General features: G+C 44.7%; 3 protein-coding genes across 5 annotated transcripts; all 3 read right to left on the bottom strand.

The window, feature by feature from the left end:
* Nucleotides 1-35,735: 35,735 nt before the first annotated feature.
* On the bottom strand, nt 35,736-40,761 carry DMRT2 (doublesex and mab-3 related transcription factor 2). Of its 2 annotated transcripts, none has more exons than XM_048931136.1 (3): nt 40,072-40,761; nt 39,879-39,981; nt 35,736-38,415 (listed from the first exon to the last, which is right to left on the bottom strand). In XM_048931136.1, the coding sequence occupies exons 1-3, from the start codon at nt 40,741-40,743 to the stop codon at nt 37,391-37,393; spliced, it is 1,800 nt and encodes a 599-aa protein (XP_048787093.1). In that variant the 5' UTR covers nt 40,744-40,761; the 3' UTR covers nt 35,736-37,390. The 2 variants fall into 2 exon arrangements, with proteins under 2 accessions (XP_048787093.1, XP_048787094.1); XM_048931137.1 differs by lacking the exon at nt 40,072-40,761 and adding an exon at nt 39,036-39,117 and having other exon boundaries at nt 39,879-40,034.
* A 23,547-nt stretch (nt 40,762-64,308) lies between these two features.
* On the bottom strand, nt 64,309-71,927 carry DMRT3 (doublesex and mab-3 related transcription factor 3). Its single transcript, XM_048931251.1, has 2 exons — nt 71,489-71,927; nt 64,309-65,940 (listed from the first exon to the last, which is right to left on the bottom strand). Exons 1-2 carry the CDS (start codon nt 71,925-71,927, stop codon nt 64,976-64,978), a joined length of 1,404 nt encoding a protein of 467 aa, XP_048787208.1. The 3' UTR covers nt 64,309-64,975.
* A 4,363-nt stretch (nt 71,928-76,290) lies between these two features.
* Nucleotides 76,291-130,452, bottom strand: DMRT1 (doublesex and mab-3 related transcription factor 1). Of its 2 annotated transcripts, none has more exons than XM_048931457.1 (5): nt 130,087-130,452; nt 128,073-128,259; nt 109,863-110,146; nt 100,003-100,165; nt 76,291-76,517 (listed from the first exon to the last, which is right to left on the bottom strand). In XM_048931457.1, exons 1-5 carry the CDS (start codon nt 130,351-130,353, stop codon nt 76,381-76,383), a joined length of 1,038 nt encoding a protein of 345 aa, XP_048787414.1. In that variant the 5' UTR covers nt 130,354-130,452; the 3' UTR covers nt 76,291-76,380. The 2 variants fall into 2 exon arrangements, with proteins under 2 accessions (XP_048787414.1, XP_048787413.1); XM_048931456.1 differs by having other exon boundaries at nt 76,291-76,498.
* Nucleotides 130,453-144,179: the final 13,727 nt, after the last annotated feature.

Here is a 144,179-nt window from a genome sequence, read left to right as displayed (position 1 = left end):
AAGTATAGCAGAGAATGAAATAAATTAACTCACAAATAAATAAATAGCTGGAGAAGCGAGAGCAGAGGGAAATACAACTGAAAAATTTTGCATTGTTACTGACCATAAGAAACATAATCAAATTTAAATCAGTTTAAAAGACCATGGGTATTTGAAGTCAATTTTACTGTCACAAATTAACATGGCAAAAGCCTATTAGGACAGCTTCCTGGAAGAGGAATGAGAAAATAGCACATGTAGCAGCACAAAAACTTTGTTCAGAGGAAGAGCGTAAGGAAAGAAAACGGAGTATGCAGAAGAAAGAATAAAGGCTGAATGTTGCATTTCCTTGGCTTTTTATCTTCACTTTTTATACATGGCAGAAAATGGAGAATGTTGTTACCACTGAAGGCAAAAAATCTCAAGAGATTCCTCCAGGTAATTACTGGAACAGTTGCACCAATTGCTTGTACTGAGGTTAAAGTTAAATAAAATTCTAACTTTAAAATCATATGAGAAAATATGCTTGGGTAAAACAGAGGCCTCCAAGCTAGCCAGTGAGTCAAATGATTAAGGTTCTGCTTGGAACAGCTCATAAAGCAATCTCGAGTTTGGGCTTGACAAACTTCCTTTCTCACCTGTGGTTTTTGTTAGCTTCCTTTTACCCTTCCAAGAACAAATCCGACTTTCTGAAGCTCCACTGCTTGTCAGCGTTAAGTGAAATGAAAAGCTTCTGTTAACCAGTTTGAGATGTTTGACTCTGATGAAATAGTTTTGATTAGAGAATGTTTTATGTTACGTTCCAAAGTTTATTTTTCCTTTTAAAGGTAATATGAGACCATAGGTTAGATTTAAAGTTTTCTTAGGTAGTTTGTCCAGAGGCAATAGATATTTTGGAAAAAGAAAAGCTGTCTGTCTTCACTTGCATTATGCTTGCTGTTTGTCTTCATCAGTATATGAAATGCATTTTCTCACTTGTTTCCAATACTATCAGCAGTCAAGACTTGCCACTGACCCCTTTAAGACAAGTGCATGCTCTTAAAGCAAGCTATGCAATTTCCTATGAAGCAACTGAGCTGAACTACTTTCTGGTTACATGTTGAGGGGATTTATAACACCCCAAAGGCAGCAAATATACATGTTCATAAGCCTGACATGGAAATGGAGAAACCAGGTATGAAAAGACTGCAATGAGAGCTGCACCCATCCCAAGCAATATCATTCTGATTCAACCTTCAGCATGAAATGGGTGATTGATGAAACAGACTGAAGACAGAACTAGAAGTCTATACATGAAATGTTTAAAGCTATACCATAGCTGTTTTGGGGAGTGTACCCTTAAAGAAGGACTACGGAGAATAAGCATTACTGCAAAATTATGTTGATCAGGCAGATCAAGAGATTGGACATAACTGCAGACAAACAAGTTGAGATAAAAATTTCAATACCAAGTTCCCAAGAATCATGGCACATGAGTGTTTCCATTACACAGAGGGCACCAAGCCCTCAGAAACAACACTTATGGGAAGTTGGAAAATGCGTAGCTTAAGACAAGTGCATTCCCTGGGCATGTATGCAGTGGGGAAACAAGAATGTTAGTTTTTGAACACTGACAACCAAGACTGAAAATGCATGAGTCAATTCCAATGAGAAAAGGTATCCATAAAACTAGAAAAGTGTCACTATATGTCCCTTGAGAAGGGTCAGCTTGGCCTTCAGTATCTTCTGTCCCATGGACAAGGAATTGAATGGAGTCTGGGAGTTGTAGAGGTATCAAAGCTAATGCCTCCTTTTCTTCTCCTAGCTAAATATTCTCCACTAAGATATTTGACGGCACTGATGGAGGTACTACTTCCACAAACTGTGCTATGAATTTTCTGTTCTGCACCCAATCAAGAAGCAACAGTGCTGCTCATCTGACCTCAGAGCTAGGTGGGAATCTCAACATTTAGATGACTTTTGGATGGCAGTTTACTATCAAAAATTCTTGGGTGCCTCTTTAGTCCCAGACAGGAACATCACAAGCTGCAGTGACTGCTCCACACCTGTATCAAGCCAACCTGGCTAGGTTCAATTTCCAGATCAGCAGCATGGCACGTGGACAGTTGGTGCAAAATATCCCAGTGCAAGGCATTGATGTACTTCTTTTGTGCATAGTTGCCTTCTTTCTGTACTAAGTACCAGAGCCACCAGAAGCACTGGGAAATATTCATTTTCTGCAAAAATATGAGTAAAGTCATTTCCCATAAAACTTTTCACTGAGAGCACAGGATACCACCAGCTTGTCACCTGTAATGTAGGGAGGCTTGGTAATGCAACCCTTCAAAGCTCTGCATTCAGAGAGTCCTGGAAGGTGCAGAAGAACTGGTACCTCTGTATTTCAACACTACTTGTCTCTACATCTGTTTTAAAAGAAAGTGACTGATAATGGATCACCAGTGTGCATTTCATCTCTGTGCATGCATACTTCTGTAATTTACAAACATGCTAAATCAGATTAGATTTCTTAATTAAGCATTCCAGGAATTGATGGGGGAAAAAAAAGAAATGACATCAGTGAATATTTCCACAGCTACTAAATAAATAAACGTATCAAAATTTAGAAAATAAAAATCTAATCACAAGAAGAGTCCAGGGCTTTTTATGTCAACAGCCAAGGTCTTGTATGCCCCCAAGAATGATTGAATGATGCCTGAAATTCCTGAGGAAGATACTGTCATTTAGAGTTCATGCAGTATTTCTTTCCTGGTCTAAAGTCTCCCTGCCCTGTCTCCACCACCTGATCCTGCTGCCATATGTGTACTCATTCGAACGAGCCCAAGTGTTCCTTAGTAACTACTGGTTTTTCTTTGCAATTTACATGTGGATTCTGCCAGCGCATGATATCTTTGTGCAACACACTGAGAGGAAGAAGAGACATCAGATAGAAGATTAGCAACTGAGTAGCATGCACCTCCCTTCACTGAACTTGGTAGAAGACCTGGAGAGATGACCTCACCCAGAAGCTCATACCCTTCTCTGGGAAGGAAGAAGCATGTGATGGTTGCACACCCTCGTCCTGTCACAGCCACTGAAAGGCTACGTGCTTATGTTTCTCAGTGCACTTTGCCACAGTACCTGAAGATTTGAGTCTGGAGAGAGACATCGTATTAAACAATAGGGAGAGAAAATAAATTCTGAATAGTTTGTGGTTACAGTTTTTATCTGGAGGGTTTTATTCTTGCTGGAATTCCACATAAGGAAGGATATAGGTCCAGTGCAGAAACACAGAATAATTTAGGTTGCAGAGCATCAGTGGGTGTTTGAGGTTCAATATCCTACTCAGAGGCTCAGAGCAGTTTTGAAGTGAAATCATATTGCTCAGCTTTGCCTAACTGAATTTTGTGTATCACCAGTGACAGAAATTTCATCAACACTCTGTAGACTAGAAGAGCCTAATCCTTCTGTATAAAAGACAAAGATAAAATTGCATACTGCTCCATAGCTAGGTGTTGCTTGTACATGGCTGCAAAGAAACAATTATTGGGTCATACCAGTTTTGCACTTACTTTTCATACATACCCCCCCTCTGAGGTAGTCTTTATTACTCCTTTTTGACAGTCTTAAGACCCAGTGGTCTCATACTATTTCTCAACAAATGATTGGTCCAAAGTAAGTGTGTCTTATTTTACCTTCTCCTTTTTTGCCCAGCTCAGCTCATTTGTCTTTTTTTTTCTTTTTCTCCAATTATTTTTGTTCAGATTTACTTGCACTACAGACTTCACAGCACTCTCACTCATTTCACAGAATCATAGAATCATTTGAGTTGCAAAGGTCACTTAGTCCAAATCCCCTGCAACAAACAAGAATAAATAACTGCTAGGTTAAGTTGCTCAGAGCCCAAACCAGCTTGGCCTTGACTTTCCACTTTCATGATTGGTATACTATCATCTTAGAACAGTCAAAAACACACCATGGCCATATGGCAGCACTGGCCCAATTTGTTCAGGGAGGTGAATCAAAAATGCCAGCTTCATAGATTCATTGCATTTAAATCCCAGAGCATTTTGCATGCTTTTTCTGATGCTTACTAGCAAGTAAGTCTCTGATCTGAATGCTGAAGACAACATTTTTCTTTAATAAGCAATTATTTGTGACTTCTGGTGATGACCAGCAGCCCTGGACAATACAGTCTTCTGCTCTTCCTGAGAGCATTTACATGTTGATTGATGGTGCCATCCTGGAAATGTGCTGGCTCTGGGCTGTGAAGCAGAGGTTGCACGTAATCTGATGAGGTCTGCTGGCTACGCTAGTGATCAGGAAGAATTTTTTATAAAAATAACATTTGTGTACTGTAAACTGAGGATGCAAACAAGAACACAAGTTCAGCTTCAAACACACTTCCTGATGTGTTATCTTATATTAAATACCAGAGAAGTACTGGAAACACCCAAGCAATTAAGTTTGTGTTTCCATAAACTACACGGGCACAGTATGAAGGATTGTGACAAGGGTTGAGAGAATAATTTGAGGTGAAACCCAAACCCACTGAAACCAGTTATGTTCAATTTATTCAGTTCACCACGTGTGTCCTGGTTCAAGGTTTTGTTGTAGAAATGTTGTGAGAGCACAGACCGCCCAACACCCCCTGCTCTGTATTCATGCACAGCAGTGCCTGCCAAGGCAGAGACCAATGAAGTGGGGCAGGATCTCATCTCTGGACCCCCTCCAGCACCTCCTCGTGCTGCTGACAACATGAAGGGTCACAGATGTGCCACTTCCAATTTGGCTGGGGTTGGAAGGGAGCAGCACTGCAGTCCTGCATCAGCACCAGAGCTGTCTCAGGTGGAGAAGGAACAAGGCTCCAACTAGATGACTTTTTTCTATTTGAAAAATGAAAGCAAAAGTAAAAAAATGACTATGTCTGTATGGTGCGGTGTTGGCAGGGTGCTGAAGAAAAGATATTCAGAAGCAGAGGGGAGAGACAGTGAGAATAAATGGTGTTCTCAGAAGGATACTGAGATAGAGGTGGGTGAAAAGAGGAAGAAGGAACAAAACAACAACAACAACAACAAACGGTTAACAGAAAGAGTAAAAAGCTAAGGAATTACTGAAAAAATTAAGCCTTGCACAGACTACGATATTGGCAAAGCTGATGTGGTAAAGGCCTCAGCAGAGATGCAGTGTGCACAAGCAAGAGGAGAAGGAATTGGAAAAGAGGTACTGGGACACTTCCCTTCCACATTTCCTCTTCCCTTCCTCCCACCGACGTAAAGAAACACAAATATATCTCAAATATGCAGGCAGCTCTAATTCTCAACTCCTCTTTCTCCATAACAAGTCCCATCACAGAATCATCTGTTCACATTTCAGCAGTTCTCAGGACAGCATACAAATACCAGAGCTCCAGAGTGCTGCCTCCTCTTTTGGTTTGTTTTACCTACCAGCGAGTATGACCCATCAGCCTCCTACAGAGCTCCCATGCACTTTTGTACCAACACAACACTCTGCAAGGGTTAAGCCAGAAGCCTCAGAATGCCAAGGCATCTTCCCAGTCACTTACAGGTCTAAAGCCTAAGTCCGCATGCAGGTAAGATACGCTGCACTAAAGAGCAATTAAAGGGTTATTTTTAACAGTGAGCAAGTAACCTTAGGGCTATGAAGCCAGACATGTCACCTTTGACATCTTAGAAGTCACAGATACTACTAAAACCAATACATTTGCCAAGTACACCTAATGAGCCCCTATAGTAGCTTATTTCTTGACAACACCCTAACAAAATTTGGGCACCAAAGGTCTGAAGTCACTCTCCAGAGCTAGTGAGTGTATCTGCATACTTCTGCAGCATCTTTGCTTCCCCTACAGTGAACTCTGGCATGTTCCTGCTTTCCTTTTCTCCTCTCATCTCTTCCACATTTGTGGATTTCCTTTTAGCTGTACCTGTCTTTAAGCTCTTTTCTACATGTTTGTTCTCTGCTTTTTCCTTGTTATGTTTTGTTTCGTTCTCCCTAGGTTCCATGCAATCACATTTCTCTTATTTATTTATCATTATATGCCATTGAGTGACATCTCTAATCCCACACTCATTCCTCTGTTCAGGACTTCAAGCACCACAGGGGTGAGGCACTTTACAAATCCCACTACTGTTATTTACAGGATCTTTGCTGTTCTAAATACTGCACTAAAAAGGTACTCAGTGGGCCGTGATTTTATTCCAACACTTCTTTATTAACTATAGCTGTGAATCAGTCAAAAGTGTTAAAAATGCAATGCAGCTAAGTTTATTAACAAGGGAAAAAAATTGACAGTGGTTATAACTTGAGATTTGAGTGAACTAACTGGCAAAACATTCTGATTTATTTTGCACAGTGAGAATATGATCACTACGTATTTACAGCCATGACTGAGGTACATTCTGTAAAGTGCTACTGAAACCTATTTCCTTCATTTCCTTGACAGCAAACGGAAGCAATGAAGGCCTTAAATCACAGAAAATATTTGTAATATGAAAGATAAATGGAGGTCACATTCATCTACTGCAGCATGCGTAGTGGCCAATATTTTACAAGGTTCAGACAGAGTTTATGGGAAATGATCTCAAAGGTACTTCTCCTGTCCCAAAGGTACTTCTCCTGGGCTGTGCCTTCTAGGCCCTACAAGGGTTTCCTCACAAGGGTGACACTGTCATATTACACTTCTGACATGGATTACTTCTGGAAGGAATATACAAGGCCAGGTTGCTGAATGATTTTCCTACAGCAAGTCACAACACTGTTTTTTTTATCACTGGAGCGTAAGTCCTTGTGCACTGAGTCCTACATGTTTAGAGAAACAAGCCATGAAAGGAAAGCCAACTTACTAGCTGCATGTGAGTTGTCACTCAAATAAAATGGAAGATATACTACTTTTGTTACTTTCCTTTCTACACTCCATAAACACTCTAGCAAAAAAGGTTCTGGAACATCACTTTGGAAACAGACAGTGTTAGATGGATGTCTGAAAGAACCGTTAGGCAGCAAATCTGAACTCTTCATCTGGTCCAGCCTCACTGGACCAAGTCAGCCCTCACCCAGCCAGAAGAACAAAACACACGCATCGTTATCCATATCCACCTCTGCCCAGGCTGTCAATAGCAATGCAAAGCACTTGCTTCCAAAACTGAATGGCAAGAACAGTGATGTGATACTTGCTTCCTCCACAGACTGTAATTTAAAAATCAGCAGCCTACAACAAATTAAGAGAGATTTCAAAACAAAAGCATACATTTCTTGGAACAGATACTATAGAAATTTCATTTTGGGAAAAACATAGGAGGTTTTAACTTGAATTAGTCCCACCATTGGGCATCCACAATAGTGACTGTTATCCCTATCTTATTTTTGGCTGAAAAAGCTGAGTTTCTTGTTTATATATATGTCTTCTATTACGTAAAGCCAGCATAAGATCCCTGTGATACACCTGTGTACTTAATATGCCAAAGGAAATGTAGGACAAGCTCAGAAAGACACCATAAGTCAAAAAAAAAAAAAAAAAAGAGAGAGAAAAAAAACTCTCTTGATATTTTCTGAAACTTGAAACAGATGGACAAATGGCAACAACTTTCCTGGAAAGATTGTCTGGTTGAATACATCCTCTGCTCACTGGTTCTGCATGAATGTCCACCGAAATGTCCCAGGTGCCCCTCTGGACTAAGGAGCACAATCTCTGGGGTGACTGCTCCAGATCAAGAGCACAACCTGAAGGTTTGCCCAGAATAGCCAAACAGAGCTTTTATGAGTTTGTCTTGGCTGCAGCTGAAACCCAATCTGCAGAAAAAAGCTTAGGTTTTACTTTTCACTTAAGAAGGGCCCTCAGGTATTTTAATACATTTTGGCATATATTTTTACTTGCTGTTGTTTATAATAATCCTTTGGAAGCTTGAAAGTGAAATATGTTTGATATCTGATATATTTTTTTCTTTTATTACTGACAAATACTGATTTATTATGGTAGATCTGTACAGAGGACAGCTGTTCAGAAAACTGTATTTTTTCCCATAAACATATATATATATATATACAAATTACTTCTTTTTAAATTATTTTTTCACATTCTTCAAACAGACACTTGCCTACATACCAAAATTCAGAAAAAAATGGGTTTTTTTGGAGAAAGATGTTTACTTTTTCTTAGCTAACAAATATTTTGAAGAAGATTTCAGCTTCGTTGGAGAGACATTTTCCCTGAGAAATATTTCAACAAAATTTTTCAGTGTCATCCTTATAAATACTACTTATCTGTACTCTATTCCTTTCACCTACTTTCAGATGAAATTAAAATACACAATGGATTTTGTATTTATGTGCAAATAAATATAAACTGCAGTCTTAGTCAGGCAAAAGTTCCTTAAAAAAAATTTAGCCACTCTAATTATCCTGTCATGGAATCCCAAAAGGTAGGTGAAGATACTGATTTAGCTTAAGTAACAAGGTGAGTTCCCTTGTAATTCAACCAAAAAGAAGAAGGGGGGGGGGAAAAAAAGGAGGAAAAATTACCTCTTAATATGTCTTCATTGTTTCAACATGATAGATTTCACATGGCAAGTCCTGTCACACTTCCAAAGGTTCCTCTGAGCAACTGATGCATGAACACAGTAAACAAATCAAGATATACACCACACTACAGCTTTCTGGTTTCTTGGCTCACATATTTCTCAAAGCTGTGGAAAAGTATACGAAAAATGTTGATTTCTTCTTAAAAACAAAATTATTTCCATGGAGTTATTGATTTATTCTTTTCAAGTAAAACTGGGAGTGGAATTATGCTGAATTGAGATTTTGGTACTGTTTGCTTGGAGGAGCAGAGGTGCAATTGGTCATAATTACCCTTAGACACGACTCACTGTGTTTTCTCGCTCAAGAATGTAAATCAATTACTGCAGAGCAAGTCCAAACCAATACTCTAATACTCTTAATGTTAGTTACAATATCAGTTTTTTGTAGATGAAACAATACAGCATTTCTATCATAACAAAAAAAAAAAGGTCATAAAAGAGTTTTCAAAACCAAAACATAATAATCCTTTCTCCAACAAAGGACTTGCAGTGTGTCTTACTTCAATCATTCTGAAGTGCTGTCATCTGTACACTTCACTTAAACCCAATCACAAGACTCTAGAACATGCAATGCTTTCAAAGTAATAAACAAAAAGAAAAACTTTTCATAACGTTAATGTTCTGGAGGGCAAGTGACATTATTTAAATTTTATCATCCAATAATATTTATCCTGGAAAATAAGGATCTCACTTTTCTGCTGGTCAAGCTTCAAAGGGGAAAAGCACAGGTAGCAAGATAAGTTTTTCCAAGTGGCAAAGCTGGGACTTGCAAGAGTTGTGACAAGTTCAAGGAGTTCCATGCTTCTTCTTAGTATTTTCATTTGACTGAAACCCAAAAAATCAGGAAGAATTTCAGACACAAGGTGGCTGGAGGAGCCAATAATTAGATGCTCATTTTACTCTCCAGGATCATACCGGCATTCAGTAGTCTAAGAAACAAGGAGCTGAAAGATTGGCTGTGAGCTGCTTTTGCAAACATTGCCTTCCCTTGAACCACAGAGGGTGCCAGGCGGGCACTCCCAAGGCTCTGACACTTAGAAGTTGAGTGATCCAAAACATACAACTGACATAAGTGCTTCTGCACATTGAAAACTCAGTTTCGGCAAATATTGACATATACGGTTTTCTCCACACATACACAGGTGCCAGTAAAATCTGATGAGCAGGATACCCCTGGGAAAGAAAAATTCACACAGAAAGAAGCAAGTTTGGTGTGGCTAAAGCCAAGTAATTTAGCAGCTGAGTACATCATTTTATAAGGGATTTTTCACAGTGTTTGCCCAGCAAATAAGTGAAGCAATGTGTACCACTTTACAATATCTGTCATCAGCTTACCTAGTCCATACATGTAATACATGATCACACCTGCCCATCTTAAAACTCATGTCAGTAATTAAAGCTTAAGACTCTAATTGTGTATCCCCAAATTGGAAAATGAAGAAATCAGAACTGAAAGCATCCGCTTCCTGGCGTGGATTGCTGTACTGCTACATGAGGTCAAAGGAATGAAGGACTTCAGGAGGATGCTGCCTGCAGAGAAATGTCAGATCACAAGAAAGAAACAATTAAAGTTTAGATGATGTCAAATTAGATTGCAGCTGGGGCAAACTAAGAACATGCCCATACACACTGCAACATCTCAGCTGATGGGTAGGAACATTTTGAACTTTTACTTGGGTCATATCCTGCTATAATTGTTCACAAGTAAAACACCAAAACTGAAATATGGACCTAGTGGATAAAAGAGGAGCACTTAATGGCTTGGCTGCCTGGATAACTAAGAACTGCTAATAGTAGCTGAGGAGCAGTTTCAAAGTTCTGTTTTTGATGGGAGATAGAATGAGATAAATTGTTGTCTCTTTACATGAGTGAAGGAGATTTATGCAAGCAAGAAATGTGGGCCTTTAAGAGGGACACTCTAGAAAGTATCTTATTATGAACGTCAGGGAAGTTTTTCCCCAGGCTATGCAATACTGTGTTATATACCGAATAGCAAACTAAAGGAGTGCAAAACACATGCCATCAGCTAGAGCCGACATGACTCTCTCTCATGTGCCTAAGTGGATAAATAAAGAGACAGTCATCAACCAGTTGATTCGACAGGGACATAAACACGTGTTTCTGCCATATGGAGTAAGCCTGCTCTTTTCTTGTTTACATTTGTATTTCAAATTATCTGAAATCTCTCTCTTACCCTTACCCCTCATTCCCTGTTCTCCCATCAGCAGCATTCTTTTCTGTTTGGTTTCAGGAAACCAAACACCAGTGCTAATGATGCAAACTCATTCAGTGACAAGGTTATGCTTCAGTGCAATCTAGGGGGAAAAATATAATAAGATAAGGTGACTGACTTTTTATGAAATCATGTCCAGAGCCAAGATCTAGAAATCTCTTTCAATTGAATGACTTAATCCATTGCCAGAAGGGAACTCTTTGTCACTACGAACATCTTTTCTTCCTTGGAGACTATAAGTAATACATGGCTGATTAATCTGAATGTGATTTCTGTAAGATAAATGTTAAATATTAATACTGAATTATAAAATATCAAATATCATATTTCTTTTCAGGTTCTTTATAGGGAAAGATATTTCGTGAAGGTATGACTTCGTGCCTTTATTATATCACTACTCTAAAAGTTAAGCTATTCCAGAATGAAATAATCCAATGTTTCAGAGAAAAACTAAAATAGAGTTGTACAGTCTTCTCTCTGCATTGTCTCACCTCAGTTTATTGAGATTCCCTGTGGAACTAACTCTTTCTTTCTCATCCAAATCAAAGAGTTTCCTTTTGAGTTATTTTCATTTTGAAGCCCAAGAAATACACTTCTTCATTGCCACTAAAACCTACAGGTATTGGAAAAGATTCAGTGGACTGCAGATCATTCATGAGTTTTCTGTCACAGCATCAAAGTCAGAGAAATGCATTTGATAATGCTATTTCCTGTCCTCTGCTGTTCCTACTTAATGTCTGGACATCAAAAAGCCTGGAACAATTCAAATATTTAAACAGTAATAACAGAAACAGTTACACAACTTATTAGTTTAGAAAGAAATACAGCACACAAGTATCACTTTTAGTGTATCAGTTCCATCTCTCTTCCTTAAACACACCTACTCTTCACATCCTGATTGCATACTAGGGAACTGTCTCCCACATTGAGTACCTCACCCATTCTTTTCACACCTCCAGGGTGCGTGAAGGTTGTAGGCTGAAGGTTCCACTCTTGCCAAAGTGAAAGGAGCACAGCAGAGATGAGTCAGAGCTCTACAAAGGCAAGTTTGGTCAGGCCCTCCTTTTTGTGAGAAATTGGGGTTTGGGGCACAATAAAATAGAATCTACGTGAAAATTGAAAGAAATCCAGTTAATTTTAAGGGAATGAAGAAACCAGAAATGAAGAAAATTAACATTTCTTTGAAGAGATATCTTAGTGGTTATTGAAAATGTCCTTCATTATTATACGTATGTACTGTTCAGTCCTGATACGTAGCCATGAAAATACCATTGCAGGCCCCATGAAGTTGCTGGCAAGTCTCTCTTTCAGGACCATAACCTCTGTTGAAGGATGAGGTTTGAATTTCACCTGTATACTCTGTGTTGGTTTTTGATCTACTTCCAGTGATGTTATACAGAAGCACTTGGAGGATGAAGGCCAACCCAGGAAAGCCGTTCTTTCCTTCAATGTACCATTTACCTCTCCTTTCCTGTCAGGAAACCAGTTATAGAAAGTGGATCTCCTGACTGCTGCTAGAGGTTGCCCAGTTTCTATTCCAATTTTGAGGATGAATGCATGACCAGGAGTGTGCCTGGCAGGGCTTGTCCCCAAACCTGGATGTGGGAGACCACAGCTCCTGCTGTCTGAGCCACACAGCTCCTCAGGCTCCCCTGCTTTACCTCTTCTTTGCTTCATCTTCCTTCCTCACAGATATTCATAGTTTTCCTACACTCTTGCAGCTCACCTCAGCCTTCCCTTCCTATTCGTTTTCCCATGAGTCATCACTCTGAACAGAGCACCAAGCCCAACAAATAGAGAAGGCCAGAGACTACCAAGCCCACTGACCACAGCCTCTGGCATCAGGCCTTCTCCTGCAGCATACCACCTCATGTGTCTGTGGGCAGATGTTCGGGGCACCAGCCCTCTGCTAGAAGGCTGTCATCCCTACATAGCTGAGACAAAGCTTGGCAAAAGCTTCAGGAAGATGTATTGGTGGAGCTCAATATTCTAGTGAGTCCTAAAAATTTTAGTACAGTGTTATCCAGGCTCTCCCTGCTTTGCTGTGGAATGTTGTAACTTCTCTCACAAGTATGCTTTCTTTGAGATCAGGTACAAGTCACAGCTCTAGGTGTTCTAAATTTTTATGAGAGTTTCAGGGTATAAATATTGGCATGCATAAAAACTTCACAGAGAATCACAGAATGGCTGAGGTTGGCAGAGAGAGATTTCTGGGTCCATCTACTCCAACCCCTATTCAAGCAGAGACAACCAGAGCAGGGTGCTCAGGACCATATTCTGGTGGCTTCTGAGGGTTTCCAATGAGGAGCCTTTACAAAATTCAGTCAATGTCTTTCCTTCTCATCAGCAACATGGACATATACTTTTTTTCTTTTTTTTTTTTTTTTTTTTAACCAAGTTTTAAAATAAAAGGACAAACAATGCAATTCTGGTGAGAACAGCCTGCAGCACAGCTTACATACTCAACCATCTCAACACCAATGTTTCATCATAAGAGCCATCTTGAATATATCCCATAGCTCCATGTTTCCTATAATGATGTTGATTAGAGGTGGTGTTAAAAAAGTCTGTATATTACCATAGCTTTTGGTGTTAAACATTCATTAAATAGTCTATAATTTTGTATTAACACTGCTTATTGAAAATGTGTTCTATCTGAAGTGTTTCTTGGGTCCAAGTCTGAACTAGGTTTAAATTAGTACTGCTTACTGGAACAAAATCCAGCACTATACCACTCTGAAATTGTGCAGTGTTAGCCCAAACTGGGCAAGAGTAAAAGGAGGATAGCAAAAAAAAATAAAGCTGTCTTTGCCAGACCTGGAACTTCATTACTTCTGTACTTCATCATGTACATTCTGTACTTCCATTATGGACAGAGTGAGTTGTTTAAAGTTTGACCTAAATTAACCACCAGCCTGCTTTTGTGCAGCATGCACAGAGGTCACATTATCTCCTACCCTCAAAACAAGCTTTTCGTCTCCTTTGAAATGAGTAATGAAAAACTTCACAAGTCAAGGCTCCATCTGAATTATCACTACGCTTTTAGGTCCACTGTTTGGCCGCTCCTAGCTGAAAAAGATTTTAGCTGGGTGGTCACTTTGCTGATTGCTAATGTAAATGGCACTCACTGTATAACAGGAGAAGCTGGGAAGGAAAGCTCAAGAATGGCTACTGAAGACCTGCTACCTGTAAGACCTTTGCCACAGCTTTGTGTGCTTTTGCCACTGTGCTGAACACTCATTCAAATGCAGTCAAGTATACCCATTTCTTTTTGAACGTTCAGTATGTTTGTATATCACAAAAGTGAACTTGCATTCACTCAGCCAAAAAAGAAAAAAAGAAAAAAGGGAATAGAGTTTGCTTGAATAAACATGTTTAACATGCCATGGCATCAGCCTCTTGCTGCCAGGAGAGAAGAATTGAAATGATACATTTTTCATCCCACACTAATCCTCTACTGTAATGAATGGCCTGTTAAATACCCTCCAATGCTGACACACCAGGAACACCAAGGTTGTTCAGGTTGCTGTTGCAACAGTGAACACTGCTAAATTCAACACATAGTGATTTCTTAGCATGGCTGCAAAGAGCTATGTGCCAGCTGATTAACCTCTGGCTGCATGTCTGGTATGTCCTAAATCACAGCTGTGGCTTTTCAGGGGCAGGGTCTCAATGGCCTTGTGAGGTCCTTTCAGTCTGCAGCTGTGATGCCTGCATGTTATTGCTTGCTCCATTTTATTGTCATATGATTTATTTTAACACCTGAAATCATATTGTTATCTCTGCTCTCTCTTCTCTTCTTCTCCGTACCTTTTACTTCCAAATGATTGCGCACACCACTTCCTGCTTTTTTTCAGGTGTATTACCAGTAAGAAAGCAAGAACTTTTGTCCCTCTTGTCCACCTAACCAGAATTCATTTTCCTCTTAAATACCAGCCATTTCACAGTTACACTTGTGTTTTCATTTGTCTAATTGACTTCCCTGAGCTATATCCAAGCTCAGTACCTAGAAACATCTTAAACCAGAAGCAAGAATACCTGTTGTTGGGTTATTAAAGCCACTGAACTGTACCAAGTTCATTACCCAGCTACAAGACCAGCCATTTAAGAGTGAGAAACAACCATTCTGAAGTTTGGCAAATGCTCAGGCAGGATTCCCTAGATGCAGTTCAGCTCAAACATGTGTTTTCACTGGACTGTCAAAGCTGGGGTTAGCTGCTTTTGAGAATGTTTTCCAAGCTGGCTGTAGACACTGTGATTTTTACTTCTCTTTGCTTTGTTTTCAGTAAACAATGGTAGCAGAAATTGTAGTACAGACTATTCCAGCGGGAACTCATTACCCCTGATAATAGATGAGCAAAAGTGACACACACAAATTGTTTTCTGTGATTACATTGTTGAGGAAAGTTCATATTGTCTACAGTCAAAACAAATCCTGATAACGCACTGACTTCATCTCAAGATTGTTCATAGCATGGAAATTTACTTAATAGCTTCTCCTGAGTAGATGTATTACAAATTCTTTTTTTTCCTCTTTCTTCCTTTCTACTGTTGTAAAGTAAATAAAGGGTTCAGATATCCTTTTTATTTTGCTTTCATTACTCACCATTGTTGACAGTCATATAATATTTTCCCGTGTGTTTTCAGTACATACTCTTCTCTAACTGTAAGACCATGAATGAACCAAAAGCCTGCTTAGTGATGATTTTAGCTGACTTGCTTCATGAAAGCTAGTACCAGTGTTGTACCTCAACACTGTACACCTTCATAGTGAAGGAAAAGGAGAAAGTTAACTCCTGTCTTTGGTCTGTCCCAGCCAAATGTAAAAGTCTTTGTATGCCTGCTTCTTTCCCAGGAACTCAGTGAAAACCTTGAATCAGTTCTCTTGGAGAGCAGCAGGTAAAATGCCCCTTCAGTGAGTTTGACACCAGCACAGGTCACAGGGCTCTCGGTGCAGGGAGCCAGATTTCTGAGGACGCACTTGGAGAATTCTGTATGTAGCTTCCATTGACAGCTACTGCTGCAACACTGATTAAGGACAAATTTCAGTTTAGTTCCTCTTCACACATCAGAACATTTTGCACTAAATATGGCTAATCCTGATGTGCTTTTTTCTGAAAAAGCTAGTAGAAGGTAACAGACCAATTTTTCTTCCTTACAGACACGGAACAGACTTCTCCCTTCAAACTCCCAAGGTAAATTAACACAGAAAGTTACTTAATAAAAGCTAGAAAAATAAGTTCTGTGTCCAAAGGGTATTTTGTATTATTTCATTTACAAATGCCTTTCTTACATTTAAGAACAAACAATTTCAAAACACTTTTCAGGGAAGTCTTAGCAGTGAGACACCTACCTTTAAAAAAACTGCATTTTAAGCAAAAGTCACAGCATCTAGAAGCCAAAAGTGAAAAAAAAAAAGAAGAAAAAAAAAAGTATCATAACTCCAGGTGATGGATTAACATATTCCAATGTGGACTTAAATTGTCATGCCATGCCAATGTGCTGTCAGTCATGAAAGATTAGTCTGGCATTGTAAAGATTTTCATCCCACAAAAGTACCAAGAATTTAAAAGTATGCTGTCTAGTTTTATATCAACACAATGTACACTTATATAAAGTAAATACGAAGGAAATTGTATAAGAGGTATAATTATTGACATACGGGTTTAGATACAACAAAGAGAGCCTTTTAAAATGTCAATGCATTCAGATAAGAAAACGTATCTTTTATCACTTTAGTAGAAAGGGGCAGTCCTCAAAGTATAGTTTCCAAGAAAAATAGACATTAACTCACAGGGAAGAGAAATTTCACCTTTTCACCAGCTTAATCCACACATGTTTTAGAGATACTTGATACTTTTATTTATGTGTTTCATATCCTATTCCCTTACAAACTTTTTGTTAGCTTAAGTAGCAGGGCCTATAAAGGTAGCAGAATTGGCACAGTAAGGGCCCTGACACTGAGCAGCCTGAGCCCATGGCTCCTCTCAGAGGATGGGGCAGTAAACACCATCCCATGAGAAGGCACCCCACAGACACATTTTTATGCTGGGCACAAGGAATGGCCAGAAATTGGGTCATTCTAGTAGGAAGGTAAGCTCTTCTATTGCCTTTCTCAAGCAAAAACACCTCAGCATCCCAAATCTGCAGGATGCTCCCTGCACAGCTGGTGAAAAGGCTAAAGGTGGATGTTTGCAGCTTTTTTTTTTTAGTTTGAGCTCAGATTGGTACAGAAATTGAATTGCAAATGTGGTGGAGAGGGGCACAAATTCTAATTGCTGTTGTTCCACACTCCCACCTTGAGAGGAGTATGATAATATATGGCCAGCCATGTGAGAATTGCTTTTTCCTAGCCATAGCCTGTCTGAGAGCCAGGAAAACCTCAGTCCTAAGCCAGGACCCTGAGACTGATCGCTATTGTGGCTTTGGCCAGCTCACTCAGGCTTCCTTGCTCAACAGGTTTATTTCAGCTGGAGAACACAAAGATGAGCAGAACTCGTGGAGTATATTCAGCCCATGGCAGGGCAGCACGCTGTACTGCAACTCATTTCTGAGGTGGAGCAGGGGCCCCTTTCCTGGACAGGAACAGAAAGCTGCAAGATCCACTACTGAGTTATCAAGTGCCTCTCTCCAGATCCCATCTGTTTTTGGGCATGTCTTAGCTCAGCCTAGATTAGATGCACACATGGCATCTATCAGTGTGCCATTGGAGGCCCAATCCATGAAAAAAGCCCATGTTTTATCTCTGAGAAGTTCCTCCTGTATGAAACAGGGAGTATCAGCCCTAGGACTCCCTAGTAGAGGCAACATTCACTACACACCAGAGTGTGTTGAAGAGTGATGAACAACTAGAATGATGAACAGCTAGATCATTCACATGAGTAAAAAGCTAGCAATCATGACTCCAGAAAGGTCCCAGAATTTAAATCCCCACAGTCAGAAACAAATTTCACTTTCAAACCATTTCTCTTCAGCCAAAGTTTTGTTTGCCTGCCCCCCTCAGGGAAGCCCTAAATTGAGGTGGCACTGATTGTAGCCCTTCCCGTGTCCACCTCCGGCCTTGGAGCACTTTCACTGAGCACAGTTCAGCTTTTCATGCAACTTGTTTCAACTGCTGCTCCTTCTGGGATACAGCAGTAGTGTCTCTTCCACTGTTTTCCCTGCCCATACCAGGCCTTACTGACTGGGAAACTCGAGGTGTCTGTAACTTCCCTTCCCGTCTCTCTCCATCCACGTTGCTATTCTTTCTCTTTGGAGAGAGATCCCCCAAAACTCAGTACCTACCAGTCCAACTCTCATAGTATTTGCAGGGGATGCAGCCCCTCCATGTCTGAGTCCCTAATTTTAATTCCTCCAGAATGCTCCCATAACATACCAGTTGTTCAGACTATCACATAAGCAGCAGCCTTAGAGGGGAGAGCAAGGTTTGCAAAGGGAGAAAAAGTGAGCTAAGCTCTCAGCATCCCCAAGTGATTCTTCCAGACAAGGGTAGATGTACAGCAGCTGTAGCCACTGTGGGAAGGTCTAAAGAGCCACCCTGAGCTGCATTCAGGTTGTGATTGCCATTTCTGACCTTTTAGTCTTATACTTGCCTTTTGCAGGCATGGGATTCAATTCACTGAACTTTAAAAAGTGTGTATTTTAAATAGTTCACCCCTGAAAATGTACTTGCTCTCACACTTTCACAAGTCTTTTGCAAAGCTGCCAACAGTCTTCACACCCTTTGCATAGCCCACCTGTGTAAACACTAGGAACATTTCTCTTTGTGAAGCACAGGTAGGGTCTTGTGCCTTGATAATGTGACAGAGACTTTCTTTGCAATACCAGATGTGGTAGTGATCTGCTCTATCCAAGTAGATCAGCAGTTATTGTGCATTTGACTGTAATTTTTAATATTCTCTTCTAAATAACAATCTTTTTTTTTTTTCCCAAATATTCAAAGGAATATGGCTGGCATTTTCCATGAAGTATTTTTAAAGCATCTTTAAAAGGTTTGTGAATGAGTGACACTGCAGGAGACAGCTGATGTGCAACAAACACAGTACCCCCTCTCATTTGCCTTTATCTGTGCTTCTTACCTGCATCAAATACTTTGATGCAAATGTTCCTACTAACTTCAAGGTGTCTAAGCATATGAAAATGTGTCCAACTTGGATTAGAATTGGTGAATACATTCTTCCTATTTTTCTTTCTCAGTTCAGTGGGAGGATGACCATTAATGTGATGGAAATGAACTGACAGCAAGAAGCTTACCATGGAAGAGGTTTTACAGACATGATCTGGAAGGTGGGATGAGGAAGATCCAAGTACAAGGTCAAAACTATTGCTTCCAAAACAGGCTCACTAGCAAGTATGATGAACATGGGATTTGCAAGTCTGATGTGCTGCAAACAGAGTATGTTTCTTACAGAAACTTACACTATAGACATAGCAAAAACCCTTAGACTGCCTCGGAAGGGAAGAAGGAGATAACAAATAAGCTATTTTGATGCTGCACTGAAGCAGAAGTACTTTCCATCTGGACCTGACAAAGAATTGATAAGGAGAACTCATTGTGCTTTCACCTTGGACTTGATTCCAATCTCAGGGAAGTTCCATTTTCTGCAATGAAACGTCTTGAATCACACCACAGCCTGTGAGGAAGAGCTGTCTGGATGTCCTGCAAGTTTGGTTTAAGCCTTTCTTAATCAAAGAAAGCACACTGTGCACCAGCTGCCATGTTTTAACAACTGCAGATCAGAATGTTACTTTGCCCACATCACATCTCAGAACAATGAACATAAACAGAGATTTTTGGAACATCACACTCACTTCTGTCCATTTGCCCTCAGATCAAGGAGAGGAAAATGCAATACAGACTGTGCTTCAGTCAGTTCCTGCCTTTATACTGAGACCTTTCTACAGAGAAAAGCATGTTCCACCGAGAGGAAGAGACAATCTCAGACAGATCTGAAGAGATCTGAAGACAGTCACACATGAGAACAATTCTACACTGTGACACAAGTGTATTGCATCCAAAAGTACAGAGCAATACAGGGCATGATCTGCTTTGTGAGTGGGAAAAGTCTCAGATATACCCATTCTTGCTTCTTCCTCAGGCACATGGAGGGCCTGAAGTCTTTCCCTGTTGGAGAGGTTGCAGGGCCATTTGCCTGCATGTTATTTCTTTCACATTAAAATGTTTTGTACTGTACAGAAGAGGCTATAAACATCCATGGAAATGGCAGTTAGCAGCAATGACTGGTAGCAAAGAAGGTGAAACAAGGTTTAATGAGGTTATTTAAAACTCTCTAGGCATTTTCAGTATGACTCACACATATCCAGAGGAAAAGATATCCTGGGTTTCGATTCAGCACAGTTACTCCTTTGATGAATGGCCAACAAAGGTTCTAACTGGCATCTCTGGAGGTCCCAGTATGATTTCAATGAAGCCAAGAAAGGTAAGACTTGATTCAATAGTTGTAGAGTTAAAGAAGAAAATTACAGGAATGTTAACAGTTTCAGTTCTTTGGAAATAAATATCTTTCATAAAATTTTAATTAAATTATGGTATATTTATTGTATTTAGCAAAAGGATTTCTTACTTCCTCCTCATTTAAACCCACCTTAGATGTTTACTAGTTCTTTCTAAAGCTCTCCAGGGGATAGTGCAGATCCAAGGGCACCAGCAAGGCAAACAGCAGTGTGTGATTAGTGCTGAGGTTCTAACTGCAGACTCCCCCCTCAGCCAGCAAACCCCGTAGGTTTCAAGTGACAGCATTTCAATTTCAGCCTTTCATGAAATGAAGATTGCATTTGCCCAGGTACAGAAAGCATGTTGTTGTATGACATCTCTAATTTTCTCCTCATTTTCCCCACCCATAGTCAGTGTTAATTTCAGAATCCAAACAACCAAATAAAACCACCTTCCACACCTGCTCCCAGAGGAGGAAATTGTATTTGCCTGTTATAAAACAATCAAGATTATTTATATAAATGAAATTGCCATACCTAGCATAAATGGCCAGTCAATCTAGTTTAATGACCTTTATTTACCATTAGTCTTAACTACACTGTGTATTTTTTAAATAAAACAAGTCTTGATTTACAGACATGAGTGCATGAAACCAGCAGAGGCAGGTAGGTGAAGAGGAGTGTCCTTTTATACTGTAATTAAGGCATTGACTTAGCTCTGCTGCATGCCATCCTGAGGCACATCGCTGGCTAGAGGTCTTCACCTATGGAGGTGAACTCAAGCTGTTCCTGCATATTTCTGCAAGACATGCATTACAGCATGGAGAGATACAGCTGTCTGCTGACACTGTAGCTGTTCTTCAGTGTTTTTGTCCTTCCTCCATTAGTCCATGTGTTGTACATGTCAACATCATCATGTTTGTCGTGCTAAAGTGTTTCCTCCTCTCAGTTAAATGAAGTTATTTAACTACATCTCTCTACAATCTAGTTAGTGCTCCACAAACCAGGTGAGAGTAGGATCTGGAAGTACAAAGCACATCTCTCCAGCCTCACAGCCCTCAAATACACGGCAACAAAGATGCGTTTCAGTCTTCCCTGTTCTCGAGGCCTCCTCGCACCACAGGCATACGCTCACCCATATACAAGATGCAGAAAAAGAGGAACGAATCTTTGAAATCTCCCACTCCCGGGGCTGCAAGCTCCTGTCAAAATCACAGGCGTCATCTAGCGGGCGCTGGAAGCAAGCAGCGAGCAGCAGCGTGCTGCTGGCGCTCGGCGGGGCTGGGCGGGAGGCGTGCAGTGCCGGCAGCGCCCGCAGCAGCTCCACGCTTCGGACTGGAACGACGGGAAGCAGGAGGATGAGAAGGCAGCCTGACCCCGTGTTTGCCGTGAGACCGAGAACGCTTCAGGCTGTAAATAAACAAATAAGCATTTCATGTCTTTGAGAAGCAAAAACACGCAGGCTTGAAAGGCAAGTTGTAAACCTTTTTTCTGTTTCACCACGTGGAGTAAAGAACTAAAGAATGCTATTAGTTCATCAGTAACTACCCTTCAAACACATGTCCCCTGCTGCCTAGACGAGAGCAGCTCAAGCACTGTGGCAGCATTATTCAAATTACTGCTTGTATGATAGTAGCATAAGAATATTTTAAGGCCTCATCAAAGATCACTGTAAGATTCATATTGCTGTGCCTTCAGTACTCATTTGTCAGCAGGGAGAAGCAGTTTGTTTACTCACACATTTGAGCTTTATTAAAGCAGCAAGGCTGATCATGGTATTAATTACCATGAGAATACACCACTAACAGAACGGGGCTGTGGGCTGAAAGCTGGCTTTAAGCATATAGTAAGTGTGCCCTGTGTAAAATGTGAGTTTGAAGGAGCCACCAGGTATGTTTACTATGTTGACACAGACCAGTCCCTCCAGACCATGACTTGCTGGTACAGAACAGCACCCAGAAATACTTAAGAACAAAGTCACTCAGTAGGTAGGAAGTTACAGAACAAACGTAGGGCTAGCACTGCCAGCTTGCAAGTCACGCCTTCCCAAGCCTTGATGACCACATGTCCATTCACATGCAAACACTCCATTTACAAAGGACAAGTTATCTGTGATACACAAGAAGCTCACTCAAACCTGGCATGAAAAGTAAGATGCTGCTGTAATGAACACAAGTTCCATAGCCTCAGTTATAAAAAACATGCATTATTAAACTCAAATCACAGCAATACTACCTCAAATCACAGCATGAAGGAAGAAACAGAGGAATAACTTCTGCTGTAGCACAAAAACCTAGCACAGAATCACAGAATCATAAAATGGCCAGAGTTGGAAGGGACCTCAAGGATCATGGATCTCCAACCCCCCTGCCTCATGCAGGGCCACCAACCTCCCCATTTAATACTAGACCAGGCTGCCCAGGGCTCCATCCAGTCTGGCCTTGAACACCTCCAGGGACAGGGCATCCACAACCTCTCTGGGCAGCCTGTTCCAGCACCTCACCACTCTCATAGTAAAGAACTTTCCCCTTGACATCCAACCTAAATCTTCCCTCCCTCAACTTACAACCATTTCTCCTTGTCCTGCTGTTATCTACCCTTTCAAAAAGTTGACTCCCCTTCTGTTCATAGGCTCCCTTTAGGTACTGAAAGGCTGCAATGAGGTCACCCCACAGCCTTCTTTTTTCCAGGCTGAATAAGCCTAGCTCCCTCAGCCTGTCTTTGTAGGGGAGGTGCTCCAGTCCCCTGATCATCTTTGTGGCTCTCTTCTGGACCCTCTCCAAAAGCTGTCTTTCTTGTACTGGGGGCTCCAGACCTGGACACAGTACTCAAGATTGGGTCTCAGAAGAGCAGAGGGGGATAATCACCTCCCTGTCCCTGCTGGTCACCCCTTTTTTGATGGAACCCAGGATACCATTTGCTTTCCGAGCTGCAAGAGCACACTGCTGGCTCATGTTAAGCTTTTCATCCATCAGGACCCCAGGTCCTTCTCTGCAGGACTGTTCTCAAGAGACTAGGAGCCCTCATCAAAGATGACTGCAGGATGTCTATGGTGAAAAAGCTCAGTGTGGACAAGAAAAACAGTGTTCAAAGAGAGTCAAAGACAGCTGGGTGAGGGCATGTGCTGGCAATCATAGCAGGAGGCCAACTACTAGCCCAAAGAGTAGACACAGCTCAAGCAAGAGAGGCTGTGAGAAAAGGCAGGGGATGGACTGCACCAGAAATCTCAGTGATGAGGGAATATGTGGTACCTCAGGCACATACTGGCTTGGAACAAGAGCTCAGCAGCAACATACTCCTTTTTGTCACCTGCTGTTATAGCAATTCCTTGTGCGTTTTATGAAACGTTTCATAGCCATGGAGAGGAGACGTGTCAGAATGGTGGTCATGCTCCTTCCTTCTTCCTGCTGATCAGAGGCCAAAGAAAACTTTTGATTCTTTGAGAGAAAATACAGAGCAAACCAAATTTTCCTGAGAGGCCATCCCTACACTTCCAGTCACTGTGGCTGCTTGGCATTCTCCTCTTGGGTGAACCAGCACAGCATTGGCACTATGAGCAGAGGCAAACTAAAAGCCAGACCAACTAAAAGCACCAGTTTGGTGCAAGTGCCTGCAAAACACTGGAAGAATCAAGCACTTGTCAAGGCTGCTGTGATTTATTAGCTGCCAGAGCCATACTCACAAGTGCTAACTGCAAGTTCTAATGACTCTGGATTATTTATCAATCCTATTGCCTATTTTGCTGGTGATCACTCTGGAAGGAGCTACCAAATGATTTGCTTCAGGCAGCATCACCTGAGAAGTTGCAATCCCTAGCAAGAGATCCATGAATGCTTCAGTGACAGGGAGGAGAACAGAAGACTTAGGGGATCTCTAACAGTAAAGACCAAGAAGACATCAAAGAAGAGACCATGAAGGGTTTACATGCAACTTTTCATCTTGGCAGAAATCGGATGGGAGCAGCAGGGATGCTGTCCTTAGCTATGTTATCCCTTTAGCTCAGCTTAACGGCTTACTGCTACACTTCATATCCATTTAAGCTTCCCTTCTTGAGGCTGTCCGGTCGCATGCTGTGGCACCCTTAAGGTACAGTTTGCATATACCACAGGAGACAAGAAACAAGCCCCCAACCTGATACTTGTACAAACAGCCATTAAAGAAAATGAACTTCCTGCCACAGCCACTCCATTTATATCTTTCTATTCTTTTCAAAGAAGGCATTTACTACCATCTTACAGCTGACAGACTCACATGGGGAAGCAGGAGATAAGCCTTTTTTGGTGTGCATTTCCATGTGCTGCTTTCTTAAAACGTACTTTCAAACATGTCAGAGTCACTCCCCCAGGAGAAGTCAGTACCACCTCCCTCCAGCAAATAAAGGCTACCTGTGGGCATAAAAGAGTCACAGCAGTCTTCAGCCTCCTCAACACACTGGTTCTCACCAGGCTTTGAGCAGCAAATCTGTTTGTCTGAATGTAGCCCTGTGATAAAAGCAAGCTTCAATTTTGTCCCTCTCTCTTAAAGTTGCTACTGCAGCTGTATAAAGCAGAGTAAAGAGGAGTTGGCCTTGCTGGACTCTTACCAGACAGTCTAGTGAGATGAAGGAAACATGCTTCAATGGAAAAGAAGGAATAGTAAAGTATATGGCAGAATTAGTTGACTTGTATCCTGACTTAAATGCTTTTTTGGTGCACAAGATTATTTCCCCATGTTCTAAATTGCAATTAAAGCCTGAGGTGCGTGCTTGGGAATAGGCATTGCCTTGAGTTAAGATAAGATGTCTCACAGAATCTAAGCAAACCCTGTATCTGAGGACAAATGACACTGAGGAAGGTAATCAGAGAGGGTAAAGCAGAAAGAAGTAGCTCTGTATGTTTAAAAGTAACCCATGAAACATATTTAGTCATTTCAGATTTAAATTTAGATTTAAGCCTTTTTACATCCTCCCTGTTCTCACACCAACGGTTATGTGGAACAATAATGCTTCTGCTGATATATTCATGTTTGCAAAAAAAGGAAGTCAAACACCACATTCCCAGGTTACCTGTAGAATCAGAACCAAAAGTAAGGGATTATAAAAATAGAAAACCCATAAAAATCATGTCTGTCTCTGAAAATGGTCAGATCAGAATGCATACAGCTCAAATTTGGCTTAGACATGATTTATTTCTGCAAAACTGAAGTATTCGAGGGGGGTTAATGCTATTTCTTTCAGTGAAGAGTTGCCCAACAGGAGAGCAAAATCCACTCACCAACTACTGTGCAGTACATATCTGTTATGGGTACAGACTGGGATGGAAACATGCATGGTGGCAATCTCCTGCATCCTGCCAGAAAGGACACCCTTGCCAACACTGTATAATAACATGCAATGGGTTTGACTTGAAATGCTGTCCTGCTGTCAGCTCCATTACTCCATGTACAAGAGCCAATAGCAGCAGTATTTCTTTGGAATAGGTCTACATTCATGTGTAACACAAATCACATTAGGCTTCCTGTCTCCAGCCTTGATATCATAGAAAACTTTAGGCTGAACAAGGACCAACAATGCATGCAAGTACAGTTACAAATCTGCTCCTCTGGAAGTTTTAACTCTCTAATATGTTTCAGCTATTTTTAATTTACTTTATTGATAGTATCTGAAAATAACATTTCCCCATTCTATAACCCAACCCTTTTATGATTTAAACCTACTTGGTAACAACATTGTCTCATAAGTAGAAAGGTAAAATGATCTCAGAATGAAGCTCTGCATAGGGCTTTCACAGGCTGACATCTGAATGCACTTAGTGGAGAGGAAACTTTTTTTTTTTACTTTCATTTCTTGCTTCTTTTATCCTTAAGCTCAGCAATAAACTAGCACTCTATGGTTAAAAAGTCAGAAGAACAGATGTATGTTACCAGTGCATCAGAATCTGCATTTCAGTTGTGAAGTGTAAATTGTAAGGAAGTCCTTCCCAAGAAGATTTGAGAGCTTTTGTTGCAATGATATCATAGTGACAACATTTTGTTGTTGTTGTTATTCTAGTTGCTTGATTATGCTGAAGTTTCAAAGTTCAGTAAGGGTTCAACATTCAGTTCCCTCTTTTAAAAGTGTATCCTGAAGAAATTTAACCAATTTAACCCCATCTTCCATTATGTTACAGTCAACTTCAAGCCAGGGTTCTGCTTGTCCCTCTGTTAAGTCTGCAAAGCATTTGTAGCCCAAACTACATTACCAAACATCATGCAATGAATGTTGAGGATTTTGGTGCTAGCAACCATATGCTAAAGTGATTTTACATGTCTCTTGTCTTATCCCTGACTGGAAGAGAGGGTCCTTCACTCTTGTGCACGTCTCATTGGAGGGGGAACATGTCTAGCAATTCCAGCACGTGCAAGTTTGTTTTTATTATATTTTGTTAAGAGCACACCACCAGAGGTGTGTGCAGGTTAGGGCTGAGAGGAGACAGTAGTTTGTTTTCTGGATCAGGCTCTGCCTTAAGATGTGGGGCTGAGCTGGTGGCAAGGCCAACCTCCACACCCAACCTGCGCCTCAGGTGGGCAGCTTGTCCTGGTGAACAACCCAAAGGCCCATGAAGATAGCTCAGGGTAAGCAGCCTGTCCTGCAACCTGCTTTGCACCCAGAAGCCACGTGAAATCAGGACAGCTAGGTCGCTGTTCTCCCTCTAAAACTATTGCAGTGCATCCTCAATGCCTAGTTTGGGATTTGTATTGTCTTTGTTAAATGTTCCAGTATATCTGAGCAAAAGCCAATAAATGTCCAAAGCAGTGTCTATCTCTGAAGCTTGCTAAAACAAGGAAGATATCTCTGCCGTCAGTACGAGGCTGTGGAAGAGAAAGCAGAAAGGTTAGCCAGATATCTATAAGTATACAAGGATGCCTCCTGTGTTATGAAGGACACTGCATATGTGGTCCTTCTGCCTGCAAGGCGTTTCAGCAATCTGGAAGCCTGTATACGCCATGGGTAGGCTGGGGGGCCAAGCATTACCTCATTAGTCAAGTTATCTATGTAGAGGCTAGTAAAGAAGACATTTTTATAGTTAGGCAGGACATGCTTCTTGGTAGCAGGAAGAAATGGCCAGTCATGTTGCTAGCTTGCCAGGAGCCACAGTAATAGAGCCCATTTTTTCTGCTCTCCCTCTAAGGCAGTGGCATTTACCAGGCCTTTGACATTGTTTTGATGGCACCAGGGTTCCTGACAGTAGAGTGTCACTCTGTCACATCTATTCTTGCTCTTAAAGATGTTATTCATTGTGTGAAAGGTGCACACCGAGGGAATGGTCTTCTTTCAACTTGCTGGTGGGCAACAGAGAGAGGAGAGCTGTCCCATCCTCCAAATTTCACCAGTAGCTTTGGTGGAAGTAGAGCTGAGCCCTCAGGCCCTCCAGCAGTGCAGTGTGTTCAGAATCTCACTGCAGGCCTCAGTGCAGTGACCTAAGTCTCTGGGAGCTGACGCTGCTCTACCCAGACTTCCCACAGTCAATAGCCAAAGGACTGGACCACAGACTTACCTCTGAGTTGTCCAAAGCAGAGAAAGCAATCGTGCCTGCATGGGATGCTTCTATAACACTGGTCTGAAATACAAGAGCCATCTCTTTGATGTCTAAGCTATTTGCCCAGATTTGGAATGACCAGCCACAGCTCACCAGATGCTGTTGTTGGCTTGGGGTAACTTTCTCAAATACAGCCCTTCTCTTGGTAGAAGTGCTGAGAAAGAGCAAGCATCCAGATGCTCCCACTGCTTCCCTGAGACTGTTTGATGGATCAGTCATGCTGGATGCTCCCCCTCTCCTGGCTCCAGGATTTTGAACTCTCTTCAGCTGGCAGAGGGCAATGGAGGCCATCGCCAGCTCCTTCAAAACTGCCGTGCCCTGTTCTGACGAGCAGATGGCCTTCATTTACTTCTCTCCCAGTCTAACCAATCACTGAACTCCCTGCTGAGGCAAGGCGCTGCCAAGCAGGGCTGGAAGGAAATGGTGACTGGTTTTAGACCATCAACACATGTCATCTGGACTTCCAAAATACTGTATCAAGCAGAGGGAGGCCGGCAATCTTGCCACTGATGTGTTCTAAAGATAACTTGGCGGAAATTAACTGATTTTCTCTTATATTTGAGCACTACTACCTGGGACTTGCTGAACACAGGCTTTCTGGCCTTCCTTTGGCCCAAACATGAGTCCACTTGCTTCCTGTATCTTCTTTAATAGGCTTCAGGAGTGTTAAGTGGATGGCACAGCAGATGGCCTTTGTTTTCTTTCCACTCCAAGTCCAAGTCTCTACATGTACCTCAGCTGTCTACCTCATGGGTTTAATCTTCCAAACACTAAGGTATACTTGTTCGACACAAGCTTGCATTTCTTCAGTTTAAAATATCAGCAAAGAATGGTTCAGTGTAACTGTGGGAAGGGATTAATCAAATTAACTGCATAATAAAACATCAGCTATCTGATGGAGTTGCCCCCTTTTTTTTCTTCTTCTTCTTTTTCTTTTTTTATAATTTTGAAGGTTTAGGACACGTATTGAAAGCTCTTTGTCAAAACAATGACGTAACAGCTTGAAGATAAAACCCCTCCATTTAAGCACGGGCGTGTATGCAGCTGCAGAATGTACCCTACAAACATTCTGGATACCTGCCTTCTGCACTCAACTGTTAGCTCCAAACAAGTACCAGAAAGAAGAATGTTCTGGAAAGGCTTGCAACTGCTTTTGCTGAAAACCTTCTTTCTGTCAGAATACCTTTCTCTCTTAACAAGTGTGGAGATAAACATCTCTGCTTCATGTTTGACAGCAATGGGAAACGGGTTGGCTATGACTGCAGGTTGAAAGAATCAACCACTCTTGTTGTCTTTTCTGAAATAGCATGTCAGAGAAGCATTCATAATTGTAATGTATTCCATACATTTTCTGGTTTAATCAGTACACCAGAGACTCTTCAGATGTACAGTCGCCAGGGAGTAGTGCCTACTCTATTCTGACTCAGATGCAGCATGATCTTTACCCTTTGCCATAAATTGGCTCAGAGCACATCTTTATGTGTCAGTTTTGCCTACTCACTTTCAGATGTTACCAGCTTCCAGTGCTAAGGAGCTGCTTTGGAGTACATGTGATTTTCATTTTACACATTTTTTCAGTTCCTTCATAGGCCCAAACGAAAAATCCAGCATTCAGGGACATCATGTAGATTTATGATACTCTCTGGTGGGACTTTATGCTAAGAACCTAATGAATGGATTATCCTCATCCACATGTGGCATTTCCCAGCTGTGGGAGATATGCTGTGATTCCTTGTTTGTTTTGCAGCTTCCACATAGGCATGCTGAGATGGCTGCTTTGTAGGAAGCCTTTACAAGACACTCTGGGTAGGCTGTTTTGTAGCACAGGGACCTGAGCACAACAGGCAGTTCCAACATTTGAATACTGCCATGTGTGAAGGGAAGTACAGAACACAGCATTTATGTTGTAGGAGTCACCGAAGTATCCAAGAAAGACACAGAGGATGTGCGTCAGGAAAGCAAGGAGCCTCAAAGGACACCAGGCTTAACCATGTGGGAGATGATGACTGGAAAAGCACATAAGAAATAACAGTTGTTTTCAGCCGGGGTCTATCTTACTCCCCTTCACTTCTGAAACTATTCCAACTATGTCTGCAGTTGTTTCAAAGATACAAAATTCTGCAGGTTTCACAGACACGGTTATTTAGATAGAGGGGATAGACTGTAAAGAAGTCTCCATGCCAGGGAAAACATAGAAGGAGCTCTATGTTTATTAGTTAACAAAGGATCTCACTCAAAGTCCTTCTGCCTACGACTCTGTCTTCAAGAAATGTGCTGGGTGCAAAGTAAAAGCTACAGAACAGTCACATAAGACAGTGAGGAGGGAAGGACTTCCAGCATACCTACCACGATAGCATCATTCCTTAAGTACCAGTGTGTGCTTTGGTGCTGTGGTGAGCTGAGAGCTGTTGTGCAGCAGACAATAGGAAATAGGGGTGTGTAAAGATAAGCTCACTTTTATTACTGCTTTGCAGAGTTTCCTCCAGCCCTGCCTATCCTGCTCCCACCAACAAGACATGGTGCGGGAGTAACGCCAGGAGCTGAATGAAGACATTGCTACAGGGAAGCTGTTGTCAACATGGGTACTCTTTCCTTTCTGCAAGCCTAGACTTATTACTGGTTGCCATAAATTACAGAAGATCATGTATTCAGCATAACCTTCTGCTCATATCCTCCTCTGTTAGACAGAAACCCTTTTATGATTACCCACATCATTATTGCTTTGAGGTTAAATTATTACAAATAATGCTAATGGTATCACTGATTTACTCTCAGATCTCAATCAAAAATCACTGAGTCACACTCCTCTAATTCTAACCTGAGAATTTATTGGACTGAAGAAAGAGTTTTATCCAAAAAGTTATTTCACTCGTTCCTTTGCATTGCAGAGCCTCTGCCTAAGCCCTCCAAACCCAGCAGAGCATGCCCCCACGCAGCCACATCTGCAAGCTGTTAACCCAGAACTTCTTCGTCAGAACGCAGCTGCTTTTGTAAGCAGGTAGACTTGCTTGAGAGAACACTTCAGTGCTTGGCAAAGCTGAAACTGCCAGAGTGACCCAAAGAGGGCTTGCCAACACCTCCTGCAGAGGAAGGCTGATTGTCCCTCTTGTTCCCGTAGGTGCTCAGACCATGGTTGTGCCTTCCCTGAAGGGCTGAGGCAAGCAGAAGGCATGCAAGTGCTGGGATCTCCACCCAGCCCAACTGCCATTCTCCAGCTACCCCAAAGCCACCAAGCTGGAAGTTAGATGGGGCTTATCTGTCAATTGCCAGTAAGCTTTTATCTTGTTTTTCTGCTTTTTCCAGGCATGTCTTATAGGCACAAGAGTGGCAAAGCAATTTTGGTGTAAAGCTCTTTGCTCCTGAACTCAAATCCCACATCAGTTTGCCAGTGTAAGAACTGAAATCGTTTTAAAATATGATAATGAGACTGCAGTTTTCTCAGGCTCTTTATGAAAGTGCAGTGTGGTAAGTGATGAGGTGGAGATCATGTTTGAAGCTGAGGGGACTCAGCCCTTTCAAACATGAAGCTTTTTAGTAATGCTGTATACAACTACTTCATCTTGAGACAGGCTGTAAAGTTTTAGTATCACATTAATATCATGTTATGATAGGTTTACTGTTTTTTTTTTGTTTTTTTTTTTTGGTATGCTTTCAAAATTTCACCATTATTGGGCTTTCCCTTCCCCTTTCTTTTCCCCTCTTTTCTCTTTTTTCTCTTTTCCCTTTCCTCTCCTCTCCTCTCCTCTCCTCTCCTCTCCTCTCCTCTCCTCTCCTCTCCTCTCCTCTCCTCTCCTCTCCTCTCCTCTCCTCTCCTGACCCTACACTCATAGAAAGTCATTTATTTTTGCACCTACTCCATCATGCATCAGGTATGCAATGATTTAATAGAAGGTAGGTTTCTTAATTCTAGTGCACTTGGCAGTAATATTGCAAAATGCAAATCCTGTACGACGTGTTCTGAGTCAGAGTGGCCCCGTTGGACTGGACACCAAGGTGAACAAAATGCTGTAGTTTTCCACTCAGCAAATGCATCCAACAGCATGTTGGTCTACTTTTAGCAGAGCGTTGCCAACACACGGAGGGTGGATATCTTTCATCTCAGTTAGACATATCTAATGATGAGCTCCCTCAGAATGAGTTCAGCAAAATACATGAAGAAGAAACTGGAGTATCTCTTGCATGAATACTGAGAGAGCCAGGGCTGTCCAACCTGGAGAAGACAAGGCTCAGGAGAGATCTTATCAAATATTGATACCTGATATAGGAAACACAGATACATGCTGTAGTGATGGTCAGGTGGGACAGAGTCAATGAGCGCACTCTGGAATAAAGGAAAGTGCATCTAGATTGAAGAAAATATTCCTTTTTCCTGTGGGTGTGGTACAACCAGTGGAGCAGGTTGCCAAGAGCAGATGCATAGTCTCCATCCCTAGAGATTCCAAACGTAGCCAAGAAAAGATCGAGCAAAACTGCTGTGGTTGAGCTGTTCTGGGCAGGAGTGAGACTGGGTGCTCTCCAGGGGTGCCAGCCAGCCTTGGTGCTGCTGCAGTTCTGTTCCCTGGTTCTATCACATAGTGCTAAATTCCCATTAATAAACTTGTTTGAAGATGTAACAGAAGTAGTACTGCCTCTTCAAGATAAGGACAGCTCAGAAGGTAATAAGTGTCAATAAATTTCAAAATTGAATAAAAGATTAAATGAAATGTGGTCTTCCAAAAGTGTTGAAGTGCAAGGTTCCCATCTAGCTGACATTCCCAAGCTGCTTACTGAGACCCTATGTGGCTTTTTTCATCTCTCTATGCTTACACTACAGCAAATCTACAATTGCCTGAAAGGTGTTGATTATACCTATGCATATTTTTCCCTAAGATTTGGGGTTTTCTATCTATATACATAATTCTGTTCTTTTTAAATCTGTGATTCAACAATTCTGTGACTACTTAAAGCATCTTTCCATAGAGGTCCAGATTTCAGTATGGTTTTGATAACCCAGAGGCAAGCCATCTCAGAGAGTGGTTTGTTCACCCATGTTTTCTGTTGGACTTAGAAAAACAGAAACTTGTCACAGCCAGCTCCTTTGTGGGACTGTTCATGTAGAAATGAAATGAGTGGGGGAAAACCAGACTGGGTATAGTGGATGCCCCTATGAACTCTCATTTTACAAAGACAGACTGATGTACCACAGATAGAACCAACCTGATGTACCTGTTTCATGACCAACTGTATTGACAAGGAATGAACAGAAAATCTAGTCAGTGTCTGAAGACAAGATTTGAGTGACTACAGTGAGGTACAGATGCACAATGTCAGCTAGTCAGCGCGACAATGACATTAGGTCCAGCATTCCCAAAATCTTTGCGTGTCTCGGAGTGACTTCTAGGCCCCATCTTGCTTAGGTAAGTATTCACATTCACAGGCTCTGGTGCTACTTAATCAGCTGGCGAATATATCAGTAGGCTTGCCTGGGCAGTCTTTTGCTTATGCTTGGGTGGATTTCAGTTACAATTAATTTCTACAAAAATTGGGAAGAAGGCCACAACCACTTTCCAACAAAAACTGTTCATTATTCCTATTCTTCCAACTTAATAACTTCGCTGAATATGAAGAATTTTTCCTCTCTTTTCCATTGCTTAGTGTGGAAGATCCGATTTATCAGCAGAAACAAGACAGATGTTTCAGTCCTGATCTCATCTAATGGCTGGTGTTCCACTGTCTCATGCCTTGAGCTCAAGCCCATTTTTAACACAGGCTTTGCAGTGAGCCAGCAGTGCTGGTGCCATCAGCTCTGAGAAGTTTGCCCTCAGCAGGAAGCCAACAACCCACACCTACTGTGCAGGTTCTCTTCCCCATAGGAGGAAATGCAGTGCCTGCCTGAATGGTCCCACATCACTTGAGGGAGAACACTGACACTGCAGCATCTGTAAACTCTACCTCCCCCAGGTGAGCCCCTCCACCTGCTCCTTGCCTCCCAACCAGCCAGTGAGCCAGGCACTGTTTGGAATTCTATCCTCTAGTTCTGTACGCTTCCTAAACATTTTTTGTCTAAGTACACCTAAGCACTTTTAGTGTTTGGTCATCTCTGACAACAGTACCAGCTAGGTGAAGTATTTTGCAGACCAAATGGGTAAATGCTGTTTGTCCTTACTTTGTGCTTCCCAGAGCCAACTTCCCAGCATGTTCCACCATCGTGTAAGAAAAGTTGAGGGGATGCAAAGGGAAATGCAATCTGACATCATGAGCACAGCACAAACGTGCATGCTATATCCAGAGAAAGCTGGTGGTTCTGAACAAGAGGTGCAGGCACCCACACGTACAGCAAATGCCACAAACACTGTGTTTAAGGAATAGGGAGCATAGGATGTTAACAGCTTATATACTGCAAGGAATTCATTGCCTAGCACTGAGCGATTTCTCATGCAGGTCTCACATCACATTTTTGGCCACAGAGAAAGAGCAATGACTTCTCCTCCCCTTCCTGAGTTTGTACAGCTCCACCAGCACACATGGACAAATCTCTGCTTCTGGTCCAGGGAAACATGCAGCAGACTGAGGGAGGAGAGCTATGCATCCACTGTGAAGATGCATGAGGAAAATCACAAGTAGTCTGCCTGTTCAAACTAATAATCCTCCAACAATCCTTATACATGTTTTTAACCAACATAAGGAGAACTGATTCAATAGCAACATGCTTTCAAGGCATATAAGATGCTTTCAACAGTTTAAGGAGAGCCCAGGTTTTATGAAAGGAAACAAAGTACAAGCATAAATGGTTAATGAAACAAGAAATGAGCAAGTGAAAGCGGGATGGTGTGGCCAAATGCTGACTCCAGTGAGACTGATTTGTTAAATGAAGCAGGCAAAATTTGTTCCAGTTTCACTTTAACGATCACGTTTTTAAAGTAATAATAGAAATGTCACTCCTCTTCTGATGGCTGGGCTTTAGGCAGAATCATCTGGAACACAGACATAGGTTGTGGGTCTCTTCATGTGTATGTGTACATGTAGGTGTGTGTGTATGCATATGTGTATGCGTACATGTGTGTGTATGTCGATGTATGTGTGTATATGCCTCTGTTCACGTCTATGTGTGTGCATGATATAGATAGGTATAGGTTAGTACTTTGTGTATTTTGAGTGCTTTGAGGGTTTTCATCCCTTTAGTTGAACTGGCTCTTTAAAAGGTCAAGAGATGGCAAGTGTTTTGGAGGGCTGTGGTTTTCTGGTCTCTTTTGTAATGATAAATAAAGACAAGTGACTTCCTTAAAAAATATTTCAGATGCAAAATTGAATGGTGTTAGATGTGCTCATTGTCAGGCAAAAAGTAAAATGTGTTTATGGAGGACTAATTACAGTACTTACTGCTTTACTATGTGTTCCTGAACTGTCTTTCATCTGCCATCCTACTTTACTCCAGCAGCTTGAACAACAAAATGATTCATATTTGTAATAACAAAGCAACTCTGATAAAATTAAAACTTATTGTTAGTATGTTATGTCCAGTTCAGCCAAAGAAGGAAAGCTCTGGTGAAAGCAAATTAATATTAAGTGTGAAGAATTTTGCTCCATGTAAAAGCTGCTCAGCTTGGTGTGACTGCCGAACTGACTGATGAGAAGCCCCGGCTCCCAAGCAAGGTCCATCTCCCTCTAATGGCAGCTGAGCAAAAGACAGAGTCTGAGCATGTGAAAAAGCGATTCATTGCATTGGAGATGTGTTTCCAGGCAGGCAAAGTCTGGTCAGTATGAATGATTCTGTAAAGTAAAACTCTGGCTGGTGTCAAAATCCTGTTAAGTTTGTGTTATCGTTTATTATTATTGCCTGAAACAACATGTTTCTTTTCTATTTGTTTTAAAAGACAAGTCATACAAAATTTACATGTGCTAAAATGCTTTTTCTCCAAGCAAAAGGCAGAGCTTGCTGCTTGAACGAGGTGATTGGCAATAGCATCAAGCCACTCACTGGTCTCAGAAAAGCACCCTGGCAAACAATTCACCCCGTGCACAAATAGCAGCTTGTCCCCCCACGACACGAGTCAGCACCAACGCCAAACGTGGTCAGAGATGCAGAGTGAGCAATGCTCGTGTTCAGATTCATTTACAGCAAAATGATCGTTCAAGCTGTATGGTGAATGTTGTAAGATCAGAAAATAATAGTGTGCCCTCTCCCTGGAGGTGCTTAAGGCCAGGCTGGATAGGACTCTGAGTAACCTGGTCTACAGGGAGGTGTCCCTGCCTATAGCAGGGGAGTTGGAACTACATGATCTTAAAGGTCCCTCCCAACCCAAACCATTCTGAGTCTAGAGATTTTGCCTAGAAACATCAAATAGAATTTGCCCTGAGAAAATAACAAAAATCAAGAACAACCACAGCTCCCTTCAGCTGACCAAGCAGCTTCTGCTGGGTTGAAATGTTAACAGGAGTAACCGAGGCACCAGCAGTAAGTGGAAATGCCAATGTTGAAATACAGGAAAAAAACTCAAAATACCGCAAGTTCAGAAAGTTTCCTTTGAGCTCAGTTACAGTGAGAGCTGTAACTCTGTAACCACAGCACCAAGGGCACCTCACTTTCTGAGGTAAATTCTACTGCTTTCTTTCTATTACCCCTGCAAAAGGGCCCAGAATTACAAAACAGAGAGATCGTGACTTGACTTCTCACTAGCAATAAGGATTCTGTGCACCATTTTTACAGTCATTCCAATTACCACGGCTCGAGACTCTCAGACTATTGCAGGTCAGAATTAAATGTTTTTAGGATGGAAATATTCTAAGGAGTGAAAACCCAGAGGAACAGCGAAGTCAGCCAAAAGCATCTATTCAAAATAAAAGCATTTATTCAAAAACTGAATTTAAAAAGAGGATTTTTTATTCAAAAACTCACCCCAAAAAACTCATTATCCCCAAAAGACTCAAAAAACCCAAAAAGCTCATTATCCCCAAACACAGTCTACCCAGTATGTCTTTGCTTTAGAAACAGAAGTTTTGTAGAGAGGTATGGGCTAAGTCAGTCTCTATGCTAGCAAGCACTTCACCTTCAAATTAAGAACAGCAAATTTCAGTTAATAACAGAAGCCTTCTAATTCATACTAGTCTACATGCATCTCTTCCCTTAGGTACTGGAAGGGGAAAGCAGGGTGACCACATACCCCACCAAGATAACTCAGTACATCGGTACCAGCCCACAAAGGAATAGGTGCGTTCTGACAGCAGAGCACACTTGATTGCAAGAGACTAGAGACACAACTAAGATCAGGGGATATTACTGGCAGGGCAAAGAAGATCTGTTTTTGCAGGTAAACTCATTTTATTGAGTGGTCTGGAGTTCTGCTTAAAAGAACACTACAGTCTTCTGTATGTGCCATTTCAATTTTTAAAAATAAATTCACTTTTCTTCTGAAAACATGCATGTTTGTATAAACAACATTTATGTATGCCATTTTGAGAAAAAAAAGAAAGAATTACCATTTACAGCAGAAACTCCTCTTTACAAATCTTTTAAGAGAAAAGGTGGGCAGTAGTAATTCTGCAGAAGGCGAAGCACAAAAGCTCTCTACACTGATGTTGCAGTTTATTCACTGGGTGACATTAGCCTCTGCACAAGGTCATTTAAGGATGGATTCAACTGAAAACGACAGTGGCTCAGCTGCTGACAGTTTTGTTGTGGCCTGTTTGGGTCCAAAGAAGTCTTTTGTACATTTATCTATAGTAAACTTGTATTTCTGGTTCTCTTTAATGCTGAACTCCCTATATTTCTTAGACGCTTCTTCAAAAGTCTCTTTCATAAACGATGCTCTCAGCTCTGTTCCCGATTTGTCTGGAAATGTCTGCGGGAACAGTGACTGAAATGGATTGTATTTGATAGGTGGAGCGGGCTTGGCCGTGTCTTTGCTGACCTTGCTCAGTGCCTGTTCTTGAGGAGCCAGAGAATCCTTATCGGAAATCTGAGAGAAAGTCCTTTTTGGAGGAGAGAAGGCTGACCTCTCCCGAGCCTCCTGAGGAAGGCACGGCACCTCACTGCATGCCTGCTGGATGTCAGGCGTGTGGGTCAGGAGGAGTGGATTCTCCAGTTTCGGAGACATGATGTCCTGCTCAGCGTTCGGACACTCCGGGCTTTGTGCCACCTTGGCGTTCCAGCCTGTCCCCGGTTTGAGAGCTTGGACAGTGGTAGCGTTCAGCAGGCACTGCTGGTAGAGGAGAGCATCGCTAATGGGGCCACACTTCGGCCACACTAAGAACCTGGAAGGCAGGGGATACTGCCTGTAGGTAGTAGCTACACTGACATTGGAAGAAATAAGTTCCATGTTGCCAGATCCCGAGTACTGCATGGTTAGATCAAGGCACGTTGGTAAGAAATTGCAGAACTCCTTGCCGGGAGCATCAACCTGAGCAGGGCTGAAGGCGGTTTTGTACGCATTGTATTCAGCTCCGTGCACCATGCGGTTCGGGAGGAAGAGGGCAGCTGCTTGTGTAGCTTCCATCATCTCTCTTTCTTTGTACTCTCTTTCTAGCATAATGTTCTCCAACTCTTTATCAGCAAAAGCCCGTCTCTTTCTCATCCTGTCACTTACAGGGGGTGGCAAAGGTGAGTTTCCTCCCAGGTAAGCGTCTGCTGGAATAGGACGGTAACCTAAAACAACGAAGTAGCATTAGGAATGGAACCATGCAGGAGAAATATGATAGCTGTGTTTGCACCAGGGGCTCCCTTCAGAGCCTGTCCACCAGGCATGGAGCACGTTCTGCAGACCCTGTGCAGTTCCTACCCTCATCACCGTGCCACCTCAGTTGCCATCCCTGCGCCCTCAGGCACATCCTTCCCCACTCCCTGCATGCAGAGAAGCCAGCCCTGCGGCTCTGCCCTGCGTTTTTCCCCCAGAGCTAGCTGAGCAGCCATTCACAGTGGCCATTGGAAGCAGCAGACTGAAAAAAGGCAATACCCTGCCATGCATTATGATCAGTACTGAACCGCACGGCTTAATAATGCAGTATTTTTAATAAACATGGTAAACAAGTACTCAAATATTCCACCTACTCAGAACTGAAGTACTACATTAATAAAACAAATATCCAGTGCATTCAGCTAATGTACTAATTTAACATAACTGACAGGGTCCGATCCTGTTTGCTCTACCCAGTGAGGTAATCCTACTGAATTATGGAACTGATTACAAGAGCAAGAAGAGGATTTTGCCCGTATTCAGTCCCACTCCTCTCACACAGTTTCCCCATTGCCAAGAAAGATATCTATACCTATAGCTGCTGCCATTCCTATTCTCTAAAGATGAATCACTATGATCATATTGTTACAGATGGTAGAAAATTCCAAGGAGAACTAGGAGAAAAGAAAAAGAAAGTTAAGATAAATACATGAAAAAAGAGATTTTTTTTTTTTTAAAGAATGAATTGAAGGAGAAAATTAGAGAAAAGTTTAACAGGACAGAACTGTACACACACAGGCAAAGAAAAGAGCTTTCTATTAAAAAATAATAATAATAACAATAATAAAAAGAACTTGATGATCGTAATGCTACAAGGCTACAATTTGGAAAATAATTAAAGCAGCCACAGACATAAACTGGGGCTTGACCCGAAGAGACAGAGAGAACTATATATGTATATGCTCATTAAGACATGGATCTTTCCAACGTCTTGTTTCTGCAGCTGACATTTTCAGCAGGAAAAAAAATCCGAGCAGCCTGCCGTGCCTATCTCACCATTGGTAACGCAATAAACAGAGCTGCTGTGTTAAGCTTTCTCTTCAGAAAGAAAGCGGTTTGATTTACTCCTTTGCTGATGGATACGGCCGCAAATGAGTTGCCCGGCACCGCAGAACACGGCTGGGTACTCATGTCAGAAGAATGTCGGCTTGTAACACTAACTCTCAAATTTCAGATTACCGCCGCTAACATTTCAGGCATTATTTGAGGGGGGAACTGAGGTCCTGCCGCGCCGATTCCACCCACGCAGAGCGGGAGCCGCGGAGGAGCCCGACGGCACCGCGCCCGGGCGGCGCAGAGGCCGCTCCGCGTTACTTCGGCTGAGGCAGCCCCGCCGACTTCAGCCGCACTCGCGGCTCGGCGTCGCCGGACCTACCTTCCAAGATGCTCTTGGCCAGCAGGCTGGGCGTCCGGACGTGCCTCTGGTAGACAGCTTTGCGCTCCAGGCTCGCTTGCTTCCCGGCCAGCCCCTTCTTGTCCTAGGAGAGCAGGCGGGCGGCGCCGTCAGCCGGGGCCACCCGCCCCGTCCTGTCCCGACCCGACCTCCCGACCCGACCGCTCCGCCTCACCTCGGTGGCCTGCTGCCGGCGCAGTGCCACCTGCGCGGCCATCACCCGCTGCCGCTCCACCACCAGCAGGCAGTTGGCGCACTGGCAGTCGCGCCAGCGGCAGAACCGCTTGTGTCCCTTCAGGCACGACACCACGCCGTGGTTGCGGCACCGGGCGCACTTGGGCGTGCGGCTCAGCTTCCGCGGCTCAGTGCCGCCGCCCCGCCGTGGGGCCGCCGTCGCCTCCTCGCCTTCCTCCTCTTCCTCCTCCCTCGGAGCGCCGAGGCCCTCGGTCGCTTCCCCCTCCAGGCTCTCCACGTCGATTTCCCACTCGCCAGCGGCGCGTCCTTCGGACATGGCTGCTCCGCGCCGCAGCTGCAAGAGAAGGGTCAAGCTACCCGCCCGCGGTCGGACAGGCACGGCGCGAACCGCCAGATGCCTCCCTCCGCGCCCCTTGGTCCCGTGCCCCGGAACCCGCGGGGCTCCCCTCAGCTTCCTCGACGGCCGCTGCCCCGAGAACTGTGCGCCGGCCGGAGCGCGTCTGCCGCGGGGAGAAGGGCGGGGAGAGAGCGGGAGGAACAGCCCCGGCGCGGCCGTGGGATGACAGCACCCGCCGGCTCTCGCCAACCACGCACGGCGGTGCTGGAGCTCCACTGCCTTTGCACTCGGGAAGCGATGGCTCCGAACTCCCATCCTCACCGCCGCCGAGGCTCTTACCCGAGTTCGGTGCCCCAGGCCGGCAGGCTAAGCGCCGGGCTCCCGCGACCCACAGGGCGCCACGCCGTCCGGTGACACTGGGGGGTTCTGGCGGGTGCGGGCAAAGAGAGCGCTGTCGCCGCCGACGAGACCGGGACCGCGACCGCCTCGCCGCGCCGCTGCGGCCTCGCCGCGTTATCAGCGCCGTCCACAGCCTCCCGCGCCGCCCATCGGGCCCGCTCCGCGCGGCCGCCGCCCTCATTGGCCCGCGCCGACACCGCCCCGCCCCGCCGCTCGCCTGCCAGCCGCCGCGCGTGTGTGCGGACGGGCGTGGGGGGCGCGGGGACGCGCGTGGGGGCGGTGCGGAGGGGAGCAGGGCGGCGGCGGCGGCGGCGGGTGCGGGTCATAACCGTAGGGAGAACGGGAGGAGGAGAGGAGGAGAGAGAGGAGTGACGCGTGTGGGGGTGACAGACGCACGCCAGCCCACGGGGAGCGCGGCGGGGGAACGTGGTGGGGAAAGGTGGAACGCTCACGGAGCTTTTCGTTTGTCGTCGTTCTTTGTCCCGCTGCGAGGAGGGAAATGCGTAGAAATGACTTTATTTCGAGTCTGGAAACACAGCGGTATCTCTGTGATTTTCCCGCACTCCCTGTAACACCGAGGGGCAAAGTATTCGTTAACTCCGTAACGTTCGCACCGTGACACTTGCAATGAGCCGCGGAAGAGCTCTTTCTCTCCTCCCGTTCTCCGACGGCTGCCGCGCTTCCAGAGCCGGGTGGACCAACACTGTCGCCCGAAGTCGGGGCTGCGGAGCGCGGCTGCAAACGGGAGTGGGAGGGGGCGAATGGGGATGACACTCAGCTTGGACCCGCTCGGCGCCTAGCGGAGGAAAGTCAGAATAAATAGGGTATGCCCTGGGAAAGAAGAAAAGGAAGGAAAGGAGGGGAAGGAAGGGAGAAAAGTGAGAAAAAAAAAAAAGGCGCTCGTCGGTGTGCTGATCGAAAGCCAACGATATGTCAACTATACACCGAAAACATTCTCCTGTAAGGGCAAACGTATTTCCGTGAGCGGCGCGTGCAGCACGCGCAGACAACCCACGCTCGTGGCTCAGCGGACGGGAACGCGCCGTGCCGCCGCCCTCAGCCCCTCCCTGTCGGGCGAGCGCCCCGGGGGCTGCAGCATCTGCGGCGGGCGGGCCGAGGACAGCCGCCGGATTGGGCCCTCGTTGTTCGGCCGAGGTGTGCGGAAGCCGCGCGTCCCCGTGCAGCGTTCGCCTACTCAGAATGCAGCTCGCCGCACTCGCTTCGGGGAAACGCGTCCTCGACGGCAGGTAGCATTCATCCCCAAAGAGTCTCCCGCTGCTGCTTACAGGCATGACGAAAAGGCAAATACCTAAGGAATTCCACTTTCCCCCTTGGGGTCTTTCTTAAAAGGCGCGGGCATGACAAAGAACCTGCTAGGTTAGGAAACAGAAGTCCCTTTTTCTTGTAAACCGACACCAAATTACAAAGTACGGTTTCTGCGGGCCGCTGGCGTAAATTACAAAACAGTTTCCCTCCTGTTTACTTTATCCACAGGGAACTGTGAAATCCAGCCATGACTTTAAAGCATGTTTGTGTAACATTCTCTTTCTCCTCCTGTTTGAGCTCTGTTCTGCGGGGCGCTCCGCTTCCCCTTCCCCGGGGGACGGGAGAGCCGCGGGGAGTGCTGCTGCGGCCCCACATCGGCTCCTGCTTCCCTTCAGCCCGCCGTGACAGCTGCGACCCTTGCGAGATGCGATGGGACAGGACGGGAAGGGACGGGACAGGATGGAGCGGGCATTGGTTTGCAAGCTGGGAAATGCTTAGCGCAGCGCCCGCTGTGACGGCCTCTATCACGGCCCCCTCCTCAAACCGGTGTTCCCTCCTCACCGTCATCATCACCCGGGGAGCTACGCAGAACCTTTCTGGAGCTTCCTCGGGGAAACGTTTCCCCATCCTGCCCTCGGGAACCGCCGCGCTGCACGGGAGCACAGCGTTGTGCCGATGGAGGGCGCTGCAGCGGCTGTGGCTGAGCTCCGGGACCGGGGTGGGGTTGGGGAGTGACCGCGAGGGACTCTGCCCGATCCCAGTGCGTGTGCGCGCCAAGTCGGCAGAGGAAAAGCAGCTCAGAAGCATTCGCGAGACCGTCAGGACATCTCTCCCACTCGGAAGGTGCCGCTGGTCCGGCTCCGCATCGCGCTTCGAGCGGCGGGGATGGGGATGGCAGGCGTGCAGGTGCAGGAGACGAGGCCCCCTCCCCGTCCTCCTATCCCGCCCCTTCTCCCAGGGGATTTATTAGCAGGGTTCGGGCCGGCTAACCAAACGGCAGCCCCGGGTGCAAATTCCCCGGAAGAATGCTTTGATCGTGCCCTCTCTTCGAGCCGTCGGGAGCGGATTACATCGCCAAACCCCGGAGCTCCCACCGCTTGTTTGGTCAGAGATGTTACCCGTTGCCGCTGCCCTGGGGGCCCGCAGTGCGCGGGTATGGCCGGGTTTCCCCGCCCGCTGCTGGGAGAGTGCGCAAATATCCCCGGTGGTGATAATGGCAGGGAAAAAATAAAAATAAACAATAAAAATAAAAACTAAAAATAAGAAAATCGCTTTTTTTTTTTTTTTTTTTTTCCCCAGTTCTTTCCAACAGTTAAAAAGCAATTTGTTTTGCAGCTATCTTCCATTAAAACGTGGGTTTGTTTCTCATGTCACGCTCCATCAGTCTGTTGTAAGCAGTGCTTAAAGCAAGGTGAATCTCGGTGAGGTTGTTGTCTACACAGATCCTTCAGAATGGTTTCTATGTTAAAATGATTTAAATGATCAAGTTTAAACTTCTTGTCCTCTTGTGTTTTAAATAAGCATGTTTTTGTGGTTGTTTTTTGGTTTGGTTTTTTTTTTACACATCTCCACTTTATGTATTGGTAAGCACCTTTATAGAAAGAGGAGGAATTTTCTGTTACCTTCTCACGTCAGACAAGTAAATGTAATAAAACCATATAATAAAGATGTAAGAAATGTCGACAGCAATGTGTTCTGTATAGCATGATATGGAAGAAAATTTTATTGACTGTGAGAGTGATTCCACTGCCTTTGTAAGAATGTTTGCTTTGGCAAGGAGGGCAAGGGTTAGCCTTTATGGGGAAACTTGTGCATCACACTAGGACAATCTCCAGCCATGTAAAACCGGATTGAAATCAGAAGTGGTAAAGGTGACTGGAGTGCTTGCAAAGCAGAATTGCCACAGCGGGCATGTGAGAGAACACCAATCAGAAGTTTGGTGGAGTATGCAGGAAGTCTCCCCCAGGCACAGCCGGTTTTGGGTCAGGCACAGAACGCAGCAACTTCCCAACAGCAGCTTCTTTCACCCTGCAGCAGCCTTGGAGAAATCAGCTCCTGGGGACGGGCTGTGGAGGCAGGGCAGGTTTGCCCTCTGTGATGGGCCCTGCTGCAGCAGGGCTGTACCAGGAGCATGCTCTGGCTGTGGCCCTATGAACAAGATTCAAAGGCACAGTAATCATTAGACACAGCAATGTAGGGAATAGATGGCACAGTGGAAATAGAACTGCTTCTCTGCAGCTTCTAAGCACGTGGCCAGGGGACTTTGAGGCAAACCAGGAGGGACTCTGAGGCAACCAGTGAAACCAGCCCTCACCCAGTCCTCCTCTGGAAGCCTGAATATGAAAAATGCCATGAGAAAATCTTGTGTACCATCCACAGTGTCTTTGCTGTGGCTTATAAACACAGCTGACCTTTGGTTTCCCAGCATTTAATAAGCCAGTAGACACTTGGCAGGTTTCTTGCTAAAATGTACTAGGAAGTCGGATCAACTCTCAGCGTGAATATCAAGAATCCAATATACAAGCAGTGAGCATAGCAAATTGTCAAGTCAGCAACTAATGTACTTCACTATAATCTTCCCAAATGTCTTAAGTAGTTTGGCAAATCCGTTATTGCAATAAATTCTACTGAAGTTTTGGGTTGTTGGTTTTTTTTTTCAACATATGGCCTTAAAAAGTAAGTTAGCCAAGAATATTTTTAGACTCACAGCAGAGCTTGCTGGAGATGTTGTCTCAAATCTTGTTTGCACTCTGGCAGTTTTATTCAAATGTCAACCAGATGCAGAAAGTGCGGGGTCTGGGGTTTTGTTTTACAGTCCTGGAAAGTAAAGGTCAAGGCTCTGCAATATAAATTGTCTGTTTGATTGCCTTATTTTAGGGGAACAGCAAGAAGTCTCACTAATAAAATGTTAAGGTTGGCTTTTTTTCCCCTCAGGATGCATTATGATCATATGCAAAATATTTTAAATGCCAGTAAAGCACCTGCTAAATCAAATAAGTTGGGTAGGGCACATTGTGCTTAGCATTAAAAACTCAGTCACATAACCATAACTGGCTAGATTGTGTTCTCATTTCCTAGGTATCATTGCACTGTCTGGGCAGCAATACTGAAATTAATGGGATAACCTGAGGTATTAGTCAGCCTGACAAACAGGATCAGAATTTGGCAATATATCACTTAAAATAAGCTAGACAGACTCACACTATATTTCTATATGCAGGGACCTAGGCCATGCTGCTAGCTGTACCCCTGCTAGCAGGAAGATTCATAGAACCATTTGCAGAGTTCATGCAGATACAAGTCCCTTCCAGACATAGAAGGTATGTCAAAGGGAATGCTGGTTTGTCTCTCAGAAGACTGTGCAGAAGACACATTGTAGTGCATCCACTTCTGTGACCTTTCCACTGAAGCTTTCTGTCAGACTTGGCCATCTACCCTTCTGAGAACTTACCCTGGAAACCAGATGAGCCCTTCCTCCAAGGAGGATCTGTCCACATGAACCTGTGCAGTTACTGCAAGCTGGCACTCACATGCTTCTTGCTATACCAGGAAACAGAAGCAAATAGGAAAGCAAGGGGTGAACAACCAACACAGCAGGTGTAAAATCATAGACTCATTAAGGTTGGAAAAGCAACCATCAACCATCAAAAATGCAACCATCAACCCATCACCACTGTGCCCACTAAACCATGTCCCTCAGTGCCACATTTCCATGTTTGTCGAACACCTCCAGGGACTGTGACTCCACCACTTCCCTGGGCAATCCATTCCAGTGTCCCATCTCTTCTTCTGAGAAGAAATGTTTCCTAATACCCAGACAGAACCTCCCCTGGTGCAACCCCAGGCTTCCATCCTATCACTGTTACTCAGGAGAACAGTTCGACCCCCACTTCACCACAACCTCCTTTCAGGCTGTTGTAAAGAACAATAAGGTCTCCCCTGACCCTCCTCTTTTCTGTACTGAACAACCCCTTCAGTGGCTCCTCATAAGACTTGTGCTCCAGACCCTTCACTACTTCGTTGTCTTTCACTATCTCAAACTCCTCCCGTGTTTAAATAGAAGAATTTACACACACAAGCCCTCTTCCACAAGATGTTAGGTGGTGCTTGAAGTGACAAAGGTTTCTACAGCTATATAAACAAAATCTTAGCCTACTTTTACCTGTTTTCTCATTCACAGCTAGTACTGCTGTGTGCCTTCTGTTCTGCTTTGTTGAGGTTTGGCTCTGCCAGAAATGTCGTTGGGAGAATCAAAAACTACTTGAAGCACAGAGGTGGCAGCAGGCAGCATTTGATCTGTGGAAGTACAATTCAATGCAAATGGAGGAGTGGCACCAGAGTCACCTCATGAAGCAGTAACATTGCCTGCACAGATGAGAATTCAGTGCCTGGCTGGACATTTAGGAGCACCTCCATCCAGTTGGGTGCTTCTCTCGTCCTATCCCAGTTTTATGACTTTGTCCCCTGGCAGAGTGTAACTGTTCTAACAGCCCTGAAAGAGAACATGCTTCCAAAGCATGCTTCCAAATCTTTTTTTCTCTCAGATGTGCACCTGTTCATTGACTGTCTTGGATTTTCTACTGAAATAAGTACACTGGTCATCTCTGTCAGCAGAGTCTATCCTGACAAGCATTCAGTACTGTGGCTCTGCACATGGCCACGTGTCTGATCTGTCTGGTAAAGGAAGCTTGCATTATATAAACCACTAAAACCATGTAATGTGTTACAAATGCATAGTTAGTTAATGCAATTATTATAAACAGGAATTTTGATGAAAATCTAAGAGAAACCGTTCCTGGAAGTTGCAGTTGTTTAGCATTCTGGGATCAAACTCTATCCCTCATTCCATACAGACACTCCATTGAAATTCTTCAGATTAAATGGGCATAGGTCTGAGTTTAACATATTGCAGATGTGTATATACATTAAGAACATTGGACACATTGTACTCAGAAAATGCTATTTTACTTATGGTATTTTTTTCAGCACTTATGATTACTTGCAATAATAATAAAGACTATTCCACAAACTGTTCTAAGATCATATGACATAGCAAGCACACTGTCATCTACTTTCTGATTTAGCATCTGTGACACTTGGATAATTCGTGGTCTTTGGCCATCCGGCACGATATCAACTATACAAAGTGTCAAACCACTCAGTGCATAAAATTAACTGATTTCTGGGAGTAAAGGGTTGTAACCAACTCTGCTGAATTCAACAGAAAACCTTCTATGTTGAGTGTAGGAGGAATAGGATGAGGCTCATATTTAACTTCTTCTGACTTAAAAGAGAAGACAACACACTTCTCAGAGATTCTGCTTTCCCTACATGACCAATTTGCTGGCTCAAAATGTTAATTGTCAGCTCTTCTTCTATTTACAGCAGAGAGGAGCCACAGGGCTGGGGCAGTGCTTTCTGGCTAGCTCAGTCTGATACTCCAGACATATATTTTCTCTGTGACTTGCACATGAAAGAGATTTTCTTTAGGCCCCACCTTCCAAGTTTTTAGGCAGTATTTTCTGTCCAGTACTGATTTCCAACATAGAAACACCAGAATGTCCAGCAAGTAGATACTACATCTGTTATAACCATGTACTACTAGAAACCTGGCTGACAGGCACTTGTGATATATGTAAATATAAATGACAAGTCCCCTTTCCTGAACAGGGACAATAAGACAATTAGAAGGAGTCTAAATGTACTGATGTTAGCAGAACACATCCTAACAGCTGGTTCAGGAAAAATCATTCAAAGTTTTGACCAAGAAGAAAGGAAATGTGAGAACGTGCCCAAGGACCCAGCTCATTTGTGGCACTCAATGAGCTTAGAAAACCTATGGTAAGCTCAACAACTTAGAAGAAATTCATGCTATAATGATTAGACTCATGCTTTCCATAGTCAGCTCACTGAAGGATGACAGACCCCAGCCTCAGGAGCTGGTGAGTGAGCTTTACTGATTTCACCCATAGGCACTATAAAATCCTAGCCATGAAAATGAAGAAAGTAGACATCAGCTTGCCCCCAACTTCCACAGAGCTGCACTGCATCCCGTTAAGCATTGCTGCAACAAGAACATGCTAATCTTTTGCTGTCCAAATTCCTTTCAGTTCTCTCCAGATCTACATCATGTGTCTGTCTCAACTTTAGTGGAACCACCATAGACTGATAGGAGAGTATGACAAGGTTATGTAGATGTCTCAATAACAGGAAGGCTTTTCCGAGAGCTCAAAATAAATGTTCACCTTGCCAGGGGAGGAATTTAATTTAATCGTTATGATGGTTGTATTTCCTGTGTCTGTACGGGGACTGTTGTAAGAGTAGAACAGTAAGATTTGATTGGGTCAGAACTGAAAATAGCAGTAATGTAAACTGACAGATTAGATCTCCCTTTTACATCTGCTGGAGCAGAACATCCCCTGCAGCACAGTTCCATCTCCTCCTGAGCCAGTGGCCATTGCTGCCTGCATGGGGACTTCCTGCCCTGCAGCCTGGAACACACACAGGCGCTGGCAGAGTAGAAATGTCATCCTACGTGATTTGAGAATTCCCCTCCGTAATGTACCAGAGTAATAATGGACAATAATAAATGGGAGTCCTTGGTTCTCTTCTTTGGCTGAATATGTCTCACTGAGTCAGAAGAGACCGCATCTCGTTTTTCCAATGTGTGCTTTTGTTGGGTCAATAGAGAGACTGTTATACAGTGGTAATGTGAGCTGAGTAATGTGTGCAGGTTCTGGGGCTTTATTGTGTCCCTGCTATGTTAATTAGTATTAGTAACATGATGGATTGGCAACACGTGTACTTTCTGAGTCTTAAACCAGCCCTGAGAGTTTAGCACTCCATTAGTTACACATCACAGAAACCCAGGGATGTTTACTCAAAAAAGTATCACTTACAAGAATGAAACTTTCTAATTCATTCCTGATAGGAGCGGCAGACAGACCCTGCCCAGAGCTCTCCGCTCTGCGCTGCGGCCAGGGTCATGCTGGTGTCCCATATCAAAGCTCCTTCCAGTGCTCTCCTGGGAGGAGCACTGTAGTAGCAGCAGGCTGGGCAGCAGGGCCTTCTGGTGGAGAAGGTGGAGTGCAGAGTTTGGTGGGAGTTACGTGAAGAGTTTTACCTCTTGGTGAAAGTCCTCACAAGAGAAAGGCAGAGAACTAGTCAGGCTGTTTGCTGCCCCTGCCCCATGCCCCTCTCCGCTCTACCATACTAGCCAGCAAGAGAAACTCCTCTCTGCAATCCAGAGACGCAAATCAGCAATGGGCTAAGCTTCTGGAAGACCCTTCTAAAACAAACGGGGAGAAACAGCAGCAAGAGAGGCTGAGTACACCTTTTCCATAGCAAAAGAGAACACCTTGATCCTTTCATGCATCAAATAACACAAAAACTCCAGTTCTGCCCCTAAGATGTCCCCCTAAGATGTCCCCCTAAGATGTCCCCTCCCCCCCCCCCAAGATGCAGAAATTACTTGTCCTTCAACACTGTGGAAGAGGACCACTCAGCTTCAAGAATCACTCCTCCAGAAGACAGAAGCAGCTCTATTTCTGTTTTGTTTTGGTTGTTGTTATTTTAATGCAATCTTCCTCTAATCACACAGGAACCTAATGGCCCCAGGAATGGCTGTCTTTCTTGCACGTATCCTTGATCCCCATCTCAATCTTCTTTGCCTCAAAACTACCCTGATATGGTAATGCTTGTCTTCCCAGTATTACCCTCAAAAATTCCATCAGGGAAATCCACAAGCATGACCACATAAATAATGCAAAAACAAATGCCAACATCACTTTCCAGCAAATCAGTTTCTTGCTGTGGTCATCATCAGTAGTAACAAATACTCTACAGTGATTCTGTATCCTGGATGAACGCATGGAATTATCCTTCAACATTAATAATTAGCAGAGCCATGGGCCTTATTCTGGCCTGATATTCTTCTGTTTAGTTTTTGGCATCACTTACAGTATATGGAAACACAAATGATTTGTGCAGCTGAGCTCACAAACAGTAGCAGCTGACCTGATTACAATGAGTTGAGTGGGCCCCATGTAGAAGCCAATTTGTTGCAAATTCCAGGAATATTAAGTAAAGTAGATGATTACAATCAGTGAAGAAACATCAAAGCTAGTTCCAGATTGTAATTTAATTATTTTTACTCTATAAATTGTAGTTTTATATTGAATTATGCCTGGGTAGTTTGACTGAGTCTGTTTGGATTAAATATGCATATCTCTGAAGTGGATTTGTCTGTGTGTATTATTATAGAATCATAGAATCATTTGAGTTGGAAGAGACGTTTATAGGTCATCTAGTCAAGTCACTAATTGATCCTATTGACCTACAGACAAACCAAGGATGTTCTTCTGAGTTCAGTTTAGTGAAAGTAATGTTCCTGCAGTAGGAAAGCCTTCCCTTTGTTCACTTTTGAGTCTCAACCAAGCCAAGAAAATTCTACATTGCCACGTGAAGCAGGCAAACTGTATGGATTTCTACTCACTGTGCTGATCTTGCTGTACTGGCAGTCAAAAAGAAATTCTATTTTAACTTGAAAAGTAAAGATGGTAACTCCATGTCTTGCTTGGAGCAAAAATATTTTCAGTATATTAAATTCACACTGTCATCTGAATGAATACTTTAAGAACTGCTGTGAGTTTTTTGTTGTTTGTTGGTTGGTTTTGGTTTTGTTTCAGTTTGTTTTTCTTTTTTGGGGGGGGGATGAGATCACCATTAACAGTGCTGCTTTCCACAACTACAAAGCTAAGAGACAATCTCAAATAATTTTAAAAACTAACAACATTGAGAGGGATATTTATCAGAGCTATGGTAGGTCCCACGATACACAGCATGTCACAATAGAAGGTCCACCATGTCAGCATTTGAACCACCGTGAGTAACTCACCCAGGACAAGCTGGATGTGCTGGCATGAAGGACCAATTTGTTATTGCTGCAGAGAAGGCAGATCAGCAGGTGGCAAGGCACTCCAGCACTGCAGATCACTTCATCAGCTCTTGGTACATCAGACAAGGATGATACAAATCAGAGTATAGTGGTGACTCTTTGCAGCCTGCTCTTAGGCAAGGACATTTCTGCACAACCAGGTAAATGATCCTTTGGCTCTGTAGCGTTAGCAGTGCAAGCTTACAAGCTTGCATTTTATGTTGAACTTTGCACACTGCAGCACTAAAACTTGACAGCAGCCTCTAAGCAATGCCAAAATACAAGCAGGCAGGTCCAATCATAATCCTCTGCAGGATGCTGTGCTCTGCAGTCATTTCCTGCTTCTCACATGTGAAGGTAACAGACACAGCTAAAAGGGCTGACACGGTCTTTATGGCTTGGCACATCTCTAATAAAAAAGGCCTTGATCATAGGAAGAAAGGGGCAGTGTGGGATATAAATACTGGAGAAACTGGGAACTCCTATGGCAGGCAGAACATCTGTTTATTGCATTTTTCAGTGTTTTATTTTCAGTTGCCTGTGGCAAAGAACCAGGACTTCTACCAGTGCAAATTGTGCTCAGTCATAAACACAGAACTATCCTTGTAAGGTACTTTGAGCTTAATAATGCAGCATCTCTGTTAGAGGGCAGTGGCAGAGTCAGAAGTCAAGGCACAGGGCACCGTTCATAAGGAAAGTATTTTACTTAAATGTGAGGGGATTTATTTTGTACGAACATTGGTACTTAATGCTACATGAAGGAAAATTTTAAGAACAGCTTCTTGTGGTAAAACAATCTGCTCTCCACAAAAACCCTGCAACAATATTAACACACTGACATTCACGTCATGGAATGAGTTTTGCCAACCTATGGTTATTTCTGCATTGTATCTCAGAGCAATATCACTACTGAATGGGAAAGAGGATATGTTCCAAAAAATTTTATTGTTAATGGGAATATCAGAAAACACCTCACTCAGCAGAGGAGTCCATAAGGAAATCCACTTGAGGCCACATTCAAGGTATTACTGTCCTTGGTTTAGTCTTCATTTTATGCACACCAGAAAAAAGTGTTACATGGTGAACTCACTTCTCAGCAATGCAATGCTGTTTTATTAAATACACCTTTGGTGGGTCTCCAGGTCAGCCAAAGACCTGAGAATGAAGTAACACAAAGAGCAGAGTCACTCAGTAAAATGTAGATCCTATTCAAACTCAAAACATGCTAGAGCAGAAACAGCACTGTTGGATCTACCAAAAAAGAGCCTACTATGAGGTTAGAAAACCAATCTATGGCCACTTGCATTGCTCACCATTCTTGCATACTGGAGATGGGCAACTAGGTTCTCTGCAGAAACTATCTCCCAAACACCGTTGTCCTGAACAACCATACAAAAAGTTGTTTGTCAAGGCCATGGAATGAGGTAACTAGGCCAGAGTAGACCACTGTGTGTGTCTTCTGCCCATGTCCCAGACATATATCACATGGGTAGATATGACCAGATAAATTAGACAGTCATGCTGTATTGTCAGTAGTAACAATTTGGCTAAATGCATGTCATTGTGTACTCTTCCCATAATGAAAGAAAGGATGCTAAAGAGACCAAGCTTTCCAGTTCCTGGAGCTGCAACAGGAATCAGCAGAAGTGGTGATGAGGGGAACTTTCTGTGCTCTTAGAATGTAGGGATCACCTGAAGAGAGACCTAAAAGAAGAGGTGGGTGATCCAGTTTTCACAGCAACCTGTCTCCCAGCAGTTTCATCCCCACACCTACTACATGTTAGAGAATGAGGTGGTTAAAAGTTTGTCACAAAGCTATATTCTTTACTCTCAATCCCATCAAATGCTATCATTAGTAAGGGTGACCCAGGCCATCTCCTATCAGCTCTCGTCCTGACAGTTTTAGTCAGTCCTTAGTTTAGTCAAACTAGTCTTCTGGGAAGTTCTCAGTCCCCTCCTGACTCACTAGCACCTGTGACACTTGCTGACTTTGCCTAAGCTTGTGTTTCTCATTGTATCCTAACATGCTGGGTAACACAAGCATTTGCTCCTTGGGACCAAGACTTTCAATATGATATTAAACACAAGCACTGTTAGCATCAGAAGACCACATCCGAGAGCAGTAGTACCTAAAATGGATTTACACAACTAGTATTAGCGTATGCATACGTAAGCCTGAAGTTAAATTTAGACATGGGTCGTGACTGGTTATTCCAGTACTCACCTATCCAGCCCTACTGTCAGATTCTATGATTTTATCAAAAAGCAGGTAGAGAGGTAGGCTCATTTAAGCAGACACCTTGGCTGTTTTCACAGACTGGGAAACATCCCACCAACAAATCAAACCCACACTGCCACTACCATGCTTCAATAACTAGGACCAAAGGGCAGTGTAGTTAGGATATTTTTAAGACAAATAAGATATATTTCTAGATACATTTCCTACCAAAAGGGCAACTCCACAGGGAGGGTGTAGCATGGACTACTTGGTACAAAGAGAAAAAGAAACCCTTGGAACACCTTAATTACACTATTCCACAGATTTTGTTTTAAGTAAAAAATGCTCATCATTTGAAAAATTCAAGAGTACTGCTGTATTTTGCCCTGTCTCCACTTTCTGGACAGATTTACAGTTTATCCTATGATGGAAGACAGAGGACACTGAAATAATCAAATATGGACTATAACCAAGGGAGCTCAAGATGCTAAGTATCAAAAGAAGGTCTTGAAATATCTGAATCAGAGTTGGCTGAGGAAAAGGCTTTCCTGCTCACATCAAAAAGCAGCTAGTAGGATTCAGCAGTTATGTGCACAGAGGACCTCATTTAAAACAGTGTACAGATTACTCATGTATATCACAGACATTGCTGGATATCTCTGGATTCATTAGCTACCAGCCCACTTTTTTCCAACTGTTGCCTTTCTTTCTACTGAAAAAAAAAATAATAATAAAATTGGCAATATACACTGTGCAAGCAGAGAAGAAGAATAAGTCTGCTGAATGATAGTGGAGAAGAGCATCATTAAATATTCTAACACTCAACACACCTGATGAGTCAAAGGACTAAGCATACTTAGTCATGTATTCATTTATTTTGGGGTGGGATAGGGGCCCTTTCCACAGGCAAATAGGATAAACAAAACACCTTTTTGTGAAAGAGAAGTTCAAATCCAAGTCATGAGCACGCATGTATGCATGGTGTATGCTCGTCTAAACTGTATGCATAAGCTAGTGGATGTGTACACAGCACTGTCTGTTGTTGTTTGTTTCTGATTTCTTCCCACTAGATGGAGTCGGGGACTGCGGTAGTTCCTGCTGCAGCTGTCTTCCAAGGCCGTTAGTGATGGCTGTATGTCTGTGTGCAAGATAGTGATGTTAACAATCTGAGTGTCTTTAGTTATGAGTTGATTTTCTGGCCTTCAGATGTGTATTGAAAATGGCACACTACTCCGAGGAGAGGATTTAGGGGTTTGACGATTTATTCAGAAGCTACTTTGTGATTCTAAGGTCACAGATCTAGAAAGGCTGGTACCCAGCAATTAGCATGTTGATGAATAAAGATGATATTGCAAAATTAGAAATAGGCTGTTTGTTCCTGAAGACCTTGAAATATTGTACAGGATGGGTCCAAAACACCCCATGACAGCCTGAGTCTTATGTCAAATGTGACACCAAAACCACTTTCTCAGTGCAAAATCTACTAGGAGTGCCAGCCAGCAGATAATACTGATTCATACACCCAAGGCTGCACAGTTGGATCTATCATTTGCTTGCCTTCATTTCATCAGCGGAAAAAGCACCTGAAGAGCCAACCCACAGCCTTATTCCTGCCTCCAGTCTTTTTGCCAGTGAAACAGAGGACCCTGGTGGTGAAACAGAATCATTGTCATCATTCATGTTGTTGGTCCTGACCAGGATTAGGGTAGTGTTGCAGTGTGAACCATGAAAGCTGACCTTTACACGCAACAAATTCCATGTAGTACTTGAAAACTTCTTGGCCTTAAACTGTGAAAATGGCCCCCTGAATAACCACATCTACCATGCCAGCCCCACAGGTTACACTGATTTATATAGGCATGTCAGTAAGGCTAAGTAAGAATGAAGGCATATGAAGTGCTACAAGATTAGTGTTAGCAGAAGTCTGAAAAGCAAAGGTCTAAGTCATTTTGTGTGGGGAAACATTAAGGTCCCTACAGGAAGATGGTCACACATCCTCTTCTGAGCATGGAGGTGGCACTGCCTGATTGCAGGTTCCTCCTTCCCCTTGTGGAGATTTCTAGACCTAGGTATAGATATGAACTACTTGGAGGCATCACAGGAAACTTTCCAAAGAGGTGAAGGGTTGCTGTTCCCTGAGAATCTTACAGAATAATTCACTCCCAGCACAAATGGTGGGGAAAACTTATTCTCTGCTTATATTCTAAACCCACACCCTTGTCTGCTAGTGAAGATGTGTTCATTCAAATATACCATTAAGTTGTTAGGCATAAGGAGATGTCAGAGCAGCCCTTGCTCGCAAACCAGCACTTAACAGTGAAAGACCCAGATAAGATCTCCGCTGCTTTATGATAATACCCACAGAAAAGATGGCTGTGAAGTGGTTAATTTGCTGAAAGATCTCAAAACAGCTTGGATTCCTGTCATGTAGGGCCCTGCCAAGGGCTCACATCCAATCCTAGATGTGAGTTATCTCTGGTGTGTGTGGCCGTGGGAAGGAGAGAACTTCCCTTGAGCAGCTGCACATTCAGAGCACTGCTGCGAATCTGACCAGTGTGCAGATGGGGTTGAGGGGGAGCAGGAACAGGAAATGGCCTGTGATGTCTTCACCATATGATGACAGCCACCACTGGGTCACCAGGCTGTTTGATGCAGAAAAGTAGCTGGTTGCCAGACCAAAAGCATGAAGGTGACATCTTGGCTGGCTCCCATACAGCAATCTGGAGATGATGAAGAGAATTGTTATTCACCTCACATTAAAAAAAAAAAAAAAGAGAGAGAGAGAGAGAGAGAAAGAGAGAGAGATGGTAAAGATATTATTGGTATTATTTTCCATTTTGATAGCTTGAGTATTTGCTTACAAATTATGAACAAAGTGCAAAATCCAAGAGTCTTTCTGGGTTGCTACTGGAGAACAGCTCAGTTTGTTTTGCATACTGCTTGCCAAAAGACTTGTCTTTCTTTTGACAGAGGGCCTGGCAGTCATCACCCATGCCTCAAACTACTGTCATGCATTTGATATCAGACCACACAGTAAATCCAGCCGGCAAAAAAAAAAACAGCAAAACCAGGAGCAACATTTGGCAGGTCCCCGTCACAAATTGCTCCTCCAGGAGCTCACAGCACCAGGCGCTTTCAGAGGTTCTCAGGGAGTGCTGCAGGAACTTGGGGAGAGGGGGGTGCGATGTCCCCCATCCCCGCTCTGCTCCTATCACCTATCGTGATCTGACACAGGGGAGCTCCTGGGGCTCCCCGGGATGAGGGAAGGGACGCCCCGTGCTGTGACGTCACACCATCCCTTGGTGACGTCACTGAGGGTCCGGCACGGCGCGCGGCACCGCCGCTAGGTGGGGCCGTTTGTCCGAGGGAGAGGTTCCGAACTAAGCGGTGGGATGCCGTGCCGTGCAGCCGTTTTCAGCCCGGCTCCCACCCGTGGAACGTCACTCCTCTCTGCCCTTAGGTATGTGTCCAGATTGGGCTGAAACGGTGCCAGGAGGCTTTATTCTGTCGAGGACGAGGCCATGCCTTTGATGTCCAGGTTAACCTTTGCAATACTGTTGTACTTGTGTTTGCCTTAGGCATATGCTTGGATAACACACGCTGTGGTCATTAATGACCACGTTAATGACCTTTTTCTCCTCTAAAGCTCAGCTCAGTGATGCATTCAAAGACAGTTGCAGTTACAGACATTTGGAGGGGAAAAACACAAGCCCATTTCATAGAATCATAGAATCATAGAATCACAGAATCATAGAATCACAAGGTTGGAAGATCATCTAGTCCAACCATCTTCTCATTACCTCTGCTACCACAAGCACTAAGCCATATCTCATAGCTCCTCCTCCAGGCACCTCTTGAACACTGCCAGGGACGGCGACTCCACCACCTCCCTGGGCAGCCGTTCCAGTGCCTGACCACTCTCTGAGAGAAAAAGTTCTTCCTTATGCCTAACCTAAACCTCCTCTGGTACGACTTGTGGCCATTTCCTCAGGTCCTGTTTGTTGCCTGGGAGAAGAGGCCAAATCCCTCTTCACCACAGCCTCCCTTCAGGAAGTTGTAGAGTGCAATGAGGTCTCCCCTGAGCCTCCTCTTCTCCAGACTGAACAATCCCAGCTCCCTCAGCCGCTCCTCATAAGACTTGTGCTCCAGACCCCTCACCAGTTTCGTTGCCCTTCTCTGGACACGTTCCAGGGCCTCAATGTCTTTCCTGTACTGAGGGGCCCAAAACTGAACACAGTACTCGAGGTGTGGCCTCACCAGAGCTGAGTAGAGAGGGATGATCACCTCCCTGCTTCTGCTGGCCACACTATTTCTAATGCAGGGCAGGACGCCATTGGCCCTCTTGGCCACCTGGGCACACTGTGGGCTCATGTTCAGCCAAGAATCAACCAACACCCCCAGGTCCCTTTCCTCCTGACAATCATCCAGCCACTTGTCCCCAAGCCTATAATGCTTCCCGAGGAGTGCTTCCCAAGGAGCACTCAAATGTGTTGTACACACAGTTCACTTTCGGATGAACTCACACATTGCCAGCATGAGGAGGGGGGGACTTGAGCTGGAAGGCTGGAGCACATGCCAGATCTTCAGCATCAGTGATTTATTTATTTATATTTTGTGAAACAAAAAAGCAACCCAAGTTTCTGTGGGGACTAATTGTATTCAGTTGCATACAAATTAAATCCAGGTCACCATGTCTGGCTGCTGGCTGCTGCTCTTAGGGTGTGCAAGGGTCTGTGAAGCAATGCTGCAGAGGAGGTGAGGACTCAGAGCCGGATGGGGTGGTTGTGCTGCTCTCACCACAGTCACAGCCACAGCCACAGCCACAGCTATTTCCCCTGTTGCCAGACCAGTGTGACAGTAGAAATGGTGAAAATCTGTTAAAACAGCAGCCAGCAGTGATGGCCAAATCATGAAATAGGCAAATGCCAGACAATAACTCAACAAGCAGAACATTTGCCTGAGATTTCAGATCTCAAGTACATACCAATCATCTGGGGAGTTAGTTGTAGCTTTCCATACCCATATATCAAGGAAGCCTGCCAAAACCTCACGAAGTGAGCTTTCCAGGGGAAAGAAAGGAGCACAGGCAGGCAGAGAGAGGCCAGCCCAGCTCACCTCCTGGCTTCTGCTGTCGAGCTCACCATTCCTTTTTGAAGGTAGCAGCAGCATGCACATCACTCTAAAAACACGAGGCAATACTGCTCCCCAAAGGTCACTGATAGTTAGAATGTCTCCCCACTCTCCCTCATTACCAGTATTTGTACCAAAGTCCTGCAAATCATCCCTAAATCCCTACATTCCTATTTGTTCACAAAATGATAGCTACTGATAGCCACTCTGTGATCACACAGATGAGAACAGCACAAGGAGGTATGAGATGATTGGATACAGAGAAATGTCATTTTCTGATGTATTTGTGCTTTTGACAGGAAAATAAAAAGGAAAAGGAGAAAAGGAAAAGGAAAAGGAAAAGGAAAAGGAAAAGGAAAAGGAAAAGGAAAAGGAAAAGGAAAAGGAAGAAGGAAAAGGAAAAGGAAAAGGAAAAGGAAAAGGAAAAGGAAAAGGAAGACATGAGAAGAGAAGAAGAAGAGAAAAGAATGGGAGAGGAGGGGAGAGGAGAAGAGAGGGGAGGGGAGGGCAGGGGGAGGGGGAGGGGGAGGGGGGGGTGGGGAGAGGAGAGGAGGAGAAGGCAGGGGGAAGGTGATGGGGAGAGGGAGGGGCAGAGGAGGAGGGGGAAGGGAAGGGAAGGGAAGGGAAGGGGAAGGGAAGGGAAGGGAAGGGAAGGGAAGGGAAGGGAAGGGAAGGGAAGGGAAGGGAAGGGAAGGGAAGGGAAGGGAAGGGAAGGGAAGGGAAGGGAAGGGAAGGGAAGGGAAGGGAAGGGAAGGGAAGGGAAGGGAAGGGAAGGGAAGGGAAGGGAAGGGAAGGGAAGGGAAGGGAAGGGAAGGGAAGGGAAGGGAAGGGAAGGGAAGGGAAGGGAAGGGAAGGGAAGGGAAGGGAAGGGAAAGGGAAGGGGGAAAGGGGAAGGGGAAAGGGGAAGGGGAAGGGGAAGGGGAAGGGGAAGGGAAAGGGAAAGGGAAAGGGAAAGGGAAAGGGAAAGGGAAAGGGAAAGGGAAAGGGAAAGGGAAAGGGAAAGGGAAAGGGAAAGGGAAAGGGAAAGGGAAAGGGAAAGGAAGTGAAAAAGAAGCTTAAGCTTTTTCCTTGTTTATATTCAGTTTTACGCTATGGAAAAGCTGATGACATTCCCAATTTTCTTTGGCAGAGAAAATAAATAAATAAATAAATACGTGTTACACTACATATCCTGACAACTGTGTTGTTTGTGAGCTATACAGAGTATTAAGTTCTTACAGAGCAGTGAAAAATTTGCAGCTAATAACCATGTATTCCTTGTAGCAGTTATCTTTAACTCATGGGCATGGAAAAAGAGGCATCTGAAGCTCATACTGAGCTGTGAGATCGTGCCCTTGTGAGAGTTCCTGCTGCCCATGTGTCATCTTCACTGCCCACAAAGACAGAGATAACAAGCTACATTCCCAAAGGCTCTGTACGTATTTTCCTTCTGTAGCAACTTTAAGAGAGCCTGGACTCCAGCAGTGCAGCTCCTAGAAGTACATGTCCCTCGGTAGGTCCCAATCTTTCTAAGCATATGGTGCTTTAAACTCACCATCTACGAGGTCTACTGCCTGGCACAGCGTAAAAGTTTGATCTTCCATGTGATATCAGGATTCACACTGCATGTCCACGTTTGTCACATAGCTCTGGTTACAGCACTCTGACACTAGGATACTGTGGAGGTCAATGGAATTAGTCTCTATAAGGGACGCAGCTCTCAGATGAGATTTCCAATATACAACAGCAGCCTGCCTGCCTGGAGCTGCTGAGTCAGGTACAAAGCTGCTGAGACACTGCATTATCAAAATATGTTTGGGGCAGGAGGCTTGTTATCTGCCCGTGGCAGATGAGTGCAGGCACGTTAAGATACTGCATTAAGTTAGTTGGTTATAAGCAAAGGAGAAGAATGATGCTCCAGAGTTATAGGTCTGCTAGAATTGAAGTTTGGATAGTGTGCATTCAGAAATAATTTTATTTTCCAGTAATGACAGTATGTGATATCGAGTAAGAAATGAAATTGAAGAATTGATCTTATTCTTCAAATACAGGATGGCTTCAATATTAAAATTAACATATAAATTTAGCATCAATCTTATTCCCCCACTCACGTCCACATGAAGAATCAATCACAGAAACAGTATTCTGGGAGAATCAAAATCGTTTTTCAAACGTGTCAGCACGAACGTGAGGCGAACCTGTTCACCGGGCGTCCGACAGACGTCGTGGAGGTGGCCCTGGGGCCCCAAGGAGGGCACGTCGGGGCCTCGGGGAGCGCGCAGCCAACCGCGGAGCCGCAGGGCGGGACGTGGGGCAGCGCGGCCCCGCGGAGCACAGCGCTGTGTTCCGCTTCTAGCTGCCCCGCGGGGCGGCTGAGCGCAGAGCAGCAGGCAGAGGGGCTTCCTGCGGCGTTCCCGTCTGTGTTGCGTGCACAGGCGGCTGGGTGGTGAGCCGTGAAATCGCCGTCCTGATGGGAGGAGCGCTACAGAGAGGTACCTGGGCTCAGCCGCGCCGCGCACCCGGCACAGGAACGGCGCCTTGAAATGAGGATAAGTCCTCTTGCTACAAGTGACTCGTGGATGCTGTATCGCCCCCTATAAAATAACAAATAAAAGTGAAATAGGGCCTCTAGTTGCAGGACTTCAGCAGAGACCTCACCAGATTCCAGCTAATCTTCTTGATGCTTAAACTCATTCTCTATGGTTTCTGAACACGCAAGCGGTACCTCCAGTTTCAACCCTACTTCTTCAGCCATGCATCTTCTCCCTCTTTTAACCACGAGATGAAGCCAGAAAACACAGGGCTGGGATGTGGTACTGCAGGGACCAGGGCTGGGAAGTGCATGGCCTGAGACAGAAAAGGTGTCCTCGGGAAGGACTGCTGAGGCAAAGGAAAAGGTGTGAGAGGGTAGTGCATGTGGGACAGGTGTCAGGAGTGGGATGGGATGGGATGGGATGGGATGGGATGGGATGGGATGGGATGGGATGGGATGGGATGGGATGCAATGGGATGCAATGGGATGGGATGCAACGGGATGGGATGGGGTGGGATGGGGTGGGATGGGATGGGATAGAATGGGATGGGATGCAATGGGATGGGATGGGATGGGATGGGATGGGATGGGATGGGATGGGGTGGGATGGTGTGGGATGGGATGGGATGGGATGGGGTGGGATGGTGTGGGATGGGATGGGATGCAATAGGATGCAATGGGATGGGATGCAATGGGATGGGATGGGGTGGGATGCGATGGGATGGGGTGGGATGGGATGTGATGGGATGGGATGCGATGGGATGGGGTGGGATGGGATGGGATGGGATGGGATGGGATGGGATGCAATGGGATGGGATGCAATGGGATGGGATGCAATGGGATGGGATGCAATGGGATGGGGGTGGGGTGGGATGGGATGGGATGGGATGGGATGGGATGGGATGCAATGGGATGGGATGGGATGGGATGGGATGGGATGGGATGGGATGGGATGGGATGGGATGGGATGGGATGGGGTGGGATGCGATGGGATGTGATGGGATGGGATGTGATGGGATAGGATGGGATGGGATGGGATGCAATGGGATGGGATGGGATGGGATGGGATGGGATAGAGCATAGGAGAGCAGGGGTTCCCTCATCTCCCATTTGTCCACACTGTAAGGGCAGGAGGAAGTGGGCATTTCCCACAAGTAAAGACATAAGGAGCAGAACTCCAGTGCCATGGGGTCCTGCCAAAATGCCAAGGGCCCCAGATCCTTGCTGCATGATGAGTGGAAGCTAGAAATGACATCCACATTTAATGACAATCTGGAAACATATCTGCAAGAACAAAATACATTTTCAGTGGCACCACTGCTGGTCAATCCAATTGGTTTATTTGAGTCAGTTTGGTTGGTTGGTTAGTTTGTTTGCCTGTTGGTTTGTTAATGGAACTTTTAGATATCCAAAATACTGCAGAAGTTGTACTGCAGACAAACAAGATGTGTTTTTGTTTCTTTGTTTGTTTGTTTGTTGAACATGTTTAGGTTTACTTTATTAAAAAAAAAAAAAAAAAAAAAAAGTTATTCTGAATTTAGTAAAAAAATATTTTATGATTCCTGAAAGAACGACTGTTTTAATTTCTGTGCTTTCACAGAAAAATTTACCAAAAGAGATAGAAATCATAGATAACAGAAATCAAGATACAAAGCAATTATATTGCTAACCCTGCATTTTTCACCTAGTGTGTTTGTAGTAAGAACAGTTTACCCCCAATTTAGCCAAAGGTCATCTTTCTCTGAAAGATATGTCCCAATTCCAAGATGTCAAATTTCTGCTCACTGACAAGCCAGAGACCACAGTGTGTAAGATCACTATGAGCTGTCGGCTGCCACTGTTTGGTCTTCCTGCTGGAGGTGATTCATCCTCTGTTAGGAAACAAAACAAAACAAAACAAAACAAAACAAAACAAAACAAAAACAAACAAACAAAAAAGAAACAAACCAAAAAAAAACCAACAGAATTCATTCAACCTGCAAGGACACGTACAGAAAAGTCTCTGCTGAAGGGAAATCTGCCTGGTGCACAAGCTCAAGACCTGAGCTCATGGATCTGTTTGTTCACATCTAGCCTTCTCCTAGCCTAACTTCTCTATGATGTCAGAGCACAGAATTTCACTACCTCATCTCTTTCTCTTTGCAAGATCAAGCTTGTTTTACAAGTATCTATTACTTTTCTGTCTGGAGTGTCTTGAAGATGAATTTGTTTACAAGTGCCATTGAGCATGGGCAAATCTGTCAGTACAAAACTGCAGTTCTACATTGATGAAAATTCCAGATGTTCTTACATTTGCATAAGGAACACCATTAATTTTCTTTCCTCCACTCTCCACCTTCCCTTCTTTGCTCTCTAGCATAAAACTACAGATTGCTTTACTGAAGAGATTGCAAAAATATGCAATAAAAAGTGTCTTTCTGATCATTTGTCCCCCAAGGAAAATAAAACCATTATTTATTTTATTCTCCTTCTGCTTGTGCTTGTTCAATATCAATATAAACTGTGGGATTCATTGGGTACACAAACTTTACAAAGTACGAAGCGCCGAATGAGAACACAGGCATTCACATTAGCAATGGCACTAGACAACATGCCTGACAAATTCTACAGTTTTACAGCCCACTTGCTTCAGATCTCCCCCCTCTAGGGGAACCTTCATTGGGTTTGAGGAGGAGGGCTGGTCTGTACACCTGGCAAGCCTGCCATCCATTTCATCTACATTGAGAGATGTGCTATTGAAAATCCAGCTGCCAAGCAGACGTGGTCACTTGCAGATGGTTCAAAAAATGGCACAAAAACCTTAACAAACATCTAGGTGGATGATGAATGTTGTGGCATTCATTACCAGAAGCAATTCGTGGTGTTATTCTGACACTGTAGTGTAAGTAAGATAAAAGGGGAATTCATGCATGCAAACATGCAATAAATTGTTCAAGTCATTACTTTTCCAGACGCAGGAAAGTTGCCATTTAACTCAACATTTTTTTAAAGAAAGGGCTGCTATTACATCCTATCTCCTATTTCTGTTTCTATAGCATAGGGAAAAAGATGCTTCTGAAGGGTCAGGAGAGCCAATTTTGCTTTGTTTTGTTTTCGTTGGGTTTTTTTGTTGTTTGTTTTTCTGATTACTGTGACTGTAGCTTTACTCTCCTGAACTTGGAAGTGTTTGTAGCACATATCCAAGGACCTAACCTTCCCTCATGATAACATTTGCTGAGTCTCAGTTTTAAGCTACGAGGCATGAGGGCAGAACCTGGACTGGGAAAAATAGATTTCCTTTGACTGCTATTGCTGGAGCTAGACATTGTTACCCCAGCTGTCAATTAATCAACTCTCTATCCTCAGAAATGCTATTTGCCCAATATAAATGACATAAACCAAGATCATCATCTTAGTTTATTTTTCTAGAGTCCTTAGCATGCTACATTAACCTGACAATGTTTAATCTTGTGTTCATTTCACAACACACTTCATGCAATTCACAGCTGTAATTGGTTTTACACTGACATTACACGTTTCGACCTAGCCATGGGAAAAGAATAACTCGTAAGATTATTTCTCTAAAAAGTGTCCAAGCTCAAACAGTACAGAAGCAGTTCATGCTAGTTCCATGTGCATAATTCTTCTGCCTTTCCTTTCAATGCAAAGATGATGACTGGTCCTTGTTTTAGTCCATCTGCAATTGAACTACTTATGTTTGATTTCTTATGTCCTGAGGAGTTCTCTCTTATAAAACAGCATTCAAGTATTCTAGTTTAATATCCCCAGTTGTCTGAGTTAAGGAACAAAGTAGACCTTGAGCTTCTGTTTCCGCTACGAATCTTCCAGAGTCCCGTAACCGATGGCTGTAAAGTCTTCCTTTGTAGTACACACTCAGAGTTAAAGCCAGAGTATTGCTATTTGGCATTATCCAATGAAGTGCAAGAAATTCAATAAGTTATGTCTTTATTGCTATAGTACAATACCAAGCAAAGTCATCTTTTAATACAATTGCAAGGGTTTCGTAGAGTATATGTCTCTCCTCTTCAGGCCCAGTAGTTCAGCTGCACTGCAAATATCACTTACTTATCGTATGCCAAAAGTCATTCTATGAAGATGTGTTGAGTATTCTCGAGTCTGAAGAATCAGACCTTTCATCATACTCATCTTCTGTGTAAAGAGGTTGCTTAGACACAATAGGACATCCATCATCAGGGATTGAGATCCTAGGATCTTCCGATGAGCGAGAAGGAAGGACAGGAGAGCTTCGGAAGACGCTGGCCGAGTTGCTAGAGAAAGGACTGACGTACTGGGACCGCAGCTGGTACTGCTGCTGCAGCGTCATGGTGTTCCACAGGGTGACGTCATTAGGCAGGAAAGGACTGGACTGGTTTCTTGCCAAAGTGTTCCTCAGCATCAGCGGGTAGCGAGGTGGCTGAGGGAATGGGTGCTGCAAAGGTACGGCCAGAGGATTGGGCACAACATTGCTGGAATCGGCAGAGAACCTCAGCGTGTCGGGGACCCTGAAGGCCGAGCCCACAGACCACTTGGAAGAGGAAATAGGATAGGAACTCAGCGTGTGTTCAAAAATGTGCCCGCTGGAAGGCAGAACTAGACCATCTGACTCCGCAGAAGTTCTCTCCCCGCTGGCCACTGAAGACCGACTGGACAGGAGAACCTCAACAGCGCTCACCAGGTCACCACCACATCCCTTCAGGATCAACTCCAGCACGGTCGGCTTCTGGTTAGGGAAGATCTTTTTCAGCACTTCCAGTGGAGGTCTGTTGGCCTTCAAGCTAAAAGGTAAAGAAACTGTCCCAGAAGGACCTTCTATCAGGAGGTGGTTCTGCTCTGCATGGTACTTGGGGCTCTCTGGACGGCTCTCTGTGCTCCCACCATTTTTCTGCACTGCATAACCAACCTCATCCACTGATACAATTTCTGGGCTTTCAGGAGTGAAGCAGGTTTTGGCTTTAGTCATGTCTGGGGAGCTCCTTTGGTCTGTGTCTTTGTCACTGTAGGTCTCGGCATTGTCTGTTCCACTGGCATCACCCAACCGCTCCTCGCTGATGTCTGCAAAGGAAGGCAGAGAAGTCAACAAAAGCTGAGTCCAAATGGCTTTATGGACACCTGAGGATAGACTCTTCTTGTAAGGAACAGAGCAGGCTCCTAGGGAAAAAAAAAAGCATTTTTCTGCTAAAATTAAATTCTCTTTGCAACATCACATGAGAACAAATCTACAAAAGAGTAATGTGACATGATCTAGGCATTTTATGCTTCTTTACAGTTATCTGTCTCACCCTTCCATGTATAAGAAAAGAAGCAGTATGATTTTTTCTCCTGTATCAAATGTGCAACACCAATCCTTTTATCCTTCTTCACTAGTTACAAGACAGCAATGAGCCACACAAGTACAAGTTCTCTCAGAGGAACTTGAGCACTTTCTCTCTGTGATTCCTCACTTGTGAGATGAAGATATTCAGAGTGATCTTGGAAGACAAAAATTTCCTCTGCGAGCGCAACAACATTGGTAGAATCACTGCAACACATCTGCTGGCTCAGGGTTTAAGAGCTTTTCATATAAATCAATATATTCCAGTTCTGGTTCTGCAGAAATCAGTTCCTTCCCCAGCAAGAACCACAGGTTTCTCTCTGAACCTGATCACAGCTGATGCCTTCATTGATTAGAACACAAAATTTAGAAAGAAAAAAAAAAAAATCTGAAAGGACCACTTGAAGGCATCTGGTCCAACTTCCTGCTTAGAGCAGGACCAACCTAAAATTTGGAGCAAATTGTTTTAGCCCCCGCTCAGCTGGGCTTTAAATATTTCTAAGACTGGGTGCTCAGCAACCTCCCTCAGCAGTTGTTTCAGGTACCTACATTGCCTTTCATGTGCGAAGCTAAGAAGAGCAAGAGCTGAGCACATGGCTGAGCACAAGCCCTTGGACCTTGCTTTTGCCGTAGGGACACACAAAAAGGGAATGCCCCATTCTCTGATCACATGAGTAAAGCCTGGCCAGAGAATGGAAACCTTTGGAATAAAACTGCTAGTCAGAAAGAAGATAAAAAGATTAATTGCTTTCCCAGTGTATGTGCAAAGGGGGCAATGTATTTGCTTGAGATTATTCGCAGTCACTTGTCCAAGGACGCTGTTCTGCTGACCTCCCTCATGCAGTGCAGTGTTGACTTCCTGACAAACTGCTTGTCACCTGGGGAGGGGGACCACTATGCAAGCTGATGCAGACAGAGGCTGTGTTCACACAGCAGTGCTTTTGAATGCACAAACGTGAAAGACAGTCTGCAGAAACCAGTGGAAGTACTTGCCTGGTTTCCCAAGCTCACAGTGATCAGTGCAACTAGATACGCCACAAAAAAAGCAAAGGCTTCCAAAATGTGCTCACAGTCACCCCCACCAGACTGAGAGGGAACTAAAGGCACGTAAATGGGAGATCCTTGCTGCTCGCCTCCTGCAGGTCTGCCTCACTGTCTCACTCTGGGAATGGACAGTACATTTCTGGTGCAATTTACCCACTTTCTCACTCTGAGAAACGAGTCAAGGTCTGAGTAAACTGAGCAGGAAGTCACCATGCTCTCCAGAACGGGAGCTACATTCCTCTGCTGTAAACTATCACCTCCTGGCAGAGCAGAGCAGGCAGTCAGCAAGGCAAAGGGCTGTTCTCTGCTCGAGGCAGGAGCGATAGCCATCCTATAGAGCCGCAGGTGCTGCTGGCTCGAGCAGCAGAGGATGAGAGTGGGAGCAGAGCTGAGGTGTCCTTCTGAGGATCCGCCCTTCTCTCTGAGGTGCACGACTTGTGCTGGGTACCCGTTTTTCAGCTGGTTATGCTCTCCGTCCAGTGCTAATAGAGAAGCAGGTATACTGTGTGAGGCAACGTGCATATGAACTTCTTTATGCGCTCTGCTTTAGTCTTGCCTTAGCATCCGAGGGGAATGCAGAAAGCAAACAAACCGGTAACATTATCCTTTCGAGAGAATGCTAAGAACTTGGTGTAGCTTTTACATGAAAAATAAAAGAAAATAAAACAAAATAAAACAGGAGGATCATGCTACCTTTCCTTCTTAACCCCCCCACACCTTCATAGCCACGCATTTATTACCAGAGAAGGGATGTTAAGAATAATTCCCGTCTGAATGAAAGGGCAATTTACACATTCGCGGGCAGCCCGAAGACAACTAATTGCCTCTGTCCCTGTCGTGCCAGAGACGGAGCGGCATTTAAGCGTCCTAATTTCCACATAGATAGATCGTGCTGAGGTACCTGCGGACCACATGCACGTACTTAGGTCAGAGCTACCGTGCTTTGCAAATGATCGACTGATAACAAGTGTCAAGGGGAGCTAAAAATATATATAAATAATAAGAATAAAACGATAACAATAAAATGGTGTAAGATTTGCTCTCCCTAATGGGAAACGCGCCTGATCATCGAGTTAATGATTATTTTCAAGATCTTTCTGGCTCACCTTCGTTTTCAGTGTGTTTAAAGGTATCCTGATGAGAACTGGCATTCTGAAAAACCACCCCTCCTCCCGCAGCCGGTGCCCTCCGCACAGCCCGTACAAAAATCCTCGCCCCCAGCATCGCTGCGGGACGGCCCGTCGTACAGCACCGCATCGCATCGCTGCTCGCTGAGAGTCACGCCCGGGAAAAGAGATTTGGGCCATTTAAACGAAATGCCATCAGAGCCATCAGAGATCGGGGGGCTGCCCGCTGCCCGGGGAGGGGACGGCCGGAGCCGCCGGGATGGGGAGTTTCTTTTAAAAAGGGCAGAAAACAGTGATCGTTAAATAAGCAGAGGTGTGGGGAGATACATGAGAGACGCCTTTACGTGGGCACAGAACTATGGAAATGTCGCTAGCACGTGTTAAACCTGAATATCTATATTCTCAGGTTAAAAATATTTACTTTGTGTTTAGAAATAGAGCCAAACTGCACTCAACCAAAGGAGTTCTCTCCGCGCGGCGAGACGATGCTGGGGCTTTCAGAGGGCACCGCCAGTTTTTATGTTCCGTTTTGTTGCTGGTGGTGGTGATTTTGTTTGTTTTGTTTTGTTTTTAAAGCAGCTTCTATTTCCAATTGCCTCTCTCCACGCATTCACTTTGCCTCCTCAGAGGAAATCGTCTTCCCATTAATGTCAACGATGGGAAAAACATTCAGCAAACGTCAGTCGTGCAGACACACAGCCCGACCTGCCGCTGGAACACACGGAGCGTTGCAAAGGGAGAACCGTGCCTGCGTTCACTGTAGGCTAATAGATGTGAGTTAATCAACTGAGCTGCTGGGAATCTGCAGCAATGCATACCCCAATTTTCCCCTGCATATTTACACATTGAGGATGATGAGGCAAACTTCGTAAAGCAAACAACGCAAAGCAAAGTACCGCGGAGAGAGGGGGAAGCTGCTCTATGCAGATTAATGCATCTCAGGAAAGCCTGCTATCCTGCTTTAGGTCCCACGTTTGCTCCCTTGATATTCCCACTGCTGAGCCGCTGTGCAATGGCTCTGCTCTCCGCTCGCGATGGCAGCCCTATCTCTCTCTACAGCACGGATTTTCCCTGACCACGAATACACCTGCTATTTTCCCTGCCTCTGTTGTCAGCACGGACTCATACCAGAAATATCAGAAAGCAAGAAAGCTGTCCTGAAAAATACAAGATGTGGAGTTCTCATTCGGGGTCGTTTTGTTGTTGGATCTTTTTTAGTGGCTAAACATTTGCGGGTCAGATTTCTGTAGCCGTTTGGGCGGGTGTCGTTTTTTGGTTCTGTTTCTACAAAAAAAAAAATAAAATAAAATAAAAAAATAAAAAGCCTGTCAGCACAGACCTTCTTCCATCTCCCACCTCGGGTGCTTCCTGGGAGCTGCTGCCCCCAAAGAGCTGCTCTGACCGAAGAGGTTGCTCTGAAACCAGCAGGAGACTCAGCACAGTTCTATTAACTGCTGGCCTTGGTGACTTACTGCTGCTGTAACACACCCTGTGAGACAGAGATACGTGAGCACAGCGTCCAGAGAAGGAGCGTCTCGATGCTGCAGATGAGACGGGAGCCGTCTGTGGGTTACTCACTGGCTTAGAGCAGAACTTTGCGGTGGTGCCACCGCACACGACCCGTTCTGGCAGGAAAACTCTGCTTAAAGCAAACGGGTCCGATCCCATCGCGCACCGGGGACCTTCCTGGAGATCGGTGTCTGAAACCGGGGGAGCAAATAACTGCATCCTCCATTCAGACCGCAATTTTAGCGCAAGTAGTGAGCAGAAAAACCTCTCAGTGCTCGGAACAGCGCACAGCCATCTGCTTAACGGCGCTGGGCGACAAAAGAGCCCTGGAGGAGATAATGTTCTCCTCTCTCGCACCGTTTCCTTTATTCACAGCACGATCTTCCAGCTCGCCCCAAGTTTCCTTTCCCCCGCCCTGGGGCTGATGGATGAAGACCCGCTCGGTCCCTTCGCTCGCAGAGCTGTTGGCAGAAAGTGCTGACTGGCTGGCAGGGAAGAATTCCTCATCAATACACTCTGATTGTATTTTGCACACAAAACGCCTGTTGCTTGGTAACATTTCACTTGGGCCTGACCTTCCCCAAAAGTTATTGCTATCAGATTCGATTTACACTGTCCTCCCGTGATTACTGTAATCTTTTAAGCTGGGAAGTTCATACATCAGGGGGAAGAAAAGTTGGGGCATGCAAGTCAATAGTGCTCCTGCCCGCCAGATTTATATCCTGCTGGCGAAGTGCATTTGTTTCACTTTCTGGAGAGGGCCAAGACTCATTTTTTATTTTTTTTCCCGGTGACTCCGTGCTGCAAAACACACCTGGGGCCGAGAGGCTCCACACCGCCGGGGAGCTGCGGCAGGGAGAAAATCTGGGGTGGGGGAACCCCATTTCCCGGCCAGGGGAAGCAGTCGAGGGTCGGCTGCCCACACACTGCCCGCAGGAGGGCTGCGACCTGAGAGGGACGAAGAGACGGACTGAGCCGTGCCCACAGAGCAGCCCCGGCCGTGCGCGCAGACCCGTGTCCCCCCCGAGCCCTGGGCAGGATACCCTGCGCAGCTCCCGGGGCAGGGCGCAGGAAGCAGAGGCGTGACGCGTAGTTGCAATCAGCTGCGGAGAAGGCTCACACCGCACCTCGCCATCCTGGCGGATTTTCTGGCGTCAGCCGGGGAAAGGGAACGCAGCTCAGTTAGTTGAGAAGCGTGTTACCGAAGGTCGCGTTCCTTAAGGACCGCTGAAGGCTGTTACCACGGGGCAGCCCCGAACAGCAGCCTCTGCTCGCTCTCCCTGCGGGCGGTGCATCCCTGCCTCTTCTCGGCCCGCACCCCGCACAAAGCGACTGTTCCCATCCCCGTTTTCCCGCTACACGGCCGTGGAGGATAGACGCAGAGATGGACCGGGAGCAGAGCCGAGACTCGCACCGGGCCCAACACTCTGTTTAGGGCTAATCAGAGCCGGGCTCTGTTCAGGCGTCCAGTAACTACAAAACGCTCCTGCCGGGCAAGAGGAGGCGGCCAGGCCTTCCCTCCCCTCCCACCCGGACGCGCCGTCGGGGCGAGGGGATCGCGCGCCCCTTTCTCTCTTCCCGGAGCCTCGCGAACCCGCCTCGGCCTCACCTGCCTTGGGGAGCGGCCCCAGCAGCGCGGGGGGCGGCTCGGTGGCCCAGCGCAGCGCGGCGGCGGCTGCCAGCTCAGCGGGAGCCCGCTGCGGCCCGGCGCAGGGCGGCGGCCCCGGAGGGGCGGCGGAGGGCTCGGCGCTGCCCGGCGGCCCCGGGAGGGAGCGCAGCGAGTCCGGGAGGAGGCTCTCCAGGCTCTCGTTGGCCTGTTGCCGGCGCAGGGCCACCTGCGCGGCCATCACCCGCTGCCGCTCGATGATGAGGATGCACTTCTCGCAGGTGCAGTCTTTGAAGCGGCAGTAGCGCTTGTGGCCCTTCAGCCAGGACAGCACGCCGTGGTTGCGGCACCGGGCGCACTTGGGCGTCCGCTGCAGCGGCGCCCGCGGCGGCTGCGACACGGGGCCGCCCATGTAGAGGTACGGGGAGCCGTAGCCGTTCATGCCCGCGGGAGGAGCCCGGCGGTTCCGGGATGGAGAAGGGCGCAGCAAGGGCGGGCTGCTCGCCGCTCCCCGGACCGGCGGGGGAAGCCGCCGCCCGCCGCGGTGACACCGTCGGGCAGAGAGCTGCCGCCGGCCGGAGCGCCACTGCCGCTGCCCGCGCCGCCCCGCCGAGCCCAGCGCCCGCCGCTCGGCCCCCTCCGCCCGCCTCCGGCCCCGCCCGCCCCCCTCCACCACCCACCTGCGGCCAGGGGCAGGGAGGGGAGGGAGGAGAGAGGGAGGAAAGAAGGAAAGGATGGAGGGGTCCCCTCAGCCCACCCTTTGCCTAAGGGGCGCGTCCCCGCTCGGGGCAGACGGGGGTTTGTGCCACCCACGTCCCCCAACACGCAGAAGCAGGAGAGAGCGGAGGGGGGAGGGAAGGAAGCGGGGACGTGTGACCAAAGTTTTCTCAAAGTTTGGAAGGTCAGGGCAGAGGGGGCCGGGACTCGCCGCGCCCCAGAGCTGCGCGGGTCTATTTCTGCAGTTTCACGGGGCGGCTGCGGGGATTGCAGATTGCGGTTGCGGTGCGAGGCGGGCATCGCGGGGCGCGGCCGCTGACCGAAGCCTCTGCTGCGTTCAGTGCCGCGTTGGGGAGAGAGAGGGAGAACGTGGAAAGGTTTTTCACTGAAACAGGGATATGTCAGAGGGAGTTTAGTTAAAATCCCAAGTGTAATATGCGAGTGAACGGAAATATGGGAACACTGCCGATTCCCAGCACGGCAATTCCCCGCAGGACTTTTCCTGCGGGTGCTCCGATGCCGGACGGCAGCGCCTGTCTACGCCCGGAGCAGCGGCTGCGGCCCCGACGAGAGTCCGTTTTGCTGCCTTCAAATCTCTGGGAGCCCCGGTACCCCTTCCTCGTAACTCCTGCGCGAATCGCACCATCTAACGAGTGCTTAATTAGAAAATCAGGTTAAAAACTTGCGAAACAGAACGAAGAGCGAGAATAGAGAGCGGCGCGCGTGCTGCCATAAAGCCACTCACGCCGTGTTCCATTCATCACTCTGTCCTATAACTACTGCTGTAGTTTTGGGTCAAGATCCGGGAGCCGTGCTTTGGGTGTGAGGAGGACGAGCAGGAACGCACCGTACGCTCTGCCCGAGGGGAGCGCCGGGACGGGCGCGGAGAGCCGCCCGCTGCTGGAACGGTTCTCCCCGCACCGCTGTCCGCAACGCACCCAGGGGGCCCGCAGCCTCCCGCGAGCACCCGCGCGTCTTCAGCCCTTCGCTGGGAGAAAAACATACGGGCGGTGCCCTCTCCGCAGACCGAACAAACGCATCTTCATAGGGCAAAACGCGGCGCGCGGCACCCTCGAATCGCTCGCCCCAAATCGGAGCTGCGGGGATGGCGGGGGAGACCCCACTGTCCTGGGGGGTGAGGGTGGGGAGCTGGGGGGTGCGATACGCCGGAGGTGCTCCGCTCGTGGCCGGAACCCCCTGTCGCTTGTCTGCGCGCCTGGCGCGGAGGTTGAAATTTGGTACAGTGCCGTAAACCTTGTCTCGTATTTGATGAGAATATTTTCCGTATCCCCGTATTTGATAACATCTCCGCACAGGGCCGGGTTTGTATTTATGCGAGCGAGACGTCCCCCGCATGGAAGTCTATTGTAACCTAACACCTGACAGCCCCGATTCCCATTTCTGTTTGTAGAAAAGGTTTATTCAAGCACATAATGGGATCCCAGCAGAAAGCTTTTCAGGAGAAGGGGCTACGGTAAACTGCACCACATGAACTCCGTTTCCAGGGCTATTAAGCTTTTAATTGGAAAATAGCAGAGGAAATTTCAAGGTGAATATAACCGTGTTAGCAGCCAGAGCAGAGAAGAATGGACTGAAAGAGAATGGATGTGTGAAACATATGCTGCAAATAACGCTCAGCGGAAAGAGCACTAAAGGCGCGGGGGGTGCCTCTCCGTGCACTCGCTCCGCCGTTCGGTGCCTCTCCGTGCGGACCCGAGGGCCGGGATCCCGCCCCGCGGCGGTGCTGGCGCTGCTGTTGGCTTTTAGGGAGGGGGTGCTGGGGGCAGCATTGGCTTGGGATACCTCCCGCCCAGCCTTCGGGCAATGCCACCCTATGGAGGAGCAGATTATCCGCCACCCCGCCGCTCGGAGTGACTCCGGGCGGCCCGGAGCGTTGTCACACAACGAAGAGGGGACGGGAGCGCACACGGTCGCGGTAGAGAGAGACGAAACTTCACGGCGGACTTCAGAGAAAGATGTGAATTTCGCACAATGTCACCCGAACAATCCATCAAAGCTGCCCAGCAAGAAGCGAAGAGCGCACTTGAGAGGAAAGGGATTAGTAAAGGTCACTGGTTGCCAACCAGCTACAGAGACTTGTAAAAAGGGCGACCTGCAGTTTAGTGAAAAGAAAGACAAACAAAATGGGTAGAGAAAACTGCCCCGCGGCTGGGATCCCTGCACACGTCGATGCGCTGGGAGAGAAAAAACAAGAACACGGCGGGGGGGGGGGGGGGGAGGGGGGGTGAAGGGAGGGGAGAGCCTGAAGTCCCGCTGCGTGCAGCGGGGGCGGCACCAGTAGCCTCGGGACGCGTCCTCCTGCGGGACGGGACGGGACGGGACCGAGCCACTCCGCAGCCGCGCTGCCCCGACACACGGCAGCCGCGGCGCTCATAGGGGACGGAGCCCCCGCTTTCCTGGGGTATAAACGCATCACCTCGCCGTACCCGGCAGGGCGAGGCGTGCGGGCCGTTGGGAAGCCCAAAGCTGCTCCCGACGTCGGGCCGCACGCTTTAGTGAGTCCCCGAGTGCCCCGAGATGAGCGTTCCCCCTTCACCCTCCTCCCCTCTTCTCCTGCCTTTAAATCCCCAATTTTCTCCACGGCGGATCTGTTTTGTTGTTTTTTTTTCCCCCCACAAATCCGGGCAGGTGGGCATTTATTCTCCCGTGCTCTGAAGGATGCTGCACGCGCTCCTTCCCAAATTATATTCCCTCTGCCACGGCCACCACCCCGGCCACACACTGCTGCAGACAAGGCTGTAGCAGCACGCACTCGACTCTTATCGCCTCGCTCTCCGGCTGCGGGCAGCGCAGTGGGGCCGAGCCGCCCCAGCCGGCCCTGAGCCGCTCCCGTTAAGACTCGACGGGCACAGCCGAGGAGAACCCCGAGTCCCAGGAGCGAAGCTGGGGCCGGGTTAGGGACGCCCGTCCATCCCTCCGTCGATACCCCGCACCTGGGGAGCAGCAAAGGGCTGAAGAAGCCCCTCCGTAAATGAAGAAACAGAGCCTTCAGAATCGCAAGAAAAGGGGGGAAAGGAGCGAGGCCCACCTCGTGGCCGCCCGCTCCCATCTCCTCGTCGCCGTGCGGCATTTCCACCCCGATATTATTCTTGCGTGCCCTCCAGACTCGCGGTGCCGCTGTCACAATAGCAACAGCAGAGGCAGAAGGGCACACGGCCGCGGGAGCGGGCTGACAAGTGTGATAAAATGATCTTCCTTAACTAAACTCGTAAAGCACTGGGCAATAAAACTCAATCTTCTGTAAAATCCAATTAAGTCATTATCTGACTGATTGTATCTTTAATTGAAAACAGAAGTGACAGTAAATTTCTGTGATATATCAGGATCAATCGATACCACTATACGATTCAGCCTCAAGAAGTGATTTATAATGTCAAACCTATATAGGTAACTCCACATTATTCTCTCTAAAACCACTGGTGGATGAAATTAAGAGTAAGTGCATTTAATAAAAAACAAGATGGTCAGGTTATTGATTACAACAGATGGGGGTGAAATCAAATAGATGTTTTCAAAGCACAGAGCGAAGAAAATACAAGTAATTTCTTTTTTTTTTCTGTTTTAATACAGCTCACCAAATATACACACAAGAAAATTCAGTCATCAATAACATTTTTATTTCAGGTACAGCTGCAACTACAGAGAACAATGAATTTTTCCAGACTAGTTTCATTTCAGGTTGGCTTCTGTAACACAGGAAGAGGACATCGCGAGCCGTTCTTAACAAAATAACACTCGCAGAAACGCACGTAACTTTTTTGAGACTTATTTGCTCGCCGTTTATATTGCAATCTAAGTCGAGGCACTCAACTGTAATATGCAAAACGCGTTAATTTGACGATACGAGAAGAAAACGTACGGGGCTGAACAGCAGCCTACGAGGAACCATTACGAACACCTCACGGCACTGAGTTTCGGGGAGGCCGATCGCCGGGCGCTCCGCCCCGACGGGAGCGGGCCGAGACCCGACGGCCGCCCCGGGCCGGGCTGCGGCCCCCGTGCGGCTCCGCTCCGCCCCGTCCCACCCCGCCCCGCCGGCCCGGCCGCGGCCCCGCCGTGCCCCCCCGCCCCGGAAAGAAGAAACCCAACGCCCCCCCGCAACCCCCAACAGAACAAGGCAACAGTGAACGCCGCGCAGCAGCCGCCCGGCGCCGCGCCTACTCGCCCTCGAGGACCGGGCTCACCGCGAAAGCGCCGGGCTCTTGGTGGGGCTCGCACTCCAGGTCTCCCTTGGTGCTCTCGCTGCTGGACAGGCACCCCAGGCCCGAGTCCTGGCTGCTGGGCGGCGAAAACACTGCGTGAGGGGAGAGAACACAGCGCCTGAGCCCCGCGCCGCTGCACCCCGGGGCCCGGAGCGCTGCCCCGGGCCGACATCGGAGAACTCAGAAAGAAGGCAGCGCTCGGAACGGCTGCAACGTTGCAATTTGCAGTAGATACAAAACCGAGTAAAAGGGTCTCTGACCTTCCTAACCTTAGATGAGTTGAGATCCACCTCCAGCACTCCCTTCCTGCCTGCCGTGAATATAATTAAGGGGAAGCTGCAGTGGTAATTTCTCTCCTCATTAACTTCCTGATTGGTTTCAGGCTCAGGATTCCGGCGGGCGGCAGTTTGTCACCGATTCCAAATGGCCAATCGTTAATACTAATGTTTGTGTAACTAACGGCCAGCATCTGCCCGGCTCCGTGTACAACAGCGGCAGCGAGGGCAACATCCCTGCTTCTGCGTTAATACAGTTCTGTTCATCAATAGGGAAATCTATGGTGTAATTAGCAGAATGCACCGGTGGCTGGGACAGTCGGAGGGAACTATGTTGCAGTGGATCTCCACTGGCCAGACACCTTAGCATCAATACTTACCGTGCTCTGGATTTTCCTGTTGGGAGGAGAGTACTACCAGGCTGTGGTCTTCAAAAAAGAGAACGCACTTCACAGCCACTGCCTGTGTTTTGGAAGCTATGATGGATCTGGTACAGCTGCACGAGAATAGGAAGGCTCAACCTTGCCCTCCCCCTCCAGCACGAGGTGCTAGCAGTTCCATTACAAATAAAGGGCTGGGCTCGACTCACATCCAAGCCACGGGGATTCAGGGGAAATAAGCAGCAGTCCTATGGATGTACCCCATTACTACAAAAGGAAGAAACCTTATCTTGAAAATCACAAACGTCTCACCTCTGCAGGGCAGTGGCAGTCTGCTTCTGTAGTAACTTCCAAGTGCAGCTTAACTCCCTGATTCGTCCTCATTTTAAACACAGTGCTGGTTACAGGGTATGCCGTTGAGGCCCCACATACCATTTTCACCTGCTTGTCTGTGGCTACATTAAATGGTAATTTCAGACACTTTTAGGGAGTTTTGCCCATTTTCTGCAGTGGTGGAACCTAAGTCACTGATTTTGTGTGGCCTCTCCTTTGATACAGGTGAGGGACAAGTCAATTCTTTAACATCAGTCTCCTGCATCAGACTACTGCTGTCTCAGATTTGATTAAAACAAACATTTTTTTTGCCCAGTAGGATATTAATCTTATATTACCTTCATCTCCTAGCCGAAAGATAAGAAAGAATGCAGTGCTTAGGTAAGAGACTGACAAAGCAACTGCTGAACACTTCACACATCCTGTGAATGCTACTACCAACGTGGAAACAGGAAGCTGGGTCCTCCTCTGCTACCCTCAGGTAGCAGATAACGTTCTGTTTCCTATCCATCTCTTCACTTGTCAGCAGGGCTAGTGGCAGAGCCCAAGGAAGAGAAGACATAAGCTTCTCAGTCTCTGGATGAGGATGCAGTCAGCGTTCCACTTCACCTCCTCTGCTAATCCTCTGCTTGTGACTTACTGCCGAGGAGCTCCCATTACTTGAACCAGATGTAAACATGCAGATTAGGGGAAAAGTGCAGAGAATGGAGGAGCATTCCTGTTCCTGTGGAAGGGAAGCAGGCTCACCTGGTCAGACAGGCTACCAGAGCCCAAACAATACTCACTGGGCAGCCCACACTCCCCTGGTCTGAAGCACATCTCACTTAACACTTCAGGCTAGTAGCTTGTTGCAGTGGTTCATGCTTTGACCACTGCGTAATGATGGAATACAGGTGCTCTCTACATAGGTCTGCACCAGGATGCCAAAGAGCAAAAGCTCCTACAGAACACGCAGCAGTCCATATCTCTCTTGGTGTAAACATTCCAGAGATCAGCTCCTCACAGGTCACACAAGGCCACAGCTGTTGCCAGTCAGCAATACAAGCTTCCGCTGAATTTGGCCATATCTGGCACCAGGAAATGTCCCTTTCTCCACAAGGCACCTTGCATTATGAAGCAAACAAGTAGAAGTCTGGCTTGAACACCAATGACTGCCTCAGTGGCTCAAATCTCCAACTCTGCAACCTCGTTCTGCCCTGATCTAGCAAAGCCCAACATACTTAGGATAAGCAATAAGGAATCCCCCTGTTCTCAAGCTCCAGGAAGTATAAAAGAAGTGATTAAAGTTAGAGATAATTTTTTGTTAACTCCTGAGTAGCCAGATGGGCAAGTGGCTTATTTCTTTGACAGGATTTGTTAGTATCTTTAGTACACATGTGCCTGGAGTGACGGAAAGGCACATTTTAAAATTTATAAATCTTTCTGACAAGCATAAAGAAAGCTTTTTCCTACATGGAAGGAGTGCAGTGAGAAACCCACCCAACATGCCACATGGCACCAGTGTTAAAACCCTATGACAGTAAAACTGCAATTTCATTTTTATGATCTATTTACCCAGCAGCTCTACATTAATTTATTAAAAACATGGAGAATGATACAGACGTCAGCCTTTTTGTAGACAGGCACCCACATCTGTTTCTCAGCACCCCAGGAAGTGGTTCCTAAGCTTTTTGGACCAGTGGAGCTCCACCAGTCTCCCAGCATTTCTCATGAGGTACCTGACATCATAATGAAACCTCAGATGGAAGGGGTATTAGCACAGGAACATTCCCAGTCACCACTGGGTTGGTTGGCTTCACAAAACATCTCAGAGCTTGGAGGCAACTGATCTAAATAACACAGGCAGCTCTTCTAGTGACAGTCAAAATGGTTCTGGTTTTCAGAGTTGTGAAGCTTGGGCTAGCTACGTTAATCTCTGAATGTGCACAGGAGGATGTAAGCAGAGCCACCCAGATTTTAAACATAACCTTGAACTACAGAGGTCTCTTCTCTGCAAATGGGACCTACCCCTGTATCCCAGCCTGCACTGCTTGCTTGGACTCACTTCCATTGCATTCAGTGGGAGACACCAAAGTCAGCCAACAGGTAGGTTGGTAGCTGATAATGAGAGCAAGATACTTGATTTGGGACTTGTAGCCATAAAAAGGCAGCAAGAAAGAAATGAGCAATTCTGTTCCAGTGTTTTAATCACACGGCAATAAAATGTAAAAATTCCAAGTTCAAAGAAACAAAACCCATGTTCTTTTTGATTTAAATGTATGAGCTTCATCTGTTTGAGGCTTGTGGCTGATCCTCCCACTGTAGTTACACAGCCCTTATCTGTGTAAATAACAGCACCAGAATTGGGTCTACAATGGTTTTTAAAGATCATTCCTTGATCTAATTACCTTTTACACTTGGGAAACCTGAATACTTTTGAGCCATATGAATCTGAAAAAAAATATCAGCTAATATCACACAGTAAAAGAAGTGAGAAGGGATACGAACCAAAACCACAAAACCTTACATCTTCTGACACTGGAAACTGCATTAACTTTTAACATGAGTGATCCCTGTAATTCAGTGGACTGAAAAGAATAATACACTTTCAGTGATCTGAGAAAGCGGAAGGATATTCAAGCTTGAAAAGTAAGTATTTTCCTGAGCTTACATTTAAAAAACTATTAAACTCTCAGCAGGAGGCAATTTTAAAAGATTTAAGGTTGAGAGTTACAATCCATTTTTTAAAGCTTTTTCACCTTTTTCAAGGAAAAGAAAAATATGTATGCCTTTCCCACCTGCTCCTAAGGACTACATACTTCTTCCTAGTGTGCAGACCTAAACCTGCATCTGCAAGCACATCCACGCTCACCCTAAGAGGAAGAAGGGCAAACGAAGCTGTTGCTGCTGTCCTGAGGCAGTGGAGCACAATTGAAGCAGGCCAGGGTTTTGATTTGAGGCAGAAATGGAACTTTTCAGTCTTTCATGGTCTCTTCCTTTCTACAGCAAAATAATTTTCCTTTTGTAAGTACCACTGAAAATGAATGTGCAAGAAGTGATTGCTACTCTAGGCCCTGAAAATCCTATATGAAGTGTCTTTAGCAACCAGCAGGCCTAAGAAATCAGTGACAATGATAATCAGAAGCAAGACCTGCTGGCTGTGTGAAGGGTAGATGGAAAGAAAAAAGAACTGGGGTATTTCCCTCAGATTACCACCTCAAGGCACACCCATCTCCATGCAGCTACGATTGGCAATGGGTGGCGACTGGGGTGACTGGCAATGTTCTGAGGGAATGCTGGGTTAGTGTCCTGGAAATACTGTGGATGGGACTCTGTTGGAAGATACTGCTCAATCTGCACTCAAGTTGGTGGTAATCATCACTCTACAGCTCATACTGACACTGCAGGGCTGGCTCTACCACCTGCTGCCAGTAAACAGCCTGCAAGGTACATCAAATGCAAGAACACGTGGCAGCTGCTTAACAAAGCATTCATTCAAAGAACAAAACAAAACACAAAATTGGTAACTCCTGCAAAACCAGAGGATCATCAGAATGAACACTGGCTCGGCTATGGAGAAAGAAACACACAGAAAAGACAGAGAAACTCACTACTTTCCTATTGTGAAGGAAACATTAGAGGAGCAGCAGGAGTGCCAGTGTCCTGACTGTGCTGTATGTCATCTCAAGATGGGCCAAATGAAATCCCAATGCAAGCACACACAAAAATACCAAGCTCAGTTCTCCCAGACCAACTGCGCTCTGCTACCTGCCATCTCTGCGGTGCCTAACCCTGCAAGCATTCCAGCTCTAAAAGAGTTAGGTGACAGAAGGCCAAAACAAAGATCTGTCCCCATCAAACTTCCCGTGTATGCCATGAATGTGTTGTTTGAAAGGACAGAGGACTGACTGTTTTACTCTACAATGAAGAAACCAGTGTTAACGGAGGAAAGTTTTTAGCTGAGAAAAACATATGTCAGCTGCTTTTAAAATTTCTTCTGAACAAAAGGAATCATGTTTTTAAAGCTGCAGAAATTCATGTTACTGAACACAGTGAATGCTCAATGAATCCCCAGTATTTCCTAGCTATTTTGTGCTACTCTGTCTCTGCATGAATGTTGAGACTAAATATCTCTTACTGACTGAGAATTCTAACCAATACCTCCTCACATACCACAGGTGTGCTGCAGTGACTTCCTCTCATACTTTGGCCCTCCTCTCAGACCTGGAGTAGGCAGTGCTTCCCAAAGGGTGAAACTCAGGAACCTCAACCTGACACCAGCAGTTTCTATTTGCTACAGCTCATTATCACACTCTAGCATGGATGTAGGCTTCTTAAGAGAAGATTATGCAGAGCACATAGTAAGATGAGCTATTGGTCTAACAGGGAGACTGATGCTAAAACAGTAATGAGGCACTAATGAAAACTCAGTTATAGATCTGCCTTGAAATGAGAGTTACTCCATGTTACACATCTCAGCTGAAATATCTTTGCAGTTTTCATTTTGATCAATTCATTGTGGACTATTCGGCGTTGACTGTAATGCAGACAAATTAAAAATAAAAAGAGAGCGGTGCTCCCTCTTTGCTTTGCATGCCTTTAATACAAGGGCAAATAGTCCAGTTCCAGCAATGCATGCCAATGGAAATTATCCTGCTGTAAGAAGTGTCACGAACAAGCAGAGCTGCCTTTTCATTAAAAAAAAAAAAAAAAGAGACAAAACATGCCTAAGGAAATGCAATCAAAACCAAGTCCAGCCTGTGTCTCTTAGCACAGATATACTATTTCACAGTAAAGCCCTTTTCCCCTTCTCAAACGCCTACCCTTCTTCCTAACATTTAAAATAATTAGGATTATCTTTTATGCCCACAGTAGGGCACATTCATTGTGTGTTTTCAAATAGCATTAATTCTTGGCATTAGAAGCTCAGGATAAGAGGTAAAGATCTGAATGGAGATCTTTATTCAGCATGCTTTACTATGGATTATCTCATTCTTTTCCAGTTCCTGCTTGTACTTTTAGCAACTAAAAAGGTGGGGCTATAACTTGATGTAATTAGAAACCAGAAGCTGAAGAAAATATCCTCTTGTTGAACTCCCTCACCCCTGCCTTTAAATTCTCTTACAATAATAAGAGAAACAATCAAAAGAGACTTTCCAGTCCTCACCCACCTCCAGCTGGTCAGGAAGGATGCAAGGAAGACATTCTGGAAGCACAGGTTTTGGGTTTTTATTTGAGGCTCCAAATCCTACCTCACAACAATATCAACCAATTACAAAGCAACTGCCATTAGAACCTGCAGACAGAATATGCATCAAAACAGTACTGACTGACCAACACCTTTTACTTCTACCAGTTTTACATTACATGGTGAACTTGATGGGACTAAGCTGGTGCCTGAGGCTACGAAAGGCACAGAACAGAGGAACTATCACAAAACACTCAGGAAAACCAGGTATATGAAGATGAGTATACTTGCTTTGAATTGATCTGAAGACAATGTGCAAAGCCCAGCAGGAAAAAGCTTGCTAGTGCCAAGCCTAGGTTGGCAGAATTGAGTGGTTACAAACCTCCTGGGCAAGATGTTCACCACAAATGCTCACTCTACCAGAGCCACGTCCCAGCAGGGTATGAATCAGTACAATCCCACACAAAGCATCTTATATTCAACTCCAAAATTCTGATTAATAGTTCCATCCTTAAAGACATACAGTTTTAATGGTTTAACATAGAAAATTGGTGCTTTGGAAGACAAGAAGGAAATCACACTCCAAGAACTGGTTATCCCAACATAAAATAAACCTCTTCCACTCTAGCTAATGGCTAAAATGTGCACCTTTATGGAAGGTTGATTGGGTCATCTGTAAGAATAAACATTCTGTATGACTACACAACAGAACAACAATTTCCCCATCACAAAGGAGCAAAGATGAAGGCACGGGCTGAGGTATTTCTAAATTAGTACTAATCCTCCAAAGAAAAGGCACTGTGACAAAAAAAAAGTTATCTTTTTTCTCCATCCCTTCCATTCCTCACTTAGTTAAGCCCCTGTGTTGTCCTGTGCATGTATTTGTGCTCTCAGACTGGGAATTACACCAGAGAAATTATTCTACTGCAGAATACCCAGCTCCCTACGTTTTGCACAGATAAACATGCTTCTTCAGGCTACAAGTCTTTGCTACGACCATCAGCAGATGTGCTCTCAGAGATCCCAGCTTCCCTCAGACATTCATGGTCCCTCAGCACCAGGGAGCATGCTCCACTGCTGGGCAAACCCACTGGTTTGCAAGGCTGTTCTGTAAATCACTAAATGGACAACACTTTGAGAGGAATTTATGTTGGAAAAAAATACCAAATCAGTTCAAGATTCAAGATGGGAGAGTAGCCACCCAAACATACAAGCAGGTATTAGTGACCCAGAAAGATGTAAAAAAATGTGGCTATGAGGGATGAAGTGAGCAGCATGGAACCTCAGAGAAAAGCCGTTTACTTCATCACTTAAACAAGGTTGTGATAAAGCTGGGATCTTTTTGTTCCTAAAGGTCACATACAATTCTACACACAACAGCAAAGAGATACACGTTGATGTGTTGTATTCAAAGGACAAGACAGAACAATAGGGAAAAAAAAGGGCTCTGAATCCACTTTCTGGACTGTTTTTTCTCATTCTTGAAAGAATTAAGAACTCTGTTCTAAAATAAGACTGAAACTTGCATCTATCAATCACTTTTATGAAACATACAAGTATTTTGCCAGAGGAAGGAACATGTGCCCAAAACCCATTGTAGGTACCTCATTCCACCAGGATTAGTTTTGCACCAATCTGCCTTACAGAGCCAGGAGGTCAGCAACATCTTAGCCTCTACCACTCCCAGGCACAGAAGCAAGGCAGGAAACACAGTGCCCCGGCACCCTTTTGCACAGCAACCTGCAAAGCCAGGTCCATGAAATCAACCCCATCTTTTGAGAAGCCAGTCATGGGTGGCTCTTTTTGTGAATATTGAAGCAATCCACCTTGCAGATCTGGGTCAGTGCATGCTGGAGGAGACAGAGAGTGACTCTCCCTTCTCACTCGTCCCCATGCCTCATGACAGCTTATCTTGCCTTTGTTTTGCTCTGTGTACCTCTTTGAAGATCGTCCAAACAAGTTCATTGTTAATAACTATCTCACCTAGAAAACACACTGCAATTTACAATAGTGTGGCAGGAAAATGTTTGACTGAAGAGCAATGGTAATTTTAAGGGAAAAGAGTGTTTCAGACTCAGATTAATGTTATCAAGCAGTGGAATACACGGCAAGACAGAGGACAAGGCACAAGTTTTCTCCCTGTGTAGCAATACTAGAGAAAGAAAATAGCTTTAATAACCACTAATAACTTCTTGGTGTCCCATGCAGAAATCCAAATCTAACACTGTTTTGGCTGACTATTTTCCAGCTCCTGTGCCAGAAAAGCTGTTAATCTTTACTGGTGTCCCAGAAAAAAAAAACAACAAGAAGTCTATCACAGTTTGTGCAACATCAAGACTAGCCAAATAAATTTTAACTTTAAGCTTTAATTTTGGTCACAGTTCTTTACACTTTTACTGCTCATGATGTCACTTTCAACCTATAAAACAAGGACAAAATCCATGCCAGCTGTCATCAGTCACAACACTCAAAGAGTAACCAAGCAGCTAATAATGATGGCTTCAGCTCTTTCAGCCTTATTGACCTTCTTAACTGTAGAAAATACGGGCTCAGTGATAAAATGCGATACTGTATGGCTTAATTATCTTTTCTGAATATGACTTGCAAGCTTTTGGAAATCAAGAGGTTACTAAATAATCAGAGAAAATGCTAAGTCTAATGAAAGTGATCTGTTACAGTAAACTCAATGGATTTTTCACTTGTCAAGAACAGATTTTTTTTAATGTTCTCATAATGTAATCTCCTCTGCTGGGAAGGAACAAAGAAGGACTCACAACTTACACCATGCCAGCAAAAGCTGCAGGAGGTTTGCCACTGATTTCAGCATGAGCAAGACTAAACTCACAAACAACTGCACTCAAAACTGAGTAAATGGGAAAAATGAAGGAGCCTTTACACGTACAGGTTAGAATTCAAGTGAATCTATAGTTTTAAATGCTGAGGAGGCATTAAAGTGAATTAATATTACCATGGCATTACTATTTTTCAGTGTTAACTTTAATGTAGAAGCCAGTCAAGCAGACTTGCTGTCAAATGGTTCAACAAGTACTGGTTAAATTTGCAGCAAAAGAGAGGTATATACATAAACAGAGTAAAAATGTTGCTACTTATTTTAAAGTGAGATTTATACACTCTGAAGTTTAGGAACCTTGTCACAATAAGTCACTCTACTTGAGAAAATAGGGACAAAAACTGAACACAAAGCATTCTTAAGGTAGTCAAATGAGTTAAATGAAGTTTCACACAACATTAGGCTTATGACAGACCCACTGTGTTATATTTATATTTATTTCCACTAACACAACAGCAGCATTAAATGCATCCTGTGAAATGCTGGCGTGCAACAGAGCCCTGTGCTGCTGAGGTGGGGCCTGCCCCAGCTGGCTGTGCCAGCACTGCTGGAAGGCCTGCTCCCAGCCATGCCACCGTGGGCACACGGCAGATGAATGCAGCAAAACCCATTTGATGAAAACAGCTGTGTCTCCCCAGCATGCCTGGTCCTCATCCAGAGCTCTCCCGAAGCAGCAGCCCGAGGCTCCAGGCCTGTCCACATTCACAGGAGCTGACTGGGGTCCCTCGAGCCTTCTGGGGGAAGGAAGCCCCCTGCAGGGAGGCTGTGCAGAGGAGCATCTCTGCATGCTCCCCATGAGGTTTTTCAGCTTGGCCAGCTGGGCTGCAAGGATGAGGTGACAGAAGGACTTGCTCTAGGCTGCAGGGAAGGATGGGTTTTCAAGTACCCAAAAATGCAGGTGAATGCAGATCAGCAGGTCCGGGTGCCCCCTGATCCAAGCTGGACAGTTTAGAGCAAGAAGCGCAAAGGTCAGAGCATGGCTGAGGAAGGGTGAACTACTCCCAAACCAAGGGCCAACATGCATTCCTCCCTCCTCACCTCTTTTTATTAGGGTTCATTATGTTACAACTTCATTTCGGCTACCTCCTGCAGAAGCATCCACATAAAAGAACAGCAGACCCCTCTCAGCAGGCTGGTGCTGCTTCCCTCGTTCGCACAAATCTGCCTGCAGCATGTCTTGGGAAGTACTAGTGATAAAATCCAACCAAACTAAAATCACTGGGCACACCTGCACCGCAGCAAAGAGCTGGGACAAAATATATATGACTTACTTGGTAAACACAGTTTAATGAGCTACAAGTTTGTATTTATCTAAGGGAGGGAGAGAAAAAAATGAGGACAGTAAAGTCTTGATTTGTAGTATTCAGGAGCTTTAAAATGATACTTAAGGGCATACAACTAGCTCAAATCTGGCTCAGACTACAACCTATCAAAATGTGTTTTACATAGCCAAAAGCCAATACAAAAATCTGCTAAAAACTGTGTGTAAATGGTTGCTTCAGAGTGGGGAAAGAAAATATTCTTTGCAGTTTCTGCAAGTGCTCTAGGACAGAACTTGAAAGGGAAAATGATTTATAAAGGAACAGGAGAAAGAGTTCACTGATTTTTCCTTTTCTTTCACGTCCAGAAAAGAAACAAAACTAGTGACAAACTGGGCTAAAAGCACTCTTCTATCTCAGCAACCTACTAACTGATTAGTGGTATGCTTGGGGTAAATAAGCATGCTACCCCCAGCATGGGGATGCAAACCTACGAAGCTTAACTGATTTAACTGGCACTGTGGGACAAATATCAAGCATAGGGCATTGTAAGTGTGCAATAATATAAACACTGTAAAAAACTATGGAAAAGTGGGAATTAATTTGAAGGTGTTAAGCAAAATCACAATTTTTAGTTTTACTTCTAAATGGTAAATAGGCTTCTGCTTTTTCTGTGCTACATTCCAAAATTAATCTTGGCAAAATGAAGTGCTCAATCATCAAGCTACTACCAAAGGTACTTCCTGCTTTACCAGTAGGTTGGACTAGGTGATCTCTAGAAGCCTCTTCCCACTGCTACAATACTGTGATTCTATAATTTCAAATCTGCTCAGAATTTTAAGATAAAACATGTGGACAAAAACATATGCTCTCCTCTGCCTCAGCTAGCCCCTTTCATACATTTGTGAAGTGAGCTGTACCTCTGCAGGCAACAAGAGGTGCAGGCTCTCTTGGTGCAGCATAGGCTGTACTGCAAAGAGACAGAAGGGAGCACCTGGCATGTGCTTGGTGCAGCAGCAGCATGCTCAGAAGGCAAGAGCTGCACCAAGGCAGTGCAGCATCCATGTAGCATCACTGTGCAGCAGCATCACAGCACTGCATCACCACCATGCAGCCACGCAGCCACCCGCAGATATAAGCAGGCAACAAGATTGCCTTGAGCCACTCTGACAAAAGTAGCGAGGACATTTCAAGTCTCCTTACCATACCAAGCGTGTTATGAGGGCAGTGGAAATGCTGACACCCACCTAATTGCAGTGGGAGTGCCCCTCCAGTCCCTTCTGATGGTGCACCCTGAGAAGCAAAGTGCATTTGTGCCGCGACCTGATTTATAGATGTGAACCAACCAGGAAAAGCAAATACTTCTATAGCATGCAAAACGAGTTTGCTGGTTTTGCCAGACAATTTTAAAAGTCTGGTAGTTTTTAATTTTTCATATGAAAAGCCACTTTGTCTAAATAATCCTTGGGGTGTTAAGGCAGACTAAGAAAATGTCACTTAAAAGGAAAAAGCAGCTGTAACATTTGCATGTCTGATTTACTGCAACAGGTTTGGAAGAAAAGAATGTAATTTATTACAACCTATTTAGCTCTGCAACAATTGCCCTTCAAAAACCGAAGGAGAGTAATGTAATTGAGCGTACATGCCTTCTTTGCTGCAGAAACCTCAAACAGCCTCGGGCAAGAGCTAATACAGATGTAGTACAAGGCATTAAAAGAGTGCTGGATGCTGTAGCTAGCAATTATCTTGGTATTTAACCAAATCTATCGCTCATCAGGAAAGCGTTTAGTGCAGCAGTCGGAGCGAGACAGGCTGACACGGAGCACAGCTACTTAACTGTCCCCTCCAGCGATTACACTTTCTCAACCCGAGAGCCATGTCAAATTAAACAACTAGACATTGACTTTTCACTTCTATAAACGTTAAGCTATGATTGACAACTCCTGGATGCTACAAGGCAGTCATTATAATCAGCCAACGTACTGCTGGCTTATTTGTGATGTTTCGCCCCCCAGCCCCCCTACTCCCAGCAATTTCCTTCTGGAGTATTTTTACAGCGCGCTACAGGCATGTTTGCTTTGCTTCCTGCAGGGACATTGTTAGAAATGCCACCCCCAACCGGAGACCTTTGTACGTGCATGGGAAAGCAAGATAAAATTAAGTGACTTAACCCGACATGCAGCATACTTTTTTTTCTTGGTCCAAGCCAGCGTTTCTCCATTTAACTCAAATTTGGGGATGTCCGGGCAGCAACAACAGACACAATCACTGCACAATACGCCACGAGCCCACCTGTTTTATGTGGCACCTTTCAAGAGTATTTTTCCAAATACTGGCAAGTGTCTTTAAATCTACGTACAACCTACTACAGATGAGAAATGAGGCAAGCCAGAGAGTGGCAAATAAAATGACGATCTGTACAAGAGTATCCTGAATATGTATTACTGAGGGCCTCCACTTCCCTGAGGCTATTACAGCTTCACTATGTCAAGCCACCATTTACCACAAATATCTGAAGACTGCGGCTTAGCAAAGTTACTAGAAACTGAGCAGGCACATAAAGCAGTCTGGGTTGTGAAGAAATATGTTCCTTTGATTTTGTATGCTACTTTCTGGTGCTTGAAAACAGTACATTATAAGTGACAGCTTTACTCTACACCCCTCTAATTCAAGCCACAAGAGTAACATAAAAGATGTCCAAACTTTCCCCGCTCAAAGTAAAAGGAGAAAGTAAAAATACTCCTAAATAATGCTCAACACCTCTGAACTTTCATTTCCACATCATCTCTAAGAAACTTGCTGGGATCCTTTAAAGCCTCTGATGCAGAAGCAGGTGAGATTAACACTGTATCATGAAATTAATTCTGAATATGAACAAGCTTCCAACGCTATTTGTATGCCTAGAAGCCTACAGACCTACATGATTAGTGTATCTGAGGCATTAGCCTTATGCTGTCTGCAGCAGGCCAAATGATAAACTTTATAGTTAAAAAAAAAAAAAGCCTAACAAATCAACTGAGCAAAATTAGCAACGATAAACACATTTGTGGAAAATGTTCTCAGCCAGAAAGTACGATTTCACTGCAGAATGAGCACTCAATGGAAAAACAACGACAGAAGCTGAAAATAACTGAGGAGGACAAATGAAATATAGTTATCTTCTCTTTTTGATAGTGCCAACTGCAGTCATACTCCCTTTTCCACTTCTGTACTATATTAAACACTCAACATAGATCCCAAAAATCTAAAATGAAATGTAACAGTATTTCAAACACACCTCCTCTCCCTCTGGCTGAACTGCCAACACAGTAAAGCCAAAAGACTTCTGTCACAAGTTCAGAACATGACACCTATGCTTCAAAGACAGAGGACAGTCACGGCACACTAAAGACAAGGAAATTTAACTTAACTTCCAGATTTTGCAGTATAACAGTGAAATAACAATGTCACAAGGTGCACTCAGAAACTCCTTATCTCCCACCTTTCATTTCATTTATTTTTAATCAGGTAACTACCACCAAAGTACCTAACTCCCACTGAAGAAGGTTGCTGTCCTTGCCTGTAGGATAATCAAGACAGTAGACAGCCTTCTACTCATATACACTCATATACAAAATGTCCCATTTACTTTTTGCACTGCCATCTTTCTCACACAGCTGGACAAAAACGCCCTACTATCTCACTTCTTCCTTTTCTTTTTTCCCTTTCTTAGCAACCTGGAGCCAATACTGTAGATGAAGGCACTGAAGTTAGTTGGAAGAACTACCATTTCAGCATACAACCAAACATACTTTTGCTCTTCCATATCTCCAAGTTTCTGGTTAAGTTCCCCCAGAACTTCTGCCCAAGGTAGTAGGAGGAAACCACCAGCACAGCCCAGCAGTTCCATGCTGATGGTCCCCATCCAGCCACACTCTCTCAGGAGCCACCTCCCCTGGCTGGCCCCAGGAGCACTACCTCATAGGAGCCCCATGCCTTTAAAATAACAGCTAACCCAAAACAAGCAGAAAAAAATAACACAAGTAATTGAAAAATGTAAGAAAACTTATCACTCTGAATTTTCAACCAGCAATAATCAAACTATGTTGTTCCAAGAATGGTATTTTCAACAGTGTTTTTTGAAAATAAAAGCCTGCTTCACTGAAAAGCTAAGTTGCAACACTTCTAAAAAATAGGGAGACAGTATTAAAAAAAAAAAAAGGCAGGGTCCTGTCAGAGTAATTTCTTTGTACATCTGCAGTGTTTGCACAGAGAATGTGTGCATAGCATGTGTGTATCCATATATCTATGTGTATGTATGTCTGTATCCATATATGCATCCACACACAGGTGCAGGTATGTGTAGATTATATATATTATATATATAAAGCTAACTTTCAGTCCTCGGAAAACAAAAGCTATCCCCATATAACAGCCAAATTCCTACATAACTCAATTTCGACATCTCATCTGGTGTGAACTGCACTCATTCCTAGTGTAAACCCCAGCGTGCTCTGCAATGATATACTGTAATGTCACATCGCAATCTGGATTTACTATAAAGGGCTGCTGACGAGTTTCAGAGCAGTAAACATTGCTGCGAGGTGTATTTCACACTGAGCTGGTTTTTATGAAGAACACTTCACCGCCCAGCCACGGCACCCAGATGATGAATGGTGAAAGATGCATGACAAGCTTCATCATTGTTTGTAAATCTTAACTGTTCCTGCTCACTAACTCTGCAGGCAATTTTCAAAGACAGCGGCCGACAGAAGGACAGCACAGCTTTCCTGAAGGTTATTCAACTTGTACTTGGCCTAAGCTATGCCTGCGAGGAGCACTGGAAATAAACCCATCGGTAACACCCAGGCTTAGAATTAGAAGTATTGGGTGGGAGGGCCAATAGCTGCCAAATTAAGAAGGCCTATCAAGTAGCCAGAGCCACTCGTGCAGGCCTGCTCAAACCCTATGCAGGCATCCCCCTACACGGGCCGTGCAAACATGCACTGGTGGCCACGCAGATGGAGGAAGGGGCCACTGTGCCCACATCCCTTGTTCCCCCTGGTCCCCTCACCTAGTCTCACCTCACCCAGAGAGTGCTGCACAGGGCCAGGAGACCTGCACAGAGGGGAAACCCTCACCTTCCTTCCTAAAATCACTTCTGCACAGGACCAGTGCTGTGGGCTGTTGCCAAGAGCCACAGTCTGGCTCATTGCCTCCTGCCATCCAGGCTGCTTTCAGAAACTTAGCAACTCTGATTTGCCTTTTTTTTTTTTTCCTTATTAGGAAATCAGCAGCAAACATATCTTTTGCTAGAGTTTCTCACAATCTGCAGCAGGGCTGCCAACAGAAGTGCCTTATACTAGTCAAAGAGCCTGCAGAAGCTTAGGTCATTGCTCTGATAAGCTGGCATGAAAGGCAAGATACTCTCTGTAAATGCTTTTGCACAGAATACACCACAGAATGTGCCCAAGTTCTCTCTTTTCTTAACCAGGGCTAGGAGGATGCAGCTGCATATGACAGCAAAGCAAAGAGAGGAGCAAGTTTCACTGTTACAGCTACCAACCACACCTTGGTAAGCACGCTGCTGTCACTGCTGTGACAAAACATCTCAATTTGTTTTGCCACTCTGTGGTGAAGTTTGTTTTACTAACTAACAATTTCCATGAATTTCTGTTCTTAGGGAAAAAGTTCCATAATAAAACCAGAGCATCAAGCCCAAATCCCGTGGTGCAAGCTTTTAGAACAGGATCCAGCATCCTTTAAGCATGAAAAAAAACAAACCACAGCCCCTGCAGCCACTGCCACAGGACCAGCTTCTTCCCCACAGTGAGCAGCAGGGTTCATGAATCAAACCTATAACTCTGCAACCACACAACGACAAGTTTGCTGCATGACTGTGTTCTTTCTCTGCGGTTTTGAGTGAGCAGAGAAGAAAGGTGTTTCAAGAAGAAATTACTAAAATGACTCTCTGAATCAAGAATAAACCGAAGCAGAGTACAATGTAAGCAGATGCTTAAATTCATTCCAGGATTTTCCCTCTCTGTCAGTCAGACCTTGGATACTTATTACATACTTACTACATTGGCCAAATCTTCACCAATCCAACCTCACAACACAGATCAATAATTTACAAAAAGGCTTAACCACACATAAAAAAAATGGATCACTCGAGTTTACATTAAATATGCCTCACATTCTCAAATGTATTTTGAATGCTGCTGCCACAGCTAACGAAACAATGAGGCATGAGTACAAATGTCACAAATCTGGGTTAGCAACTTGCTTGATTTAAAAAAAATATTTCCAAACCCAAGCTAAGTCTAAAATTCAGCTTCTCACCGAGAAAGAAAATGACATGTTAAAATGTCATTACCCTAAAAACATCTGTAAAATGTTACAAACTGCCCAAAATCTATTCTGATCTAATCAAAGAATAACAGCATATTGTCCAGCTTTCACACAATTCTGCTCTCGCACCATACTGACAACAAATTAATTCCACAGATTATCCATGCAGCCCAGGTTCTGTGAAAGCAGGCAGAAGTGTCTGAGTACAGCAGATTTGTTTAGCAGAGGAATACATATACACCTATTTAATTACATATCTATTTGTGCATATTTCGGCACACATACACAGGTGGCCCCCAACATACTGTACCTTGCCACTCTAAAAAAGCCACAGAACAGTGATATGTTACAAGACACAAAAACGAGACTGCTGCAAGCAAGAAGAGCAGGCAAGGCTGTGGTTTGCATGAACGCAAACAGAAATGTAAACCACAGCACAGAGAAGCAGTCCAAAGTTTGCAAGCCTTCCTAGCATCCTTGTAATGGGCAACGAAGGGAAGGTGAGCACAGAACAGCCATCTGGGACTGTGAACAGCAGCAATGAGAAAGCACAAAAAGGATGAAACAACTACACAAAATGGAGTGACCTGCTGACAAAAATAGATCTTTCAACTGACTGTTAAGGATCTGCAGGATTAGATTATTATCTCTTCCTTTCTTGTTTGGTATCAATATTTATTTGTAAAAGTTGGATGTAAGATGGATAGTTAGTAGCAAACAGACTCAAGTTTCAGCAAATACTGCTTGTTCCTCGTGCCTAAGGGATGGTACACTCTTGGACCATCTTGGAGGTCAGCTTTTAAGAAAAAGATCCACGAACATACACATAAGAAATACACACAAGCTAAATGCTGCTGAACTGCATCCATTCTAGGAGCAAAATGATACACTCCTCACATACTCTGCTGTTGAAGCCCCTCTGCATCCAGGATGCATTTCTACTGGCATTCTGCTAAGGGATGTGCAGAAAAGGAGCAGAAGTGGTATCCCTCAGACTTACAAGGCCTGGAGCCTGTGGGTAGCAAGAGTCACTCTTCACTTACACAGAATTGTTCCAGACCAGACAGAGAAAAACTTGGACTGTTTCTGACTGCCCTGCCTCACTTCTCCAAGCATTTACTGCCACAGCTCTGCCAGTGCATCTTGTCAGCTGGCAGCAAATTTAACAGAGCAATTAAATGCAAGGGTATTTCCCCAGTCTCTGAAGCTATTTCTCAGTCATAGCAGATCAGCCTGCTTTGCTGCAGCATGCTGCCTCGGTATCTCAAACATCCACTGAAACAGTACAAATGCAAGGGCACTGTCTCAGACCTTTTGCATACCAGGACTTCTTGAACTCTCTGATCCTACAACCAGGTGCTGTCTGTGACTATGAATGTGATTCTTATCTTGCACAGAATTTCAAGGGCACATATTTATGGAAGAAGACTGTACTTAAGAAACCTAAAAAAGGGGCATAACTTTTGCACACTGCAACCTCACTTGAAGAGAGATATCCTAACCCAGGGCATCTCTCATTTATCAGGCATATTACGTTCACTGCATTTCAGCATCTCTTTTACTGAACTTTTCTGCTTAAGCAGGGAGCCAATTTCCCACATACCCTTGATTGTTTAACCACTGGAAGAGACTCTACAGAACTGCTTCATAGTTTGGGTGGGCTTTTCCAACAGCTCAGTGGTGTTCCCAGTACAGCACCCAGCCACATAGAAGCAGGAGTGTATTACAAAGACCCCGGAGAAGTCTCTGTTTTGGTGTTCAATCACTACTCCTTAGTTTCTGCAACTGTAAAACTAGTGAGTTTGTTAAATAGTTATTAGACTCTAGGTAGGATTGACCCCTTGAAAAGTATCTGGAAAGTGTCTGAACTGTGCTGGTGACAAAGAAAAAAAAAAAAAAAAAAGAAGAACAATTGTTAATAGAAATGTTTTCCCCTGAAAAACAAACACTGTTTGCTGATTTAAGCAAAAATTTTGTCATTTTGTATATCAAAACGAATGCTTCATGTGAGCTTTTTTCATTTGTGTTTGGATGGAGTTTCAGACTCTTGCTTTATGTGGTTCCTGTTTTATGTTCAAGCTGCAAACACAGTCCTGCTTCAGTGCTGCATTACACGCTTCCAGCTATCCTGAGACACTACTGAGAAAACAAAAATTCAACTCCATTCAGCAACTAAAGCAACATTTTAAATGCAAGCCACCTTCTTCAGCATATTTGCTAAATATTAACAAAAATGAGTTTGATTTCTGTGCTAACTTTAAGAGAATGCAATGTTATCAAATAAAAGGTGTTTGCAAATAAAATGATGTGCCTCCTCCGCATCCTTCTACTTAAATGTTGATATTTTTTTTCTGCCTCTGTCCCAAACCTGGAAAACACCTTCACACTGGTAAGCAAAGGCTCACATTTAATTCAGTGGAAATAGGGTCCAGAGCTAGGCACCCAGCTGTGATCTAAGCATACACCTCATGACATCTCGAATTAAGGTCTTGTGCAGGTGTTTCACAAATGTAAGACAGGACTGGCCTCATCCAAAGTCAGCTGAATGTACCTGGCAATTCTAGGCAATGATCCAATCCTGAAAAAGCCCCACCAAAACCCAAACCAAGTATTTCACAGAAAAAATGTGATCAAGGCAGCTGGCTCTTGTAAGTCGGACACTCTGTCGTGCCTGCCATATACGCATTCTCATTTCTCTACTTCTTGTACAAATAGCTCTCAGCTTGGCTTGCAAAACAAAGCCATGCTTTAAAGCACGATCTGTATACACAGAGACTGGTAAAAACCACTCATATACCTTCTTTTCTAATTGCCCATTCTGAAAAAAATTAGCAAGGTAGCAGAAAAAAAAAAGGAAAAGAAAAATGTTGGAAAGTAGACTAAAAAATTCCTCTTTTATCTAGAAATTATTATGTACATGTTATAACCTCATGATCTAAGAGAGCCTTCTGAAAACATCCTTCTGTCATTTCTCACTGGTTTCTGTAATTTCTTCTCCCTCTTTTTTCCAGTTTGCAGAAGGGTAGCAGCTGTGCTGGTTGGAAGCAAAGCCATTTTACTTAGAACATGTTCAAATTGCAAGGCAGTTGAGTGATGGTTTTTTGCCATTCAGCAAATGTCAGTCCATTATGATATGCAACACTCTGTAACATGGTATGACCTCATATACAAATGTCAAGAGCTTACTGAGAATTTTGCATCATTTGTAAAAACAAAGAAAGTGTAAATCAGTGGTCTGCTAGCTCATTTCCCCTTCCTTTCAACATGACTAAAAAGACAGTTAACTTAGCAGAACAAAATTAATGAAATGGTCTGGCTAAAATACTGAGAATATATGAACTAGCAAAACCTCCATAAACCTGAAGCTACAACTGAAGTGTGGGTAACAGACTGCATGTAGTCTAAGACAATCTCTGATCTGTCGTTGGGAATTTAATAACCATTTGTGTTGCAGAGACTAGTTTCAGAAGTTTTAAAAATGTGGCTCCAAAATTAATTTTTTTCTTTTGACCTGTTGATTTTTCATACATATTACTGCATTCCTGTAAAGTTTCTATGGGAACAGATCTTATTAAAAAATAGTTTCGAGCTTGCTGCAAGAGCTATTAAGTGAAGTTGTACAGTCTGCATTATAGAATGTGTAAGAATAGATGCTCCTAATATTACACTCTGGACCTAAAATCTATGCATATAAATTCATAGAAAGAAAACATGGTTCTGAGCATGGTCATCGCTTCAATCACAGAAAATTAAAAGAGTAAAATGTAAGTTGCTCATTTAAAACATGCTCTAGAGTTGTCTTCAAAAAGTAGCAATCACCAACACCATAGAAGGTTCATACAAAGTAGTCAAACATTGTACAGAAAGACCAGTCCAGCAATAAATGGAGAAATGCGTGTGTGCCTTCTAAATGGGATGACATGTAGCATGGATAGTCAGTACTTTAGGGGATCTGCCACTGACAGTCTGCTGGCTGACTCAGCATCCACACAAATGGTAACGAAGAGGCAAAAAGCCTCACGCTCTCTAGGGGCTGTGAAAAGTAAATCATTGACTAACAGCCTGAGAATATTATGTTATTTGTAGAGGGAAAAAGTAAAAGCAGTCATTTCCTCCAAGAATAGGCATAATGAAAAAGAGGATGTCTCTAAGAAGGCCACGAAACAGGTATGGTCCTACTCACACGCTCAACTTTCTCACAAAAATATTTGTGCCTCTTTCACCCACTACCTCCCTGCTATGGAAAAACACTTCTTCAGAGTCTGGAAAATGCTGTTTGATCTCAGTAAATTACATCTCACTGCTTGTCGGTTTCTGATTGATGGTGTAACTTAGGGAACAATATCTGTGTGGGGAATATTGTCTGGAGAAGCAGTCAAGGATTATTGAAAATACAGTATTTATGCAGTTTAAAAATCAGTGGTACATTACGCACAACTTTTTTCTAGAGTGATGAAAAATTACTGAAGTGCATTTGGGAACAAAGGGTATAAGGTCTTTTGTCTATTTGTAAGAACACTCAACTGGTAAGACTTCTTAGTGAGTTAGTAGTGATGGATGCAAGAAAAAGTGTCAACTGCAGTTGAGCATAAAGCCAAATGCTTCTTTGACCAATCAGCAGAAAGAAAGACGTCATTGCTCAATGGTGGTCAGAGAAAGGGGAAGAAAATAAAACTGAAGAAAAGAGAAGGAAAATGAACCAAGGATCACTGATTTCTCTAAGCCATTTAAAACTACTGGAGAAGGAGAAAAAAGCCTCAGGTTTTATCACACCATGTGTTGTTTCTCCATTTATCTGATACGTCATATTTAGTTGGAAGACTTTCAGAAAACAGCCACTCTGAAACAGCAGCCACCACTTTCGCATAAATCATCCCAGGCTTATTGAATTGAATTGAATTCAAGGGCTCAATGCTGATTTACACCAGCCACAAATATGACTTAAATACACTTCATCTTCCAAAACTTCGAGTCATTAAGGAGACAACCACAACAAAGTTTTTCACCACAAATCAAAGGCAACAGACACCACAACATCAGCAACAAAAAGGTCATGACTGGTAACCTAAGTAAGGGACCTAAGTAACATGCATCCTTTCATCAGACATTAAGAAAGGATCCACACACACGTGTGAAGAGAAGATTCATACTTTGAGGCCTGTGAGGCACTGACACAGGATGCTCAGAGAAGCTGTGGATGCCACAAACCTCGAGGTGTTCAAATTCAGGTTGGATGGGCCCCTGGGCAGTCTGATCTGGTGAGTGACAGCCCTACGCATGAAGAGGGTTGGAACTAGATTATCTTTAAGGTCCCCACCAAACTGAACTATTCTGCGATTCTGTGATAAAATTATCTTCAATATATAAGTGCGTAAAAGAAGCAAATGGGTCTGGATGCCGTTGTCAGTGCTGTTATTTCATACAAAGGATAAACATCACAAAAATTCATCAGGTATGAAGGAAACCAAAGGAAATACTTCCCATAGACCACATAAAATTAAACTGCCAAATTCATTGTTACAGAGAGACAAAAAGCATGAAAAAGCATCTGGAAGAATTAGCTCAATTCATGGAGTGTAGGTCCATGCAGGTAACTGAAAATTATAGTTCAAAAGCAATCAAATCAGGACACCTTCAAAAGCTGTAGCAAAGAGAATTCTGGACACAAGAAGTAGAGTCACTCAACTCTTTCTGTTTTTCTTTTTCTCTATTATCCTTTACCGTCTGCTCCAGAGAAGGAAGCAGTTACATGGAGCTTGGTCTGCTCCAGAAGGACCACTTCATTTGTTATGTTACTATTCTACCCTGCAGGAGCATGGGACTAAGGAAACAAGAGAAATGTTGTCAGAACACCACAGTGTAACTTCACCAACTTGTCTCTAAAACTCTGACCTCTGAGATAGCCAGGAACACTTGATGTGAAAAAGCATGTATCTGTAATAGTTCCAAGCAAAGCATTATGATGTGATGAGTCGGAAAGCAAACACAGAGGTGAGTCTGTAAAGGGTGTAATGATACTGCTGGGATACAAGAATAATTTCCACAAGTGGTTCAGAAGGAAGAGAACAGAGGCTCAATGGAGGGCTTGTGGATCCAGGGGGAGAAATTATGAACACCGTTTATGAAAAGACGAGAAAGACAGCTGGAGCATCTTTCTTTTGGAATAGCTTTGTGAAGAGCACAGACAGGAACCACCTCTAGAGGCCTGTCATACAAAGAATGTACACAAAATGTACATCAACTCTCCCCCTCTACTCTGCCCTGGTGAGGCCTCATCTGGAGTACTGTGTTCAGTTCTGGGCTCCCCAGTACAAAAAAGACAGGGATCTCTTGGAAAGAGTCCAGTGGAGGGCCACAAAGATGGTGAAGGGCCTGGAGCATCTCTCCTATGAGGAAAGGCTGAGTGAACTGGGTCTGTTCAGCCTTGAGAAAAGAAGACTGAGAGGGGACCTGATCCAGGTCTATAAATATCTGAGGTGTGGGGGGCAGAATGGCGAGGCTGGACTCTTTTCAGTGGTGAATGGAGAAACTGCAGCACAGGAAGTTCCACACAAATGTGCAAGAACTTCTTTACAGTGAGGGTGACGGAGCACTGGAACAGGCTGCCCAGGGAGGTGGTGGAGTCTCCTTCTCTGGAGATGTTCAAGACCTGCCTGGATGCCTACCTGTGCGACCTGCTGTAGGGAACCTGCTTTGGCAGGGGGGTTGGACTCGATGATCTCTGGAGGTCCCTTCCAACCCCTACAATTCTGTGATTCTGTGTAACTAACTGCTCTACACTACAAGACTTCTGAAATACAAGTTTGCTTCACCATATAGAAATAGTTCCACTTTACCACTATCATTCACAAATAAATCAGCTCCTACAGATTCTGTGGCACCTTCTGTCTGACACCTACTTTCCTTCCCACCACCCACCCGCATTTTGAGGATACCTATGCCAGGTCAAACTGGTACCTGAAGCCCCAGCAGATCCACCTACCTCTCGCTTTCGACTCTGAGTAGGAGGGTGTGTCCTCCGAGGCCAGTATCTGTGTGACGCAGGTGGGACTGCCAACCCCCTGGCCCAGGTATGAGGCGGGTGGGTAGTAGGAGCACATCCGGTACTGGGAGCTCATGGCGTGGCGGTTCTCCATCCCTTTCATCTGTAGAGACAGAATTGCAACAGCTGCCCATGAAAGCTGAGCCTCAGTGTTGTGTCCACACCCTCTGCCCCATGGGCATACATCTCTGAAGGAGGCAATCACGGGGGCTGCAGAAGCCAAATCCCTATGCACTGACCTTAGAGTTCTGCCGTGTGTCAATGCCACCCAGTTCCAGGGAAGATGACCCAGTCCTATAAGAAATCTAGCAGCAGTAAAGCCAGCATGCAGACCTTACCTCAGTTAAAGCTGCATCTGGCACATGGACACATAACACCACAGTGAGATTCCTCACAAGCCCTCCACTTATACCACTAACAGGGCCACAGGAAATTTTCCAAACCCTTCATTTACACACACTGACCAGTGTTCAAAGAAGGGCAGGAGTCCACCTAGCCTTACAGTCCCGAGGGGACAGAGACGTCCCAGACCAGTGACACTTCTCTACCAGGAGCCCACAGGACAGCTAAGACAGTTCTGCTGACTGACTTGTGCAAGACACATCCAACTGAATCACAGCGCTATGCACATGCAGCCACAGTGTTTTCTTTAAAATTCAGTGAGACGAAGAACTATCTTCTCTGCTTACACAGTGCAACCAAGTGGTGGGCAGCCTACAGAGTACATCTGTGACAAAGCCGTAACAGCACAAACCACCATGCTGTGTCACCTCAGAGTCTGACAATGGCCAGACAAACCCTCATCCTTCCCAGATCAGGCAGTCAAGTTGGCAGCACTCAGAAAACAAACCTTACTCCAACACCCTGAAATGATTCAAAGTCATCTTCATGGAGAGGCGGCAGTGCTTTTAGCTTGTTTTGCAGAAGACCTACCATCTACTATTATTTGTTCCAAAACTTTACAATGTATCATGGCAAGGGGGTTGGAGATTCATGATCCTTGGGGTCCCTTCCAACCCTGGCCATTCTGTGATTCTGTGGCCACATAATGCTCAGGAAACCAAAAGCACCAAGTTTTTCACAAGATGATGATTTTCACGAGGAAAGTTAATGCTAGTTGATTATATCTCCCTACGTTTTCTGGCCAGCGAACAACTGGAAGATGGGAAGTTTTGTATCAGGCACAAAGGTAGCAGTGCCAACAGTAAAGTATGTCAACTATGCTGTAAGATGTCACCTCTGCAAGCCAAAGTCCTCTCTGCTGCATTTCTACACACAGTCCTTCTGCCCTTGCTGGGGCAGGACTGTGGGCAGCATCCCATTCTCAAGATGTTCACCTCCCTCTCCTGCACGTTTACATACATACAGTTAAAAAAAAAGGTAACCTGATAGAGATGGTGGTATGTTAGCTGTAACAAAATGGAGGAATGGCTCCCTGGCACAGAAACCATCACATTCTTGCTTGCATTTTCTGCAGAGCATATGCAATGACCTGTTTCCTTTCAAACCTTTTTTTCAGAGTTTTTTCTCCATTTCTTAAAAAACAACTCACCTAAAATCTCTGGATTCAATGAATTATTACTACTATTATTATTAGTGTGTGGTAGCTGGCTAGCAAGAGACATGTTTTATAATCTTATTACCCACACCAAGTCTATGAACCACAGGCCGACCGACAGTCAGAAGCTTGGCTCTGCAAAGAATATGCTTGTGTATTAACCACTGAAGAAAATCTAAAAGCTTTTGGTTTTGTTTTATTAAACTGTTTAGAATACACACCACAGTAAATCTGAACCATAAGGTTTCCTTTTTATAGTGCTTAGCAATCCTATTCTACAGTAACAATAAAAAAACAACCAGTCATAAAAATTCTTGACCTTAGTGCTGCATTAAAAAGGGGTTTAGGAGATGATTACCCAGTGAGAAGGGGCACTTGATCCATATTAACTCCCGCAGCTCTGCAGAGTCTTTGCAATTTTTTGAGTGCTACAGCCAGAAAGAGTTAAAAAAGAACCAGAGGAGGCCAGCAACTATGTGGGTTGTTTTTAATTCAGGCCAGTGCAGCTTTCCAAGGGCTGGAGCTGGGTGCTGTGATGGGTGCTGCTCCACAGGTCATTTCCTGGGAAAACACCAGGGTTTCAGTTCCAGGTCATGCATGGATGACAGAAGGAGATGCCTTGCCCTCTGGCATCTCCTGCTGACTTCATCACTGCCTCCCATGAGGTCAAAACAGGCAAAGGCTTGGATGGTCCCATGAACCACTCTGATCCATCCTACCATCAGCTACTCTCCACAATAACAAGGGGTGCTTCTGGATGTGAAAGGGCATAACACAAATTCTGCACACTCTGCCTTCCAAGCAGACACCTTTCATCAAGCAACTTCATGTCCTCCCACTCCCTCCTCTCCTCTGACAAGCCTGGTAGTTACACCCATGGCTGCCCACGGTGCCTGATCTCACAGCACTACTATTCTCTCTCCCTCATCTCTGCCCTCATGAGGCACAACCTGTAGAACTGCATCCAGGTCGGTGGCACAAGAATGACACAGAGCTGCTGGACTGGGTTCAGAAGAAACTCACAAAGATGATCAGAGGGCTGGAGTAGCTCTCCTATAAAGACAGGCTGACAGAGCTGGGCTTGTTCAGCCTGGAGAATGCTCAAGCTTTCTCTTTATTGCAGCTCTCCAATACTTGAAGGGAGCTTAAAAAGAACGGACACTGACATTTTACACAGTCTGACAGTGATAGGGTCAGAGGGAATGGTGCTAAACTAAAAGAGAGGAGATTTAGAATAGAGATTAGGAAGAAATTTTTCACTGGGGGTGGTGGGGCACTGGAACACATTGCCCGTCCCTGCCTCATCCCCGGAGGTGTTTGAGGCCAGGTTGGATGGGGCCCTGGGCAGCCTGGTGGGTGGAAACCTTGCCTACCTCCTCTACATAGCACTTCCCTCCAGCACCACACCACTCATGCCTTGCCCTAGCCACAAGATGAAGAGCTGATTCACCTCACTGACTTCAGGGGGAGGCACACGTCCTCTGAGAAGCACACCTGGATCAATCAGCATTTACAAGTTCCCTTGAATAGTACAACACAGTGTACTTTCAGTAACTTATTAATGGACATATGCAAGCAGCAGTGATACACTTATGACCTATGAACAAATATAGAGGGCTTATAAAAAGAATGTGCACATTGGAAATTCCTTCTCTGTCTGCTTGCAGAATCAGTATGGGGAAACAAGAAGCAGCAATTTGTCCACTAGAAGCATAACTATACAGCCAGTGCAGCTCTACAGCAGTGTCCAGGAGTGATACAGCATGTATCAGAAGCCTGAGGTGCACAAACAGGATGCCCCTGCATTGGTTCAGGACATTCCAGAGAGCCCTGCAAAAAAAATCTGCTGAATAGCTGGAGAGAGAGCAGGGTGCTCCTCCCAGATTCCTGGCAGCATCTGCACAACCTCTGAACATATTCCTTGTGGAGGAATAACCACAAGAAATAAGCAAAGATGGTGGTAAACAGAAAGAGAAGAGGTGAGGCAGGCACAGCTGTTGGCTTGCTCCTTCTCCCACCCTGGGCAGCAAGAAAATGGCCTGCTCTTCCCAGATGACTGATTCCAGACAGATCAACCTATGGCCAATTATTTATTTGTGAAATAAATTCTTTATTTGTGGCAGCTGCAACCGCCTTGCAAGCAAGCCAGTGATACACCTAGTATGATATGAATACCTTCAACTGATCCTGACTACATGCATTATTCTCAAGATGAAAAAGTATGAAGTCACAGACGCTAAACCTGGGTGATAAACAGCGCAAAGTATTCAGAACAACAAGAGGTCACAGTCTACTACTATGAGTTGGGAGAGCTCTATAAAATAAGTTGGCCCATGCCTTCCTGGCATCTGCATCACCCATGACTCATCAACAGCTAAGTTAGAACAAAAACAAAAATTAATGAAACACCACAGGAACTCTGTTAAGAGTTTGCACAATCTCCTCCTTGGTCTTAAAATTAAAGACAATTTTGTGGGGCACAGAATCGCATGTTGCATTTATTTCAAGTTATTTGTAAACAGATTCACAAGGTAATTTTTACTGCGAGGTGAGAAGACAGCTGCTGGGGAGTGGAGCAGAAAGCCAGATGCTAAGGACTTCTGTTCCATCACTTGCTGGCTGTGTGACCTTGGGCAGGACAACAGTTCTGTGCCTCTATTTCCCAAGCTGCGAAGCAGAGTGCCACTGTTTTCTCACCTGTAATGCTACTGCCCATGAGCCGACCCTTGCAAACATGGCTGTACTCAGACTGCTCAAGGTGTTTTTGTTTCATTCATAAAACCAACTAAGCACATTTTACAGTGTGAGGAAAAACAGACTACGACACTCTATCCCGAGTTCCTTTGATTCTAGCATAGAAAATACAAGAGACATCTATATCTGTCCCTCCTTGATAGACAAACCTAATTAACCTTTGCTATTTCTGTTCCAACCTATTCTTTGAGACAAAGGCAGTGACCCATAAACAATATGTTACCATCAGAATCTCAACTGCTGTGACATCTAGAGATATAGCCCTATCAGCAGTATTGGAAAACAAACTGCTTAGATTAGCTCCTCCAAGAAATATGGATTACATTCATGTCACACATGAGCTGTCAGAAACATTAGGATACTTTTAGCATAAATCTATACTGTGAAGGGTATGTTATGAATACAGTATATAATACACTGCTTATGCATAAAACCAGGATTGTGACTAGTGACTTGTGCAATGTGTATGTACGCACACATGCACAAAAAAACATATTTACACATTTCACATGTATTTCTGGAGCTTTTCTGCAGAGTTCTTTAAGAAGGCCAGGCTTACTGGAGGGAAAAACTGAGCCAGAAACAGGTTGTGGAAGCCAAAAAGAGCAATCCTCTTTACAAGAGAAGTAGCTACCACTGGAGTTCAGATTGCTAGTTGCCCTGCCACAGACATGTTTCTTCGGACTTAGCAAAAGAGAGTTTTGCATGTCTTCTTAAGAAATCCTTAAAAACTGTTCTTTAATTCAGCCATGTGAATTATTTCACTTCCAAATAGTAATAATATTAGAAAATGTATTCAAATTTCTCAGTGTGACTCTCAATGTGTTTTTCATAGTTTTCCTCTGAACTGTTTTAAAGAAAGAATTAAAGAACAGTGGTTCTGGAAGTGAAAACAAAGTGCATTAAAAAAAGAGAAAAAAAAAAAAAAAAAAAAAAAAAGAAAGATCAAAAAACCAAACAAAAACCTTCAGCATTAAACAAGCTATATTAAATTCTGAGATTTGTCCAAAACCTTTTGGCCAACCTTAAGCCTTGCCCTAAGTAGGAACAACAGGAGTAACTACCAGGGTAACACAAGAAAGTCCTGCGTTGGTCCCAGGTGTGGGGGAACACTCAGCACCTTACAGATCTTTAGAACTAGCAAGGTTTCAACAGTTCTTAGGGGGACACCAATGCACAAGGAGTCACAATTATCCTTACATTGTGGATCACATGCCACCAGTGTCACTGCCACCCTAGAGAACTTAAATCTGGTTAGATTAGGATTTTGCCATCCAGGTTTTTGTTGTGTTTCTGTGGTTAAAAAACAGGCTGGAGCCACCTCAGCTTTCTCCAGTTACAGTCCCAGCAGCTGAGTGCAAAAGCGTCAGCTTCTACTGCGTATCAATACACTGACTTGTGATACTCATGTTAGGGAACTCATTTAACTTGTTTAATTTAATTGGACTGAATGCGCATAAATTCCTGTGGTAATGAACAATAATTAGAGACACGTGGCAGGGTCCAGTTGCCCACAGAGAAGGAGAGGGAAAGGAGACACATAGTAACCACATCTGCTGTACTTCCTTTCACATTTAAGCCTGTGTTTGCTTAAGATGCAACATCAAGCATACCCAATCACTTGCTCTAGAGCTGGGAGAAGCAGCAGAACCTGACTGAAGGGTTACAGCTTCCGTACGTTTAACAAATCACACTGGATACAACTTCCGGCGTGATTATATACAAATGAATAAAACCCACACAGAAATATCTCAAAAATGTACATCTCTGCAAATCCAAGGAAGTACACCAGCCTCTCTGCAAAGAACAAAGACTAATGAAATTTGACATTAATCTACATTAAAGATTCAGTGATTCAGTTTATTTCCCAAGGCTCAATGATGCATTAATCCCCATCCCTTCCCACACACGCTCACATGTTTCCTCCCTGACTTCTGTCCCTTGCTCCTTAAATTCTACGACAGCAGACAGCCAGGCTGCTCAAGGCCTGCCTGCACCCAGAAGTTACATTATTTTAAGTACACAATTCCCCTTGCAGCTGCAGCTATTCCAGGACAAGTGAGCATCTGCCAGCTCACGTGGTGGGAGTCTTGTCCATACTGCCTGAGCCCTTCCATCATGCAGCCCACACACATCTACTACAGCCCAGTAAACTGCATGGCAGGCATTGCGCAGCTACTATTTGGTTAAAGGAGGAAAAAACAAGAACCCTAACCAGAGCAGTCAGCACCACCAACCACACGAGCAGACCCATAACTGGAACAGGTTAAGAAAACTTTTCTATCTCAAAACAAACCAATCAGTACAAGCAGTCCAGGAAAAATGCTCATATAGACAGCTATGTGTTTTCTCTACAGAGAAGCAGCATGCGTAAGTCTGCCAGCAAGCCCCTTCAAAGTGTAAACAAGTTCCTTTCTTCTCACAGACTGTGCTTTAAAACTCCCTGAAACCCCTCACTGATCTTCCTTTGCTAGTTTAACCATATTTAGCAGCTGAGATCTCATTCTTACAACAAAATGTATTTAGGACCCCACAGAGTTTCCAATTTCAGCACTGCCACACCCGCTGTCATCAACTATTAGTAGTCTAGCACTCACTGCAAAACTTTTAATAATTATTTGTGCAGTGCTATGCTAGCATAACGCTATGCAAATCCTGTGATTCGTAACTCTCCCAGCAATGACAATCTTTCTTGCAGATCAGCCTCTGGGAAATACCATGTAAGAGGCAGAACACTGACCCTGAACTAGACCTAGTGCTACTGAGCAGCAGACGTGGGTTCTGGTTTCAGGCCATTTAGAAGCTGGGGAGATGTTACTGCTGCAGGCATTAAGTCTTACCTCTAGACCCTCTGCACAGACTCGCTATCACAACAGTGTAAGGAATCCCATAACACTGCCCTAGAACAAATTCAAATCAAGGATGAGATTACAGTAAATTTATATAAATCATGTAAAACATGATTTCTCCTGCAAGCTGGAAAGCTGGAAATAAGCACGTGAGGATTTGAGCCTGCTGGTGGAAGAAAATCAGTTGTCTCCAACAACAATCACATTTTTCCCGTATCATCTCCTTCACATGCCTCTAACTGGAATGGGACCCAAGTGGAAGTTAGCTACAGATTTTGCAAGGTGAGAGTAAAATGCACGGAAAGTAGGCAATTGCATTTATTTCTTTAGTGGGTATCCTCAAGAACAAATGCAGCTATTCGCATAAAATGTCTATGATACTCAGTCACAAAATTGTAGAATCAGAAAACAGGTTATTTTTGATTCATAGGTTCACAGAATCACAGAATGATAGAATCCGTAGCATTGAAAGGGACCTCTTTAGGTCATTTAGTCCAACTTCCCTGCAATGAACAGGGACAACCACAGCCAGATGGGGTTACCCAGGGCCTGATCCAGCTTCACCTTGAAAGTCTCCAGGGACGGGACACCAACCACCCTTCTAGGCAACCTGCTACAGTGCATCACAGTCACATTAAAAGCTAATGGTAGGTGTCAAACGTTAGGTGGGTGTCAAGAAACAGGCAGACTCACAGTAAGTTGAAGGACTCTAGGCCGAGACTTACACAAATGCTTTATCTTCAGATTAAGTCAACAGAATTGACAGGACACCACCTTCAATCCTACACTTAACACATAAGAACACATCCTCACGGGTTCTGATCACTGTCTAGCGTGTCAGTACATAGCATTTACTTTTGTTTTTGCTAATCGAGCAAAAACACACACTCTTCTATTGCTTGGAAGATTTGTGAAGCAAGGCACTAAGCCTGCAACAGCTTTACTTTCACCACACAGAAATACACCAAAACAGCCCCTCATTTGTGTAGCAACAGTGTCTTCAAACATCAGCACCAGGCTCTTCCTACAATAACATCATGTAAAAGCTCCAGAGAAATAACTTTCTTATCTGAATTACTGTGTTCCAGTGTGCGGGGTCAATGCCAGAACACCATAATCAGAATTAAACCTAAAGAAGGACTGCCACCGTGCCTCATCACCACCCACAGAATCCTATTGCTTTGACTCATTTTCCACTTGGTCTGGTGACCAAATTCAGCAACTACAGAGGCTGCTACTGATTAATCTTACTGAAAAGATGTGAAGGTCACTGTGGTGAAGACAATCAATGCACTGAAAAAAGAAAGCTCTTACAGTGTGGGCTAACACAGCTGAAGGAATGGAGATATGTCTTCTCCCCACACAACTGGATTCATGTTGAGAAGAGGACATGAAATAATACTAAATGGAAAGGAACATGAAATAACATTAAATGCAGTCTGCTGTAAAGTCAAGATCTCAAAATTCATGGTCCTATCAGCTGCTGCCCCAGGAGATTCCTCCTTTTCAGGAAATTAAAGGTGTCCAATGCTGAGAAAGCCTGACTTAGGGTAATGTGACCTGGTAATTGTAATTAAACCCTAGTCTCAGCTCCAGCTTCTCAATATTGGAAGCTAAAATGTCCTTTGAATTGCTAGAGCAACTCTGGTCACCAAAGGGGAATACCAACTATTCCCTTCAGAAACAAGATGTTTCATTCTACTTTGTAGAGAGGTTTTACAGCAGAGCCCTCGCAGAATGCCAGCTGTACCTCTTCAGTGCCTGCTTTCTGCAGGAGATGTCTCCCTTTTCCTGCTCTCAGTTAAGGGACATGGACATACACAGAGGATGAAGCTTCCCGAGTTGAATTTGAGACAGAAAATGCCTAATTGCAGCCCAAGGCCAAACAAAGCACTCATGGTCACAGGAATGACTTCAACTACTCTGACAAGAATCCCATGCTTTGGTAATTTCATCTTTATCTCAGTCTTATACAAGTACTGAGTGGGATGCTATAATTATCAAATTCTAGAGAGAGAGACCTTACATGAACTTATATACACTAAGAACTCTGAACTGGTATAAAAAGCTCTGGTGCTAATCTATCAGATACAGCCTGTGACTTGATCTATCAAAGCTGAAATCCCAAGCCTTAGAGAGGGCACTGACAGCATACACCATTAACAACAGTTCATGCCAGATCCAAATGACAGCCACCAGTGCTGCAGAATATCATGATCTCTTGAACTTGATGGGATGAATTACTTCAGTGTTCTGTGTCAGATGTGAAACCTGACAGATTAAAAAAGAGGTTGCTGAAGAGCAAAGCCTCTCAGAAATGACAGTTGAAGCTCCTGGGATGCAATGATGGGTAATTCTGGAATTGTTTTTTTTGTTTTTTGAAAGCAGCCCATCATCTACTATGGTGTATATAAGACAAAATCAACAGGGTGCCTTTAACCTGTGTCTGCAGTGTTCTGTCTAAGCCTTACATTGTACTTCATCAAACCCATCTATTTTGGCTAACTTTCTTACAGAGGGTCCCAATCCCATCCCATAATCTTGTTTCTGTTTTGCACTGCCATTAAACTAAACACACAAGTCAGTATCAGATCATCATCCACTTCACTCCTCCACACAACACCTCCATAGCATCGTACCTGCCATTGTTTTCCTGACTGGCTTGACATGTATGTTGCTGGGAGGCTTCGAAGGCTGTTTTTCATGGCTGACCCTACAAACGTACCCCCTGTCTCACTTGAGGAAGGCTCACTTGCCACTGCCATTTGGTACTGGGAGTAGTTGTACAGGTTGTTATAGTAAGGATACAGGGATGGCTGGTAAAAACTGCTGTAGTAGGTGGAGTCCACAACCAAATCAGACGTGCTCTCCAAGTGCCCTCTGCTGGGGATGGAAGGGATGTCCTGAATGAGCATCCGTCCCTCTGGAAAAAAAAAAATAAAAAAAATTATGAAACAGGAGGCTCCATGAAGAGCAATATAGTCCACCCTCTGGTGGACTATACACCACTGTACACCACTGCTCCTCCCGAGGGCTGGACAGAGGGTAACACGTAGGAAGAGATGGAAGCTGAAAGAGAAACACTGCTGCATATTTGGTGAAGGCTCAAGTGGGCTGATGTTCACTCAGAGCTTGAGAACAACACTTCTACACATTGCACAAGCTGCAAAGCAAAATCAACTGAGGGTTAAGACAGTATGCTGGGTCCTTATGCAGCATAAGCTGGACCGATGACAATATACAGTAGCTAATGATGAAACCTGCTATTCTTTTTGAATTATAACTGCATGCCACATCTCTGAATTGCTTGGAAGTCAATCCCTTGTTAATGCAAAATGCTTTCTTTACTAATCCCTCTCTGCCTGGCATGCTGCAAGCAAGAAGACATTTTATCAGCATGTCCTTAGAACTGGCGAACAGCCATAAAGCTAAGCAAAACTGCAGCAGGGAATGCACAGCACTATCAGCCAAGGTGCCCCAGCAGCCCATATGCTAACCCTGAGCAGCAAGGCCCTCAGTCCTTGCGAGCCCCCATACCCAAATTTAGCTAATGTTTACCTACAAATTCACAGAGCATAACAAGCTCCCACACCACTGGCAAAAGAAGAGGAGGAATTACTCACGACTTGCTACCTGCATTCTTCAGTGCCTCTGGACTGAAGGCCATCCAGCTACACTCCTGCAGCCTGTTCAGCAAAGGTCTATTTCCACTGCATCCTCTAAGGAAGGGGAGCTCCTTGGGGCTGCCTCAAGTCGCATTTTCTTCATTTCTATATCAACTGCTGCCCTATGATACTTTCAAGGATGAAAAAGTTCTCATGGTATTGCTTTGCAGCCCAGTTCTGACACACTCCATCAGCTGCCCATCCAAGCCAGATAGAACAGACAGCAGCTACAAGCTTAGAATCTCTAACCATATAGCAAACGCACATTTATGAGAGCTCCCCTGAAAGCAATGCCTCCTATGTTACGATGCTGGCTCACTACAACAGAAGCAGATGTTGGTGGTACAGCAGTAGAAGGTGAACTCTCCCACCAATATTCCATTATATGTTGTTGCTGTGTGGCAGATGGCAGTGGAGGGGCTGTCTGACAGAATGGTGTCTGACATGCAAGTGCGTATGAAGCAAAGGTATGCCACTGAATTCCTCCATGTGGAAAAAATGGCACCTAAGGACACTCGCTGACAGTTGCTGAACTTTTATGGAGACCAATCAGTGGATGTGAGCACAGTGAGGTGGTGGGTGGCATTTCAGCAGTGGTGAAAGTGACAGTGGGTCAATTCTACTGGTGCAGGTTTTGAGGAACACAGCATGCAGACTCTTGTTCTTGCTTGTACTGGCAAAAATGAATAGCTAATGGTGGTGGCAATGTCAAAAAATAGTGCTTTGTGGCTGGGAATTTGCTCTATCAAATAGTATTATTATGCTCTTTGTATCTTTTGTAGTTTCCATGCAAATAAATAGGAGGCATTACTTATCGAGCAACCTATGTACGTGCTTTTCCTTGTCCAACTCTATGATGAAGAGAAAAAGGATGTGGATTAAAGAAAGGCAATGAGATATCAAGGGTTGTCAGTATGAAGATGCAGCAGCATGGAGAACAGCCAGCAACCAAATAAAATGCCTGAGAGACAGATGTCAGGCAGGTCTTGTTTGTTTCATATTGTTCCTTTCTCTTTTTATCTGTGTACCTTAGTTACTTACCTGTAAAAACAGTATTGCGCATTTACCAGCCTCTCACAGTTGGAATAACAGTTTCCATGGTACTGTGTATTAAGCTGTACACTAGATCCAATGAATAGTTTTATCAATTACTGTTGTTTTATGATCCAACTTTTTTCACTTCTTCAGCTGTAACAAAAACTCTGCAGTCATGAGTAATACCATCCCATGTTCAGCTCTTGCTGATTTTTTGCTGAAATCAATGAACTATGCATGTTTATTAGCAAAGAGTATCCTGCATTTGATTTTTCCACCACCTGCCCCTAACTGAGCAAGAACCCAGCAATCTGGCTACTTTCAGAGTACCTCTCACATTTGCACACAGATGAGCCTGCAGCGCCACTAAAGACTTCTTACTGTTTTTGTGCTTTCATATTTTAATGAAATTTTAACATGGATGACATTCTGCTTCAAGGCCACTTTGTCTGCATCTTTGACAAAATCAGAACTTAGACCACTGTTACCTGCAAGCCAGCAATTCTTCCTGATAAATCAGAGCACCAGCCTGACTCCTTTCCCCAGGGTTAGCTCCTGAATAATACTGCAGTACAACTCTACTGCTTTTCATGCTGTAAACTAGAAGACAGAAATAAAATTTTTCCTGCTGGGATACCAACTTCACATGAGATGGACACACCTGAAGTTTGTATGTAATGTTTCACATATATGCAATCTCTTCTAAAAATCTCTGCTAAGCCTTTCCACCTGTTATACGTCATTGGAAGGAATAATACTTTTCCTTAGGAATACTACAAATATGAGAGATAAAAGGAAGACAGGAGCTCCCTAAACTCAACCAAGGAGAACTATCCTGAGATGCAGAAGAAAATGAGAATGTAGAAGAGTTTGCTATGTTTAAGAAAGCCCTTTGAAAATATTTCATAGAAGAGAGATCTGCTTCTAATCATCCTAAAAATCATAAAAGCATCCTTGATGTCTCTGTGATCTTCAGCTGGATGGTAGCGCTACGGTTGCTTCCTGTAGAAAAAAGCAGGGGTGGCAGTCCTTTGCTGCGGTAAGTATGAGAAAAATATGCTTTTTGCCTTTTGTCTCTTTCTATCTTCTACCTGTAGTTGGGGCCACAATTACAGATGTGTGTAAGTGCTCAGTTGCTGTCACTCATTTTTCTTTTTACCTAGCTGTGGAGCAGCCCCCAGTGGTTCAGAGCTCAGAAACAATGGAATCCACAGTCCTTGTACAACATTTCTGACACACATCCAGTCTGAGCTATAGCCACACCACTGACATGAGCTCCCAACAAACAAGAAGAGAAAGCAAAAGCTATGGAAAAAGAAAAAGTTCAAGTGAAGAGATAGACAGCACCATCTCAGTACTTCTGTGATGGAGCTGCGAAGACGACCAGAATTTATTCTTCCTAAATCCCAAGCCACATCATGATCCTGAAGATGGACTGGCAAGATCCACCAAGGAGCAAGAGAAAGCTGCCACATGCCACAATTTGCATTTTCTTTCTGAACTTAAGAGATGAGTTTTTCATTGATGTCATATGACAAGTCTCTGCTTTTGTTTGGCAGCATCAGGAAAAGATTCAATGCTTCACCTGGAAGAAGAGAGACATTTCATACAAGACATGCTATTTATGCCATCCACACAGACATGTCAGGCAAGTTCAGAGCGCTCCAGGGGTACTCTAAGCACTCACAGTCTTGAACATAGTTGCCAGTATTTGCAGCTCTTCAATGACTACCAGCACACAGTCGAGAGCCTTGCTGCAATAAAGCACCATGCTTTTACACCTTCAGGCTGCCTGAATAATCTCTATTTCCTACTACTAATGCATATATTTTATATATACAATGTGTATAGAACATATAGAACTGTAAGCATGCTAAGCAGAAGAATTCTGTTACTAATGGATAAAGCTCTGCAAGTCCTGAAGAATTTCTCTGAGCCATACAAGCTCAGAAAAAAGCATAGGTTGGAACAGCCAGTACATCAAAGAAGTGCTAAGAGCCAGCAGGAGCAGAATTAACAGCTGAAGAGCATCACCAAACCATGCTTTCAATAAAAAAGACATTTAGAGACCTGCTCCAGAAGATTTAATTTTATTGTACACCCAATAGAGTTTTTGCTGCACCACGCTGCTTCTTCACAGCTGCAGTCTGCAAACTAGCAGGTGGGGAAAATGCACTGCTCTGGGCTACAACATCCACAACATGGCCACAATCTGTAGATCAGAGCAGATCTCCTTCTAACACTGGCTGTAACTAAATTTGTGCAGCACGGGGCTCTTTGGTTGGTCTTTAGCTTGTGGGCAGCTTTGGACATGACATCCACCTCCTGGGAGAACCTTCTCAGTGGCCTCACCTCTGACTGCGCAAGGCTCAAGCAATTTGTCCTACTGAAAAGAGGCTGCTAGGCTTTGCCTGTGTTTCCTGCCTGCAAGGAGAGGATACCAAGGTCAAGAAGGCAGCTCTCAGCTCTTTTTTTTTTCAAATGTAATTCAACACAGATGAATAGCTCCGCTTGCAAGGAGAAGGTCCTCCCCTGCTTCAGAGCCTGCCGCATTACAATACCTGCACGTGAGGGGCAGCCCTGAGGTTCATTGCTCTGAAGGGAGCAATTTTTGACAGGAATTAAGCTCTCAACAAGGGAACTGCTGCTGTGCCAAGAGACTCCCACTCTGCCCCTCTAGTTGCTCTTTTAGAACAAGGCCTTTACACTAGTCTTGGTGGCCTTCATCTTCCTTTAGAAAACTCTAGGAAGGGCTTCCGGGTCTCTGAAGCAACCTGGAGAAAAAAACCTGCCATCAGACCCAAATTTTACCACTTTGCAAGCTGCAGCTAGGGCATGGCTAAAATTATGGGGCTGAGCTCATGTAAGGAGGAGCAGAAACTGGCAAGTAAAAAACAAAGCCAAAGTTGTTAGAATTCTCACTTTGCCTTTGGGACACTAAGCCTACAGCACAGGGATGTCTGAAGCCCTCCTTGTATAAGAAGTACTGTGGCAATGAGATAATGGTATCCCTTCATGCAGTTGTGCCTTTACATTTCCAAGCTCTTTTCCTCTTCTCTACATCTTAATTCATGTAGAGAACCGATGCTACTTTTTTTGCACTATGTACGCAGTATGAAATACGACCCACTCCTTCATAGAAGATCAATATGATGCATGGTAAATACTGCTATTGATCTTGCAGTGTTGTAGGCGACTCTCCAGTTCTATGGCATATTAGTAGTAGTTAACCAGTAATTCATTTCAGGATGGCTAGGATTGTCTTTTAAGGAAGGTGAGTTCTCAGGGTCAGTCACAGATAAGGATCTTATATGTTCAATAACCTGAGACAGGCTACCACCTTCACTTAGCAGAGCATGGTGAAAAACAGTGGTCCAGTCCTCAGGTAATGCAAGCCAGTCTCAGACCATCTACTTCAAAAAAATATGGCAATTTACACAAACTGCAAATATGCATGACAAAATCAGCACAGAAGCCTGTAAATGATAATTCTTTCCCTTTTTACTTTTTGAGATGACAGAGAAGAGATGATAGGAAGTTTTCAGGAAATTTTAATATCTCTATCTCAAATACACAAACATGTTTTTAAACCTACAAACCAAGAAATGCAAACACTGAATTCACACTCATCCTCATATGGACCAGTTGTACATTGTGCAATACCCTGTTATAGGTAATTTACATATGCTTGGGTGAGTTATTGATGCTGAGATCAAATGCACAGCAGGTCCGTACTATTTAACTTTCTTAGCCTCTAGAGAAGGCTAGCAGCATTGCATTGCATATAGGGCATGGCTACTGGACCACATTTAGGAATTCGTAGCATAGTACAAGGCACAGACAGAAGCAAGATGGTAACTATTTTAAAAATCAGGATAGCACATACAGTACAGTTTCAAAGCCTGGGAGCATGCAGTAGCACAGTTTAACTCACTGATGTGGCTGCAATTGCTGATTAGTCTACCTTTGGTCATGTATTTCATTAGGGAGATTCTGCATACAGTATGATAAGAGAATTTCACTGCCTGCATCAATTGACATGAGTTCTTTGATACATATATGAGATAGTAGTTCTTATTTATCCACTTGCAAAGAAACTACGCTTACAAAGGTATGTTGCTGAAAATGCAAAAGAAATGCAAAAGAAATTCAAGTAGCACATTTATTTGAGGAACAGGAAAGCACAATGAGTTTCCAGTGAGGAGGGTTCCAGCTTTTGGTACTTTACATTTGCTGTAGTTTTCAATTCAGAGTGACTGTATTCATCACAGCAGTGTCTGCATCTATCTGCACAGTCAGCCTCTGCTACCAAAGACAGCTATGCTGTTAAAATTCCAAAAATCCATTGTTCAGCCAGGAAACACTTGCCTTCATACCTCAACAAATTTCGGATTTGCACCCAACTATTTCCCCTTGCTCAGCACACAAAGCACCCTTACACTCTACTAGCTGGCGTAGCAATATTAAGTCTTGCAATGCCTTAATTCAATTCAGAGCTGGCTTTGATTTCGGACAGTAGCCTTGAATAAGGCTGCTGTGAAATCACTCCCTAACTTAATAATCAGAAACACTGGAACAGTATGTTTCTCCCACCAGACAATCATGACAGAGCTCTTTCAGATGTGAAAGAAAGTTGGCATCGCTACCTAGTTTCTGCAGAGACATCCTCCAGGAAACAAATTCACAAGATGGTTGAGAGGAGCATTTCTCTTTTCCTTCCATTAGAAGTTGCAGATAATCTCTGGTTCCAGTGCTGAACTTTTAGCTTGCTATAAAGTTAATGTGCTACACAATGTTCATTCCAGGCAAGGCTGAGGGGCTGTGTATTTTCTGCCACCCCCAAAAAAGGCCATTATCTGTAATTACCCATTACCATGCATAATTATTTCTTCTATTCTGGTCTATGGCCCCCAGGACTTTATGCTGTTACAGCTGACTGCATTATCTTATCAAATTTGTTAAGGAAGCTTTTTTGACCTTTTGAGCACTTGTCACAGCACCTACGAAAGCTGGCTGTAAATTGTCTCAGCATGTAATGCATGATTTATTGTATATACCCTGCACACTGATACCATACAAAATATTACAAAGATACCTTCTCTACTCTCTCCCCCTCCCCACCTTGCAACTAAAAGGAAAAGAGAAGGGGGAAAAGGAAACCTCTCTAGGAAGAGAAGGAAAGGAAAAGCAAAAGGCCAGATTCTCTCTGTGTGAATTTGAGGAAGTAACAGCAACAAACGGCTAACCCTGAACATTGGCCTCCAGAGAAACTCTTGGCTTCCCTGTTGTGGTCTCATACCCTTTCCTATGATACCATCAAAACTTCTCCTCCACTGTTCCTTCACACAGAAGCCCAATTGCTGACAGTTCAGCAAACAGAGAGGGAGGCCTTAAACATGTTCTCTTCCCAACACACAGCTTCTGTCAATGCAGCATGAAGCCCTGGGTGTTACAGACAGATTTGGAGTAATATCAGATCTAGAGGTGGGTACAGAAAGATCCAGGTATTCTTCTCCCCTTTCCTCAAAGTTCCCAGCTAAGGACCAGATGCTGTCTCGCATGGCAGCATTATTTGCTTCTGCTGATAAGTCTCAGTTGATCAACACACCATGTCACTCTGCTCTGTTAGGAAGGTGAGATCTGACCCTTGGAGAGAAACGAGAAAAGACAAACTGACTGCCTTTATCCCTCATCATCTCTTTTAGGTGACTGAATGTTCTCAAGACACATGCCAATCTGAAAGGGATATTCAAGAAATTATCCCTTAGGTAATTCCAGTGAAAATTATTTGAAAGCTTTTGAATTGTATGACAGAATAAATTTCTTAAATACAGGATAATCTTTTATGCCACTGTGGTAACAATCAGTAAACTTCAAGGGCTGCATACGCACTTTAGCCTAAAGCTGCATGGTATAAATTATTTTAGTATAAGGTGCACCATTCTGATTAAGACTTCTCCCTAAAAGTACAGCAGAAAAGGAGGCATGGGGGTTTCCAAAAACATTCCTGAATGTATACCCTAAGAGATGGCTTGCTGATCCTCTGCTGTGAAGAGATAACTCTTCCCTGCAGCTTCCAGGCATAGCTCTCCAACAATGGGGCCCTGCAGACCGGAGCAGTGGCACAAGGAAGACATGGTGTTCTGCATGCACAGAGCAGGTCACACAGCAGCGTGGAGGACTGCTCTGGACCCACTGCCACAGAGACAAGCTCTGGAGTCATACGGGGCTGTACCCCATTCATTCACTTAGAGAAAACAAAACTTGCAGTTCTTCCATGTTTGCAGTCACAAATCACTCAAAAAAGAGTGCTTTTTCCCTCACTTCCCTAACTGCCAACAACTACAGCCTTGTTTTGATCTCAGAAGTCAAATTAGCCTTTCTTGTTCCTTCTTCCTGGGTATCACTCACCCAAAGAAGCATGGATGCTCAGCTGCACTCTGAACAACTTCTACCAGAGGGAGAGAGAAAAAAAATCTGTTACCAGTTGTATCAGACAAATGTACTAAAGGCAGCTTTGTCTCCTGGCTAGCCAGACTAACCACAGCCAAAACATCTCAGCCCATACCCAAGAACATGGCCCAACCAGGACAGATACATTATTCTCCTTAAAGATCAAATGCATATTAAAAGTAAATTAAAGACTGGCAGTGCAACAACCCTGCACCCATCCCAGGCTCCTTGCCCTTTCCCACACAGGGACAGACCCCAGTGCCTCCTCTCTCTCCTTATCAGGGCACCTACCCTTCCAGCCCCCTCCCACCACCCCAGACTCAGCAGTGGGCCATGGCCTGCCCATTGCCTGCAGCAGTTCTGTGTAACTGCTCTGCAGGCCTTATCAGCAGCAAGGCATAATGGAGCTCTGTCTGCAGCCCTGGCCTTATCCGCACTAACGTCAATGGCTGGGCTCTCCTGCTTCTCAAGGTTTATTCCACTGCCAGAACAATACCCATTTTCACTTCTGAAGAACAAATATTACTTGTTTTCTGCTCCTAAGGATGACTCTGGAGTCGTGACACAAGCAAGCACTGCCTGGGGTTCAGCTTTTCCAGTTCCACCTCCACAGGGTTCATGGGGATGGTGCATCTCCCCAAAACAGCATTAGCCAGGAAGAAGCACTGCAGAATAAAACTGATGCTGTAGAGACAGCACATTTCAAGACAATTCAGGAGTTTCCAGACTTACAAGTTTTCTTCATTGTCTTGCTTGTGCCCTAACACACCATGTTTTTACAAGGTACCATTTTGTTGATAAAGTCAAAACCTGTCTAGTGAAAAGAAAAGAAAGCTCTAACTTGAACTTTCAAAGGCACAACCAGTTCAGACCAGTCATAGTGGAAATTCATTAAATCTTAAGGGAGAGGGTCACTGAAGGGCAAAGTAAATTGTTGCATCTTCCTGTGTCTCCACCACGAAGCCTTCCAAGCTTCAGCACAAGTGTGCTGGTTTAGACCACAGCAATGTATTTGCCCATAACTATAAGAGAAACCCAGAGGGCAAGCAAAAAGGACACCACCCTCACCCTCTCTCAGCCTCCAGCTTATTTAGCTCAGTGATGTTCCTGATAATGGAGTGGACTGGCCAGCAAGGAATCTCAAAAGTCCTACAGCCACGTCACCAAGTTCAGGCACAAGAGAAATTCTCCTTCCCATCACACATCAGTCGTTGGCCATACACTTCCAGCAGGAACCACCATTATACAACCTGCTCTTCTGCAGCAGCAATGCTGAGAAAGGACAGAATTCTCCATTTTTCACTTCTGGTGAACGTTAAAATGGCTCTTTGCATGTGACTGAACATCTAACAAGCTTTTCTGCATTGGAATTCTGTGCTCTGCACTGCCCGCCCACCAGCCCATGTGCCTTTCTATCACCTAGAAACACCACTGCAGTGATTCTATGTTTGTTTACAGAATGTCAGTAAAAGTGTTGCAGAGTTCAAAGCTCAGACTGGATTCCTGAGAGACTTATTTATAAACATCACTGTGTTAGACTCCCCACTGCCCATTCAGAACTTTCAGACCAGCAGAATAATCCTCAAAACCATTTTACTCACACAATTTTCATCTTCTGTCAATTCAGTTTCTTAATTAAGATATCAGGAGATACAAAACGAAATGCTTTACAGAATTTGCATCAAAGTATTTCCCTCTGTCAAGCAATTTTATAATGATAAAAGGTTACTAACTTAATAGAATCTTTGATACACGTTTCTGGTAATACACATTCTGAAAACATCTCTTAACGGCTGTATTCCCCTTACCACAAATCTCAGCCCATTGGGGTCAATTCCACTGCCTTCACAAAAATTAACACCAGACTTAAGGTTTGTAGCCACACATGCATCCATCTCCAATTACTATCTTAAACACTTCCATGACACCAGCTTTCTTCCTGGCCTTAGGAATTTCCTCAGTGTTAAAAGTCTACAGGAAATCACTGTTAATGGATCAGAGAGATCCTCACCCAAATTCTCTACTTTTTAAGAAAAAAATGCATGCAAGTTATCCAGTCCTGCTGACCTTAGTTACTGCTGAGGATGAAAGCAGAATGTCAGTGTCTCTATTAACCGTGTCTTCCACATATGGAATTATTATCCCATAATGGGCCAAGCCGCCATAAACTGAGTGCGTGCATTCCTGACGCAATTTTAAAACCTCACAATTTTAAAATTCTTTTTCAAAGGAAAATGTAATTTGAGAGGGAAAAAAAAAAAATAGGAGGAGGAAGAATCCCAGCTAGGAGACTTCAGCTTGGCATAATAAATTTCCCAGTTACACACAAAACCCCAATCTAACTCCAGCTAAAGAGGAACTAAAATACCACCATCAACTCCTGCAGAACTGAGAAGGCACATTTTGTTCACATTTAGTGCACACTTCATAAAAATGATCTGCTGCAAGCATTTAGCAAGCAACTTAAAAATCCTCCTATTACGACTGAAGAAATAAAATCTACAGAAAGTAATTTTTATTTCCACCCTTACAGCAGGCTTCAGGCCTTCAATAAGATGTCTGTGGCAGCAAATTTCACTTCCAAAATCTTCTGCAGCCAACCAGAGACATGCAGCAGATGTTTCTAAGAATGCTGTGGGACAATGCTTGCTCCTTTGTTATGTGCGCTTTCAGTCTTTCTAGGACAGTCACTGCAACTATACTCAAATATCTGTTTGTAAAAAAAGTTAAAAAAAAAAAAAAAAAGTAAAGAAAAAGCATTCAAAATCTTTGAACATTATTCTGAATCCATGAAAATGAAACACACTATTTGAATTCTACAGGGTATGCTTGTTGAACTGAGACAGCAAATCAATTTACAAATCTAAAAATTATTACCATGAATGACAGCTAAGAGGATCAGCACAAATAAAGTTAGCACTTCAGAAAACTAGCAGCACAAAAAGCAAGCTCTCTTCTTAATGTTCAGTGTAACCACTGGCAGAATACATGTGTAAATATATATCTATATATATATTCCTCTTCATGTACAAACATTTAACTTGCTATTTAACAGGCATGCAACATGCTACTTATGTGCATAACAGAAGCAAAACTTACATTCAACTTTAGAAAAGAAAGGAAGGAATTAAAAGAGAAAGGAAATCTGGGAAGAAAATTAGAATTCTAGACAGTCATTGAAAAAAAAAAGAAAAACAAATAGCCCAGACACCTGCAGGTCCAAAGAAGCAAAACTGAGAGGAGGAGAAAGAAACTCAGTGCGGATTAAATGTAAAGGGATCTAAGTCATTAACAGGAGATCAAAGAGACATTGGAAGGGAGGCAAGGCTTTACAAATATCTGAGATAGGAGACCTTGGAAGAAATACGACTGGGATAAAATCATTATGGCTCACACTAAAAAGCTAAAGGGAGTAGGATGATGGCTGGAGTTAGCTAGAGTCCACACTTGATTATAAGCCGTATGATGACAGAAACCCAGGTTTCCACTAAATAAGACCAAATAGAAATGAAAAAAAAAAAAAATCAGGAGGGCTATAAACTTTGATATGGTAGAAAAACCAACCTCCAGGAGAAGAATTGCTAGAGACACCCATCAAACCTAGCCCAGTGAACAAAAACCTTATGCACGCACATCACTCTTGCACAGGATCACTGCATGGAAATAACACCATTTGGACCCAAAAAAACCTGCCTTCACGAAGATGCAAACTGAGCACTATTTAATTTTGTTTCTGCACAGCTGACAAACTGAAAAGCACAGCAACTTAACTACAAAACCTTACATCAGCCAGGGTTCTGGGACATCAGTAGCACTGCAGTACGGTACAGCTTGGTACGTAAGCCATAACTACAGGAGCTCCAACAGCAAATGGTAGGCCAAGCTGTAAGCAACACCAGTGGTATGAACAGAAACTAAAGTCAGGATTAAAAAACAAAAACAAAAAAACCCTTCTGCTTCTACCCTCATTTCACAAGAAAAGAAGCTCAGTACTTAAGTGACCCTTCATAAGTTCTTCAAGAAAACAAAGCAAAGAGGTGCAACAACGTTTTTACTTATATAATGGAACTATTCATAATAGCGACTAAGGCCAGCAGATTCTAAAATACAGGAAAAAGTACAGCAAAGTTAACAGGTTAAAAATTTCGGAAGTCTTCAAAACTGCATTTTCAGTCGCCAGGTCATAAAACAATAAATCTACTGAAAATGGAACATGAGGCACTAATGTAAACATAAAAGCACATTTATAAATAAAGCAGAAGAATGCAGTCTTTAAGGTACTAGAAAGCATGAGAAAAAAGAAAGGAATCACACCAATTCTCAGTTAAGGAAGCGTGCAGTATGTCTTCACTCCCCACTTCTATCTCTTCTCAAAACAAGAAAGCCCCACACATTCAGATAAGCCATAATAACTGTTTCAAGGACAAAGAAAGGAACAAGAGGTTAGTTGCAGATAGCATAATTATGTGCCCATGGATAGAAAACTCTCAGTACATGCACTCCTGCTCCAGTCTTTATCCTGGTGTGTGTAATGACTAAAGGAAACCACAAGACAACACAGATAATTCTCTAACTGTGAATGCACGTATGCAAATGTCAGTATTATGATGGAGGAACGTCCAAGGTACAAAGAACAAGGGCTTCCAACCAACTCCCTTGTCTTCTGCAGGACAAGAAGACTGGAGAATCTAGTTCCTTGGGCAATTCACGTAGCTGCTACTAACATCAATTCCGCGCAGACAACTGCCAAAAGCACAGGGTCCACCTGTAGCTGGTTGACATATACCCAGAAACCTCAGCCTCACGTGAGAAGACAAAAATCAAAACTTTCTATTCCCAATTCTCCGGGAAAAAGCACTCTTCTGAAATGTGGAAGGATTCCAAGCTGCCTGTGGGATTCTACTTCTACTCTACCAGCCAAAGGCCTGCCACGGAAGCTCTGCTCCATAGCAAGCAGGTCTGTGGGGCAACGACTGGGACCCAGCCTCCTCTGCTCCCTCCTGTAGAAGACTCCCAGACCCTGACTCTGGTACAGAAAGCCTCAGATGAGACCTTTGATACCTCCTGCACAAGCGAACAAACACAACTGTTTCTGGAGTTCTCAAAATCCTTCCACGCTGCTACATCCACAGAAACTTCAGATGCAATAAAAGCCTGAGGGGAAAAATAATTCATTCCCTTTTAGCGACTCATCTCTGAAAATCACCGCTAGCTTCATCTCTTTCACTGATACAGAAGAAATGCAGCGTATAAGCAGTCTGTGCTTTGATTAATAAGCACGTGTGACACTTCAGAAGTTAGAGAAACACAGGCACCTACACACAAGGGAAGCTGCAAAGACAGTGAAGAATACCACTTCAAATGAGAAGCTGCAAGCTTAGCAAGAATTAACTGGAGAATTAACTGGAAACATCTAATCAGGGATGCAGAACCCTGCAACACTATGATTTATTTAACACAGCCTAACAATGTCCACAGGCAATGCATCAAGCAGGAAATGACAAAGCTGCAGGCGATTTCCGTCATCTAGTTCAACCTGCATGTTGATCAGAATTTACCTTCATATTAATCACTTCAGAACACAGGCTAACACTCTCTTAAACACCTCTCATGATTATGCTTCACTTAACTCCTTGTCCTTATGCAGGTCACTCCATTGCTAATTGCACTTCTAGTTAGGAGAAAAAGTGTCTACTGTCTAATTTAATTTTGTCTTTTTTAGTTTCAAGCCGTTGCTCCTTGTTATGCTGTCTCAAGCACTGTAAATAATCCCTCCCCCTCCTCCATATTATTACCTCTCAAATATTTATAGACTGTTATATCCACCCTTAGTCTCCTTTTCTACGAGCCATACATCATTTCTGTCACCCTTCCCTCTATCCTTTCAGATTTATCTATGTCCTTTTATAATGAGATGCTCAAAACTCTTCTGTGGTGCTCCCAAGTACGGCTAAGCCATCACCGGAGAGAGGCAGACACAACCCCTTGCTTAACAAGCAATGCCTTTTTGAAGAACTCTGAGCAGAATGCCTGTGATTTCTGTAGAAATAGAACATATCACAGCCGTAGTCAGTGCTCTGCTGAGATCATTACAAAATGACATCAGTCAGAAATGAAAATAACCTGTTAATCCTGCTCTTTCATTTGAACAGAGAGGTTTGCTGGCTATGGGAGAAGCTAGGTTAAAACGCCAGGAAACAATGGACGGGGCTTCGTGACTCTCAGTATTGAAGGACAGTCAGCAGAACCAGAGGGCAGACAGCAAATGAAACTGGTAAAGTACTGGCAGCATGTACAAGAGGAGAAAAGGATAACTGGAACGCAGTGAGGAAGCAATGACAAAGGGCACAGGGTGGTGACTACTGCAGGCTCACCAAGACCTGCAGCCTCCACGATAGGCAAAGCAGCTAACATCTTTCAGACTCCAATACTCTGACTTAACAAGAAAAAAAGTAGGCATTTTGAAGAATTCATAGAATAATTTAGCTTGGAAGGGCCCTCTGGAGCTTCCTTCACAGTTGGATTATGTTGCTTAGGCATCATCCACTTCAGTCTCCATTACTCCAGGGTGGAGATTCCACAACCTTCCTGAGCAACCTGTTCCCATGTTTGAGCACTCTTCATGGTGAAATGTTTATGGCACCTTCCTGATCTTGCTCATCAGTGGATCAAAATGAGTCTTACTTGACAAAACTGAAATTCTGACTGCTATAATGTAATGCTATACTATGAAGACTTGAAGGGATTTTCTTTCAAAAATAAAATTTTTTGCTTTTTTTTTTTTAATCAGACCATTATATCTTTTAACTATAATAGCTCACTTTTTCATCCCATTACTCAATACAGGACAACAATGACTAAAAGCCTGTAGCAGCAGTGTTTGAAATCACAAGAATCATACAAGAGGTCAACGAAAAACAGAATATCCAGTTAGGTGCAATCATGCTGAAAAGGTAACAGAAAAGCAAAGGAAGAGAAAAGAAGACAAAATTATCAAGATAAAATCTCATCCATTCCTCAAAGAGTTTCAATATGAAGGGAGAAACTACATACAGCAAGGTAAGAACAACACTGTTTTGTTTCCATCACGCATAGTAAATGTAACAAAGGGAAATAACAAGTGCAGGGTTATTACTTGTAGTTGCTGACAGTACCTTTACCTGGTCAGCCAATGATAGTACAAAGGCACGTAAACAATGTATGCGAAGCCAACAGCAAACAGACCCCTGCAGAACACAGAAGAAGCAGCAGGTATGTAGGAGCATACAGTAATTCTATCTATTCTGGGTGCTTCTAAATTAGCCAAATGAAAGCAAAGGAAAAAAATAAAGAAAGAAAAAAGAAAGATCTATTTTCCAGAACTCTCCATTACCTCTCCTGCAGCTATCCCATCTCACAGAGGCCAAACATGACTCTCCACATGTGACCAAAAGGGAGGAAAGGTACAAAGCTGCATGTCTCCTCCATTTAGTGTGCACAGCTCTCGCCTGAATTTCCCCCATGAATGACCACGCTTTTGTCCTCCAGTGACTTCTAAATATTGAAATTGCAGAGATGGAAAACCAAACAGACATGGAACTAAGAAGGATCCAGGCTTAAAAACATTGCACTGAGATGTCTCGAGGGCACATTTTAAGTACTTTTCTACCACCTTTTCCTGAGGTTTCACATATTTGCTAGCCTAACCAAATACAGTTGCCCCACAGGAAGAAAGACAATTGCTTTAGATGCCCTGCAATCACAACTTGTTGCCCTGTATAATTAAATAGCCATTGTTTTCAAACAGCCTGTAACTCTTTTAGAGAAAACACACAGAAACTGCAAAATATATTTTCAGGAGGTTCAGCCACCCCTTCCCAACACCCTACAGATGTCCAGATGGCTGCTATTTCTCCAGAAAAAAGCAGGAGGAATAACAGGAGGAGTCTGCCCCTCCAGAGCAAGCACGGCTGCTGAGCCTCAGAAGGAAAATGGCAAACCCCTATGTTAACAACTGTAATAATTCATTTTTCCTCCCTTCAAAAACAGCATGTCACAAAGGCATCTGAAAAACAGTCTCCGGCCTCTGCAGGTGCTGCAATATTTCTGATTTGCTGATAAAATGGATACAGTGAGGAAAGACTCTCTGCCTGGCACTATGTCTGATTTGTGTGACTCCTTCATACATTACTCCTCCAGTGGCAAACAGTGCTCTGTGTGGTGGACTTCAAAAGACAAACGACTCTTGTGAAGCCGAAAACTTACCCAAGGAAGAGAATTACTTCTGTCAAAATGATCTCTAACACATGTCATACAGGGACTGCAGCTCTCCCAGGAGCCCCAGACCTCTCCAGGGCTGGCAGGGAGCTGCTGGCTCCCACTGCAAAGAAAAGTTGGAGTCTGCCTGCGTTAACTACTGTCAGTTCTTACAAAATGCACACCTTAGCCTACCAAGCCACCTCTCGTTTCTTTGGTGCTGTGTCAATTTAATTCAATATATGCAGATAACTCCCACTGTCCTTCCTCCATTCTCTGCTAAAGACTGGGTCTCTTGCTTTGCCTACGTATACAGTACCAGTAAAATGACAGAACAGCAATGAAAGAATAATAGAAAAATAGAATCATGGAAAAGACTTCTCAGATCATCTAAATCCAGTAGTCAATACTACTGGAAATGGCCTGTGGAGCAGGACACACATCCAGGTGCTGTGCTGTTATCACTTAATGCAAGGCACTGACCCCTTCAGAAACATCTCTTTAGCTCGAAAGAATATTCACCTGTGTTATTAACATCTGCACAGATGATTAAAAATGAACTGCATTTCCTTTTTTTTATGTCTTTTTTTTCTTTTCCTTTTTCTGCCTATCACAAAATCATTAAGCAGGAAAAGGCCTTTAGGATCACCTAGACCAACACCAGCCTCTCCTCACCGTGCCCACTAACCATGTCCCTCAGTGTCCTCAGTGCCACATCTCCACGGTTCTTGAATACTTCCAGAGGTGGTAACACCACCACCTCCCTGGGCAGCCCATTCTAATGCTTCACCACTCTTTTCAAAAAGAAATACCAACTGTCTATACAACAGAAGTCAATGATGTCAATATTGTTCTCTTGTATATTCCACTGCTCTACCTATCAGGCAGAAGCTCTGCAGAAAAAAAAGACTTGCCTGGAGTCAGTGCCTTTTAGTCCTCGTTGTGCTCAGGCATAGTTTTACTACACCTGTGAACAAATACAGTTTGTTTTTTGCCTGTTTTTGCAAAGGTCAAATGCAATACAAAGATTGTGCAGTAGGGTGGAAGGACTGCCACCAGCCCATCGTGGCTCATCGCACCTGGCTGCATGGCACTGGGGGACCCACACCTGATGGCAGCACCCTTACACAGCTCCTGCACTACAGTGGAACTTTGCGTCTCTGCAGACAAGCAGCCAGGGAGTGAGTGGTTGCCAGGACTGGCAGAAACAGAGGAGGAAATGCGTTTGGGGAGAAGAGAGAAAAACTCCTTGTGAATCACTACTTGCAGGTCCACACACCATGAAATTCTGAGCTATTCTGAGCTGGTCCATTCTGAGCTAAATTTATTTTTCAAGTGGAAATAATGAAACACGATGGACAAACACTGGCTTCTTCCTTCTTGCTAGCTGCACCAGGCAGCATACAGAGCAGCAGTGCTGCCTGGGCAGCAAGGAGCAGTGGGCCCCTCGCCGGTACTGACCTGGTGGTGCGCTTGCTGCTGCTGCTGCTGCCGTGCTTGTGGAGTGCACAGGGCTGCTGCTGTCCTGCAGGAGACAGGAGCTGCTGTTGCTGCTCTTCTTGACAGCTGGCTCTGGGGCGCTGGGCAAGGGCACGGGGTGGCTGATCCCCAGCTCCTCTTCCTGGGCTTGCTGCCTCCTCAGTGCAACCTGGGGAGGAGAAAGCAGATGTAGGGCACAAGCAGTAATGGCAGCAAAGCAAGGCTCAAACCCAAGGGTTTTCTTCTCTATACTTTACAGTGCTGACATCATGATCCAGCCAGTGGGTATGGGAAGATAAAAGAGAACTTACAAAGCCATTTAAAACCCCCTTTCCATGCAAACACCTCTGAATGAACCCATGAAATGCTGGGGCTACTCATACAGTAAAGCTGACTGTATAGCTGCTCTTAGTTAGAGCATACTGTTAGAAGCACCCCACTCTGTTGACAAACAGCTCTCGGGGACAAGAAATGGGTCTGCTTTACTGTTAAGGCAGTTCTTCGTGAGGGCTTATCCATGCAATCTGGTGCTCTTCCAAAGCCTGCTGGGCTGCCTTGCAGCTCCCTGGTGGAAACCATGTACCCACACAGACCTTGCTTGGGGCAAAACAGGCTTTGGGGCAACAGCAGTGTTGGGGAAAAAGCAGGAACTGCTGCTACTGTGTGCTGTGCATTGGTCCTCACTGGGACACTGCAAGACAGCTCTCTGCCTCCTTCCTGCCTCTGCTGCTCTGTATGTGCTGTACTCAACAGACAATGAGGGCTCCCCAGCAGACCTCTGGGCAGCAAGGCAGTCCAGCATGGCTCTGCCCATGCCGAGCCCCAGCACACAGACAGACAGCTTGCCTACAGCCACCTCCGTTTACCTTGCCACACAGCTGCTGGCCTCCACCTGCATCCGAATCCCAAGTGATCTGCCCCAAGCTGCAGGCTGCAACCACTTCTGTAAGTTCTCCTGGATGATTCCCCAGCATTTCCCTCTGGCCCCTGGCCACTCTCAACAGCAACGCCATTCTAACATAGACATGTAGTATACCACCAAAGAGAAATCAGCGACAGCTGGTGAAACACTTTCAGAGCAGAGCGTGTAGGTGTGCGCACACTGCGGAACTCAGCCCCTCTCCTTGTTCTGACCCCACAAGTCAACAGCCTTGACCTGCAGCATTCCTCTGGTGCGGAAGGACTGCTGCAGGGATACATCTGAAGGAGTACAGGCAGTGTGGCTCCCACTCCAACACCGCTCAGTGTGAGAGGGAGGGCCTCAGTGCCACCTCCCAGCTAGGTAGGGAGCAGCAACCCAGATGTCATCTGCGTGGTCTGACAGCCCTGTGATCATCTGATGAACAGGCCTGCGCAGGACGGGATGCAGCCTGCTTTGCTGCCAAACACCACAGGTTTGTCACTTAGGTTTAGGTGTACCTGGCTACACACCAAGCCTCTTCACACAACACACAGGAAGTTTTGAAAACAGTTTAAAAAATCTGCCTTTTTAGAAATGAGCTCAACTAAAGACACACAGGCTCAGATGTAGCAAACACAAAAGCTGCAAGTGGAAGAGAGCTACTAATGTCTGGTTGACTGTCTGGCTAAAAGCAAGTTATCAAAGAGGAGAGAAAGCCCAATTTGATGTTAACTACAACTTCTAGCACAGATCCACTTATTGGAAGGGCACAAGTGCACTTCAGTTTCAGCCGCTTTTAAAGCAGAAGCACAGTCAGATGTTTTACAAGCACTGCCGGGTGCGTTCGGCTGCCACTCGGAGCGCAGAGGTGAAGCAGCCCGACTTCAGCGTCGAGGACACCGCGTGCAAACAGACATCGAACGGCGCCCGAGCGCCTGCTTCCGTCGGGAAGGGCAGCGGCTGGCTCCACCCGGCCGGCCCCGGCTCTGCGGGCAGCGCGCTCACCGGCCGGCCCCGGCCCCGCTCCCCCCGGCCCCGCCGCGCGGCGCGGAGCTGCGGACGCCGCGGGCACCGCTCCGCCGCCCCGCGTCTCACCTGCGCGGCCATCACCCGCTGCCGCTCGGCGATCAGGCTGCACTTCTTGCACTGGCAGTCCCGCCACATGCAGAACCGCTTGTGCCCCTTCAGCGGCGAGGAGTAGCCGTGGTTGCGGCAGCGGGCGCACTTGGGCAGACGCGGCAGCTTCTTGCCCGCCGCCGGGGCGGCCGCCATTTGGGCCACCGCCTTGCCGAGGCCGCCCGCCTTGTCCCCCGGCCCGGCGCCGTCCGGGGGCTTGCTGACAGCCGGGGAGTCACCGGGCATGGCGGCCCGGCGAGGCTTCGGCGCGGCTCTGCCCGGCCTCGCCCCGTCCCGTCGCGTACCGTCCCGCCACCCCCCGCGTTTTGGCGGGAGGCCGCAGCCCGGCCTCGCCCCTCCCGCCTCCCGCCGCCCGCCGCCCCCCGCCGCCCCCCGCCCCCGGGCTGCTAGCCACCAGCCCTCGCCCCCGGCGGGCAGGGCGCCGCAGCGGGCCGCCCTGCCCGCCCTCCGCGTCCAGCCCCGCGCGCCCAACCCGGCCGCGCCGTCGGGGCGTCCCGGGCGACCCTGCCGCGGAGCCACGGCGGAGCGGTCGGGAGCCCCCGCCGGCGGTGCTCCGCGGCCCCGCTTCGTGCCCCGCTGCCCGCGCGGGGTTCGGCGCGCGAGGGTGGTTCCGTGGGCCGTGGGGGGAGCGCGGAGAGCCGGCCCGCTCTCTTGGTGCCGGCATCAGACGGCCGAAGCCGCGCGCTGCGGGGAGCCGCGGAAGATGCATTTCTCTTTTCCGTAGGATCCCGCTCAGCCCGGCGCGACGTGATTTACGGCCCCAGGCGGCTCTACAGATATTATTTACAGTATTAATATTTCCTCTGTTACACCTTTAAATCTTTCCGGGCTCAACTTTAGATGACGCTATCTTCATGGTGAAATGAAACTATTAAATTACATCTCCATCTAAGATGAATGACAACTGTCACAGGAGTGACTCGACAGAGATGAAGCAGAAAGCGCCTGAGATTACGCGGGGCTGATTTATAAAGATTGCATAAAGATTTCTATAACCCAGCTTCATGACTCAGCATATCGGATGGTAATAAGTTACAGTAGGTAGAAATTTATTTCTGCTGGAAGAAGCCAAGGAGAGCTTCTCCCTCCCCTCCCCTCCCAGCAGCCCTCTCCCGCTAGCCCTGCGCGGGCTGAGCCCGCAGACCGCCGGCCGCCAGCACCAGCACCGCCGGGAAGATCCTTGCGGCTGGGTGCTTCGCAGTACCGTCCGTTAAGCAGGTTGAAACATTTATTTGATGGCATGCGCGTGGCATTGCCCTCCTCGCACTGATGTGCCCCGGCTGAGCGCAGCCTCACCCCGCAGCGCGGTGCTGCGACCGCAGCTCCTGCGGGCGCTGACCGCGCGCTTTCCTGCAGCAGCAGCAAATGAGCGCAGGTGGTCCGGAACGGGAGTGAGACTGCTGTGCTGCACAATGAACGGTGTATCTCACTGATGTTTAAGCAGGTGAAGATGCAGGCGGGCGTCCTTAGCTTCCTAGACTGAAAGTGAAATCCGTCCCTGAATGAAGCCGTTTGCAGTCTTGTAGGGGCATTCCGAAGTTGTTGGCTGCCAGTCAGCCCTGAAAGGGAATCTCCAGGTTAAGTTCTTTTGTGGCTGGGTAAGCCCCGGCAGCTGCTGTGCGGCCGCTCAGATGAGAATCTGAATGAAAAAGGAGATGAAAGGAGGCTAAATCTTCGGAAAAAGGAAGCAAAACAAACAAAACAACTTTTCGAAGTGTGAAAAGGTAGGAGAAGAAGAAAAGGTCAGGAGAATTGACGGGAGGAGGAAGAGAAAAACTGGAAGGAGTGAAAAAGGAGAACAGAAACATGGCATGTGGAATGGGCAAAGACAGGCAGTAATAGTCAATAAGTGCACACAGGTGTTTTTTTGACTTACGAACTAAGAGAGACAGCTGAAAAATGACTCATAAGATGCAGGTAGTGCAACAGATTCCATAAGAGCACAAATTCACCTGTCTGTCATGTAAGTATTTCATAGTCCTGCTTTTCAGGAAACGACACATCCCCATTATCCATGACGTTATGAAACCTATTGGTGAGGAGCTAAGTATTAATTAAATTAATTTAGTTTTCTGGGTGAATGCCACCGAGATACTAAGGTGCCTGCTGAGCACAAGGGCACAGCCAAGCCTCCAACTATGCATCCCTTTGTTTTAGTTTGCTCGTGCCACACTTAGAGGATGGTTTTAGCTTGTAATGTTGCTTGTCTCTATTTTTTTTTCACGAGCATTTGGTGGGGATGTTAATGCATCTCTGGGCTGTCCATGGATTCATGTGGGAAGGAGAGATGGTTGTCACTACCAACAGCTCTAATGCAGACCTGAGCAGTCTCACTGCAAGCCTTCAGGAAATCAAATTCACTTGTTCAGTGCGGCTGGGTGCTTCTAATTTGGTGCTAGCAGTGATGTCACTGACTTGGCATCACTGCTATTTGCTGATACCTTTGGAAATAAGGACCTTTAAGAATTGTTTATGATGAAAAAATGTAAGAAGAGCCTTTTTACTATCCCTAGATGTTTTTGCACAAGTCTCTCAAGTACAAAATGTCATCTGTTTGCAGTGATCTGTCTGCTGCTGCTTGAAGTCTTTTAATGATTCTTTGCACCTAGAAAAAGTCGTATTTGCTAACAGAGCCATTGACTCCAGGAACAGCAATGCCTCCACCATTTCATTTGGCATGCCTGAGCAGCTCAGTAGAGAGGACACAAATTAAAAAGGTCCTAATTCTGACAGTGTTGCTTGCAGAACAGAGATCACTGGTTTTATCAGTGTCAGCAGGTTGAGTGCATTCAGGGCTTGTTTCCCCCCATAAAAAGATTCCAAAAAGGTTTCTGTGTATGGGTAGGAAATTGGGAGGAGGTTGTATTGCTCCTTTATGTTCTGTGGCTAAACCAAGAGTGCTTCTTTATAACACTGTTCTGAAAAATAAATGATTTTCTGTAATTCATACTCTGTGATTTTGTACCGAGCAAAGTAAATTAATCATTTCTTATTTAAAGTAGCTGGAAAAAAAAAGAATGTGTCAGTCCATGGCCACAAAGGAGTATAGTTGTCCCATTTCCTCCTGGTTCCTCTGTTAGACCCCAGCCTTTCTGCCACAGTGATGTGGACATTTGTTTGGGTACCACAGCCCCCATGGTCACATCTCTGCAGCAGTGAGGAAGGGCTGGATGCAGGCAGGGGCAGCGCAGCATCATCTTCTGTTCCAGACACACAGACCTCTCTTCGTGGGACTTCAAACCCTCATGTTTTCCTCTGTATCCCAAGATTATGTACAGCCTGGGTCTCTGGTGGATCTGATCCTCTATGACTTTTGCATGTATCCTCTTTAACTTTTTGCTGCTCCAACAGTAATGCCTCCTATTTTATGATGTTGGACTATGACATCAGAGGCAGATGTTGGTGCTATGGCAGTAGAAGCTGAACCTTCCCACCAATATCCTGTTACTTTTTGTTGCCATGAGACAAATGGCAGCAGAGGGGCAGTTTGACACACAATGGCATCCGATGTGGAAATGTGAATGAAGCAAAGGAAAGGGGTGCAACTGAATTCCTCCATGTGGAAAAAATGGCACCCACTGACATTTCATTGATGCGTTCTGAACATTTCTGGAGAGCAGGCAACGAATGTGAGCACAGTGAGGTGGTGCATAATTGCATTTCAGCACTGCTGACAGTGCCATGAAAGACAAGCACTGTTCTAGTTGGCCGTACACAGCTGTCATACAACAGAACGAAGAGTGTCTCCATCAGTTCATCTGTGTGAATTAGGTAATGGAGTTGACTATGTTGAAAAATAGCATTTTGTAGCTGAAAATTTGCTATACCTAATAATGTTATTATACTCTTTGTATCTTCCATGCAGATAAATAGGAGGCATTACTTTCAGTGCAAGCATCAGACATATGTATGTATTTGTTTACAGGCACTGGATCAAATCAGTGGGTTTTCCCAATGCGAAGGTAAGCATGTGCTGTAGGGATGGACCCCAGCAGGACTGTGACAGCTGAAACGAAGCATTCTGTACGTACTGTACTGTTTCCCAAGGATAGTTCAGGAAAAATCCAGTAGGTGGCATAAAGAAGCCATGCTTGGTTGTTTTTTTTTGTTTTTTTTTTTGCAGTGTTACTTCTTCCATTCATTCCTTATATTAAACCTGAAGTTTTGTCTGCTGGCTCTTTAACCCTGCAAGCAACGTTTTGTATTGCAAGCACAGAATTTTCTTGATACTTTCTGGAAGTATATATATTTTTTGTGTCTTTCTTTATTTGTGCTTTGATACAGGTTATGACTGTAGTACAGGTTGCACTGCGACCTGGAGGTGAGGATTTCTTCTCAGAACAGGCAGATCTGAACCCAAACCTTGCACTGAAATGCCTCGTATTTGAAAGGGTTTAAAATCAGCTCTAGCACTGTCAGCTCAGACACTTCCCAGTTACACTATGAGGGTCAGCACCAGCAGTGTCTTTCAGTGTCACTGGAATCTGACAGTCCACTAATCATTTTTGCTAAAAGTCTGTTCAAGTAAACTGAGTCTTTTACTCAGACGTAAGCTTTTGAGAGCTTCATTCCTCCGTGCTCCAAAAAGTGCTTCAGTGTACCTTCATCACTTCTCAGTTGCCCATTTGTGCACCCAGTGATCAGGTTTTCCCATGACTAATGAAAGTCAGATGTTGCATTTATATTTGTAGGGTATGGGGCCTTCATGTGCCTGTAACCCCAATGTGCTGCTGGCCTTCTCTTCAGAATCCCACCTCTCTGCAGTCCTGGTCTCTGGCTTTCGCTCACTGAGTGAACACCTGAAGCAGCTTAATGGCACTGCAGCCACTCAGCTTTTTCTTTTTAACCTTTGTGCAACCTAGGAGAGGCATGTGGACTCGGGGTATCTCATTCCATCGGTCAGGAAGGCTGCTGCTCCCTGCTCTGCTTGCAGAGCTCAGGTCAGTTCAAAACACTCAGCTCACGTTCCCTTCCCTCAGGAAGACCAGGTGTGACACGTGCCCAAGGGACCCTTTGCAGAAGAGCACAGGCCCTCTGGTATGGGAAACATGGCCACAGAGTGGGAGTTTCCTCAGCACTCTGCTTGCCCTGTGTCCCGGTGGTGTGGAAGGAGATCTGTACGTCAGCAACTTCAGGTGAGCTACAGCCACCAGAAGGCACTTGTGTGAGCAAAAGCATGTTGGCTAGCAAGATACGCATTTGATGAAGTCTAGAGTTTAATGTTCAAAACCTCGAGGTTTTAGTAAAAGCTACTTATGTACAGACCAGAAAAGCCTGTTTGTAACAACAGAAGGCCCTTCCCCTTTGCTCTCATGAGACTGGCCAGCAGTGTGAGCCCATAGTACTGAAAGAAAGCACAACCCACCAGAAATAAAATTCACTCCATTACATCATGCCACGTGCTGTACAAAAACAAGGGAGTTTTCAAGTACAATGAAGCAAATAAAATCAACATACTCTTGCTATGCCTCATAATGTCTCATCTGTGACTAGTTTTTCTAGTAACAGATAAAGAAAATATTACTGTTTCTTTCACTGAACACTTGTGTTCTCTGTTTCCAGTTTTCTTCATGCAAGTCAGGATCTTTTCATGACTGACTTAAGGGCTGAATAGGATACACTGTCAGCTGCTTGGGAATTTCAGTTGTTCAGTCTAAATAGCCAAATATTAAATGACTAAAGCCAATTATTAAATGGTTAAATTGCCTATTTGGAAGCATTATTAGGTGCAACTTTTTAAATATCGGTAAAAAAGTGAATGTGGGGACCCCATGGGACTGCTCCTTCTCAGTCTTCATTGCTCATTTTCAGTGCACTTAAAAATTAATTGGATCCAGTGACTTAGAACATTGAAGACTCTTGCATGACTCATTAAGCTGACACTTCTAACATTTGTAATTTGCTCTGTAAGAGTGATAGAATCACATAACCCATCTATGCGTTTGAGTTCTTTCATCAGGGTAGGACTAGTGCAGGGAATGCCCTTAGATTTGAGTATCATCATCAATTCAGCTCTAAGACATCTGTAATGGAGCCGAGTTTGATAGACTGCCAGAGTGTGACAAACTAAGCTCCAGCCTCTTAAAATCGCCAACACAATTAATTGCTACTTTTTTATTTATAGTCTTCAATTTTTAATGGATACTGTTAAATTCCCACTTCATTGAGCAAGTCCATTGGTATTTAAAGGAACAAATAGATCATTTCAAATTATAAAGCACTTGTTTTATTATCTGCTTTCTTTTTTAACCGTGCAAGGTCTGATTTTACATTCCTCGTCTTAAATAACCCAAAACTGATGGAGTTCCAGGTTTCTGAGGGGAGCATTTTTTTAGCTGTTTTTCCTAGGTGACCGAAAGTGCAGATTTTGCTGTGCTTAGCTTACTGGCTGCCCAATTGTTTGCATTCTCCATAATTTCTGTTCTTGACAGAAACAAATGAACGGTTACAGCAGCTTTATGTGCATTGATTTTCACAGGGAGGCTCAGAAGAATGCTGACACAGAGCCTTGGTGTCCTCATCCCTGGTCCCTGGAGCAGAGATCCTGGAGATGTGGGCCCATCTGTCATGGACAGCCTTGCAGGATGCTATCAGGATGAAGATAACCACAGCACTCAGTTGGCTTCCTCAGGTAATGCCTTCCTACCCTACCACTGTACATCAGTCAGGGTTGGTGATCTCTGCACATCTTATATGCATGTTGGCTAATTAGGAGTAATTGAGTTTCTCCAGTTCTATTGGCTAGAAGGTGCTAAGGAAGTTGACACATTTGTTACAAACAATTTCAACTGCCTGGCTATTAATTTTAATTAGGTTGGCTTTGTCTAGACATGGGGCTGCCTTGTCAGGTGATGGGGACACTATGTGGAAACGAATTAGGCAAACATTCTAATTTTCTGTCAGACAAACCTCCTGCAGATGCCGGAATAAAAGTATTTGAAGCCCAGCTCTGTGATGCTGGCCAAGTTCACACAAGTACTTGCACTGCCTGAATAAGACCTATTTAAATACAATCGGAATTTAAAATTGTTTCACATAGCCCACAGTAAGGTTGAGGACAAAGAGCACCTTTGTTGCACAGGGCGTTAAGGTGCCCATTTTTGAGAAATGAAGACATGGAGATTGTCTTTCTGGTACTGAAAGGTCTCTTTCCTGAGCTCCAGGTGCCTGACAGTGGGTAGGCCACAGATCTAAAATTGCCCAAGCATCCATTAACAACATAACCTGCTGTCTTTGGGACTCCCTGCATTCTATTTGTGCACTGCCCAGCTGCCTGGACGTTCCTTAGTCAACAGCCCACTGCCTTGTGATGTTCTGCTCTGCTGGGTTAAGAACACAGACTGTAACCAATTCCACTGAATTGTGCTCCAGAGAGACTACTTCTGTTATTGAAAGTAAACAAACCAGGCCATTAGAAACAAAATGAAAATTACCCTCCCTTTTTTCTTTTAAAATATTGCCTGCTCAGATCTTGACTTTCCCATTTGTTAGGATAGATGTTGTGGAGTCTGGCAATGATGTATCAAAAAATACCTTGTATTTACCTTCACTTCCTATTCAAAGAAGGTCCCTAACATGATTGCCACTGTCACTATGAAGGGGCACCACTTTACCAATTCAATAAACACTACTGAAAGACAGCGGAAATAACTTGTACCAGAGAAGTGAGAGGAGGCTGCGCAGGTAGTTGTAGTTCACAAGTGGATGGTGATAGGAGCAGACAGTGCGGTCCAGCACTGCAGTTAGGAGCCCAAACGCTGGGTGGCACAGCCTCCTCCTGGCAGGAGCTGGAGGAGCAGCTCTCACGCTTTTGGCAGTGTTGCTAGAGAGCAGTGGGAAGGACAGATGCACCATGGTGAGAGATTGATTAGTTTGCTCACAATCGACAGCGCTGGAAGGTAGTACAGGAGCCAGAGATGGGAGCAAGTCGCATGTTTTCTTTGTAAATCTGCAGTCTGTGTTACATTTTGAGTAAAACTCTTCAGGATATCTAGTTCTTGAGCTCAGCTTGTTTGGTTCTGGAGCAGCATGTGCAGTGCTGCTGGTCCTTGTGCCCCTCACTAGTGCTTACTAGCAGTGGATTACAGAATTTTTTGGGCAGTCCTGAGATATGCAGCCTGTTTTCCTGTTTTGTACCCATCTTTGAATAACTTTTTCTTTCAGAATTCTTCAAGACAATTATAGACAAACTTTTATTTGGTTGGAAGAAGGCTTCAGCCCTATTCATCTGCTGCTATAAATTATGGCACTGGCTCTTTTGATCTGGCTGCTGGTCAGGGATCACAGAAATGGCTTAGGTTGGAAAGGACCCTAAAAATCACCCAGTTCCAGCACTCTTGCCATGGGCAGGAACATGTCACCAGAACAGGCTGCTCAGAGGCCCATCCACCTTGGCGTTGAACACCTCCAAGGATGGGGCACTCACAGCTTCTCTGGGCAGCCAGTGCCAGTGCCTCTGTGCCCTCTGAGTAAAGAATTTGTCAAATCCTAACCTAACAAACATCTAATTTCCCCTTATTTAGTTTAAAGCTATTACCCTTGTCCTGTCACTATTCAACCATGTAGAAAGTTGGTCTCCCTGATGTTTATAAGCTCTCCTCAAGTGCTGGAAGGCTGCAATGAGATGTCTCTAGAGCCTTTTTTTCTTCAAGCTAAGCAAGCCCTAGTCTCTCAACTCTTCCTCATAGGAGAGGTGCTCCAGCCCTCTAATCATCTTTGTGGCCTTCTCTGGACCCTCTCCTACAGCCCCCCATTCTTCCTGTGCTGGGGGCCCCAGATCTGGACACAGATGGGGCCTCACAAGGGCAGAGCAGAAGGGAACAATCCCCTTCCCTCCCTACTGGCCATCCCTCTCCTGATGCGGCCCAGGATATCACTGGCCTTTCGAGCTGTAGGCAAATGCTGCTGGCTTGTGTTTTTCATCCACCAGAACTTTTCATCCACCCTGCTACTCGGCAGGACTGCTCTCAATGAGTTCATCTCCAAGTCTGTACACATATCTGGGATTGCTCTGACCCAAGTGCAACACCTTTCACTTGGCCTTGTTTAACCTCACTAGATTCTTATGTGCCTACTTTTTGAGCAAGCCCAGGTTCCTCTGGATGGCATCCCAGCCTTCTATTATGTCAGCTGCATCACTCATCGTGGTGTCATCAGCAAACTTGCTCAGGGTACATTCAATCTCACTGTCTACGTCCTTGATAAAGGTGTTGAAAAGAATCAGTACCAGTACTGACCCCTGAGAGACATCACATGTGACCATCCCCACCTGCACATTGAGCCACTAACTACAACACTCCAGCTGTGATCATCCAAACAATCCTTTAACCACTGAGCAGTCCATCCTTCCAATCTGTCTCTCTTCAGATTAGAGATAAAGATGTGGTACAGGTCCATGTCAGAGTCCTTGCACAGGTCCTTGTGATGGTGGGGGACAAGTTTGTGCATGTGTCACACATCAGGCACCAGAAAACAGTCTGTTTCACCAGCTTGCATGGCAAGTGATTTTGTTGGTGTCCTCAAGCAAGTCATCATGTAACGTGAGGGAAGCTTCAGTTCCTAGAACTTGTCTTGTAGATAAACTTCCAAATCTTGTGTGGGCCAGTGCATTAAAAGCCATAAAACACCACCCTTAGATTTCCATGCAGGTAACATCGAGCTTGTCCATGCTGAGCTACTGGGAGAGCTGCAGCAGCTTTGCAGCTTAGCACAGTGTTATGCATGCCTTTCTCTCTGTGGAACTTACATTTCTGCTAGCAGCTTCTTCACTGCTTCCAAAAGCAGTGCTGGGACACAGGCCACAGCTCTCAATCCCAGATCTCAGGAGAATATGCCTGGGCAGAAGTAAAATAAATGAGAGCATAACACAACACTAAGAAGTACACACCCACAGTCCGGTGGCTGCTGCTAGAGGTGGCTGCTCCCAGGATCCCGGCCTGCTGCCATCTGCAGAGGTCCTCCCCTCAGAGCAGTGCTCCTCCTGGCTGGATGTGTTTAGAGGTATGCAGACATACCTCTCATGTATACATGTGTCTGCTTGGTCTGCAGTTCTTGACCCACTTCTGACAAAACACAAGTTGTCACGTGAAGGCCAGAACGTGCAATCATCTTATGACAGCTAGTGATGGTGGCAAGCTAATATTCCTTTAAAAATTCACCCATCTCAATAGATAAGCCCTCCTTTTTACAGAGCTAACCTGAAGAATTTCCTCAACTTTGGTTATACCTCTTGCCTTACTGCCCCTTTGGAAGCCACCTGCACTGCACATTATTTCAGCAGACACATTCTGGTGGTGTGTTACATCCCTAACAGGTAGGAATCCCCTCTCAGGAAAACATCAGTCTCCTTTTGAACATCTTGCTGAGGGCCAGGTGCAGAAACACGCACGGGCTGTTTCTACTCTCATCACTACCAGATCTTCCTTACCTCACTCTTAGATAAGGTTTCTCCCCACATTACAGGTTTCCAGTCTTCTCCCACTCCCACAAACTTGCATTATTTTCCCTCAGTTGTTTCAGTCTGATTTTCCTAATTCTTATTTCCAAATCTCATGTTTTTTATCAGTCTGTGTTTCTAATCTCTCTCAACCTCTTCATGCAGCTGCTCTGTTCACACCCCTCCCAAATCTGCATCCACCACAGAAGACATGAACCAGCTTCTTGCTCCTCCTGCTGCTAAACCACCTCCTGCAGGTTAAGCCACCACGAGCGATACAGCAAACTTGCAGGAATGACTGTGCTGTGTGAGGAAGCCATTTCCTGGTCCATCCAGTGCCTGCTGACACCTTTGCAGTGCCACAGGCCTGTGAGTGGCTGCCCTGCAAGTCCAACACACCTTGGGACCGAAAAAATGTGGCTCCTTGGGCCTAGAAATGCCAGCAGCAACACAGGCACATCATAGCTTGTTCACCACAGGCAGCAGGTGGCTTATAGATGTGTCTGAAAGACTTGGCGATTGACTTCTGCTCTTCATGTGTGAAGGTGTTTAATAATACTCTGCTTAAGTGTATAATAGTGCCTTTATTTACAGATCTCTACTGCAGAGGTCGCTGAAGGGCAGTTTTATACAGCAAGAATTATTTCAAAGGCAGTTTGTCTTTGCTGTTGCTGGCTGTGTTGGCTAACCAAACAGAACATGCACGGAAATGGCGTCCAATGAGAACTGGCAAGGGAAGGTATATCACTCACCTGGGCAGTGGCGCAAGGTGAAGGAGTGGGCGGATGAAATGGCACAGATGATAAAGCCCACCACGCTTCCCTGTGCCACGCTGACCCTGCAAAGGTGCCCACAGGTGCTGTCTGGAAGCTCCCGTTCTGCCTGATGAACATCTCATTCATGAGAGTCTGCCAGGGACCTGCATGGAGTGGGTGTGTGCGGAAACAGGCTTACCTTTTTCTTCTAATGTGGAAAGCTGGAGGTGCATATCATGGCAGAAACAGAACGCTTCCAACAGAGCTCTTGAGGCACTGAATTCATTAATCACTCCTAACAAAGAACTATCTGATGCACTGACCGATATATGCATCCATTGCTTGCAAGGCAGTACTACTTCCAGCGTCACTGAATCTGGTGTGTTGCTCCACTGCCTAAAAACCTGGCAGGAAACAGATGTGTTGTTCCACACACTCTTCTAAGAAGTTGCTACAGACTTCTCTGCCAAAAAGTAGTTGTAGTGTCTCCTGCAAAATACCTTTTACAGAGGTTTCCAAACAGTCACCATTCTGCAGGCAGTAAGAGCACGTTCCTGCCCAGAACTACTTACAGAGAAGCAGACAGGTACTGATCTGCTGGGTGATGCTATCCAAGTGAACTGTGGAGCAACTGGCAGAAATGGACAGCAATTGGCAGCTGAACTCTGACCAGGCATTTGGGTTCAGCACAGACGTGCAGAATCACAACTGCCAAACTCAGCAGGAGTCAGCAGGGACCTTTTCATTAACTTCATTCTGCATTACACCAGGCCTTCAGGAGTGAGGTCAAACAGTTCTGCAGTTCCCAGCTGGAGTATGAAAGAAATCCAAATCTTGGAGTCCCTATCCTCTAATCTCATTATCGTCACCTCCCAGAATGCTTAGCCCCAAATTCTCCTTGCATGTTCTCTGGCACTGCTGCCTGACCTCCTGCCTCTGCTCCCTGCTCAGGGGCAGACCAAGTGCACACTTCACCTGCATCCCAGGGATGCAGACCCAGTTTGGGCACTTCTTTTTGCTGGGAAGGGTTTGTGGTTAATCTTTCCGTCAGTGGGTCTGGAACGGAGGAAAGGATAAAGCCTGCATGCAGACAGAGCCCAGCAGAGAGCTGCTCACAGCCAGTTCTGCTGCTGCTGTTTCAAAGGCACAAAGATGTCTGTAGCCTTTGGGCTGCTTCCATCCCAACAAACGGAGCCAGGCCTGTTTCAGGAACTGACGCCAAGGCTTGTATTACTCACACCAGGCTGAACTGGCCTCAGAGCTGCGCAGCTTCTCAGCCAAAAGCATGAGACACCAGGAGGAGCAGACAGAAGTCTATTTCCAGAATAACTTCAGTTCTCCCAGTTCCATAAAAATAATAACTCTGAAAGCATGCCTTGCAAAAATGCATTTAGATCAATTGCCATCATGTAAAGATTGGTAACCAATGAAGACAGGTAACCAATAACTCTGACTTTTTATCTCTTAGGGTGATTGTATGCAGCACTGAGCTTCACTTCATGTGTAACAGCATAACTGGAAAAAGACAGTAAAGTGCTTTACAGCCTTGAAAAAGTGTCAGGGATTTTATGTATTCACTGAGGCTTGGAGTTCAAAGGTGAAGACAATATCATGCTTTGATATACCGAGAGTCAATCATCATCTCATCTCAACTGGAAAACAAATGCCTGGGAGGGTGTGTGGGGGGAGTTCAATTCAAAGCTGGTATGCATGGTAAACCCCCTAATCCCAGCACCTGTGATAAATGCTATCCAGCACTATAAGGTGGAATTCAACTCGGCTGGCACAGGGCACAGGAGGATACAACTGTTTTTGGGAACCTCCCCACTGTTTACTGGGGAAAACATTGACATTCACAGTGTCAGGTACTTCAGGTGTCAACCTCCTGGGAACAAGAGGGCCATCAAAGAGAACAAATGGTACAGGAAGTAATTATTATATAATGTGTTGTTTTGTTGTAATAGTATTCTTTTCTTCTTTTTAACTGCTTATGCTTCTCAATATACTGCATCTCCCCACATGAGAGATAACAGAGACTGCGATAACATGCACTGACCAGAAATAACATTCACTGACTCACTGCCTATCCTGAGTGGGAAAGCACCCACAAGCATCATCAAGTCCAAGTCCCGGCTCCACACAAGACAATCCAAATTTCAGAGCCTGTATCTGAGAGTGGTGTCCAAAGGAAAATGTATAAAGGTAGGTTTGGTGTGTCTGTCTCTGTCATTAGAAACCAAAATCACTTAACCAATTATTTTAAACCCTTCTAGGATAGCTGCTTCCCAAGACTTCCACTAATTTGTGGTAGGAGAGATGGGAACATGCATCGGTCCAGATTTTAACAGAGTCCTCTACTCTGAAACATAAATTCACATGTGCTTCAAATCTTTCTTCGACCTCAAGCTACATTACCTAGGAATAGGCATGTATGCAAACATGGTAGCAGTGCAGCATGAAAAATAACGTTTGAAAAACTCTTTTGGTGACAAAAAACCTGGTGGACACGCTGCTGTGAAAGGTATCTGCAACAGCAAAACAGACAATACCCGAGAGGATGTCAGATGCCTCAACAAACAAAAAACAAAGGTCAAATTTTGGAGTGATCAACAGGCTTTAAAGCTGCTGTCATGAGATAAAAGCCAAAGTTAAGGGTATGATTACTGATTTCCTTAAGGAAGCACAACTAAATGGCTTCTGGTCAGTGCTAAGTAAAAGTTACACTCTTGGTAAAACAGAAAGTAGGAACCTGTCCCTGGTCCAGATTCTGTCCTGTTGATATAATGTCTCTCCATTTAATCCATTTGGATTCCAAGTGGAATTTAATCCATTAGATTCAGGCAAGCGTGTATAAATAAATA

Source organism: Lagopus muta, chromosome Z (assembly GCF_023343835.1).
Source record: "Lagopus muta isolate bLagMut1 chromosome Z, bLagMut1 primary, whole genome shotgun sequence".
NCBI lineage: Eukaryota > Metazoa > Chordata > Aves > Galliformes > Phasianidae > Lagopus > Lagopus muta.
This window is presented reverse-complemented; position numbering and strand designations above follow the sequence as displayed.

Bases quoted from the DNA above. Each gene is read 5' to 3' on its own strand.
- DMRT2 (XM_048931136.1), bottom strand. From the start codon at position 40,743: ATGGGAGTTCGGAGCCATCGCTTCCCGAGTGCAAAGGCAGTGGAGCTC. The intron at 39,982-40,071 runs GTGAGGCGGAGC...CTGCTCTCCTAG, and splicing joins GCCGGCAGCAGGCCACCGAG to GACAAGAAGGGGCTGGCCGG. The intron at 38,416-39,878 runs GTAGGTCCGGCG...TCGTTGTTTTAG, and splicing joins GGCCAAGAGCATCTTGGAAG to GTTACCGTCCTATTCCAGCA.
- DMRT3 (XM_048931251.1), bottom strand. From the start codon at position 71,927: ATGAACGGCTACGGCTCCCCGTACCTCTACATGGGCGGCCCCGTGTCG. The intron at 65,941-71,488 runs GTGAGGCCGAGG...CTTCCTTTGCAG, and splicing joins GGGGCCGCTCCCCAAGGCAG to ACATCAGCGAGGAGCGGTTG.
- DMRT1 (XM_048931457.1), bottom strand. From the start codon at position 130,353: ATGCCCGGTGACTCCCCGGCTGTCAGCAAGCCCCCGGACGGCGCCGGG. The intron at 110,147-128,072 runs GTCAGTACCGGC...TTTTTTTTCCAG, and splicing joins AGCAGCAAGCGCACCACCAG to AGGGACGGATGCTCATTCAG. The intron at 100,166-109,862 runs GTACGATGCTAT...CTGTCTCTACAG, and splicing joins AGTCAGGAAAACAATGGCAG to ATGAAAGGGATGGAGAACCG.